The 144,179-nt window shown below is 43.1% G+C and overlaps 2 protein-coding genes across 4 annotated transcripts; both read right to left on the bottom strand.

Annotated features, from left to right (window-relative positions):
* Positions 1-78,389: 78,389 nt before the first annotated feature.
* On the bottom strand, positions 78,390-117,345 carry plod2 (procollagen-lysine, 2-oxoglutarate 5-dioxygenase 2). Of its 3 annotated transcripts, XM_030099432.1 has the most exons (22): positions 117,193-117,345; positions 115,094-115,097; positions 108,851-108,981; positions 98,784-98,875; positions 97,578-97,714; positions 94,610-94,773; positions 91,052-91,164; positions 90,908-90,971; positions 90,494-90,591; positions 89,458-89,559; positions 87,544-87,669; positions 87,329-87,450; positions 86,478-86,582; positions 85,501-85,626; positions 84,928-85,069; positions 84,094-84,156; positions 82,891-83,004; positions 82,501-82,566; positions 82,206-82,310; positions 80,770-80,916; positions 80,457-80,582; positions 78,390-79,583 (listed from the first exon to the last, which is right to left on the bottom strand). In XM_030099432.1, exons 1-22 carry the CDS (start codon positions 117,266-117,268, stop codon positions 79,428-79,430), a joined length of 2,379 nt encoding a protein of 792 aa, XP_029955292.1. In that variant the 5' UTR covers positions 117,269-117,345; the 3' UTR covers positions 78,390-79,427. The 3 variants fall into 3 exon arrangements, with proteins under 3 accessions (XP_029955292.1, XP_029955293.1, XP_029955295.1); XM_030099433.1 differs by lacking the exon at positions 84,094-84,156; XM_030099435.1 differs by lacking the exons at positions 115,094-115,097; positions 117,193-117,345 and having other exon boundaries at positions 108,851-109,354.
* A 3,207-nt stretch (positions 117,346-120,552) lies between these two features.
* Positions 120,553-126,152, bottom strand: LOC115394212 (phospholipid scramblase 1). Its single transcript, XM_030099436.1, has 7 exons — positions 126,100-126,152; positions 125,449-125,527; positions 122,547-122,589; positions 122,236-122,456; positions 121,942-122,103; positions 121,300-121,461; positions 120,553-120,845 (listed from the first exon to the last, which is right to left on the bottom strand). Exons 2-7 carry the CDS (start codon positions 125,515-125,517, stop codon positions 120,816-120,818), a joined length of 687 nt encoding a protein of 228 aa, XP_029955296.1. The 5' UTR covers positions 125,518-125,527; positions 126,100-126,152; the 3' UTR covers positions 120,553-120,815.
* Positions 126,153-144,179: the final 18,027 nt, after the last annotated feature.

The following is a 144,179-nucleotide window of genomic DNA, read 5'->3' as shown; positions in this document are numbered from 1 at the left end:
ATATTTATCTGTCTCATCCCATCAAAGTAGATTTATTCTCTATCTTTATTCTGCGAGCTGCACCGCCGAATGATATACGTTCTCGGGCGTCAAAGAAGGGATAATGAAGTCCTGGCGCCGATATGAATATGTATACAGGTGAGATATCAATGTGTGAACAAATTTAGCATTCTGGGTTAGCCAGCACAAGGCCAGATGCTGTCAGAGCAGACAGTGCATCATAATCTTGTTCCATCTGGCATATGGTGGATCCAATCTCTAAAAATGTTTCACTTGAGGGATGTACTCTCTTAGGGCTTGGCATACCCCCTGCTGTCATCGCCTGAGCTATTGCGCTGACTGACTCTGAGCGTTCCATTTTAGCTGAATGTCTGGAAATGTCACCCCTGACATCTGCACAAAGAGAGCCATCTCCACCAATCAGCGGGCTCCGGCTGAGGAGATAAATGACGCTCTTTGCAAGAGAAAGTGCAATCGAATATCTACAGCATCCGTAAGTTGCACAGCCCTGATAGCCCCGCACAGAGCTCTATTGCCTCTGCCCCTCAGGGAGAGGAGACCATTTTTCTTTTCTGGCCACAGAGTAGAAGCCGCGGAGGAGCGAGCAGGAGCCAGATTGGCAATATTTATCTTGGTCTGAAGAGGGACACAACACAAACATACCGCGTAATTTTAACCTCCGGAAGAAAAAAACCTGCGTGGGCGGGTCGGGCGAGACGCATCCACACCGAAGGAAAATGAGGCATTTCGGTGCCGTTTGTCCGGACGACCGTTCAGATTAAACGCGGATCGAATCCTGCTGAAAATGAAGACATCAGAAAACGACCGGCTGCAATTTGTAATTCGTTTCCCGAGACAGGTTAGACTGCATACGGCTACAATACATCAAAGACGGTCTCAGCGGGCTTGTTTTCTGTTTTTGCCCCGCTAAGCAAAAAACTGCATCCATGAAGACATGCGCCATTTTGGAAGGTGTTGGAGCAAATGCCTGCTGGGAAATGCTTTGTTCACCAGTCCCGCCAGACTTGTAATCAATAGAAAACTCAGAGCCTATTAGCCTCCCTGAACTATTTAACACCAAGTGGCCCCTATTACTCAGGCCAGTCAATGATGTTTGTCACTTTAATGCGATTAGCAGCGTTTTCTATTAAGCCTATCACAGATCTCTACCGGACTCTGGGGGTCAGCGTTAGGGAGCTACCCTGCACTTAACCAACCTTTGAACGGCTGCTCCCAAGTTGCCTCTTCAGGGCAAATACCCAGTTTAACATTAATTGTCTCTAAATTCACCCCATTTTGCCTCCATTATTGGCCATTTTGCTTCACAGTTTATTTTCCCGCAGTTTACCAATTCCCGTTCCTCGTTTTTCTGTTGTTTTTCTTTTGCATTTGTGAGCTATAAATTAAATTCTGGTGACGAACCTGCTTCCTTTGGCTGTCCTGACAGCTGATGAGGATTTGATTAAAAATAAAGATTAAATGTGGGTTTGTAGTGAAAAGAAAAGTTTTCCGAAGAGTGTAGTAAAAAAAAAAAAAAAAAAGAACATTATGCTTTCTACTTGAGTCACGTTTAGAGCATTATGTTTAGTCTTCTGTGGAAAAGAAATTGCTGTGTTCCTGGAAAATAAAGTCGACCACCATCACCAAGCAAAACACACAATGAAATACAAGAAGTTCCCTGATGCAGAGCAGGAATAGCGCCTTGTCAAATCCATCAGAATGCTGCTTGTTTTGGAATTCCACCAGTATTGAGCTCCACCGGGTTCAACATGTGGCTCCACAGCACCATTAGTTTTTCATTTATTCTGCTATAAAAATCTAAACTGTCCGTCCTTGGCTATACCTGAAGTGAAAAGGCATCTTTTTTACCTTCCAGTTTAACAAAAAAAGAGTTTCCCATTTACACAATGGCAGAAACACTGAAAACGCTCTGTTTTCCCACGTTCACGTCACACGGTGAAGATGGCTCCCCTGAGCCCCCCTCCTGCGGGCCCTCGGCAATCAGCGTTGCCGCTTTTTTCTAACTCCGATTACGGAGATAAACTTTAACCATCGTCTGAAAGCAACAATCAAGCAAGAGCAAGAGTCTGAAGGGTCTGAAGGGTCTGCACTTGGTGAGTTTCTAACAGGAAAAGACGTTTTCGCGTGTCTTTGTGTGTAAAGAAGCTAGAGCTAAAGAGCTAAAGCTGGCTAGCATATTTGTTTTGAAGCGCTGATTGGTACGCTGTCAGTCAAAGTCCACAGGGGGAGAGGCGGGATTTTTAGTGAAACTGAGCGTTTTCTCTTCCGGGTTTCGGAATTAGCCCCAGAAAATCTTTTATTTCACACAAAATTACTTTTCCTTAGAGCCAAAAATAAACTATTACCATGTTAATGCCATTTCTAGGGGTTGGACTAGCTAAAAAAGCATGATACAGCCCCTTTAAAACTAATAAAATAACCAACACATTTCTTTTAGTATTTGTGTGGCTTTCTTAAATTGTACTGAAAATTAAAATGTAATCATTAAATGACCTTGAATGGCTCATCTTATTAGTCGGGCGCAGTTGAACTTGATATTTTAGGTAGACTTTTTGGCAAATTTTTGGGTCTGAATTGCTTTTGAAAAGCACGGCAAGCTAGCTGCAACCTCTAATCCCGTTTCACTGTGTTGAGTTACCCCAAAGCTACATTTAAATGCAACCCTACTGGTGTACTTTCGATATAGCAAGCACTTTTTTTTTTTCCTTTCAAAAGTAGAATTAAATTCATTGTCAACAGCTGGACAGCTAAACCAGTCAAACAAAACCATTAAAAAAGCTGCATTGAGTCGTGACGGCCGCTCTGCACGTCCTCACCGAACGAATCGTCACGGAGTTTCATTGAATATGCGTGATAGCTTGATTAGTTTAGCTTTAAATAATGAGCTTTGCGCTGGAATGTCACAGTGTAGGGGCGCCGCGGCGAGAAACGCTTGCTTATCTTGCGACAGGAATAGTTGCTCAGAATAGCTCCGGATCCTGAGTGACACGGGTGAAATCGGTGAAGGCAGGGAGATTGGCTCACACCTGCAGGGATTACAGCGGGCCTACGACTGTACATTTCTATGCCTGGGATTTCATACATCCGAAATAGCTGCACAAATGTCACTGCCATTTGGAGTGATTTAGCCGGTGTTTCTTCAGTCTGGCGCTCGTATCAGAGACGTCCCTGTAATTGTTCCTCCCGAATTGTTATGCTTTTCACTTACCTGTGATTCTCCGGCGCGACTGAGTGTGAACGGGAAGGTATCGATGACTTCCTCGACTCGGGCAGGGGTAGGCGAGTTCAGACGCCGCCTTGGCCGTTCCGTTGTCGGCCGGAGACAGAAGGTCAATGGACTGAGCGGAGACGAAGCGGACAATTCAATCGGCCGGCAAGCGAACCGAAGGAGCCGATCCTCCCTGTCTTGTTTTTTTTTCCCTTTTGTCATAATCGTAGTTGTGTTTTTAATCGCATGAGAGGACCGCCGGGGTGTGTATTGTCACTGAGAAATGTTTTTCCGTGTTAGAGGTGCAGGTTGAAAAAGCAGGTCCTGATGACAGAAAGATGAAAAGAGCGAGATCAGCTGATCCCCTCTGCTGTGAGCGTCTTGCTGGCGTCGCCACTCGCCGCCTTTGTGGATCCGTGATGAGATGTTAAATGCGGGTGAAGCACCGTCAGTAAGCAATGACTTATACACGGGCCGTAATTCAGCGCAGGCAGTTCTATGTGCTCACTAATTGCCACTTCTGTAAGGCTCGAACCATTTGCAGGCTGACATGGGCTGAATTAATATTTGACATTTCGAGTAGTTTTAAATTTCAGCAATGTAATTAACAGAAATGGGCCTTTTCATTTCTGCTAAACGGCTTCAAACGCTTTCATATTTTATTAGGAATTGTTAAGAATTGCTCATCCCATACACATTTTTCTAGTTTAGCCCGTATGTTTTCTAGTTGTTCTTTTTTTTTTTTAATTATTATTCCCCCACTTTGAATCTGGCACCGCACCGTTTTTAGCTATCCGTTTTTTACTTGTTACCACATTATGGATAATACTAATTTTCCTTTCACCTTCCAGCCATTGGAGCCAAAACACCATTAAATACCTTCTCTCTTCACATCCTTCTCTCCTTGCTCGGTCGAGCCTGTAGGCCAAGATGTAAGCTTGTCACATTACTCTGAGAAACACATTAATATTCTGCACACAAAGTCTTCTTTGTACTGTATGCTAATGAACATGGACCATACTTCCTTTACATAGTTGAGGTTTTTTTTTTTAACCACGGAGAAACAGACAACAGTTGCATGCAATGAGATGTGCCTTGTATTCTATGCTATATATTCTCACCGTTAAAGCGCGAGAGGAGACCCTAATGTCAATGTCGTGGCAAATACAGGAGAACAAATATCTGTTCTTTTGGGGAAATGGCTGCAGGGCAGAGGCCAGCGAGCGCTCATGTCTGGAGAAGGAAATAAATAAATAAATAAGTAAAAAAATCCTGGACAGATCAGGTGCGCTGCCATCCCTCCATGCTCCAACTTTTTGCTCTCATCTGTCATGTGTTTCTCCGGTGAGAGATGAGAAATGTTTGCCATTTCTTCGGCTGACACAGACGAAGGCAGGGCTCGGACGCTCACTTCGCCGCCTGCGTCGAAAGCACAGGACGGTTTGACGAGTCTGTTTTCTTTTGGAACAAGACGGGGAAATGAGAAAAATAATTTGACCCTGGCCCATTGTTGCAACGTTTCGCTCATTCTAATTGGCGGAGTAGTTTTGCGCCTGTAATGGCTTGAAATGAGTTTCCTCCTGAGAGTCCGGACATGGCGCATATTGACACAACCAGAGTGGACGAAAACAAAGTTTTGCTGACATAACTTTAATAACTGATGCTGAGTTTTCACCAGTTTCACCAGTTTGCCATTAGTTTCTTTAAAGGCGACCAGATTTCCGTCACACTTGAATGAAACTAAAATTCATGGAGAATTTATGTAATCGTCATTTTCAGAAGAAGAAAGTTTCCTTAAAAAACAAAGTTCATTCCTTAAAGCATGTGAGAACGTTTTTCATTTTTACTCAAAAATTGAACAGAACAGTTTAATGTCCCTGAAAGGTAATGAACACCAGAAAAGTCTGTGCATGTGTGTGTGTGTGTGTGTGTGCATACACAGAATGTTGTCTCTCCAGCTGTCTTCAGAGGCTTTCTCCTTTTTATAGTTTTATGTGTTTAACACCAATTTACACCTGAACACAATGAGACCAGCAGCTCTCGTCTCCCGGAGCAGAAACGGAAGGGAAGTGCTAAAGAAGTGTGCACGTGCAGTCAAAACTCTGGGCGTTCTGGAAGTTGAATCTCAATAATTTTCAATTACACCGTTCTGCCGATGTCTCTTACCACGGAGTGGCCGACATTATGCCTTCAGTGTCTTTAAGATTGATTTTTAGAGTGTGTGTCGACCCTGTGAGATTGGACGGTCCCACTCTCAGGCAGGCGGGACGTAAGAAGCTCCACACTGAAGCAATTAATGAGATTTTGGCTCCGGATCGATCTGTGAGCTGGAAAAGGAAGAATGGAGTTAAGCATCAAGTCCTTAGATATCAAAAACAAGCCTCCATCTGCAGATACCGAAGTGCAGATTAAATTTTTGAGCCGCTGATGTCCTGATTCACTCCCTATGTTCACAGGTATAAAGAGAAATACATCAAATAAATTTGTTCTTAATGTGGATATTCAGAGAGCACAGGAAGAAACAGTCTTATGCGATCGTACCTTACTTTCTGATCAATCATAGATATAGCTTGGGGCTATCATCAAATAATCCATGTCCAATTCCTTTTCGGAGCTCGGTTTGTGAAATTGACAAATAGTTATGAGGATGATTTTATAAGTTGTGCTTTTCTAAAAACCGCAATAAAAAGAAAAGTTGCATTGAAATTATAATCAGCAGGTGAGCATTGAAGAACATAAACTGAGAATCTTTAACATTAAGTGCTCATCAAGAAAAGAAGGATGAACAAAATAGACGTGTAAAACAAACACATCTGACGCCCTTTTAATGCCGTGTGTGGACTTGATTTGTTTCAGAAGGACCTGAGACGGGAGGAAGTGGATTCTGTTGATGCTAATGAAGCGCAGTGGCTCCGAGGAGTTGAGGTTACCAGCTTTTCAAGGAGTAGATGCTGAAGTGTTGGTTTTGTTCCTGTCTTGAATGGCGGTTTCAAAAGAGCATTGAGAATATTTGAACGTCTAGTTTCTTAGAAACTGAATACATCCACAACAATGGACTATGCAAAATGAAGGTAATGCCATCTAATGTATTCCCCTGGCAGAATAATACCAGAACCCTCACAATACAAAGCAAACTTTCTTGTTATCAAAGAGAGTATTGGCAGCTTTTTTCCGCTGTAACATGCTTGGAAAGCATGTAATCTTTCCTCAGTTTGCTCGCGGACGGAGCGGGGGTCTTTATATCACTGTTTCTCTTTAGCCTACAAACCGCTCTGCTGTCAGCAAGCTTCTGCGCTGACAATAAGCCCTGCCACTGGTGAGAATGCTGAACAGACAGAGGAGCATAGGTAATGCATTTTTGATGGCCACAATGGCCGCCGCTGCCTTGCTCTGGGAGCAGTGTGACTGCTCTGCGAGGAACCCTGCGAGTTTCCTGCTCCGGCTTCAGAATAAGTGTTAAGTGTCCCATTAAAATGGATGTCCAAATCAGCAGGGAGAAGCAGATCCTCCTGTATGCTCCTAATCTGTCCTTTCAGTCACACTTATCTAGACTATCTCAGGTGGAAGTTCTCCGGCGGTGGCACAGTTTGAGGTCTTTGTGTCCTGCCCTTGAAGCTTCACACCTTTTTTTTTTTTTTCTTCTTTTTTTTTTTCCCCAGACATGTAATCAAAAAGTTTGTTTTATCTCTTCTGCACAATCCATCTCTCTTCTTCCTTTCTTTCTGCTTTTGTACACGATGGGCTGTGCGCCATGCGGCATGTGTACGATGACTCACTGGAGCTATATTTGCCGTGGCGGCTTCAGAAATTGGCCGTTATAAACACACGCTCGCTCCTCATGATATCAGTCCTACAAAGGCAATCTCTTATATCCGCAATCTTGCTTGTCTGTCATCAATTTTTGAAGGACATTATTACATTATGGACTCATGAATACACTAACCTTCTGTTTTCTGTTGGTGAAAGTTTCACCCCCCCCCGCCAACCACCACCACCACCAGTGAAGTGGCCCATCTTCACACTTACACACATAATCACAGCTGAAGCGGAGCCAGATAGCACAAGTGGTGTAATAATGATAATAATACAGTTTTATTTTTCCGCCTCCTACAGTTGTTTCCGTATGCAGCCGCAGCAGTCATGAAGCGCACACCTTATGGTTTTAATAGCAGCTGCACTCCAGTCCTCGGGGGCGGGTCCTTGTCATTCAGGCATTGAGCGAGCATTATTGAGGAAGGTAATTGGCAGGGAGCCTCATCTCTGGAGGTTTCCTAGGGCCTCAGCAATCTGTCAGAGGACTGCGAGACTCTGCCATTAATCAGTGTGGGGATAAGAGAAAGGAGGGATGTGCCAGTATCGGCGCGGACCCTTACCTTTCCTTCCCCCTGACACAAAAATCCTTACCTAATCAAACTGCCCACTCCAATCTACGCTTAGCATCTTTGTAGAGGTGGCGGCACATAAAAGGAGGATAACCCCGCCTAAATGAGAGCGCGTATGAATACAGGATCGCGGGGTTCATTCGTACTGCTGTCAGTGTTGGTTTTATTTGAGGCAAATGGTGCATTAAGAGTCTAGAAAGTAGTGTGCTGAACAAACAGTTTTGACCAGAACGCAACAATTTTTCATGATCTTTAAGCGCGTTTTTGTCATTTCCAGCCAATGTGGAAATCAAGTAGGGTTAGCCGGCCTCATGGCGCCGCATTTTCATGCTACGTTTTATGGAAATTAAGCTCGGAAAACAAGCCTAAAGCAAACAGCGACATAATTGGGCTTCTTTTAAGTCGAGCTGACAGTCGCATCAAGCTGGAAGTTCCCACATGCATACCACGCAAAGACATTCTGAGCGTATGCACGCATATAGGAAGCGGCGTGTAGCAGTTGGTTCTTTAATGGGATAAAGCACAAAAAAAAAAAAACAAATAAACAAAGATGAAGAACACAGAAAACAGTTTACACACAGGAGATGCAGCAATGTTTCTCAGCTTGTACATCTCTCTTCTATTCGCCTCATGATTTACCATCATACTTATCCGGTTTATATCATAGCTACGTCTCGAAATAAAACATTATTTCTCTGCTGTAGAACCGTGCACCACTTCAGCCGCACTTGCAGTCAGTTAACTGAATATTAAAAGTCGAATAACACTGCACTCACAAACTTGATGAAGGACGAGACCTAAAAAGAAAAGAAATCCGTGCCCTTAACACCTAATCCCATATGTCATGCTGATTCCGACTTGCTCGGCCCCAGATAGATGCTGCATGAACATTGTTTTGCAAGTCAATAAGACCGTAATTGTGTGCGGTAAGTAGGTATCATCCTAGTAGAGGTCAGAGTGGTGAAATCATTCTGTGCCTATTTGACTTTATGTTTTGCTCAGGGGAGACGAACGCTGCGGAATGCAAAGTGGCCTCTTTCTCTTTTTTTTTCCCTCCCTCTGAAACTGACAGAGGGAAGATTGCAGCAGATGCCTGACCGCCCCCCCCTCCCAGTGAGGTTACTTCTAATTTGTTTGCCCCCCTGTTCTGCTGCAGGGCACTTCAAGAAGAAATTCATAAAGAGTCATGCTCCTCTTTTTTTTTTTTTTTTTTTTCCTTTCCCATCTTCTATTGTTTTCATACGACTGGTTTGTTCCTGAAATAGCATTGCAGTTGAATGGTTGCGCTTTAATTAGACTGGCGAGCCCGGTCTTTATCAGACCCGAATGACTGTGAAGTACAAAGATAAGCCCGCAGGCGTCGTATAGAATGACCCGCAAGATCAAAATGACGAGCAGATATTGCTAATTAAGCTCACTTGAGTTGGTGTTTGCGCGTTTTGTCGTCGATGGATGGATGAATAGATTTAGCAGATGAAATGAAAAGATGGGTGGGATGCATAGGAACGGTATGTGGATAGGTGCATGTCTGATAATAAGACTTAGTTTGACTCTGCTTATTTCTCAAAACTCAAGACAAATCGAGTTATGTATTACTTCAACACATTATTCAGAATTAACACACTTTAACTTCTGAAAATGTTTTAAATCGATTCAGTGCTTTTTCCACTTCGATCTTCTCCTCATGTGAAGAGTGTGAATGTTTTCTGCCACCTTTGCTATCTCAGCATTCAGGAACTGTCTCTGACTTTTCTGGAGTGACCCCTTTTGAGCGGCCCATGAGAGATGATAAGCAGGTTCACATTTTGGCCCGCGTCTATTGATGAATACAGATGTGATTTTTCTGACAATGATGATGGATATTCTGACAGCTCCCATTCCTGCTGCCATTAATGATGAAGTGAGGGAGAGGGAAAAAGAAAAAAAAAAAAAAACCTTGAGCGGGAGAGTGCGATCTTTTTTCCTTGGTTTTTGGACCGAGTGCGCTCCGTCTATTCGTATTCATCCTTGTGAATTAATGGGAGACGTAGTCCAAGGTGACACGCAGGTTCGGGGCGAGGAGTGAATGAACGAGAAACAATAGCGGCGGTCCGAGTGAATCGTCTCAATATGAGCCCGGACGCCGCCTTCCTTCTAAGATTATGTTAATTTGTCATTACTGGCACACGCCAGCGAAAACAAGTTCGACAATATGATGCTGTGTCACTCCTCACTTTGTGGACTAGTCAGAAGTGTGGAGCCAGATAAAACACGGCATGCTGCGCTGAGAATGTCTGCTTTCAGTTTGACTCAGTCCCATTAAATCCCTCTACTGTAAGCTCAGGCCTTATCAGTCTAATAACATTTCTTTTATTGCTATAAAAACAATTCCTTTCGCAGCTGAGTCTGTTGATGTCTTGTTTATAAGGAAGCCATTACATTTGACCTTGAGACTTTGTGTGTATCTAATTGCAGTTCCTGCATAACAATCTGAAAAGCTCTGACCGCGGCGAGGAAACGGTCAGACAACAAACGGCTCCAGATACTCGGCGGACAATGAAAATGTCGTCTACAGATCCAATGAAAGCGGGGAGGAACAATACGTATTTAGGAAGAGCTGACAAAGTAAACATTACAGCTTTTGGACGCATAAACAACAATCATGGAGCTTTTTTCAGTTGATCTTTCACCCCGATGAATCCCAACTATCGATCAGTACAAGCACATTTAGAGTTTTCTAAATTATTCATTCTAATCACATTGATAATGTCTCTTTTTTTTCCACTGATCGTCTGATAAAAACTAACTCTTTAACAGGAATGATTGGTGATATTAAAGAAATTATTCATCACAGCATGGAACTGAACATTTCAGTTTTCAGGCGTCTTAAAAGCACAAAATCCTGCAAATCGTCGCTTAATTTGCTCTTTGAAAAGGAGGCAGTCTGCTGCAGCTTTGTTTTCCCTCCTCAGCTGGCGTCCTTACTCCCACTTCCTTGTTTTGTGAGTCCCTAAATGCACCACGAATTCCGTTGTTATTGTGACTGGAAGGTCAGAGGTCAACTCTCACTGGCCTTAATTCACACATCAATAAAGGCATCCGAGAAAGAAGTTAAATCTGAGTAGAGCCATATGAAATCCGTGTTAACGGAATCGCGGACGGAATCGCGGAAATGACCAATAAAAACGGAATTGGAATAAAACGCGGAATATTGCGGAATTCGTCCTAATCTGGTCTGAAATTCAGTTTTCGGGAGAAAATGGAACCTTATAGTGCAAAGCAAACATGCCGGGGGGACCGCCCGAGCTGCTGCAACGTGTACGTCACTTCCACAGTGCTGCTAACATGCTAAAGCTGCGTTCACAACGCCAAATGCTTTCCGCAATTTTGCGTCAAAATACAATTGAAAACAAATGTGAACGCGCGTTCCAGCCACGACGAGACGCGACGCAACAACACGATGTCCAAGCGAGCTGCTCCCTCCCCTCTCACACATTCAAAAAAGTTATGAAACTCCACGCTAAGCGCTAAATACAGAGCAGAACAGTACACGGACTTTTATGCCTCAGGGGAAAAGCTTTTTTGTAAATACTGTTAACGTACTGTGGACTGGACTCGCAAAGACGCATGCGACTAATTGAAAAGTATTTCTTTGTTGCAGGACTTTAAACATTAAATGGACTGTTATATCCTATTAAATTGTGGACATTTACTCATTTCCACTTACCAGACACCTTTTTTTATGGTAAAAATGAGCATAAAAAACAAAATACCAAATTCAGAAATATTAAAACGGAAAAAACGGAATTTGAGAAAAAATAAAACGGAATTGGGGAAAAAATAAAACGGATTTCATATACCTCTATCTGAGGATGGCAACCCTGAGTGGCATCAGTCAGAAAACTATCCGAAAATGGGTTTTACCTGTAAAGCTAATATTCAGCTGCTCTGTCGAGTTGCTTCACGACTCATGATCACTCAAATGAAGCCATCGTCACAGACGTTCACACGTTAACGCTCCGGCGTCTTCAGGATTGACTCGGCGTTCGTCATTGTGTAGAAACATGTCATCCAGTGCATCGGTCCGCCGTGACGCACTGATGTGTTTTTAATGAATGTCGACAGCGATGTCCACGTGTCAGAGCCGCCTCCATGCCAGAGGCCTTCAAGTGTCATGTGCAATTTTTAACATTTGAAATGAAGCTAAATATGGCTTCATTAAATTGTTAATAGAAAAAAATAAATGCTCATCTTCCCTGGAGCAACATCCTCATCATGCTCACAAAAATATATAAACAGAACGTTTTTAAAGAAGACTTGTAATCAGTCACGAGCGATGAAGCCACTTTCCTGTAAAACTTTGATATTCTTCACTTAACTAAAAGCAAACTCTAATTATTCCGAACAGGCCGTCAATAGCTCTGATGCACCGTGGGCCGGGCACTCACACACACTCTCACATTGTTTGAATTTGGAAATGTTTAACGTGACTTATTTATGCCAGGCGGTGGAGAGGTGTCGGCTCGGCCGGCACTTTGGCAGAGTGGCTGCGTGTCGCTCACTGTGCCGCTCCAGAAAGAATTTCTCATCCGACTGAGTGGTAACAAGATGTGCAAATTAAGCATACTAACAGCTTAATCCCCGGAGGAACACCTCCCCTCAGCTCTCCTATTCTCACATCCCTGGAAAAAAAAAAAAAAAAGAAAAAAAAAAACCTAATTTGTGAGAATAAACTTTAAGGAAACATTTTCAACTTAGCGAGGTGAAAAAAGAGACATATGGTGCTGCAGCTTTCAAAAATAGTTACCTGGGCAGTTATATTAAATAATTAAACAGGAAAACTGCATTGTCTTTTGTGTGATCGCACTTAAAGCAACGCCAGTTTTTATTTCCAGACATTTCAGGCAGGTATGCCGGAGAGGCCGCCGCTGAGCTGGTGTGGACCCGTCCCGCCGTTTGTCTCTTTATGTAATCCCACAGTCGTCCCAGGATGTTCGGCTCAATCAAATTCAGCACATCATTCATCATTCAACATCACATTTCCTTGTGCGGATGATGGCTGTGACACATTGGATTAGAGAGCCGGTGATTCGTGAGGCCATTTAGTCAGACCTCGGGTTTATCTGAACTCTTTCATGCTTTTCTGGCTTTATTCTCTACGAGTGCAGGGACACAGAATCTGGCTTTATTCCAATGACTGTGACATGTCATCTCGAATGACTTGAAAGATTCAGAATGTGAGATCTCCATTCAGTTAGAAATTTGTATAAATCCAATTTTTTTTTATCCGCTATTTCTGTTTTCAGCGTTGCTGGTTTCTGACCTTCTTGACATGTTTGCAACAAAATGACAGGATTTCAAAAGGGGCGGTTTTGGATCAGTTGGTTGAAAAGGTCTGAGTCAAAGGGTGGCTGGTCAGTACTTCTGCCGCACAATGAAGCAACTCGATACTGAATCGCCATAAAGTAAATGTTGATTCCAGTGAGAAAACTTTTGAAAGGTGTCAGGGACGTGTCGCCTTGGACAGAGAAGGACGAGGGTTGGAGAGGACTCGGTGAAATTCATGATTAACCTTAACTACACACGTGGTACTGTGTGTCTTAAAACTCTTTCGGCTTGGCTTTTGCTGTGTACGTTTTAATTTCTGGATCATATGAAGCTTCAATGAAAACATTTGATTCAGGTTAATTGTAGCTATAAATTTAATAACAGCGTAATAAGCACTTAATGAATGAACACATGCGCTGATGAATAATGATTTTAGTTCATACATAAAGATCTGTCACGGTAACTATAATATATCGCACAGCTTTAGTCGCTACCCTCTTCTGCCTGCGGTCCGTGAGCTGAAGTGCCCTTTAGCATGATACCAAACCCCAGGTTGTTACTAAACGTGAAGAAGCCCCCGGGAGGGGCCGCCGTCACAGCGCATGTGTGTGAGTACTGCGCGAGCAACATACATCCATCATTTGACTCATGTCAATACGACTGCAGTGATCAGTCAGAATACAGTTTTCTTTTAATAATGTGCCTTTATGTTGAGGAAAGCAGTGGAGAAAATGATTTAAACTCACAAACTGTGTGATCCAGTCAACAGAAACCTGTTGTATTTTATTTATTTGACTTTTATTTTACCAGGAAATCAATTAATTATCAAGTGATTAACCATAATATCCAACAAACCTCTTATTCTGTATGTTTGACACAGGTAGAGGACCAGAGGAGGAATTTATTGAGCTGCAGCAACTCTGTTAAGAGTAAATATGTAAATTGATCCTTGACAACGCGAGACTTCATATGTGTTTGAAAAGGCAGATCACACTCGTCTCCTGATAAAATGACTCTTACTTGTAGAATCACCAAGTGGACCAAACGTTTCCCTTTTTTTTTTTTTCTTCTCAGATTGTTGACAGTTTTTTCAGTGAATTGTTTTTACTACATTTCACTCCCAGGAAAACGGTTTCAAGTGATTTAGTGTTTGGTTTCGTCTTCTGGCATTCCTGGAAACACAACCTTATCAAATACTGCGTTTATTAGTTCCTCCCGTCCCAAGACTCCTGTTTGGGAGCCGCCATAAAAAAATAAATAAATAAATAAAAACAGAGAAAATGCCCCTCTCTTAACAAGCTGAAAAGACAAAAAGCAGTATAAAGCTACTATTTGTCGATCACTCTCATAAAAAGACCCAGTGTGGGCTTCAGCGCTCCTGGAAGTACGGCAATAAACAATGTGAAGTTATTGAGAGGGAGACGCGTCTAATCGCTCTGAAGTGTGGACATCTGTGGGGTCGGAATGGATCGTGGTTTTAGATGGAAGCGGTGCCTCGGTTTGATCTGTATTTTGAAGGAAATGTGAGTGTTGGGAACACACTGAGCCAACAGATGGACAACAGTGAAGTCGATTATGCTGCAGGAGGAGTTTAAGAAGTTTCTTTGTGACATTTAGTCCATTTTTTCCTCTGGTGAAACGCGTCGTGCCTGCTTCTCTCCGGCCTGTGTGACGGTGGTTTTCCACACGCTGCGTGTTTCTGATGTAATTATCCCCCGCTATTCCCTTCTACGGCCGATTATTGACGTGTTCAACAGAACACATCGTACGACTGCGGCGACAAAAGTTTGCACTCTAACTTTGTTTTTTTTTTATTTATGATGAGGAAATGTTTGTGCAAAAAGAAGATACTGTTTGCTTGTCATGTCTTCATTCATGATAATAATTCATTTCTGATGCTTTGTTGATACAAGAACTAAGTTTCAGTGAGGGAAAAGCTGTTTGAACCGTGCAGCAGCTCGTCATGTAACAGTCACTTTCCAGAGCCGGACAGATTCAGAGGGATGCATAATCACAAAGCGGCTTCGCTTTAAGTTACTTTGCTCTGAAAATAGTAATAAATAATGAATAAAAGAAAGGGTCCGCTGGCGATTCATGTCTCTTTTGGTGTTTTGTTTCAATGACTGGGAATAGATCCAGGGAAGATATCAATATTTTGCAGATTTTTCAAAACATGAAAGATTAGCTGTGTCCAAAATCCTGATCCCCAGTGAATTATTCAGTCTCTGTGCTGCTTTTTGAAATGTAAAAACATCAGGGGTTTATTTGTTCCCATAATTAGCCGAAAAAAAAAGGAACTTTAGAAAGGCGTCTCACATTCTCAGAAACAGCTGTCAAGTCATTTATACCCCAAAACAACGCTTATCACTCCTCTTTGTGATTTTTGAAAGCGCTGTTAATAATATTTATATTTTTCATTTATCTTCTTTAACTGATCGAGGTTCTGTAGTTGCAGTGTTCAACAAATGTTATCGAAAGGCAAAAACAGAAATGTAAAAGACAAAAATATACACACATCTAGATCAGTCTCAGCAAATATCCTCACATAATATTTAGCTTTCCTTGATTGATTAAATGTTTTCTCGCGTGTCTGTTAGCTTGTCGTGCTTCGTCTCAGCTTTCCATCCACCGTCTGCACGTATCCACCTGGTAACACACACACACACACACACGCACGCTCACCAGTCAGCTTCAAACACATGTCCCTGGACTGTGGGAGGAAAACTGGAAAACCTGAAAAATACAAAACGTGCACAGCGGCGACGAGGAAAATCCACACGGCGTTGATGCTAATCCAGACTCAGACTGGAGCCTCTCTCACTGGGGGGTGAGAATAAATCACTGCATGATTGTGAGTCCCAGAGTGTAGGTAGAAAACCATGCACCAAAGTGGAATAATATAATATAAAATAAGCATCAAAACTGTGTTTATTAACCTGCTTCGCTAACAGATTGTAAACCTGCTCATTGGCGCTGCCCTGCAGCCGATTATAACTCGGTCCCGACTTAGGTCTGCCCGACTGCCAACACACTCGCTACAGATTTTCCTTGGTATTGTAAATATTTATTCTGGCAGCCATGTAGTCATCATATGGTCACGGAGATAAAGACGCAGAAAAACCAGATGTATTACAGATAAGAGGATTACAGGCGACTCTCCTTCTCGCTCCGCGTTTGAGGTTTCAAAGCTGTCACGGCGCTCCAAGAGCGGCAGCCGGATCTTGATTGCTAATCTTGGGCCCGCCAAAGTAAAAGAGCTGGTTTTCAAAGCCCTGCTAGGTCTCCCTGCCATCATCATTACTGGAGCTACAGATGGTCTCGGTTTTGCATGGCCACGGCGAGGCAGGGGGTACAGAGAGAGCCCGCCACTGAGAGGAAATAGATGGTTTTGGTGAGAGCGGTTTGATGTGGAGAAAGAGACGAAATGTTGGAAATTAAATGTTTCATGCCCGGAGAGCTTTTTTTTTTTTTTTTTTTTTTTGACAATCTTCATGTTTCCCTCATCTTGCATCAAGGCATGTTTTTATTCCATCCTGCTCTGGCCTTGACTGCAGTCCTCCTCCGTCTCTACAATGTTCCTACTGCAGTTTTTTGGGATTTATTTATAAATTACAAGATCGGCAACACTATGTTACGAGAAAAAAAATCTACAGTTTTTGGTGGTTGAATCCATTTCTTCACATTATGATCAGTAAGACGTTTCCCCGCTGATAGAAATAGGCCACAGAGCGCCGGGGTGTACTCTCCTGGTTTGACGTTTAACGAGCTGAAAACATAAGTCCTTCAGGCTGGAGCGCAGCCACTCCACCGTCGGCCTCGCGCTCAGCGGGAGCAGCCAGGTCACCATGGTGAGAATGATTGAGAGCCCATTGGCCAACTGTTTGTATTGGACACACAACAGGTCGCCCAGATCTCCGAGAAAGCACAAGAAAACCCTCCTTTCATTTCTCCTATGGAGGGATCGGCGCAACTTCAAGTAAAAGCACACTTTTTGAAAGATGATGTAATTACTTGTGGATAGAAAACTTAATACATTTTTGCTTCGAGTGTTAGAAAATCAGCCGGCGGAGTTTAGTGAGGAACAAAGCGCACAGGAAATGGCATCTTCAGTGATCTTTGTGGATTCCCGAATAACCTTTGAAAAACTGTAAACAACTGTCGTGTGATCTGTGAAGCACCTCCGGCTAAAACAAAAGGTTGAATGATTGTAAATGTCACCGAGACACAATCACCACGTCTTAAGCCCTCGATTACAACAAACTGTCAGATTTCTGTACGCTGAGCCTGTCTGCTTATTGTCGGCTGCATCGTTTGGCGGCGCACGTCAGAGCGCCGCTAAATGAAATCAAACTGAAATCCCCAAAGAAGTCACGATTTGGCATATTTGACTAAACAGAACTGTGTGAGAGAAAGAGGAATAAATAAATGTTTTTTTTTCTTCTTCTTCGGGATGAACGTCTGTATTGTGTGAGCTGGATATCGGCACAAATCAGCGGCAGCAGAGAGCTTGAGGCGTGACGTTGACAGCTTCTTTTTATTACCAGAACAAAACCAACAGCAGGAGGTCAGATGTAGTTTAAAACGTACAGCATCCATTTGTCTGTCCTGACGACTCAAAGGCCGAAGGTCATGTTGGTTCTGCTTGCAGACCCGGTGAGGTGAGGGCCGGGCCTTTAATGGACTGAGGACTGCAACGTCAGAGAACGTAGAAAACTGAGAGTTAGGTCTAAATATGTTTCAAAGCCGTGAATCACCAGAACAATTTTGCCTTTTCAGAAGGTTTTTAAAATTTTCCAGCCACAGAATATTTTCACAAACTTTGGGAAAGTAGTTTATTGTCTGATTAAAAGTGATTATGGTTTTATCATTTATCCCCAAAACATGATTGATAATCCCTTAAATGTTAATGATGCCTAATTCTTGTATTAGTCCCACAACGGGAGACGATTCAGATGCTGCAGCGGCTCAACAATCCGGGAACAAATGTTTCAGAGAAATTCATCTTGGTCTCATACTTTGATCAAACTGTAGATTTTAACTTCCAGAAGAATGATTGTCAAGTGAGATGTGGCGTTCAGGAGTTTGAGAATGGCTGGTCTCGGTGAATGTTTTTAATAAACACACTTTAATTTAGGATAAATTTGGACTTCTGTCACACTTATACAGATCACTCACTCTCGGATCTAAACTTTCCAATACAATTTTATCAATAAAAACTCAAGTTTCTGTGTCATGACCGCCATGAAAAGGAGCTGTCCATCAGACATGAATATAAAATCATGCATTTGAGGGAATAACACGTTTGACATTAGGTCAAACTTTACCCAAGGACGACAGGAGGGTGGGAGCGGTCTGAGTCGTCGGGTCAGCTGTGTGTGAACACGTGCTGCGGCAGCGCTTGGCTGCTCTCGCTCCTCTCAATAGTACTTGTTTAAAAATTTCCAGACAGCAGAATAACATCGAGTACTTAAAATTAATGAGAGAGTGAGAGAGTGACCTGTGTTGAAAATAGAGGTAAACTACTTCAGAGATGTGAAAACCGAAGGTCGAGGCTGTATTTAATATATATACACACACACGCACACACACACACATGAGCTTCACTGCTGGCGCTGCCGTACCGTTCATTCTAACAACTGTCAATCACAGGTTCCAACAAAGGCCAAAACTGTGATAGATACCAGTCAAAACATGTTTCCACATCCTGCCAATGCAGACTGTTAAAGTATTTGATGCTTCCATGTCACACTCAGATCAAGACTGACTGCTGGATGTTCTACATTGTGCGCCGCTGTCTGATGTGGAGTAACCAGTGGGAGATTTCTCATCCACGAGTCACGACGCATTAATTAAAAAGGGTCTGCAGCAACTCATTGATCATTTAGAATTTTCAATCTCTTCTCGCAGGTCTGCTCCGTTACAAATGGCAGACGTGTAGTTATCAATCCCGTCTTCAATATTAGGAGTGTGTCTTTTCGTTTCTTGATTAATGTAGTGTGTTTGTGTCCATATTTATCGAATCGCTCTGGAGCAAACAGACAGGAACTTTATCAAGTCGACTGAGAAAACTTCCATGTTTGGGAGTGATTAAAAGTTATTAACTGTGTCCTAGTTTACTGGTTTATGGTGTTAAATTCTATTATTCTAAGTGGATTATTTTAATCTGGTGTTGTGGGCATCTCTGCTTTACTTTGTATTTTTGGGGGTCTTTTTTTAATGTAGGCATATTGTCTCTGTGTAGGTAATATTTTTTTAGGGATATGTATTGACCCCCAGCCTTCACCGCCAACAATAACAAAGCTTATCAGCTCTTGCAGAACTTAAGTAGGTTGGACCTACTTAAACACGTCGCCCGGAGCTCAGGAGACAAAGGAAATAGGCTCATCTTAAAATAAAAGAGGCCCCAGGTTATCACAAGTAGGTTTCATATCTCAGTGGATGCATGGCGCGTTTCTTTTTTACCCCCTTCCTTCCTTATTTTATTTTGGGATGTGCAGACTGGGGGCCAATGGGTCATTTTACTCACAGACTCCCTCCCTGCAGGGATCAATGGAGTGAAAGGGATTATTTTTCTGTTGCCTCAGGGATGATTTTCATGCTTCTTCGAGCTGCACAAACCGGTCATTGTATTTTGAGTACCAGATCTTCAAATCATCCCTGATTTTAAACAGATGCGGTCTTCAGATTCATCCAGTCTCCCCTGCAGAGGATCCACTTTTTTATTAAGTTGCTTCCGGCTGCTTTTGTCAACTGGGCTCCCTGGAGGGAAGCGCTTGTCAGGTTTTTTTTTTTTTTTTCTTTTCTATAAAATGCGTCTTTCCTAGAAACTCAACATTTTTCCATAGGCGCACTCATTTGTCTGTCCGTCTGTCTGGTTCATTTGTCCGTCCACACATCCGTCACGTCACAGTTTTAATTCCCCCCCCCCCCTCCCTCCCTCCCTCCCTCCCTCCTTCCCAGATTGTCGCTCAGTGGTTTTCCGAGCCGCTCATGTTTCTCCCCGTTACTGGGTTAACTCTGCAGGGAATTCCGCTAACATGCTCGGTGTACTGCAATATTGCTTTGGTCTCTCAGGATCCCCTCAGCATTACAAATATAAAGCAAATTTTCATATTTGCAAGCATCTGAAGTCATGGCTCTCAATACACAAGGCAGGGAATGTTTTGCATGGGAATATCTAGTGGGAGTATTTGCATACCAAATATCATTTGCATCTATTTATTTAATGGAGCGCCTGTGATGTGATTAGTTACCCTCAGCCTCATGTTGTGTGGACAAATAGTAGTTCAGAGCCAACTTGGTCGCAGGTGCCTCCAGCTTGTGAGACAACGGCGGCGACAAACCGATGGTAATTCCTGCCAGCCCAACCTTTCAACCACCCACATCCCGATCCTTTCTTGCGTGCGCTCTGCCTGCGCCCTCGTGATTAATGTGTCTTACTCTCCACATGCTGCCCTTAAGACAAGAGCGGCTTACTGCTTCCCTCAACCCTGCCACAGGTCTCCCCCCCCGACACCACCTCCACCACCTCCACCACCTCCACCACCTCCCTGAAACGACACAGTCAAATAGGATTAGATTTTGTATTTGGGGCGGAGGATGTTTTTGTGCATGTGTGTGAGGGCACGGCAAAAAAAAAAACAACAAACAAACATCCATGAAGTAGTTTGTTTTTTAACCAATTTATGTCAGAGGAGAAGAAAGGTGCAGCAGCTCGGGTGGGTTGAAGCCTTGGCAGCCACGTCGCTGTGAATAACAGGACTGGAGGGGGTGAGATAGGGATTTGAGGGGGTGATTCATTGCAAGCTGCCACAATGGTATATGTGCCCAAAGCTGAAATATCAGCCTAAGTTCTGCCTTAATAAAGCTTGTTGGCATTAGGCGTCATTACGCTGCAGTCAAACGCCAGAAGACGTCTCCCGCTCCACAGTGAGAAGACAACATTCTGCTGATGAACAAACATGTCTTCCCGAGGTTATCTTTATGATATTATGCCAAAGCATATCAAAATTATTTTAAACATTTCACAAGACATTAGAATTTGTTTTCCATTTCACAGATTCACTAGCACATGTTCTCAAATGTTGCATTTCCAGTTTATTACTCTTCTGAATTCTGCGTTTCAGGATTTAAATACAGAGATAAAATTCTCTGTCTGATTGTAACGGACATTTGAATTAAATTACAATGTCATCTCATGACTGTAAAGTGTACGACTTCCTCAATAGTTCGTATTCTTGTAGTTTTCTTCTCAGTTGTCTTCAGACTGAAGAGAGAAGCAGATTTTCAGACCAAGTCGGTCTTTTACCTTCTTTTCCTTCTTGTCAGTTTTTACTTGTGCGGCCATGATCATTGAAAAGTGAAGTTTCAAACTTTTTTTTTTTTTTTTTAAATGACATGAAAGTGTCCTTGAAAATCTCCACAGAACACACAAACACAACTCCCCCATCCTGCAGCTGCTGCTCTCTGCGGCCGCAGCCAGACGACGTCCTGCACCGGTCACAGTTCGTAACGGGCGTGCATGCAGCTCTGAGCCGAGGTTTTTGTTATACAGATTACGCCACATACAAGTTTGAGACATTTCATTGTCCGTTGAGTGTCTTTGACCAGAGTTTTTGTGTCACACTGTGTCCTTGAAGAGACATTTCAGTCAAAAAAATGAACAGATAAATAAATTCATCGCCAGATCTTGCAGTGTTTGTTTTTGTTTTGTTTTTTTTTTGTTTTTTTTATGCCCCCTCTGGGTCTCTGTGGGATGAAAAAATAAAAAAAGTTTAATTTATTTAGCCTGAGCGGAACAAACAAAAGCTTGAACCGCTCGCTATTCAGAAACAGAAGTCACACCAAAGCAACTGTAATGGTGTCGTTACATCCCTCCGAACTCTGCCTCAGAAAACAAACCCTGTCTCCACTTTGAATAATGAAATAAATCCACATTATTGTTTTGTTTTATTTTGTTTTTTTAAGAGAGGAGGAAGAGAATGAAAGCAACAACCCTTCAGCCTGACTGTCACGTCTCTTTTTTTGCCTCATGTTTGCATATTAACACTTTTGAATGGGCAATTTTTATAAACACGCTGTATAAACAACATTGACAGGAAATAACTGCTATCAAGTGCTTTTTGTTGTCAGCGTTATCTGTAATGCTAGCATATGCAAAAAAAAAAAAAAAAAAAAAAAACTACATCTAGCACTTTGATCAAATAATGCAAGTTTAATCACTTCTTCATTAAGCAGCTGCATTTGGCCTAATGAAACGTCCCGCCATCCGTTGTGACGCTTTCTCAGGATATTCTTCCCTGTTCATGCCATCCTCTGCTCCTTTTTTTTTTTTTTTTTTTTTGCGATCCAACAACCTTGGAGCGCTCGCATCCCGGTGGGAGGGTTGCAGACTGCGCCTCTTTTCGCCTCATCACCCGCCGGATCCCCCAGACAAATGGAACAACTTTCAGACAACGTAAGGCCCACCAACACAGATGTTAAGCAATCTGGGTTTCGATGAAATGCGTCCCTGGTTTCAGCCTCCAAATTAAAGGAAAGCGCAAAGAAATTCTTCGGATGCCAGTGAAATCCTCCGACGTGTCGAGGGCGAATCCTTCTTGCATGACCGGATCAACAATGACGGCGCAGTTGCCTCGTGGTTATTCGCACAGTCGGTGTGAATTCTGACAATATTTTTCAGTGGTTTCATGAACATTAACTAGCTTGGTCAATAATCATCCCGGCTGATTCTGTTATTTGTGGATCCAACCAGAATTTTCACTGAAGTCTGATCAGATGAAATGAAATGTGCTCGTGCTGCGATGATTCAGCCACCTCCAGCCGGAGACTGGAAGGAGCACAAAGAGAGGAGGATGCAGCGAGAGGACACATTTGCCTTGACCACAGCAGCAGGAACGGCTCTGGCAGCTCTAATTTTCCTGACTTACTGGTGAATAACCAATCTTACACATTTGGCTGACTGAAAGCTTGAACTTTCTCTGCTCATTTGCAGTTTAATGTCCTCAGTCTGGACTTATTGTGGCTCATTCTTCTTTCTCAGACTTGCCATTCCAGTCAAGGGAACTTGAATAAGTGATGATACATAATCCGAGACATATGGCCAGGTCCGGCTGACCTGATTCAGTTTTGGAATTGGAGCTGATGCACCAGTTCGCATCGACCCGTCTGTGCTTTGTTCGGTAGCCTGGATAACTAGATTTCTAACTTTTTATTTTGGTTCAGAGCAACACACAGTCCCATTTTATCTCACAGGGGCCGGATCAGTTACGACCTTCAAAGATAAATGTTTGATTAACTCTTATTTTTCTTTTTCTATTAAAAAAAAAAGTAAACCCTGAACAAGTTGAAATTTGCAAAGAAAATCAAGCACAATTTCAACATCATGCCATTTTTAGCAATGCACCATAGTGCATTGATGCTGATAATTTAGCTCACTTTCACTGATCTCTCAGCTCAGATTTCACTTATGTTATATTAAACTAAACCATAAAAATCTCTGGTACATCAGTGAGCAGCAGCAGCAATTACTTTAAATAATAATTTCTTTTTATGCTTTGCAAAGTCCTCCTGCATACAAGGAATCGGACCCTCTGGTGAGCTGCTTTTGCTCCCTGGGCCGCATGTTGGACACACCGTTAACGCAAATGCATCACTTCCGATATGTGTTCCTGTGCAAACGTCCATGTGGTGCTCAGCCAACTGTCACAGCTTCTGCAAGAGAGTCAGACGCCGCCTCCCACTCAGAGGAGGAGAGTCGAGGACCGGGATGCTCTCTTCCACTGGCCTAATGTATTCGCTGAAATAGTTTGCCAATGTTGGGAGTTTAGCCTGCCAGGTTTCCTCTCATCGTATCGGTACACAACCTTTACTTTGCAAAACATGATGTAATAGTTGTCTGGACTTTTTTCATGCATAATTCTGATCCAAATTCAGCCGAATATATCACTGTGTCATTGCTCAAAATGTGAGTTATCACAGGCCTGGACTTCTCTATTGTATCTGAAAACCTGCATAAATAGACCTTCCTCTGAATTACCATTACCATTTTCCCAATTTCTAGTTACTGCAGGTGATTGTTTAGTTACTGTATGATGAAAGTAGAAGATTGGGACTGGGGGGCAAATAAAAGCGCAATCCCACAGAAGTGTCCGACTGCATTGCACCGGATGAGATTGAACCTGTCTCTTTAACCACCTCTCTGTCCGTCAGCCGCTGAACGCCAATTGAGTTGATGCAGCGGCGCGCTGAGCGGCGCTGTCAGTCAGCAATCTAAAGGCTAATTCAGAATGACACGGTCTGTCCATCTGTTCAGCCTCACTATCTGTTTATTTTAGAAAGCACCACAGGGGAATAGTTAGCCTTCTTCTAAACCTATTTAGTCTAAAAATATGTGGCACATGTTATGTTTTCTCTTTTTTCCTTTTCATTTTTTGACCTGGAAAAGATGGTAACAAATGGAATTGACTTCATATTTATATATATAAAATTGAAAATTGTTGAAATTCCGTGTTCAGAATACAATTACATGATTAAAATTGACAGAATGAAGTGCAGGGTAAGATGTGTGTGTGATTTTGCAAAACGTGCTGTGGAGAATTTAGTGTCTGAAACACCTTGTTTCACATAAGAATCAGTAAAACATCATCGCAGCTCCAGAATAACTATCAGACGACAGCTGATGGATTCAGGAAGTCCTGTCACTTTGTGCATCTTTTGAGATACACACCGAGAGTTTGGCTACGGCGCCGGCAGACAGCAGTGTCCCTCACTGGAGTCCCCTGGGGAAGCCAGCCGAGGTGCCATGAAAATGTGTGTATACTGTGTCAGGAAAGAGAAAAAGTTGGAATATAATCACTCCGCTGGTGCAATACAACCACATTCAGCTCTAGCATTTGGATACGAACCTGACACTGTGATCAATTTGCAGAAAACATGTGTAACTGCATTTTCACATATTCTGAATGTTGTCTTTGATTCACGGTTTGTGTGAAATATTGATAATTCTCATTATAAGACTAGCAGTGGTTTTAATAACGCTGATTTCTATCCGCTCGAAAGACCTTGAAGACTCCTCCTTACACAAACCGTTCTATGGAAAAGATGTTTGTGGATTTGATGTTTCCAGTCCGCAGTGTGACGGGAGCATTCAGAGAAACATGAAAAGTCTTTTGTCAGCGGCAGTGATTGCAAACCTTCTGACAATCGCGCTTAATGACTCAATGCATTTTGTACAATGTACGATGAGCCTTCATTTGAAGTGAACTATGAAGGCGAACCTTTTGTTCTGCAGTAGTACAAAGTGCGTGATTTCAAGTCATTTTAATGGCCTCTATTCTTGCAGCAAAAACTAAACTTTATGTACAAAAACAATGTATTTTCAAAGTTCCAATGCCACGCGTGAAATCTAATATTCATCTGAGGAACACAGCTCTCGTTCACAGTGGTAAATATTTGCTGATTTCTCCACTGGCTCGTTCACAATCTTCTCCTCATTATTTTAAAAAGTGTTTGCATGAGATGACTGGCATGTTTTGATGATAGGTTTAAACCACCTTGTTAAAAATTCATGCAAAAAAAGAAAAAAAATACAACCTGTGCATGCTTGATTTTACTTAAATGTGCAGTAATATTGAGCGCTGTGATTGCTGTATGACTTTAATACATTAGAATTTGGACTTCCAACTTCAGGCCACATTTCTAGTGATTTCCATTTCACAGCTTTGGTGAAAACCTCCTTTTCCCTTGTTTTAAACTAACTTTTTCTTGTCTGCATATTTCATATTGAAACAGCTCTTTGAATTCGCGTCACTGAAACTTGAACAGGTCTGGTGGAAAAAGCCGGGATTGAGCCGGTGTGAGCGCTCTCAAAATGTGCTCGGAGCAGCGAGACTTTGCTGAAAACCTCCCACCTGCCACCATCCTGGCACCGTCAGGCGCTTCAGCAGCTGCTCCACAACTCATTCTGAGTGTCGGTGGCAGGCCGGCCTTCTCCTCCGAGCTCCGGGCGACGCTAATGCGGCGGTGAATCAGCGCTGATGAATTACCGAGCGCGATTTAATTTGAGATTTTAGTTGGCTTTTATCCTTTACAGTCAGAAGGTGCTGATGGACCAGCTATGGCTCCGTCGTCGGTAAGCATCAATAACGCCGCTCATTTTGAGTGCGTGCAGTAAAGTAGATTCATGACTCAGTTTGAGAACAGGTGAAACTGTTGACGGGAGAAATTTGCTGAGTCACTTCAGCTCTCGACGGGTTAAACTCAAAGACCGTCTTTTCGTGACTGATAAAAACAGAGCGCGCTATCTGTTTGACATTTGGAGAAAAAAAAAAAAAAAAAATCCAGACAATGTATTGTTGTTACCTTGGCGAGATGTTGTGTTTTTGTTGCCGGCAGCCTCATGTAAGCCCAGACTGACCTTCTGGGCCGAAATGAATTACAGTTACATTTGTTCGGCCGACAGTGGGAAGTTTATAAAATCTCGTCTGCCGTTTCCTCTCATATTGGAGACAGCAAACACTGTGTTATTGTCTAAACACGTCGCGGATGAAGCCTGGCCTTGGTAAAGCTGCCGACTCAGGTCGCCCCCCCCCCCCCCCCCCCCCCCCTTCCGGGGAACGCTGTTTATTGAACGTCTGAGTCATAAATGATCAGGGCTCTGTCCGTACCGCTCCTCCCGTTTGCCATCTAATCACCGACACACTCGCTGCCGACACCCACCGAGCACAGCCCTGAATTCTGACTCTCTCCTTTTCCACCTTTCTGTCCCATCTCCGGAGCATGAAGAGGAGAGAAGGGGAGCGCGATATTTCAGAGATGACAGACCGTTAAGGGGCAGCTGGCAGCCGTTGCTCTCACCTGTGATCTGTGCAGATGGGTCATGAATCAAGTAAGTCAGCCAAACTACCACATGTAGTGGAGGTCAAACTTTATCCTCGTAGGGAAAAAAAAAAAATTAGATTTACACCGGCGGCGATCAGGATTGACACGTCTCCGAAGGTCCGCTGACATTAAAGGGGCGCTGGCCGGCGTCCCACGCGCTGCGGATTGATGGTGACCCGGCTGAGCCGGAGAAAACACGGACGGGCGACTGTGAGATATTTCAAAAAGGAGCGAGAAGCAGGAAAATATTGTCAGCTTGGTAAATCATCACAAAAGAGCCTCAAGTCAGTTTGGAACTAACCATGTGTTAAAATACAGTTTTCAGAGATTTATGGGGAAATTACTTTGGCTGATTGGAGTTTTATTTCTCTGAAATGTTTCGTAAACAGTCAGGGGCCGATGAGAAGATTCTTTTAGGGGGGTCAAGATTTGAAACTTCAAATTCATCTAAAAGGGGCATCTTTAACAACCACTAATGTAATGATGGCCAATTATATTAAACCTGAAAATATTGGCTTTTTTTTAAATGTAATGAACCCATTTGTGAAAACTAGTTTATAGTGATTTTTGCGGGTCTTTCTTTCTTTTATTTTTATGTCAGTAAAGTATTTTTTAAGATAAAGTAATACCTGTGGCCAGTATTGTAAAAAAATACACAAAACACAACTTTTGGTTGATTTTGTGCCATCATTTCTACTTATTATTAATAATATAAACTCTGCAACACTCTCAGTCATAGTGATGAAAAAAATGTCACTATCTTATTAGTTGTGGGAAGTTATTACATCCTTACTTCATTAAAATCAGAATGATCAATATGTCTCTAGTTATTACTATATTGATTCTTACAGACATTTCCATATTTCCACTTTGTATTTCTGAGTTTTATAAACTTTACTTAGTTTGTTTGAAAAAGTTTTCTAAATGTGAAATCAATGAAATATGTTTTTTTATCCCCTCATAACTTTTTTTTTTAATATTTCCAATTGATAACACACTCCAGTACAGACATCACTTCAAACCAATAAAACGTGGACACACACACAGTGACCAATCAGATTGAAGGCTCAGCACCCCCCCCCCTCCTCTTATTGATGTTCTGCTGCAGTGAACTGAACCAACAAACACGGATTACAGCCGACGCCAGCGTCCCTTTTTACATCTGCTTGTTCACACATACGTTGGCACATCCTGCTGTTTGCACGTATGTTTTATCAATTGATGAAGCAAACATGTCCAAGTTAGCACAAGAGATGATTCCCTCCCGCTGCCAAAAAAATGCATGAAGCCACAAATTCAACAAGTGCCCGCTAGAATGTTCATCCATTTTTCTTTTTTTGCTTAATGCAAACAAGAGCGAAACAAAGTTTCCACTCATAACAGCAATAGCAGCTTCTTCAGTCAAATACAAACAACCTGTAGACACAGCGATGCCGTATTTTCTCCACCTCAAGTTAATATTACAGCAAACAGCGTGCTATTTACACATCAGAGCAAACCTGGAACAACATTCATTTTGGAGTTGTTTGCATCCGACTACCTGGTAAATGTTGTTCCAATATTCATTCTCCTCTCGGCGCGAGCGGCTCCACCGGAAAATCAGCTGGCCCATTAGCGGCTAAATCTGTAATTTACCACATAGTCGCTAACTTTTTGTTTGCCTTTTTTTTTTGGTTTTTGGACAAATGTTGCGGCGCCGCTTTATTGTGGCTCTTCTGGTAATAACAGCTGCTTTTCTGCATCGACTGGAAAAAAACACTACAGATAAATACATGGATGGATAAATAGTGAGATGAGTAGATGAGGGAAGAAAAATTGAACTTAAAAATATGTGTCATTTTCACAACAGTAGGCGGCCTTCTTCATCCAGCCACCTTTTATATGGTTTTATCTCTTCTATTCTGTAATCCTTTGAAAAAAAACCCTCAGGATGTACATTTTTATTCTCAGAAGTATTTCAGTCAGTGCCCTTTAAAGTGTTAATATGTTACTAAGCAGAGGTGATTATCAGTGTTCTCAGGCTTTCCCTTATTCCACTGTAAATGTAGTTTAAGTTTGATTTATCACTGCCCCGCCTCCATTTTTAGCTGCAATTCCCACTAATGTCAGAGCGATGTGAAAGAAACAAGACTAAACGTGAAAGATTCTTGTAAGTTTTAAGCTTGCTGTAAAGCGCATGAAGCCCTGAGCCGCTCTGTGTGGGGACACTCGTGCACAATAACACAACCGTGACAGTTTTTGGATCCAACATGTGATGATAGGAAGTCAGAAAGACCGTTGGGGAGGCTTCACCGCTGCAGAAGATGTGGTAGGTCACAATAATAAAAGTTTCACCCGGTCTGAGATTGTAAGTCCACAAATCTGACGTGTTGCAGCACAGTAACTCAGGAAGCCAACAGAGAAATGTGACTTTCTTTGAGAATCTGTGAAGTAAAAGTATCTCTACATCGCCTTTACTAAATCATCATGAGACCGTCCTTGAACCCACCTCTCTGAGACTCTTTTTTTCCAACCATAAGAAGTCACACTATATATAAAGAGAAATCTCTCATATTAAAACATCAAGTGTTTGATTTGTTAAATGTAATCATTTCCTGAAGACCCATTAGGAAAAAAAAAAAACTACTTGTAGTTGCTGTGAAATGTTGGAACACCAGAGAAGTGTTCAGTACCTTGCCACTATTTTCATAGTTTGGCCGTTTACCTATTTTTGGATCGGCGGCGGCGGCTCCTTGATCACTTCATCTGAATTCAGACCAAGTAATCTTAAAGACTGATCTCGCCTCGTGGGAGTGAGATGATCAACAGTCTTGCTCCTTCAAAGCTGTAATTACCTTTAATAACAGTATATTTACTGTATTAGTCAAGCTCATCTGGAAATTATCTCTCTAATTGCTCTATTAGTATGTGTAGCAGCAGCCCCCACACAAGCCAGTTCCATCATTACGTGAAGTTATCTTGGAAATGAAAGAGTGTGCATTGCATGGGAATTTGCCTTTAATTATTTTCCTATTCGGCGTTATGCAAATGCGTCGTTTGTGATTTGATGATGATTACACATCAGTGTTGTCTGCGCGCTGCACCCAAACACCGCTCCCGGTTTAGGGTTAATGCCGTCTGCGGGTTTCCTCCTCCTCCTCTGCTCGGCGACGGGGGAGGATTGTCCTGAGTGGCGGCGAAGTCAAACACCGGCAGACGCTCAGGAACAAGCACCAGAAGCGGCCATGTTTTGCAATTTCCCTCCGTGCGGAGGGATAATTAGGGGAAGAATTTGATTCATTAGCCTATGGAAAGAAGTATACCTTCCTCCCCGAGCGGACGGCCCTTCCACTTCAAAGCCGGCGCGCATTCTTTGATCCACAACCAGGAGAGGGAGCCGGGTAGAACGGTGAGAATATCACCGTGATTACTGTGCACTCCATGGCTTTGCCCCTGCCTCCGGACACTGCCTCCGTGGAAGATGGATGGCGATCGTCAGCCACGTTAGGGAGGATAATGTGATTTGATTCCGAGAGGATTTGGCCCCTAAACTTGCTGGGCCACAGCTGTCGAGATTAACTCTGCGGCGCGTCCCGTGACGTCCACCTCCAGGTCCTGCTACTTGTAGGATCTTTCTATTCTTCATTTCTTTCATCCCCGCGCCACATGTGGTCTATTTTACAGCCCACTGATCGCGCCACTGGTGCACACACACACACACACACACACACACACACACAGCTGGGAGACATATGCTGTGCAGCATTTTTCTGTATCTCCCACAGCAGTGAAGGACGGTGATGTTCCAATTCACTCTGGCTTTGCGTCTCTGTACCAGTGTTGCCTTGATGCTAAAGATGTAGTTTTTTTTTTTTGTTTTTTTTTTTCTTTCATCTATTTATTCCTAATTTGTAGTGTCCTATCTTTGCTCTTAAAAGCTTTTTCTACAATTCCCCCCACAGATAGATGCACTACTTTGGGATGGAGAGAATCCCAATTAATTTAGAGGTCGTTTGTTTAGTCCTCCTCATCAGATCAATTTTAGGCAGGAGGGAAACAGGGAAAATCGTTACGCAGCTTAAAAGAAACCTAAGTGAATTACAGTAATTATTTAATGCTTGGTCTTGATCAAGCTAAGTGTCTGTACAGCCTCTTATTTATTTCCTTAATAGCCGCTTCATCTCCCAAGGTCCCTCTGTGGACTGTGATGAAAGAAACATTCATGAACGGAGGGTGTATCAATGCAAAACTGTGAAGCAGCTAAAATAAGATTTTGTTTTCCCCTCTGCGAAACCGACTGGGAGGGTTGAGAGGCCACGGACCGAACCCTCAGCTTCACTCACGTTGTACAAGATAGTGGGTTCTTTGTGCCCCGAGATGTTTGCCCGTGTTCTGCAGTAATCAAAGAGAGTGGCCAATTTATTTTGTTTGTACGAAATGTACAGTTTCTTGTGGAGAAAGTGGTTTGTTTTGGTGGAGCGGCAAAGAATCCAGTTCTGGTTTATTTAGCGACGCCCGCAGCTGCTGATGGTCGCACCCCGTGTGGTTTTAACAGCAACGGCGGAAAGATATCCACCTCTGTTTACACAGCAGCCGAACAAAAAACACGGTGTTTTCATCAAAAAGTAAACAACAATGGCAGCGGCTGGTGGAGTTTTGGTGCAATTTTCTGCAACGATACAAGTAAGAATTTGACTTTTTTTACACTCTGCTTTCTCAAACAACTCAAGATCTCCTGAATGGTGAAGAGAAATCATGCATTTTTAAACAATTGATCAATCAGCTTTAAATTAGGAGAACAAAGAATTTTCTGTCTGAGCTTTACCAATAATTAATCAATAATTTCCTAACAGTTCAGTGACTCTGTGTCTCAGATTAAGGACCGAGGTCAATCAAGGGCTCTTAATTGTGAAAATACATGTTTCAGCATGAAATCTGAAACCATCATTTTCAAGAACTTTTTTCTTTTTTCAGCATTGAATCATAGTCGTCTAAAAATACAGTCAAGGTTAATATGATTTAAGCTGCTCTAGTTAACCACATGTAGTTTTGTTTTGGCCTCCAGTGAAATTACATCCTGCCAGCTGGAGTTTTAACTTGGAGCGCGGGGGATTTTTTTGTGTGTGTGTGTGTTTGTGTGTGTGTGTGCGCTCAAGTCATAACTGGAGGATTGCTCAGTCGACACCTCTCACATTGCGCTGAGCTTAACACTCTTTAAAGAGTAACAAAGTGTACACACAGAAGGAGGCAAAGGGAAGGTCGGCGAATGATTTTTATCGGCCGTAACCTCAGGAAAAAACTCCTCTCTGAAAGGGCACGGTCCGACCAGCCGCGGCCGCTTTATGTTCGTTACTCGGGTTTTTCGAATGTAAAGAAAACAAAGCGATGGGCCAAACGGCGCAATACAAACAAATGGAGATAAATCTAGCACCACATTTGGTCCTCCAGTTGGAACCGAATGAAACCCACCTGCTAATTCATATGGTTGCGCAAACCGAGGTGGCAGCGGCTCAGAGAGCAGTTTCTCGACGGTGTTGCACGTTTTAATTGCTTCTTGTTGTGAATTGGATGCAGGGAAGAGCTGTTTAATTGTAAAACAGGGCACAAGGGTGCCACTTGTACACACTTTTACTTGGACGGTAAAACTGCAGATTCATTGAGGCAGTATTAATAGAGCTAATAAACACAGCTCGTAGGTATGACATGAAAATTTGCAGTTGAAGAAGAAAATATGAGTGTATAGCGCAGCCAATCGGGATAATACTTGTGAATGAAACTTTTTTTTTTCCCCCTATAATGTAATTTCATTTTTGCTGCGTCCTTTGAGGTCACTGGATCTCTGTCTGACTGTGCCCTGGGAAGGTAAACTTAATTTACTGCTATATCTCTTTCCACTGCTAAGGCGCAGCACATCCAATAGTGAACCTCCTAAACATAATCAATTATCTGAGCTCCAATGGCGGAGAATGCAGAATGCTGATAAGACTTTGTAGGCTCCTTTTTTTCCTAATGAACAGAGAAAAGACGATTTGGTTCGGTACCCTGGGGGAGGCTTTTTTTTTCCCTCTCGTCTCCTGGTAAAAGAGAATTATTCATTGCATCCTCTAAGGGAAAAGTCGATCATTCCCAATAAGTCACCGAGTTGTTGTCCCTTTTTGGTTGTGCTGAGTAGGACCCAAGGCAATGTCGATTTTGTGTCATATGCTTTGCTCTCCTTTTTTCTTAAAGTCAGGCCGACTGCGGAGTGACTTTGACTTGGCAGAATTATGCACACGACTGACACCCGGTGATATTTATGGAGGAGCCGTGAGATTGTCGCGGTAAAGATGCTGGCGTAGCCTGAAGTCAACGGCTCCTCTGTGTGTGGGGCGGATCCCGCCTTTTTCCCTCAAAATCAGCCTTTCTGACTCTGGACGGCGGAGCGTGGGATTTCATGCATACTGGCAGAGTGTGCATGTAAGCGCTTCCGTGCTATGATTACTTTGACTGCGTTCCCCTGTTTGTCATATTTCTGAGATTATATTTCTGTGAAGAAAACATTTATTTCACCCCTGGGTCAAGTTTACGAGAGACCAGTGCCCTAACGAATTCTATTGATCATTCCATCCAGCTGATTTGCATGTGAAGTGCCGGTGTGCAGAGATGTGTATTGCTGCACATAGATAACGAATGACACTTCCCTAAAGATCAACATTATTGATTTTTGCTGCCTTGTTTTTTTTTTTTTTCTTCCTCTTTTTTTGTTGCCAAGTTTTGATGACAACCTTAGGCTTGTCTTGACAAATGCTACACGCGGGGCCCTGCAAACAAATGAAAACAATGGATTAGCCTCTTCTGCCTTTTAATTTTAACAGTGAAATGATTCAAAGTCATGCTGACCTTTTACAGGCAGCATCTGTGGGGAAATAGAATTTATGTTCCGTGGGCCAGGCTGTATGCCAACACACTGGCCGCTGTTTTTCTACCATTAAACAAGAGTTATGTCACACTTCCCATTTAATCACAGGCTTTTTCGGGGGTCTGGGCTGAATCAGTGCGCTCAGCCAATGACTCACGGCGAGGGGCCCCTTTGACAGATTACACCTGCAGTCACACTTAAAGGTAAGGTTAGCAGGCTCTCGGCAGCGGCGGCGGCGGCGGAGGAGGAGGAGGAGAACCCAACAGTTCCATTAAATGTTTTCAATTGACCTTCATGGCAAATGAGCAGCCGGGTTCAGCATAGTCAACAATAGCGCTTAATGCCGGTAGAAAACCGCACTTTCAGTGTTACAGAGCGGCGGCCTGTCAGAGCGATGTTCCTCGTCATCATGTTAACTTCCCCTTTGCCCTTACCGAAGTCAAATTTTATAACCGGCAACTACTTAGGCCGGATTGTTTTCCTCAAGGGTATGCCGGCGTCTTTAAGGGCAGGCTCGGCTGTTTCACGGTCCAGCAGCGCGCCGCCAGCCCCGTACCGCAGCCTGCGAGCGTCTCAGGATCATCCAGACAGCCGAAGAAGTGACAAAGTGTGGCGCAGAAGCCTGTTTAACGCTTCATCATCGCTGTCACAGACATCCAGAAGGAGTGAGTCAATTCGCCACATACAGGCGGAGAGGAAAACTCTCGGCAAGGTTGATCACATCTGTGAAATTAGAAATACTTTAGGCCTAAATGGCCACCGAGTGTGTTTGCTTTTGTAATTATCTGCAGCCACTTGTTCCCAGTCTTTGCCTTTTTTCCAGAAAAGTGCCTCATGCTGTTCCTGTGCCGCATGCACACTGACTGAATTTGTCAAAGTCAAATAGAATTTTTGGGTAAATCTCACAGCGATGAACAGACCAACAAACTCTATTTCATGCATTGTTAGATTCAAAGAGTATTATAAACCATCCGGGGAGATATATCTTAAGGGTATTATAAACGGGTGTGTTACACAAAACATACTGTGGGACGGTATAATAGCGGGAAATGGGCTGAATCAGCCCGTGATAATGCACCGAGTCAATAACAGCAACAGTCTTGGTAAATAAAAGCATATTAGATGAGCTCTCCTAAAGTTGCTCAACAGAAATCTGCATTTTTATGAGTTTTTTAACTTCATTTTCCAAAGAAAAAAAAGATAATGTTTCAAATTCATGTTGCCGCTCTTTCCGACAGATATATTTTGACTCTTGTTATTTTTTTTCTTCAAAGGTGGCTCAGAAACAAGCGAGGTGCCGGATGCTGCTGTTGTTAATAAGCTGTTAAAAAGCTTTAAAATACTTCCCGTTGATTGCTCTGAATTCCAGTGAGGGCGACGCGCTGTATGAAGAGCAGGTGCAGCCGGGGCGTGGGAGCGATGATAGATGGAGCCGAGGCGGCGAGGCAGGAGATCCGTGAGCGCGGCAGACTGATGAGGACCCCAGAGAAGAGCCCGTCGATGTCTCGTGATCAGTATTTAAAAGTGTATATAACAGTTCATAAATACGAGCCTTCTAAATCTGGGGGTTCGTCCTCTAATCATCGTTGCCTTACGTTCAGTTCAATGCGGCATATTTTCAGCGTCGTAAATGTGAAAGATCTTTCTACTTTTCACGTTTGGAATTCACATTGTCTGTTTCAGGCCTTATTGTAGATAATAAGTTCACTGTATGCAGACAGAGCACCTTCCAACTCCAACCAAGGGTATGACCCAGCCGCCAAACTGAATGTTTCATTTCGTAATGGGAATTGAAAAGCATATGCTTTCCACCTGGCAGAGGGCTCACTTTTGTGTGTGTGTGTGTGTGTGTGTGTGTGTGTGTGTGTGTGTGCGCGCGCACACGTGTGGCCATGCAAGCCCGTCGTTTTCTATTTTCCTGGACATAATTAAGAGTGAGCGGGCCAGGTAGCTGGAGGTGGATACCAATTTCGGGGGGGTTAAAAAAGGGAAGATGGGGAGGCGGTGTGGATTTTGACCCACATTTCTTCGGTGCATGCAAGTGCAGAGGGGGGGAAAAGCAGAAATAATGCTTCTGTTGAGGCCACATGGGGTGAGGGATGAAGACTAGCTTTGTGGAAGTTTAACAATAGTGAGTCGGCAAAGCTTCTGCCCTGGAAAGTGAAATTTTAAGGCTTTGCTGTGAAATCTAGTTCAACTTTTTCTGTGAAGTGACTCACTTAGAAGTGTTTTATTAAGCGTCCAATCCTTGAATCCTATGCCCTTTTGTAGAAGTTGCTTCATCACTTTAAGCATCAGTGGAAGGGGATGGTTTTTTTAAAAGAGCTAACCTCAGGGGGCCCCGTGTGTGTGTGTGTGTGTCTGTGTGAGGGAGAGTGTGCGGCCAGAACATAAAACAGGCCCGGAGCCGCTCGACATTATTGAACATTTACCAATTAGGATTCTCAGACAAGTCCTACACAGGCCTCATGGTGCGTTACTTGAGGTTTGCTCAATATAGGAAACGAAAATGAATCACTTTTGTGAGCTTTCATAGTATGTTAGTGCACATGGGAGCTTTTGCTTCATGATTAGGGATCTCGAAAATATTTTGGAAGGCCCGGCTAAATATACAGCCAAGGAGACGTTCTCATACCGTACTTAACCAAGTGTGAAATAGCTTTAGCTAAGTAAGGGGACAGCCATTAATACTGATAAAAATGGGACTAGGTGCTCTCAAGGTGGAATGTGAGCTCTCACTAAGAAAGTGATTTATGTCACCTTCAACCGAGGTTAAGAGAGAGAGAGAGAGAGAGAGAGAGAGAAAAAGAGACGGTACCCTGAATGAAAATGTGTGTCTCACACACACACACACCGTATGCACAAACGCACTCTCAAGAAGGTTGTTACACTCAAACTTTTATCATGCCACGTTATCAATTTTGAATCAAAGTATTCCCGGTGACTTGTAGAACTAAATCACAAAATCTTACACTGATGTGTTTTCAGCGTTATCTGTATGATCCAGATCTGTTCTGAGATGTCTGTACACTCCGCTCTGTCTTTCTGATGCTCACTCTACTCCGGATTAATACTTTATTTACTTCCTTCCATCTCTTCCCTGCTGCTACGCATATTTCCGGAAGCCAGACTGGACCAAATCTGCGTGTTTTATTGCCGAATGTGGAAAGTCGAAGCCATTAAAACTGAAGTCACATGTGAAGCCACAGAGTGAAAATCTTAAAAATAAGAGAGAAATAAATGATGCTTTATTAATGGCTCTTGGGGAAATTCCTTCTCTGCATTTAATCCATCACATTACCGCTCGTGCCAGGAGCAGTGGACTGCCACAGTGCAGCGTGCGAGGAGCCGTTGGGGGGGTTGGGGGTCTTGCTTGGGGACCCACGGGAGTCTCCTGGCAGAGGGAATCAAGGCTGCTTTTCTAACCTCGAGACCACTGCTGAATGCAAAATGTCCCAAAACACAGCTGTTTGACTTAAAAAGGAAATATTTTGCCGTCTACATGTCGGTCATTTTATCGTTTATCATGAAGCTTGTTCTTGTTTGTTGGCATACTGTTATGTTCCGTTCCACTATCACAGGTTCAAACTGCTTTCCATTTTAATCCAGTGAGTTTAAGAAGTATTCACATTTTTCTTTATTTGGGTTGTGTTTAGTCATTGAAGTGTGACGGAGGGTCCCAAAGCCAAACCAGTTGAGGAAGCCTGTCATATCCAATCCCAGATCCGCTGCAGTGTGGCACCCAGCCTGTCACTCCACTGAAAATTAATGATTAATGTTTCAATTTAAGTTTCATCTAAAAACTGGTCGAAATGTTTAAATACTTGTCTTTTTTTTTTTTTTTTTTTTTTTTTTTTTTTTTGTCTTTCAACAGTCGGGAGTTGTTGAATATGGTCTGTACAGACTGAGGTGATTGTACCCTGCCAGGTTTAACATTACAAAAGGACGACGTAGCGATGTACCGCACATACTCCTGTCGCAGGGCAGTCTTTCAAGTCCAGTTTCAGGATTCGTCCCTCGTGTCATTATCATAACATGAGATTCTGAGTGTCTGCATTGAGGATACGTCCAGGGTTTGTCACCTTCCTAATTGGCCAAATCAATGTGCGGTACATGCCTGTGGATATGCTTTATTAGCCTAATCAGGACTCTAGAGGCAAAACCCCCAGCATAAGACACTTCTCAAGTAGTTAATAAGGTCCTTGGCTGAGATCAGGTTGTAACACTACGGCATGCCAACAATATAAATGTAGGGAGAAGGGTGGCGAACACTGTACGTCTTTCAGAGAGGATTAAGGATTTATGTATGAATACCAAGCAAGTAATGTATGCAAGTGCATTCAGCAGCGCTGAAGGTTTTGTAGCAGAGCGCGGTTGTATCTATTCTGAAAACCTATTACATTAGGAATGCGTTCTGAATGCTGCAGCACGACACCGGACAATAGCAGCATGGATACTGTCCTCCAGTGTTCACAACATCAGGTGCAATGCATCACTCACAGGTGTACCGTCAGCGTGGGGCAGCGTATTTAAGAAAGAGCGGGGCACGTATACGTGAACATTTCTGCCGTTTATTGAAATGCGTAGATTCTGCCTACGTGCGGTCCGCGTGCTTGTCAAACGATGAGAGACGATGCTGCTAATTTAGGAGTGCGATATCTCCTTTGAAGCATCTGCACATGTGCGTGTCTTCTTTGAGAAACGGATTCAATAAGAGAAATTCGAAATACAGTTGAACATTGTGCACGCCGCCTGCCAAGACCCCCAGGGAGGTCTTTGATGTCCTAAATCCTCTGGTGCACAGGAAGTGATGCATTTTATGTTTCTGGCAGAGGTGTAAATATAATCACCATAAAGTGAATCACTGTAAGCCATTAACCCAGTGTGATCAGTGCAAAGCTAAAACAAACTGGAGCCTGCAAAACACACTTAATGCTGTTTAAGCTGGGTTCTTCTACTTAATGCACGGGTAAATAAAGTTTTTTTTTTTAGAGCTGCACTTTTCATAGCACAACTGGGGATGTTGGTAAAGTGTAATAGTAGCAGGCGACTTCAGCGCTTGGTGCAAATAGTCTTGTTGCTAATGCTGACCGGTATCCTGTTCGAAAAGCCTTCAAACGAAATAAAGCAGGTGCTTTTACAGCACAGCAGCTCAATTACCTCTAAATGACCTGCAGTTATTTTGACTCTTTGTCCTTCTCAAGCTAAATCAAAGTATATCACACTAAATTGCAAAGCTCACTAAGAGCATGCCTATATTTTAGAAGGCTTTAGATGTTATTGTAGCTAATGTTTGTCAAGGGTGTCTGCACAGCATTGATAGAATTCAGCACCATGGACAGAGCTTTGTGCTCAATCCGTGCAAAAGGCCACGGACAAACGAAGAACATCACTGCAGGAGGGAACACTTAAGTACCTGCTTCTTTGTCTAACCTTCCCAGCCTTCACAGTCTTTAGAATACCAATCTCTGCCCACAAGACAGCATTGTTTTAGTAAAACATTCCGCAGAGCTTGCGTAATCTGTAAGTTAATTTCTGAACTATTGTTGTACTCTTTTGATAAAATGAATAATGCAGCTGTAAAGTTACGTGAGTGCTGCACAGTTGTAACTTTATGTTAATGAGCTTTTTTTTTTTATTTTACTTAACATGTTTTTCTAAAGCAGCTATTAGACGTAATTTGTTTAATCTTTTTCGTGGCTCTTAGAACTGCTCTCTGGCTTACGATTTATTGAAATTTTTTCTCATGAATGATGAGCTTTTAGCACAACAATAACCATCACCTGTTGACCTTTTTCAACCTCACGATAAATTTTCATGAATAGTTTTGAACATTTGAAAGCTGCTGTATAAAACCTTGTGAAAATAAATCCCAATATAATGAAACGTATTTGTGTTATACTGTACACTTTCGCCAGTAATGTTACAGAAGAGGTTTTTAAAATAACCACTTGAAAAAAATAATTGAAATATTACAGAAAGACTAGTGGTATCGTGACAGCTCTGTCAAGTACAGCACTGAAAATCCTGCAGTCTGGTATTTTCAGGAAGAGCTCATTTCATTAGTTTGCTACAGTTGAGTTCATCCAGTGATTGGCCTGAACTGAGGAAGGGAGAGAAAAGTGGGGAAAAAACTTTTTTTTCTTCCCCCTTAAATAAGTGATGCAAACAAAGTGTTTAATTGAATTCAGTTTCATTTACTGCATCACACCAATTATAACGTATTGCCACGAGACATCATTTTTCCATCCGGAGAAATACAAAGAAAAGCTCAACTATATAGCACGTTTGACTGCTTCAGCAATCCCAGACTGCTTTACGTTAGTCACGCCCTCACACTCCGGTGGTGACGGCTGCCATGTAAGGCGTAAACATCCGTTGGGAGCAGTTTGAGGTTCAGTGTTTTGTCAACGTACTCTTCAAAACACAGACTGAGGGGATTTCAAAACACCAGCATTCAGAGGGCAGGATGACCCACAAACTTAGTGACAGTGAAAAGAGAGAGAGATAAACTTCCTTTAAACAGGAAGACTTTCTGCAAAAACCAGACTCGATGGTTGCAACTTTCTTCTTGGAATTGTTTTGGAGTTGGGGGATAGTGGGAGGCACGGATTGGACAGAGACCAACAAGTTCACTTTGACTTTTTTGAACTTATTTACTGTCGAACCTCCCATCCGTCATCATTCGCTCTTCGTCCGCATTGGGTCACAGCAGCACTATATAGAGCAAGTAGCATGTGAACCAAAACACTGAAGACACTGAACACTGCTTGCTTGATGCTTTTTCACATCTGAAATTTTGTCCAAATCATAGTTACAATGGTAATCTTAGTTCCACTTTTAGTGTGGATGTTTTCAAACGGCCAGATCAGATTTCTCGTGATCATCATGTCATTGCCTGTGTTCGAAACCGCATACTGCCTACTACATACTTCCATACCCATACTGTCCATGCTGCATCCTGCATACCCAGTCCATCAGACAGTATGCAAAGCGTTCACACTACAGAATGCTACATAATAACCCACAATGCATTGCACTCCTCCCCAAGCCGAAATCGACCGGCTAAAGCTGATTTCACTTTAGCTCTAAACTCTTCAAATGTATAACTTTATTGAGATTTTTTTTTTTTTTTTAATTAGGCGACAAAGTGGTTGTTCAGAGCCCGAGTGTGTCGTTTACATATATATACCAACCGTTTATGATTTTGTTCGGACGAATTTGGTGAAATTTAAGCCAGCCGCAGTGAGCAACGCACTTCCGGTTCAACGCACTTCCGGTTATTTTCACAAAAATAAACCACCCCTTTCCCTTTCTCATGCAAAAAAAAAAAAACCCTTAGTGGTAAATCTGTGCTTTTATTTTGAAAACAAGAAGCCAACTTTGCAGCAATATATTTTACTTAACATCGCCGTTTGGACCATTGTCCTGTTAACGGACCAGTTATGATGCCAATTATGATGCCTTACCGACGGAGAGTTTTTTTGGCTCTTCAACGAAGATCGGCTCGCCGTCTTCGGTACATCATGGTCGCTTTCAGCATGGACTTGTTGTCAGATGTAAGTGTTTTTGTTTTTTTTTACTATTTTTAATCAATGTAAATCCAATCAGAAATCTCTAACATAACATACCTACCAGTACAAAAATTGGAGGGAAAATTATATCTATAACCATCTGTCACGTCCATTGCGTTGCATCTTGGGTAATTTCAGTATGAGTAGTGAACCCACGATGTCTACTCAACATTTCTGGCGAATGCAGTATGCATCCGGGAACTTCTCGCATACTCAAAATCGCATACTGCCAGTGTAAATGCACTGCATGCTCAATAAGTTAGTATGAGTAGTAGGTAAGTATGCGGTTTCGAACACAGCCATTGTCTGGCACGCCTTGAATTAGCAGCATTGAATTGTCCTCTGCGGTCACAAAGAACAAAACAGACAAACACTCCAGGATGGGAGCGCTGTGTTTCTCTTCGAGGCGGAGCTCCCTCCCTCCCTAACTCCAGAACCACCGCCATAAAGCAGCATTACCTCCCTCACCTTCCAGTGTCACCTCGTCTAACGACGCAGGGCAGTGGTGGGAGAGAATTTCAAAGGGTTCGGGGTTTCATAACAGGTAATACGCCGCGCTTCACAAACTTGAAAAGTCTGCCTTCGCCTGGATGCTGACAAAAATCAATACCAAATGTGAACCATCAAACGGTTATCTGTTTTCATTGCTGTGCTTGTGTTTTGCGTTCCTGGACTGCCTTTTATTTTTTTATAGTATTTTTTTTTCAATATGTAAGAGGATATTAGTTTTGTTAGTGTTTCTATTTTGTTGTTGCGCTTAAAGCTCTCTCACTGGAAGCAGGTGTAGAATTTTAACCAGGTGAAGGGAGATATTCTTGTACGTGTGTTGATCTGGACCACATAGGTGCAGGAAATGTTCTCCCCCTCACCAGCCTTATGTACGTCCAGCTCTGAAATGATATCCCCTCGACAGGCCGTCTGCTCGGAGACGCACTCCGCCCCTGGCTCAGATTGGCCCCATGTCACTCCTGGCCTGCCTGTTTGCCGCCTGCCTGCTGGTTTGTGCTTTCCCTGCCATGTGCAGCTGTCTCACACGCCTCCTAGCAACAGCTAGTCTTGGCCCCAGCTGCTTTATATAAAAAGAAAAAAGAAAAAAAAAGAGGCACACAGACACACTCATGTATGTTTGAATATGTGCGCCTATTGATACAGACTCTTTAATGCGAGCACGGCTGTGCTAATGGCTGATGTAATGTTTCTGTGTATATGTAAATAGAAGGGTTCTCCGGCGCGTTTGATGAATGCTCTCCATACCAGCACAGAGGTTGGTAGTTATCAGCCAGCACGCAGCTTTGCCTTCACATCGGCGGCAGGTCCAAGTGAACAGCAGACCTTGAAACCTGGCGCCGCCCCGCTGCGATGGAAAAACGCCGCCGTCCTGATTAAACCGCGCAGACCGGAGCCTCTATTCACTCGGATCCCACACAGCCGACATCTGGGACCGGAGGGTCGGGATGTGACGCAGTACTTCGTGGTTGGTGTAAGCTCTGGTAACCGAGAGAAAGCCGCAGTGGCAACAAATCCATCTATCAGCCATATCATTAAGACCACCTGTTTCTGGATAATTTGTTGCTCCCCGTAACAATCTAGAGATTGTTACAGATTCTAGAGGGCCTCACTTTTCAGGAGTACAGTGGAAAAACAACAGACTGCTGCTATCCAAAGTCTTTTATATTTTCCCCCGGGTGTTTATACCCCTCCTTAAATAAAAATAAAACATTAAATGACAAAATTAGCTGCTCTGAAATCTGCTTTGTCCTTTCAGGGGAAGCCAAGCAGTCGATTGATTATAGCAGCAAGTGCCACATTTAAACAGAAAAGAAAAAATAGCCAAGCTTTTTTTTTTTTTTTTTTTTTTTTTTTTTTTTTTTTGACATTTTCAAAAAAAAAAAAAGTCCATGGACAATTTCATCAAATAAAATATTTTTTAATCCCCAGGAAGCCAAATAATTACTCCCCAATGGCAGCCTGACAGCCCAACTGCCAACTGTTGTTTTTCTCTTGTTTGCAACCCTCAACCTTCTAAAAATAAATAAATTATATATTTAAAAAAATAATAAATAAGTATGTACAAGAAAGACAGACCAAAGTTGTTTTTGCTTCAATTACTGAAAACCTCATTTGGCTGATTACTGGTGTAGAATGAGTCAATAGTGAAAGCGCTTGGCTTCAATACCTGCCATGCTGTGACTGAGCAAATCTGAAAGACGTGAAACCTGGAAGTGACAGTCCGGACTTAATGAGCATTGAGCTGCAGCGGCCGAGCTGGGGTTCCTCTTACATAAAACAATAATTCAAACAATAATGGAATCGAGCTTTCCGGCTGGATAATGGCCAGATCAAAGTGTCATCAAATTCGTGTGTGATTTCACTTTATTCGTGAAAACAAATCGATCTTTACCAACACTTCATGACTCGGCGCAGATTAAAAGGGAGGAGGGATCTTAAAAAAAAACAACCATCTAACTTTCATTAATGTTGGCAAACTGCTTTTTCAATTAATGTTTTCATTGGTAAAAAAAAATGTAACGATAGCTGAATACCTGTGTGCCTTTTGCATGAATCCCTGTCTTGGTCTGTTTGGGAAGAATTATCCCTTCTAGCAAGTTCAATTTGACATTAGTGTCTAAAACTAAGCCTGCAGAAGCCTTTTGTGCACAGCTGTGAATTTATTAAAAGTCTGTCTTTAATCCCTGTTGCAGGAACCGAAATATACAATGAAACAGAATTGCATTTGCTGATTGCATAAAACTGACTGTGCTTTATTTTATATTCCGTCATTTATATTCCTAATTCAACTTTTATAGCCTTTCTGAAGCACATGGTGGGTGGTGGAGCTGGAGCCTGCCACAGCTGACGCCGGGTGAAGGGCACACAGTCTTTTGATTTCTCTATTAGTCTATCAAGTAAGTCTCTAGATATTTGGAAGGAAGCTGGATAAAAAATCTCAACTCAAGCAAGCTATGCACAGGAAAGTCCTGCAGTTCTGACCCACAACACCACTGTGCTTTCCTTATTGGCCACAAATATTGAAGTCTCAGCTGATGCACAGGCTCGGTATAGAATTATTTCTCCGAGAATGAAGGTTTCCAAACACCCTGAAAACTTAATCAGCTTCAGTCGGAGTGAAGCTGAAGTGAAACGATTCACAGAGGTGTGACCGCTCAAGATCAGTCTCTCTCAGAAGTTGCGAGAGCAGTGAGGAGAAAGTTGCCTTTAAGGGAAGGGCACGTTCGCGACACTAAAGCTAATGTTGCTCGTTCCAGATCAATATTGAACTGAAGTGCAGCGTTGAGGCCCAATATAATTTAAAGAAGCCTTTTTTTTTTTTCAAGTGTGAAATCGAGCTGAGCTGCTCTAGGGGAGTCCCAGAACAAAATAAAAAATCCCAGAATTGAGCATAATAGGTCACCTTTAATATTTTACTCACAGCAAAGCCAGTGTTGTGGCTTCAGTTGCCGCCGAATACAGCGGCTCTAAAGAAAAAGCAATTTTGTGTAGTGAAGCCATTGTGCAGACAGTAATTTGGCCAGCCCTGGAGCTGAATTCAGTACTTATACAGGTTAGCGCCAATAAATTGGCCACACTTAATATATTTTTGACATGTTGTGCAATGCAACGCAATTGGCTTCTAATGTTATTCTATTCAGAGAGCAGAAGAAAAAGAAAGGAGGAAAAAAAAAAAACAATTTGTCTCTTGCCTTACTAAAAAGGATCTAATGATGTAGCAACACCAAGGGACCTTTGTATGAGCACAGAAATTGTTATTTCCAAAGTCGTTTGTGAAGTCGCTGAAAACGCGTTTTCGAAAAACAGCTGGCAGAACTGCTTATTACACCCCTTCAGTCTTGTAATTCACCTTTTCCCAGACCCAGACAGATGCAGGACCCGGTCTTTTCTTTTGCGGCTGCCAATCATTCGACACAGATTGCAGATCTGTCACTTGTTTCTCTCCGCAGACTGACGTGTCCCGAACGCCGGAGTCAATCCACAGCAATCATGATTCTTTCGCCGTGCTGTCGCCACACAAACACCATCTCTGTATCCCGTGGCGTGTGATGCTAGTAATCAACCAACCAGTGGGTCAGATAGACACCAATCAGCCACAGACGCCGTCTCACCCAGCAGGACTGCCCATATCAGAGCTGGCCGGTACCACCCACAGGGTGCCATCTGCTCTACATTTCAGAGTCTTTACCATCTATCTGCTCCCTTAGTGCAAACTCTGTGAACTTTCAGGAGTCGGCTGAAGCGAGATATCGATGTTTGGCTGCAGTGTGGGATTTTATTTTATTTTTTTTTTTTTTTTGTTGACCTTTAGGGGTTTATAGAATTTAAATAAATGTGTGTATACAATTTTCTTCTTTTACATTATTTTCTATTAAGAGTTAGTCTCTCACAGGGACATATGGTGCAGTGCAGCAGTTTGCAGCTGCTCCACACAGCAAGTAAATTCATGGTTCGATTCCAGGCTTGGGGGTCTTTCTGTATGCTTTTGTAAATTTCTAAGGACCAAAAACATAACTTTGATGCTAAATGGTGTTTTTGTGAATAGAAGTGTGTTGTTACATCCTGTCCAGGATGTACTGTCTTCTTGTTCTGTCCCTTCCTCCCACAGCCCAGTATCATGCTGGTTAGGTTAACTGGTGACTCGAAATCGCTTGGAGGTGTGTGTGTGTGTGTCTGTGTGTGTGTGTTGGCTGTCTGATAGACTCACAACCTGTTTGCTGCAGAGCGTTTGCTTATTGCGAGCCCGGACTGGCTCCAGCTGCCTGTGTCTCTCTGGATAAATGAGGGATGGAAGATGGATGGATGATCTTCTGCATTATGGAGCATTTTCACTGTAGGCAGTAAAACTTTCCAGTCAATTAATATGTATGTTAATAAGGTGTGAATAATGGGTAAGGTCAAAGTTTCATTATTACTTAAAAAGGACATATTTAGTTAATTTGCTAGATTGCCTTCATACTCTTAAACTCCACAGAGTTTGTAATTCACCGGTAATAAAAAATGTTTTTATTACACTGGCCACTGTCTGCCTGAAACAATCTATTTTTTTATGCTTTCTTTTTAGTAAGCCTATTTTTTTTAGTTGGTTTGCTTCCAGGAAACCTTTTTTTTTTTTTTTTTTTTGCATCACTGAATCTGCAAACAGGTAACATTAAGTTCTTGTAATTTGACACCTGCCTCATGGCCTGGGTTGCTTCTCCTTTTGCCTTTCAAATCCTCTAAAATGTAAATCACTTGTGCAACAGCAGTCGGACATTTGACCTTTATCCTCAAAGAACATAACTTAACCCCCTTGGTTCAGTCTTTACACTCATTTTCAGTTCATTTCTGGTGTTGAACCTTTAATCAAAGAAGAATCAATGATGCTGCAGTTTTAGATTTTTCTTACTCTTTATAAACACAAGCACATATTTGACCATCTATATACCACCCTTCGTCTTCTGTATTGCTTTATGAGTCTTAAGACATGCACAGTGAGATCAATCACTGACTAATATTGTGATGACCTGGTGACCTGTCCAGGGTGTAACTAACAATCCCCCAGTGTTAGCCGGGATCGACTCCACCTGACTGGAAAGCTCCCACAGACTCAGAAGTTCACGTGTCTTGAACTTGACACGCCGTGTGATGTGGAACATTTTTTCGCTCCGCCACTGAATCGGAGGTGACGCAGACATATGGTGACGCCTGTTTGAAGATGGGAGGCCAGTGATGCTGGAATGTCACGGTCATGCTGGCAGCTGTGTGTTCCATTGTGTAAACAGGCCTTCTGCTGCTGTTTAGATAGTTTCGGACTTGTTGTGTAATTTCTTGTTGCTGAGAAAAATCCTCGAATATGATGAAACCCTTAAGTTCCCTAAATGAGAAAAGTGAAGTTCGCCCGGGCAGAGCCTTCGCTCAGAGCTCGGGGTCGTCCGCTGGTAAAGGTTCAGATGTGCAGCTGTTAATGAAAGACGTTTGAAGTGGAAGGAGATGTGCTGTCTGCCCTGTTCAGAACCGCACTTCCCTGTTTGGTCTTCCTCCCCCTGCCTGATTGATTCTGTCGTGGCCCGGTATTGACATCATTTACCTTTTTTGAAAATTCAAACATCCGCACCCTCTTTTAAATGTCCCATCGCTAAACAGATCTAACTAGAGTCAGTTATCAAGCCTGAGCAAACTTCAAAGGCTGACTCCAATAGCCTCGGAAAAAAGAAAAAAAAACACACACAGAGAAAAAAGTAGACTTTGGATCCTGAATCAAAGTCAATAGTTTTCTTCTGTCCATATTGTGCACAGCAGGGGTCCAGCTCATTAAGGTGTAGCTTGTCGAAAAAGCAAACCAAACTGCTAAAACACCATCATCCCTTCTGCTTTTTCTATTTAAACGATTTTAATAGACCATGTATCATAGTTGCATTTATTCATATCTCCGTCATTCTGTGGATTTCATTGTTTTAACCAGCAGAACAATCGGAGTATTTGCAGCTCCTGCCATAGTTCTTTGCAGCACCTCCGGCTGCAGAGGAACACCTCGGAGTGTGCTGGCGGCCTTGACACAAGCACCCTCAGATCCATCATGCCATATCTTTGTCTTAGGGTGCTTTGTTACATTTTAGGGGCCTGCTCTTGGGTGAAGATAAATGCTGTAAACACTGCTTTATGAATGAATAAATTCCCTCCGCGCCGACACTGCTCCATGGACCACCGTTAATAAACTGATTCATGGCGTAATCCACTCTCTCAAGCGTTCAGAGCCCCTTTTTATACCCCCTATTTATGTTTGCTGTTATTTCGGAGAGTCAGCTGAAAGGAACCACACGAGCAGGAAGATAAATCACATTCCTCCGCTTTAATTTATGGAGGTGAGCCTGGTGTTAGAGGAGCAGATCCAATCCCAGCAAACAGCACTGGCGAGGAGCAGTGGAGGAAAACCTGAGCGGGAAGTCCGAGCCGCACGCCGAAGCGAAAAGCCAGCGAGTTCATTACGAACCCTATTGTCCGGAACCGTGACAGAGGAGAAAAGTTAGTTGAAAAGTGGAGATTATATTGCACTTCAGTCCCGAGAAGACGCTCATCTTTCATCATTGTTATCGCTCTTCCTGAAAGAGCGAAGGCCTTTATTTTATTTTTATTTTTTTCAGAAGTGAGATCATTGCTGCAGAAATGCTGACAGATGCATCATCATCTTTTCGAGTTAGTTCCTGGGGAAATATTTATGGCTTCAGCATGTTTGTCAGAACAAATGATTATTCTGTTAAAGCTTTTACTTGAGAGGGAATGTGTTATATCGGTTTGATTTCTCATTTTGCAGTCGATGGAAGAGTGTAGAATATGACAAAATCAATCTACTGTAAGCAGGAAAATGCAGCTGTCTCTGACCAAAGTTTAAAGTGCGCTAACAAGATGATTTACTCGATGTATACAGATGCTTCTGAAAGCCAGTGTTTGCGTTTCGCACTAAAATGAGGCGTTTTTAGTCACTATAACGCTGCATCCATACATCTAACACACACATCATGCAGGCATTCTGAACGGTTTTGAGTACGAGTGAAACAGGGAAATGCAAGCTGAGCGACTGCTGCTCGCAGACTGATTTCATATGCAAATAATGTTGACCTGTTGTCCAGGTCCGACAGAGTGACCATCTGTTAGCAAGCCACCGAGTGGCTGCTGGACCAGACCTCCAACAGCAATCCCTCTATAAATAGCCCACCTTTCATCTTTCTTTCTCTCTTTTTTTTTCTATTGGTGCAGAAAATTATTAATGAAAATACTTTCTGTTTTCTGTACATTTCTTACCAGATTATAATGCTGCTTTTTATTTGATTTGCATTTATTGATTAGGCAGCGGATTTCTTCAGTGCCGTGACATTTTATGTTCCTGTTATACAGCACATAATGAAAATGTATGCAGCCTTCTGCAGATTCTTTCACTGGATGAGAAAAGTTGAAACCGGGTCACGCTGGCACTGGGTATAATATTTCTCGTTGTTTACATTTTCATTGTGCATCTTTATACAGTAGAAAATGGAATAAAATCACACTTCACAACATCGCTTGGAGACAATATGAACTGCCAACAACAATTAATAATTCATCGTTATCATTACTGGCACTCTAAATTGTGGAGAATGATGTCTTATGAAATTTGAAATGCAGCAGACTGAAGGGAGAAGTTATATAGCTGCACGTATTAAAAAGTAGCAGGATGTTTATTCATGAGACGCCGGTCCCTGTAGTCCAGGCAGAGGCGACCGGCAGCCCACAGGCCACATGTGGCCTCGGCTGTTTGTGGATCCTGAAGCAATTTGCAAAAAAAAAAGAATACATTATTGGTTTTGCAGATTATCAAAAGAGACAATTCATTTTCACCGCATTTTAATTTTAAACTCTCAATAATTACAGCAATAAATCCTAATTAAATGTATTGTTTTAGGGAATTACTGGCCATATTTCCAGTGCTTCGATGGCTGTCCGCCGGTGAATATGATTTTCCGGTGGCCCTGACCGTGATGGATGAATGGATAAGATGGACGGACAGTCGTAACTGTGATCGTAATAGTTTTGTCACAGCAGCTTCAACTGTAACATAAATATTGCAATGACCGGAATTTGTAAATGATATATAAATATCAATATTATATGAAGTAATGGCTCTGTGTGTGATGAAACATTTGAATTTACATCGATGAGGATATAAAAAAAAAACAACTACACAAACAAGATAAATGCAAAATGTACAAGTACAGACATATTTACAACGGCCATATATATAAAAAGTCAGGGCGAACATATGTCCTGAGTGCAGACAGTGCAGACAGTGAAGGCCTGTCACACAGAGGTGAGATGCTGTAAAGTTTTATGGTGTGTGGAGTAAATGAAGTCTGGAGCGGAGCGTGTGAGTGTGCTGCAGAGCGAGCCCCGCCGTCCCTCTCCGGCGTCGTATTCTGGTGGATGTGGCGTGTGAAAGTCGTCCACCCCCCACTGTGTTGTGTCTGCAATCAGCCACGCTGTTGAAAGTCAAACATTTCATAATTCTGTGATCCTTTTCTCAGGAGTGACTGGAAACGTGAGGAGTGGCAGTTTGGATGGAATCATGCGAACCTGATGCACGAGTCACAATAATTACTTGGTAGACTGCAGTCTGGTCGGTTTCATGGATATTGATTACAAATGAGAGGCAGTCCAGCTGAACACAATCAGACAAATTAGCTATTCCATTACGGCCACTGATTGGCCGCGTTGTCGAGACTCAAACAGAGTGGAGAGTTAACCACATCTGACCATGTAGCTGTGCAAACAAAAGAAGAAGAAAAAAAAAAGAGTTGGGTGCTGGGAAGGCTTGGTTAATCTGTTGTAGGATGAACACTGTATGCATTTTTGTATTAACAATAACAGCGCTTTCTGCCAATTCAAAACCTTAATGAACCTTATCCTGCTGGAGTCTGAGTCTGAGCGGAGCTGAGTGGTCATCGCTGCTTCAACCTAGGGTCCATCTGCTCCGTCAACAGTCATCCTCATTCCCATCAGTCCAGAAAACCTTTGACATTTCAACTCAGGCGTCTTGTTCGGTGGCGGTCGGGTTTCAGCCTTTCTTACCTTTTGTCATGTCTCTGAGCTCTGAGCAGCTTGTTCTTCTGGACAGTCCGGCTCGGCAGCGGTTCGGATATATGACAGCTCGGGAGGATAATTAGCTTCACCTTTGATTCCTGTCAAGTCTTTGACAGTTCGTTTGCATCTTTTTCTCCCAGCACTTGTCTTGTGACCCTGTTGACTATTTACACACAAACTGAAGGTTGTTTGGGACTCAAAAAACCTCGGTGTTGTCTTTCTGAAAGACTTTTTTTTACAATTTTTTGGACTTTTTAAAGTGTGCTAAATCTTTTTCTGATAATTATGCCCGCCTGATGTAGAGTGTTGCTCTCTTCTTGGGCCACATATGCATAGAAATTACAATACAAATACTCATTCACACCTGCAGTGTAAAAGGAAATTGGTAAATACAAAATGAATCCATAAATCAATGCAAAAGGTTGTAGTTTGGTAATAAAAAGTTGTATTTCTCTAATTCTATATTTACATTCAGTATATATTTAGGGTGCCTTCATGCACACCTGGGGAAAATACACGGCAATCGTGTCAAACTGGACTTCCCATTAACAGACATGACAAAATAAATTTAGTTGACAGTCAGAGGACAAACTCACTCCACTCATTAAAAAAACAAAACAAAACAAACAAACATATATTTTAGTTTTATTCTAGCTGGAGGGTGTACATATTGAGATGCCTCTCTCAGCTTTAGTGAAGTAGATTTATCATTTGTAAATATAGTATAACAGTAGTTATAGTGATTGTTGAGTATCCTCAATGAAAAGTGTCACCTGTATAGATATGAGCCAAAAGGCTATGTTGTACCGTTTGAACTACATCTCAATAGTTATTTCCCCATTTAAAGGAGCCGTATCATTTTTTTCTGAACCTGCCAAAGTCGGCTACAAACAGTTACAGGCTATTTTACCACATTTGGCACTATGGAGTACTTTTGTATTTTGAAATATAGCAATTCTATATTGAGTGTTTTTAACGCAGAAGTCTAAACAACTCGACTTCATTTACCCACAATTCTCCATACTGGCAACTCTGGAACCAGCCTAGCAGCATGGCCATGGCAAGCATAGACATACATCGACCCACACTGATGGTGAAGGGACATGGCTATCAGTCTGTATTGTATATATCTGTGGTACCTACGCATCGCCATCTTGTGGAGGTTGTTGGAGAAGCGACAGTGCATGGGCTTAAGAGGTTGTCCTAAAGCGGGGCTGTCCAAAGTCGGTCATCATTTGCCTTTGTCCTGCATGTTTTATCCTCCTCCCAACTGCAGCACACCTGATTGCAATGAGGTGCTCGTTAGTGGCCTTTCCTACAAGCTTGAGGATGAATCGACATGGGATTGAGACGTGCTGCAGCAAGAAGGAAGCAGGAAGGCGGCCCTCAAGGACCAGAGCCTGATAGTCCGGTCTTAAAATATGCTAAAAGATGCTGCGCATGCGTAACTGAGGTGTCACGATTGGTGCCACAGACAGATCGGTGGTAAGCCGGGGGATTTAGAGCTTGGACTGAATAATAATATTGATTACTCAAATATGCATGAATGAAGAGAAATAATGGATTAAATTAAAGCAACACTAAGGAACTTTCGGTTTTCGTTGATTTTGGCGGCGCCAGTGGACAAAAGCGGTAGTGTTTTGCCTGAAAGAAAACTACAGTTCCCATGAGGACTAGCGCGCGGTGTCGTAAAATGCTGCTCCCGGTGGCATGCTGTCGGACTGAACTCGCCTTCATTTGTTTCCAGTGGCTGTGTGAAGGACGGACAGCAACGAGGTAATGACTCTAATGGTGGCTAAACAATGTTATATCATGATATGACGCATGCCGTAAAGCAGTCCGCACATTTGTAGTTTTTTAGTGTCCAGGGTTCCTACCACCCTCCTCACAGCTGCTCAGTCCAAGTGAAAGCAATACTGACGCCCTCAGCCTGTGACAGAGGGGTCATTCAACTAGTTTTAAGTTGATGTATCATCACAAAAGATATTAAAATGTTTTATTAAGGTTGAAAAGTTCCTTAGTGTCGCTTTAAGTTTTTATGAGGTAATCAACTCTGTTTTCCATGATAGCTCTCCTTTAATGAAATGTTACGTATTTCTGTGCACACGTAGCACATAGATCAGCTACATTACTGATCTAGTAGTAACATATTGACAGTTTTTCTGAGTCAAGCATGTGTTTATTGACGATCGCTAATTACTAGATACTGTTAGTTACTATTTCATAGCTGGCTTGCTTCTTCACTCATTATCCCTGTCAGTGGCCTCTCATTGGACCATTGGTTATTTTTTTATCAACGTAAGCTGATGATTCTGTGAACTTTCAGCCTGTGTTGTGTTTAGGCTGACATTGAACCTGCTGCCTCATTAGCACACATTAAAAAGCAAACAAATATAAATGTGAATATGCAGAAATAAAAGGACATTTGAATAAACAATACTCAGCCTTATTTCTAAACACAAGCTCAGTTTAAACATAATGTGATCCATAGATAATAACACAAACAAAATGCTGTGCAATAATAAAAACAAGAACAAAGTTAATGCAGCAATTAATAAATAAGATGTTTGGTTAATTAAGTATAATTTCACTGCCGAGTTAGTTTGTTTTGTCCTTTACAGCACAACACATTTTAGAGCACTTTTTAATTATTATTAAAAAAGGATTTGTGATTTTATTTTGAATGAACAATTTGTGTTTTGTGTGTTGTTCTGCGATGTTTCTTGATTTCTGTGAGAGGTCATGACCAGGAGAGACGGAAATGCTTCTGCACAGCCGGTCGGAGCTTTAGGTTCAGTTCATTAGCGTTTACTGTCCCCACCCCCCAGATCACTAATATGGTCACAGAGCAGAAGGTCGCTGTTTCCTGTTTAGAAATTACTCGGCTGGGGCTTGAGGTTACTGGTCACACGGTTTGGAAATCAAAGCTTTCTGGCTTGCAGTGGGAGGCTGTGCAGCACGAGTCAAAGCCGGGTGATCCGTCTCAAGCATACAGTAACTTTATACGTGAGCAGAGCTCCGAGTTGCAGGAGGGGGGGGGAAAAAAGAAATAAAATTAAATATTTTCCATCTATTTTGCTACCAAAGAAAAACCTTATGCCCCCATTTTCCGCTTTGTGAAAGGCAGAAATAATGATTTGCTATTTGGTATTCGTTTTTCTGCCTCTGTCTCGTGGAATGTTGATTCTCCGGGAGCAGAAAGGCAGTGCGGTGCCCGCGCCTTATTAAAAGTCAGCTCTGTGTTCTGTATCTTATCAAATGCGGAGACAAAAATCACGAAAACAACCCACTATGTTAGATTGTCTGGCTGAATGGTAAATATCAGGTGTATAATGAGCTTTCCCTGTCGCCGTTTCCCTCTTTTGTAATGTAAAGTGGTTAGACACCTCTGAGAGAAAGGGTACTGCTTTCCTTCTGTAAACATCATTCCCTCCATTGCTCACGTCCCCGGGACATCCACTATCTCAGAGGCATAAAAAAGTAAACTGCTTCTTCAGTAAACCCAATTATGGGAAAAGTTCAGTCAGCTGATCCGAGCCCGGCTGAATAACCTGAACGCCTCTTCCCCGTGAAGGGAGACGCGCCTGCAGTAAACATAAGACAGACTAGGTTGTATATCTTGCTGTCTGTGGATAATTACAATCTAACTTCATCAGTTACGCTTTAATTAATGCGTGTGCGCCGTGGCAGAATGGAAATGAGTCTGTGATTGTCAAATCGGTACATAAGCAAAAACCAAGCGGAGGATGTAGACATTGGTGCAGGTGATGGATGCAGAAATCTTTCCTCGTGAATCAATAAGACATCATTCATCTGTAATAACTCGCTTCCAATTGACATGGTTGATCACTGTGAAATAGACAAAAATCTATTCGTTATATTTTTACTGCTATACTCGCTCTTATACCATTTCTATTCATACATATAGTGTAAGTGCATTTATTTGATGTGTTTTGTCCGATTTTGCAAGTGAAGTAGATGTAATCACCGTGTGGCGCAAGATCATTTTTAACCCCTCTCCCCAGAGGGGGGTCACAGGTAGACCGGAGCAGGGTAGATCCCATCCATCTCCCTCCAGCAAATCACATCCCGGTCAAAACACTGGGTGCAAAAATATTTGTTTGTTGCTCTGCGTCCTGTTGAACCTTGCATGTTATCTTTTTTCCGCTCGGGTTTCGGCTCATTTTTCATTCCCTCTTTTCTCGCCGCTTCTTCTTGTAATCCCCAGCGCGGCGTTCTACGTCTGATACCGTCGTTCCTATTGTCTGTGGGCTATGAGAAAAGAGCATGTGCAGCTGCTCAATTAAAAAAAGCAGCTGCCGTCACAAAAGTGGTCGATAACATAGCAATGCATGAAAGTGCTCGCAAGTGTAATGAGTGAACAAGCCTTTGGTTACTGCAGATGGACCTTTTAAGCAGCTCATAATGCAGACTGAGCCAGACACGCTGATTCAGGTTCAAGTGTAATGAGTGTGTTGTGTTAATCAGGTGTTAAGAATCTGCTTATTGAATTGACTCCAGTCAGACGAGATGTTGGCTGATGTTTGCTCCAACACAGACTCATCAAAATATAGGAATCTGTAACTTCATCTCTTTGTCATAGAGTTTTGTGGATTTTTATTATCCTCCTTTATTCCCATCATTCAGTAGCTTTGGAGAAACTGCAGATGTCTATATAGTTAGGTTCATGAACAGAAGGCGCGGTATCAGCGGCGTGTCACGACGAGGAGTCCTAAAAGCTCAGCAAGGTTTGTCATTTTAAATAAAAACTCTCTGCTCAGCTCTCCATCATCCACTCACAGTCGATGAACTTTTATTCATATAGCACATTCCAGATCATAAAGCGCGGCGCGGGGCGCTTCTCAAATGATTGCCAAATTGAAAGGAGAGATGTGTGAGAGGGCATACAAATACACAAATATCCAGAAAAATGAAATGTAACTGTTAAAAATGTAAGATATTATCCTAAAAATGTTGATTGTGGAAGTAAATTGAAATAATAGGTTAAGGATCCCATAGCGCAGCCACTGCTGGCAACACACAGAATACCATTTATATTCATACATTGTGGTATTTTGTACGTTTAACTTTGCATTGACACAGTTTTTTGGGGATATGTTTTTTATTTTTCTTCATTACTAACTATACTGTTTAGTTTAAGTTAATTTTATCCGTCCTTATTTATTTTGCCATTCTTTAACAGCCTATTAAATCACATCCCTTACACTTTTTGCCATCGAGACAGCAATAATTATTTGCCATTGCCAGAGGTCTGGCTGACAGCCCTAAAGCTCCGTCCTTATTTAAATCGTACAGTTTCCCCATTTTTGTGTTGATTATGTCTGCGGTGGAAGTGAAAAATCTTCACCAGAGGTGAAATGAATACTATAAACTCCAATTCTTTTAGTCTGACAAGGACAAGACGGTCGCTACAAACTTCGGTTAATATTTAGAAAGGGAAATATTTGCTGCTTTCCAGGCAATAGAAACAGCAATGACTGGGTTACATAAACCATAAAGCCTTTCTCTGTAAAGTTTCATATTTCAGGCAAAGCACTCCGTTTTGTGTCTTAAATTGTACTATTTTTATGCCTCCAGGTGAGTCACTCTTTCGACGGTCATAAAAACGGGAGCGTTTCCCATTTAGTTTCCCAACATATTTTGCTTTTGCTCACATTCTGGAGTCGGTGTTTACAGCCCGCGCTTAACAAACTCAAGGCCCGTTTGATGTCCTGTGAAATTAGTCACTCAGTGTCACAGACATCAGCGGCTTCCTAAAGTTTGAAAGAAAACATACCCAGCTGTCACACAATGACACAGTGCGTCGGCTCGCACTAAGCGTTTTCAGCCCAGGAGTTGTATTTTCTTTGAAATATCAGTGACAGGACTCCTGCCATCTGTTACAGAACTAATGTACATATCTAATACCGTGCTCCACTTTGTTAGATCCTAAAATCCCCCACCAAGTCCTGCTAGACTGTATGACAGGGATCATCTTTGGGTTTTTTTTTTTTTTTTTTCTGGGAGAAAATCACAATCAGCCCGTTACTAAGGCGGCTTGACTGTTGAGTTTTGAAAGAAAATGAGTAGATTTAGGCTGCTGGGAAAGTGGTGATAATCAGCATTTAGTTCTGGTTTGATTACGAGCTGAATATGTATAAGCGAGACGGTGTTTCCGTTCCGCTGTGTCTCGCATATCGCAGTGGTAACTGACAGTAAAACTCATTGGGATACATTTGCAGATTTTGCTGGGTCATTCAAGATGAACACCTGTTCGATTAAACTCACTCTGGTCCGGACGAAGGAGGACGGAGTGTCTTCCTGGGTTTTTGTGGTGCTTTCAGGACCACCCAGCCTCTCATGCTGCAGGACAAACTGACATGCTGTGAGTTCTTTTTTCTATATGTTGTGAATCTCTTACTTTTCTTGTCTCTCTTATTCCTTCACTTCTGTTTGCGGCTAGAATTTTAATTTCCTAGAGGGTTTCATCTCAAAGGGATCAATAAGGCTCCATCTGATTTAATCCAGCATACCTATGCCGGGAGACTAGACACCTTTCAATAAAGATATCTTCTTCTGCTGCTTCACCAAATGGTGATGCACAGTCAAGTGTTTACGTCATAAAAAATGGAGGGAAGTACATATATTCTGACGATGACAGTCGGTGCTTACTCATCCGAAAGCGCTTGCTCGTGGATGCGTTCAAAGCCTATAATTAGTGGCCTTTAAGTTTATGTCATTGTCTGCAGTGGTGTGGCTGTAAAACGAGGACGGCACTCCAGAGCAAAGCCGCTTCTCCTCCGGTCATCACAGCGGTATTCTCTGTATGTGAGGGCCAAGCAGACACTTGAAGTCTTGAAGACACTCATTATTGTAACGCATGTTTTTTTTTTTTTTTTTTTTAAATATACACTGATTCAGGATGCCATTTGGCAAGACAGTCCAAACATGTGCAATCACAACACTCAGCAGTAAAACAGATGTTGAAAATCTCTGTTACAGCGCACCGCTCACATCAATACGTCTCTAACGCACGAGTAGAACACGCCGTTTATGTCCTTGACAGTGAGAGAAATGTAGTAATTTTCACTATGGAGTCGTGTCGTCATGATAGCTTTTGTACTTGTGCGTCTCTCCTCCCTGCCTCCTCTGGCTGAGATTAATTGTGCTCGCATCCAGTCCTGACAACAGCGTTTATGGAGGGAGGGCCGTGGATATTTCGCTTCCTGTATTTCACTTCTTCTCCCTCCATCCTTCTCTTTTTCATTCCTCTCCCACAGTCCCTCTTATTTACCGCTTTTCAGCGATTCAGCAGAGAAGAAACACACAAAGGGGAGGCACATAATGGGAATATGGTGGATGTGAAACCGCAGACAACAGCCTGCAGGGCTGAAGGAAAGGCGATGTCTCAATTTATGATCCACCTCCCACATTTTGGGTGAATTCATCACCCAGAAGCCACCTGCTGCCCTGCTGCCACTACTGATGCCTTTGTCACCCACGCATGTACGCACACTGTAAAGCTCCTGAGGAACGGTGAGACTCGGTAATTGCAGAGTTCGCAGGAAAGAGTTTAGAAAGTGAAGGTAAACGGCTGGCTTCAGCAAACATTTTCAGCCGTTAAAAACAAAATGTTTTCACTTTGCGAGCTGATAAAATTTAAATAGGAGCTCAAAGGTCTTGAAAACATCCGGGACTGTAACGTCTATACCGCTGACCTTTTCTTCTTTTGGGTAGGTGGGATCAGATCTTCTCTATACACACACCAAGTCTGAAGGCTTTGACTGTCAATGTTCTTTTTTCACTTTTCACACAGACTCTGCCCGAGACACTGAGAGGTGTGTTCGGGCCTGAATAGATTGTATTTTCAGCTGAATTAATTCTCCGTGTGCATTGTCCTGCCGTGCGGACCTGGAGAGGCTCCGGGGATGAGCGCTCTCAAAACGCTCTCAGAATTCAATGTGATTCGACGCCGAGGTGCGAGCATAATGTCTTGGCTGTCTGTTGCTATTGAACAGTACATTAACAGACGACTTCATAGACAGGGGCTGAACCCGGTGACCTCCGACTGGATCAGTCACTGAGCTTATTTCTGGCATTTCCCGTCTTAACAGTTTGTCTTTTGTCTGACAGATGATCACGTTGTTAATAACCATGAATGATACAAGTCATTACTTTAAACTATTGCCCTGTCTAATGTTTGTCGCATCTCAAAATGTGCTTTTGTTAAATCAATGAAAGAGTTGTCAAAATTGTTGAAATTGATTTTATGACAACCATTTTTTTTCTCTAGAAAAAGAAAAAATGAGTTCCTTATTGTTGTCGTAAACACTGGAATGTCTTGTTTTGTCAGATACTCCATTAAGATCAGCTAAGAGTTATCAGAGAGAAGAACAGTAGTGAATATTTTAACTGCGACGTGATTTTCTTTTTAAATAGCCTTCACCAAATGTCATTGACACGTGTACAGTGAGCTGACCTAACAATTCAATAACCAGTTTTTTCCAACCCTATAGCTTGTGTTTGTTGTTTTTGTCTCTGTTCTCGGTGCCTCTGCTGGGAGTCTCTCTCTGCAATCTGCAAGCCAGTTCAATAATCTGTGAGCAAAGTGGCTGCGGCGCCGTCGTTTATCAAACACAAAGAGCAGGATGAGCCCTGATTCCTGTTCCTTTGCCACCTGATGTTGTCTCTCAGGACTGCAATTTTTGATAGATAAGTGCCCTTATCCTCAGGCGAGACCGCCGCATGGTGAGAAATCCCTCACACTGCATTATCCCTTCGCCATCCAGTGTCACAGTTACGACAGGCATTCATCACGTCTCCCCGGACACAAGCCGAGAAGATAAACCAAGCTTCCTCCCATGACCATCCGTCTCCTCCTCCACTTGTGAGGTCTCTCCCGATTGTCTACAAAACAGGACACGCTGAATAACAATGTTTTTTTGTTTTTTTTTTTGTTTACAATGATTCCAGAGTTTGTCTTCATCTGAGACAGCTGACACCAATGTGTCGGAAACTTCAAGGGGGGAGACGTCTGTCTCATTTGTGTTCATTAAAATAGATATGGAGTCATTCAGTTGCTTTATGAGAGGAGGGTTTTTTTTTTTGTCGGGAAGGGGCTGCTGATTCCCAAATCGTTGCCGTGCATCATAAAAAAACATTTACTTGGTGCTTTTGCAGATTAATCTCATTTCTGATCACAAACGCAGTGAAGGCAGAGAAATCCGCCTGGCAGCAGCATTAACCCGGGGAAGTGTGCTCTGCTGTTTACCCCTGCCCCCCTCCCCACAGCGACCTGCTTTCAAGCCCCAGTGGCATTCTTCTGTTCAACTGATGAAAGAGATTGCTTGGGTCTTGCACTAATGAATTGGCATTATTATTAAATGATGTTTGTAAATTATGACCCAGTTTGCTCCCGACGAGCGGTGCACAAACCCAAAACCCACATCGTCAATTACAAGACGATTCCAACCACAGTGAGGACTTGGGCTGTGGAGTCAAACTGCCTTTTTTAGGATGCAGCTTGGAGTGGAGGGGAAGGATTTCCGTGGCTCACTGGCGCTGCCTTGTGGCATGTAGACAAACATCTCTGCGTCTCCTCAGCAGTGATCCACTCTCTCTGTGAAGAAAAGCACTTAAATGATTATGTTGGGCTGTTGATTTTTTTTTTTTTTTTTCAGAATCTGTCTCTGTTTTTAAGTGAATAACCAGAAAACAGCACCTTTCTGTATAAAATACACTGATCTCTCTAATCTCATAGAAATCTAATTCCATGTGGGTATTTTTTTTTCTTCCTTACTTGGCCGAAGCATCTGAAGAAGGAGATCAGGACATTTGAAATATGTGTTTTCCAAACTAACAGCAGTTCCTTCATTAGGACGTATTTCCTGTCCCGTCTTTTGCCACCAGGGGGAAGAAGAGTGGAACAGATGCAAAAGCAGAGCTTCTCATCTCAATGATCAAATATTTCCTTTTCATTTGAAATTCTGCTTTGTTGTTAATGATGTTGACAACAACTTCAGTCAGCTTTTGATAAATCTGATGGGTGAGTGTTTGACAAATGCAAATGAGCAAATGTTAATTAGCTTTTTGATCTGAGTGGTTTTCAGAAGCACGTTTTTTTAAACAGAAATGTGCCCACATAATGTCTTTGTGCAATCTTGCAGGAGGACTGGTGCATTATGGGTCACGCTCACAGTGACACCTTGTGGAGGACAATCACTAAATGTTCAGACACATCTTCTAAATTCTAGATATTGATCCGAGATGCATTAACTCGGAGATTATACTGTATGTTTTTTTAAATAGAATAACTTTAGTTTCTAATTTCAACCAAATGCTGCAGGTAACAATGTTTAGGAGACACACGCCACTGCAATCATTCAGCCACTTTCTCGCCCTCTAGCTTGGACAGCTGTGTTGACGCTGAGCTCTTAAATGATGTGAAGGGACCTAAAACAAACTCGGACCATGTTGGGGATTGAGAGGTAAACGAGGAGGGGAAAGGAATGCAAATATCACCTCCCGGAATTTGTTGAAAGCCCACTTAACTGGCGTTGTAACCTAACCTGCATGGAAGGACTGCAGCGTGTCGGAAGCCTTTAGGTGCAACATCCAAGAAGAAGTGCTAAGTGACCGATGATTTCAAATCAACTGCGTCAGAACAAGGTCTTGATTGATCTGCGTTCAAAGCCGCAGCAGTGGTCGTGATCTGAGGTTTTATGAATCACTTTCCTCTGCCTCGTTCAACCGGACACTTTTTGTATGCATCTCCCTGGAGGCAAAAACAAACCGCAGCACCGTTAACTAATTTTATAGATCATAAAGAGGCCTGGGCGTCCACGAAGGAGGCAGTGGCTCTTCCTTTTGGCAGCTTGAGGTAGTCGGTATCGCAAGAAAATAAAAGGTTTTCCAGACACGAGCTGGAATAAAATAGTAATTACCGTCATTATGTGCATCTCGCCCAGGTTCCTGGAGCTCCGAGCCTCCTGGGAGTGGAGGTTTAGTCTTACATAGTGCACGATTGGCTGCATTCCACTCCCATACTTCACTGGCCAGATGTCTGTCCCACGCAGCAGCGGCGTACAGAGCGCCACGGCCGTAATGTATGACTGTTCACAGAGCTCCCCCTCACCCATCACTCCGAACCACCAGAGAATGAGTCCGTCTTTATCAGCACTGAGTCACAAAATCAGTGCAGAGGATGTAACGCTTTAAGGGAGGAAAAAAAAAAAATCTATTCTTCTCAGGAATCCTGTTGGCCTCTGTGAGAATATATATCTCCCTACTGAAAAACCATGTGTTTCACTCTGCGTTCATTCATTCACATGGACCTCCTTAAACGCCACACTGTTTCATCAGATCACGGCCATAAAAAAACACTCAATTTGCTGTTTAGCTTAATATTCCATCCACCACTGGAACACAATGGAGGAAAACTTACTTAATGCATTTTTTTCTTCTTCTCTTTTTCATCTTCCAACCCTGCAATTTGAAGGCTGGATTACGGCGCATCTCTGTAAATAGCAGTCAGGAAAAATACCAAAATCACGCCGTCATTTTAAGGCTCTTATTATTTTCTTTATGCTTCTTTTAGCGCCTCGAGTAGAATTATGCGATTGTAGCGGCTGCTTATCTGTGAATTCCTGTGAGCTGCGAGTTTGACTTTGACTCAAAGGGTTCAGTCAATGAACCCTGACTGTCTCCGCCGCAGATGAATTTCACAGTTTTCTCTTATAAGAGCTTGGGGGAGGGGGGAGGGTGAGGAGGGAGGCGGGGCGGCTGGTGGGTGGTGGGGGGGGTCGCATACCAGACCCACTGAGGCTGAGGGGAAATGATCTCACCCTCCGCCCAGACTACCATGACTCATTAGGTTCAGACGGGGCTTTTAATGTTGCCCTACATTTGACGGCACTGGCATTGACAACTGTCCTGGCATCGCCACAGCCACTGTAACAGGAAAAGAAAAAAAACACACACCTGGGTCATTACATGTTGCTCTGAACACCAAAAAGGGGGATTTAAAAGACTGGCATAAAGAACAGTACCACGTCCAGATAGCCTGAGATTTCAGGTGGATTACTGCTAAAGTGTTAAAGCAGGATGTCTTCCAATCACAAGATTGGTGGTTTGGATTCCTCCTATTGCCTCGTCCATACGTCAGAGTGTCCTTGTGTAAGACAATAAACCCTTAAGTGCCTCAAATGGAGATGGAGCACCTTTCATGCGCCAGCCGTCAGCACTGGTGTGTGAGCGTCTGTTTCAAAGGGTGAATGTGACTTACAGCGTGAAGCTGAAAATACTATTACTATGTTTTAGCACGGCTTTACAGAAGGTGGATATTATCTCTTAAGAGATGGTTCTCAGACCCTAATATCAAGGGACAAAGGAGAGACGGGTTCGAAATGACAGAAAGACAACAGGAAACGCATTACCTATTTATTACAGCCAGTGCGAACAGATCGACGGCTCTCAATGCTCCACACACCAGCTGTAAACAGAAAGCTGCGGCTACTTGAACGGTTTCACCTGGACCGCTGCTCGGTTTGTTGAGTCTCAGGCAATTTGCCATTGTCCATCAGAGATCCCAGAATATTCGAACAATCCGACGTCCATTGCTTCCTTTATGAGTATTGTTAAAATATTAGATGGTGCTTCAAGAAGTCACTCGAATAAGCAAAATAGTCAAACAAAGAAAGCCTTTTGAATCTGTTTTATCTGCAGCGGTGGAGTGTGGGACATTATTAGAGTTTTCTGCGTGTTTGACACAAGAAGCAGTCATGCAGGCCAAATGTTTTTAATCTATCACATCGCACTTGAGTTTAATAATTACTGCTCGTGTATATTAGATTTACTGACCAAATCTCTGGGCATTTTCATTGTGAGCAATGCAATTATGGGATTTATTTTCTATACTAAGCTCAAGCACCCTTGTACAAACACATACCGGGAATAAATAGCCTGGTAAAAATTATAATTAACACTTGGCTCCTTATCGGCCCTTTTCTATGCAGGTCATTTTTACTCTGCTTGGCCGTTAATGAGATCAGATAAAGCAGCAGACCCTGAACCTACTGAGCATACGTTCAGGAGTGAGTGAATGCCTTCAAATGTTCAGACGCAACGGGAGATCTCAGTCGCACGATCAGCAAATTGTGGGAGGGACAGAAAGCAATCAACACGCCCCAAAGTGCTCCACTGGGCATCAACGGGCGGCCGTATGTATACGTTTAGGTGGCTTCCTGTACAAGTGAAAATTATGGGAAATTGTGTGTGAACGCGCACGTAGGCAAAGACACGCCAGCCACTGATTGACCCCGGTTATTTCAGCCTACCGACTGAATCAAATGAGCGCTTTGAGCCTGCGTGTGAGTGGGTGTCGTGCAGCAGCGCAGCGTATTCTTGCAGAATTTCAAGCCTCTGAGCTTCTGCTTGTACATGTGAGCTGAAGCTCTGAGGAGTTTCTGAATGTGAGACTTTTTTTTTCCCCCCCTCTATCTTTGTCTTTTCTAAGAAAAATAGTGTCTTTTCATTTGCACAGAAGTGCAAAGCTCTCTACTATCTCTTTTATATCACAAACTATTACATTCACATCTAGGCGAAAATATAAAAAAAGCGCTTCTTAACCTTTTAGCTTTAGTTGCAACATTCAGCTTGATTCTGTAACACTTTTTTCTCGTTTGAATTAGTAAAATCCTCCGCATGTCATATTTGTTTTTTGTTGATTGGGATTTTTTTTTCTCGATATTCTCGTCACCCTGCTTGAAATGTTGTATTAATTTTCAACTTTTGGCTTCTGAAAAACTTATTTTTCCTCTTGTCTTGTTGTTTTGTTCTAAATATTGGCATTCTGACTCACTCGCTTATCTTGACTCACTCAACATTTTGATTTTATTTCTCAGTTGTCAACTTTAATTCTGACCTTTGTATCATTTTATTCATAGTTCAAGGAATATGGTGCACGATCTCCGATTTATCTTACAAATGCATGCAGAAGTATTCATAACTACTGAGCCAAAGCCTCGTGGAGCCACCTCCAGTTGTCTACTTCTTCACATTGGTCTTTTGTCTCCAGTCAGGTGGGCTCTGCTCGAGCCTTCTGTGACCTTTAGTGTGGAGGACGGATGGTTAGACTCTGGATGACGGCTGTGGGATTCTGTTTCTTAGCTTCTCTTTCTTCTTGTCTTCATGCTCTCTTTTCCCAGTGGGTTTCCTCTAATGCATGATTCCCTCCTGGTTGTTATTTCATGTCTTCTCATGTTGTCCTGTTTTACAGTCTCCCCAGGTCTCGCCATGTTTAATTCAGTCTGCTCAGGTTCAGGTGTGTGTTCAGTGTTTGCTGTTGCATTGTGTGTTGCATTGTGTGTGTATCTGGTGTCACGTCCCGTGTCTGTGTGCGTGTCCATCTGCTCTGCCGCTCTTCTCCAGCCTCCATGTTGATGGCCTTGATCATTCACTTTGATTTTTGTCCACTGAGTCTTGTCAGGCTCCCTACTTTAAAGCTCGTCAGATTGAGAATACACGCTTGTTTACTGGCTAAAGCTGGATGGGGAATTTGTGTGTGCCACATGTGGCCGACTCCACTATTTATGAGAATGATCTACTGACTGAACTGGATTATGTCTTCTTGGAAAAAAATCCATAAATATCACAGTGATGACTTCTTCAGTGTTCACGCAAACAGGAAAATCTGATCGTTTACTCTTCAGGAAGAAGCGGCCATGTTGATGCAGCTCATATATATATATCAGCCTGTCCTTGGTGTTTTGTTTAATTTCTGTTTCTCTGGTTTGGTTTCCTGTTTGGTTTGCGTTCAGACTCAGTATATTCTGTGTGATGTAGCCACTGTCCTTGTTGCACACTGTTTGAATGTGTTTGGCTCGGTATTTGGTTTTCTTGGAGAAATTCTGACTCTTTTCTTCAGTTTGTATCTGCGCTTCGATCCTTTCTCCTTTAGGCAGTTTTCAGTCCCTCACGTTCGACTTCATTGTCAATAAGCAGAGCCCTGATCCAGTTGGAATAAAGGTCTATGCATACTTTGCAAGAACAGAGAAATTTCTCTACTGAAACTCAGAAAAAGAAGAGCGTCATCCTTTTCCCTTGCAGTTTGTACTCATCAAATTTTTCGTGATTTCTGAGAACTGTTGTGGGATTGGTCAGAAATTTGAGCGTGGTTCATGCGGTAGGTGTTTTTTTTTTGTTTTCCATCTCCTCCAAGGAGTTCTGTGCTTCATTTTCTTGGGAATTATGAAATGTGCCGTCCAGAAATAGTTCCTTCCAACTTTGAGGATACAAAAACAAACGACTGTGTGTCTCTGCATAGTATATAGTCACTTTAAATGTAGGTATTCCAACTAAAAGGAGCGCAGCACAGACTCCCGGATGATTTCAGCATGTTTTTTTCATTGTGTATCGAGGTCAAGAAGATGGCCCTTATATAAATTCAATCAGATGATGAATGTATGTAAATCCTCTGCAGGTTCAACTCTGGCTGATCAAACGTGACTCTTTCAGGAGAGCTTAACCAGAAGAGAAGAGATTCTCATATTTAAAGTACACTATTCCAATTGTTTTATGGGTGTCCATGCACATGCCAGCACAGACCGGCGGTAAATCATGAGACGCTCTCGAGTGTCTCCATATGTTTTTGGTGCTGCATTTCATACGTAAGTGGTGGAAGCATTTAGCAGATGTTCTATATGAAGGTTTAGGATTTCAATAATGTATTAAAAAGTCAAATAACTACTTCTGTTGTTATCAAGTTCTACTATATAGGATCGGTTTTGCATAATGGTGCCTTTTTTTTTTGATGATGTTTCAAGCATTTGCTTATGCAGAATTATTTTATGCCTCGTCGACCGCGCGCCTGTTTTCAGTCTGTAAGAGGATCAGAACTCGCTGTTGCCACGTTCCAGGGTACACTGAGATAATTGTTACAAATCCTCTGTAATCAAGCTTTTTTTTCAGAGCTGCAAACACAAGTTTGAATCACCTAAGTCGATTAAATCTAAAACCGAACACATATTTCGTGTGAGAAGAGAGCTTGAGTTATTGTGGAGCTTCGCCAAACTAAACATGCTCACCGGAGACTCCTATTTATGAGCCAGATGGCAGAGAATATCAAATAACACACTATTTCTTATCATTTTTAAGTAGCAGTCTCGATTGCTTTCCTAGCCCCCTCATCTGAATGAGCGTTGAATAAGATACAGAAAGACGGCGAGAACTTTTGACCCTTTCGAGTTTGTCTGAAGCGCCGCATTCCTGGGAGCTGGAGAGAAACGAGTGATTTCTAGCTTCCTCAACTCCCCGCGGTTTCTAACCTCTGTGTTTATACGTGCCGAGGGGAGGCGGCGGCGGAGGAGGGAGGGTGTCGGTGCGGCCGACGGTGAGGGAGGTGGGCGGGGCGTTCTGACCGTCACTTGACTTTGTGCTTCTCCGCACTTGTTTCCTCAATCAGACCCTGACCTTCAGGGACTAAAATTTACTCTGTAATTGTGTCAAACCGATCCCAAAATTACACAGAGCAGCACCTGGCAGATACAGCTGTAAAGCTCTTTATTTCCTACCAGCACTGAGATTATAATCTGACAGGGTTCCTACGCAGTATGGAAAGTATGGAAAAGTATGGAATTTGATTTTAGAATTTTCCAGATCTGGAAAAGTATGGAAAATTGAAACTATTGTATGGAAAAATATTCATGTTTCCAAGACTTCTATCATTGTTATATTTTCTAAAAAACAAAAAACAAAAACAAAAACAAAAAAAAGGAAAGAAAAAGAATATAGAAAAAAGAGAAATGCATCGATCTGTTGGCAGCAGCTAAAAATGTTTGTGTGAGAGCACACAGACGGTTACGGTCTCAGCTGACATTACACTCCGGTCCGGTAGGTGGCAGGCTTGCAGCAATGCACCTGTAAACTGGATGCCAACATAGATATATATACAAACCCTACATGGCTCATGCGCGTTGTAACCCAGTGGGGACTAACGTTGTCACATGGCGGCCATCTTGGGACAGGGCCACTCACTCACTCATCACATTAAAGGGCAACTCCGGTTTTTTGACACCTGGACCTTATTTCTAGGTGTGTGCATGCTCATATATTCACTCAGACAAACATCGTGCAGCTCGGAGTCCTTCAGAAGTTATTTAGATCCGACCGATTTAGCGTGGGCCACGGCAAGGGAGCTTCAGCGCGGGACATAATCTCTGCAAAATCGGTCATTTCGGCTTTATTTTTTCATCCATCGCCAGTGTCATCATAAAGTCAGCTCGTCTACCGTCTTCAGGTGGGTCAGCTGACAGTTTTTGCTTACTTAGCCACAATTAGCTCGGATGGGAACGTTGGAGCTCCTCTCGACAGCAGAAAGGCACTCTGAGTCGCTGCCATGCCGGGTGGGGGGCTGCAGCCTGCCGGCGAGTCAGACGCCCGGGCGCCGTGACAGCCGAGGCAGACTCAAAGTGCCTTTCTGCTGGGGAGAGCAGCTCCGCGACGTTCCCATCCGAGCTAATTGTGGCTAAGTTAGCCCAGCGGAGGTGCACTGCGCGTGGGCTGCGGGGCGTTCCTGGAAGTCTCTCCTCACCGAGAGTCTCTGGAGGTCTCCAGGCCGGGCGAGGAGCGCTGTGCGCGAAGGCTCCAGCATCCGAGCTAATTGTGGCTAAGTTAGCACGGTGTCAGAGAAGAGCGAAGCGCAGCAGATCCTATCAGAGCAGAGCTTTGAGCATCCAACCCCGGATCGAAAGGCAACCCGGGGCCGCCACGGGCCCCCCCATCCTGCACGGCGCCCAGCGCCGCCGCCGTGGTGGACGGTTCGCCCAACCGAGCGGCCCAACCTCCAGGCCCGGTCAGGCTCCGCAGGCAGGCGATCGGACCCACGCGCCAGCCACCCCTGGCTGTCCGACCGTGGCGGTAGCTGAGCTGACTTTATGCAGCCTCCCGGCGAGTCAGACGTCCGTGCACCGTGACAGCAAGGCCGAGTCAGTGCCTTTCTGTTCGGGAGAGGAGCTCCAGCGTTCCCATCCGAGCTAATTGTGGCTAAGTTATCGAAAACTGTCAGCTGACCCACCTGAAGATGGTAGACGAGCTGACTTTATGATAACACTTTATGATTATGGATGAAAAAATATAGCCGAAATGAGCGATTTTGTAGAGATTATGTCCCGCACTGAAGCTCCCTTGCCGTGGCCCCCGCTATATTGGTTGGATCTAAATAACTTCTGAAGGACTCCGAGCTGCACGATGTTTGTCTGAGTGAGTATATGAGCATGCACACACCTAGAAATAAGGTCCAGGTGTCAAAAAACCGGAGTTACCCTTTAATGTCAATTAATGTCAACTTTGAAATAGCTGGTGATTGCTCAATTTTCGTTCGATTTTCAAACGACTTGGTTTGAAAATCCAAACCACGTCAGACAAGTAGATATTTAACTGCATGCAAAAAGAAAAGTTATGATTTTAACATTTAGTCTGAATCATAGCAACATAACGTCAGTAATAAATCAAACCGTCTGTAAATCCGTCAAGAATTCAATGAGTTGAGTATTTTAGTGTAAATCACTCACCTTCCCTTAGATTACACAGAGCGCCCTGGAGTGGCCCACTGTCCAAAGATGACCGCCAGTGAACAATGTTGTTAACTCCGCCTTGAAGGCCTCAGTATGCTTCCCCGTCACCGCGACGTCATTCCTACAACGTCTGCGCCGCGCCCTACGTTGTTCCTACGCTAGGGCTTGACGCGCACCTCCCAAAAATCCTGACTTCGCATCGAGGCGATGAGTGGTGACGTGAACGTCGAGGGCTGTGATTGGTCCGCTTTCGCGTTGTTTATAGAATGAAGTAGAACTCTCCCCGAATGCTTTTCTGATCCAAACAGTGCTTCGGGAGAAGTTTAGATCCAAAATTGAGCGGCGCACATCCCTATACTGTTAGCAGTGTTAGCACTGTTAGCAGACGGGGCTATGTGTATAGCCGCTCCTAAAACAGCTTTAATCGTCCAAAAACTCATTAGTTTCACCAATATTTCATCATGGTCCACTCAGCCTCTCCTCCACCACAGCCCGGTGTCGCCAGATATGTCATATATGCAGATATATGTTCGATAAGTGCACGTGTCTAGATATCTATGTCTATAGATCTGTGTCCAGGTAAAAGCCGGAGCTACGGAAGCCGCATTGTTGTTGTGACTGCCTAGCGGCTTGGCGGTGAAACTGCAGAGGAGGGCGTTCCCTTGATGCAGAAGCAAGATATGTTCAGTAGCGGCGTAGGGTTGCCGGCGTAGGGTTGCCGGCGTAGGGTTGCCGGCGTAGGAACGACGTCGCTGCAATGGGCATCTAGTTCTTATATGATATCTATGGATGCCAACCACCAAGCAAAACCAACAGAAGAAGAAATAGGGCAGGTGAACTAGCTACTGCTCGTGAGCGAGCTAAAATGGGAAGATGTACATTTTCAGAGGAGTAGGGCTGGGTACCGTTTAACAGTACCTCAGTGGTACCGACCAAAAAACTCCGGTATATACCGGTACCGAACAAGAGACGTGCGTACGGGTATCAGTTTCGGTTCTTAAAGTGGCTGCGTGGTCAATAAACATGCGCGGAAATGATGGTTCAGTTATTCTCTTTTACTGAAAAAAACGGCACATCCATCATTGAACATGTTACCACGTCTTACCGGCTCACTCTCTTTCTAACAGCATGCAGAGAGAGCCTCACAGAGAGCCTGCAGCCCTTCTTCCTCTGTGGTGTCTGTTTAAAATAAGGTTGAACATGCAAACAGCATACCTAGTGGCATGAAGTGCAAATGCAGTCATGGTGTCGTCCGTGCGCCGTGAAGGCAGGTACCGAAAAAAGTACCGTTCAGGAACTGGTACCATACGTGAGGTATCGAAAAAGTACTTGTACCCGAAAAATATCTAACGGTACCCAGCCCTACAGAGGAGTGGCTAAAAAATCCCAAATACAAAGGCTGGTTGGCAAAGGATTCCAGGCAGACAAGAAAAGCAAAATGCAGACTTTGCATAAAGTCCTTCAACATCTCCAACATGGGGGAGGCGGCGGTGCTGAGCCACATGATGGGGAAGAAACACAGCTCAGGATGGAAACCAAGGAGTTCCTTGTCACAGCTGTGACAAAGCTGCTGGATAAATGCCCCCTTAAAGGAATACTCCAAAGATTTTGGACCCACGCCCTTTCCCTATCATTGACAAAGTTAGACAAGCTCATAAATACTTTTTTGTGGCTGGTTCCCAGCTGTTAGCATCGTAGTTAGCTTAGCTCAATTGCTGGAAGTCAATAGGAATCAGAGCCGGACTGACGAAAGTGGACAAAATACTCCTTCCAGTGGTCCAGGGGACGGCATATTAGCACGTGAAGTAAATCTGAATGGTTATAAAACATTTTAAAAGACGTGTTTTCTTTTCAATCCATTAAAATAACGTTTTGATACACACAGATCTGCGCATGGCAGTGCTCAGCGGAAGGATATACCGGAGCACAGCAATAGCAGCCATAGACTCACCCGCTGTGCGCCGGTATATCCTTCCGCGGAGCACTATGCTTACGAAAATGTCACAAATTATTTGATGTTTTTGGCGAGAAGTCTGGAAATTTGGGTATGGAAAAAGTATGGAATTTTGAAATGGCAAATATGTAGGAACCCTGATCTGAGGTAGACTATGAGCTCATAGTCATCCACTTTCAGTGGTTTGCCTCTTTTTTTTTGTTTACAAAGCCTAAAAGATAAATTGTCCTTTATGGAATACATGCAATATATCTCAACAACGTTTGACTGTATTGTAATAATGACAATCAGTCTGCTTAAATTCAATATTTCTTGGAATTTAATCATTTTTGAATTATTTAATAAATAGCTTGGATGAGTCACAACAGAACGGTTTGAGATCAATTGTATTGATGCAACACTGATTAAATCATCTCATGACATTTTTATAGAGAGAATAATGAAAAAAAATTAAACAATCCCACATGAACAAGCATGAGTGATGTTTGGGAGGAAAGACTCTTTTGCAGAACTCAGATGTGGGGGCTTTGTGCTCTAACAGTTGGGGGTTTGGAGATAATAAGAGAGAAAGGAATTGGAAAGAGACCAACGGGAGAAACAAATGAGTTGACCTCAGACAGCACTGCAATCAAACGTCTCTGTCTCTGGGAGACACAAAAAAAAACATTCCCCAAACACTTTTGGTATATGTGATTCCCCATTTGCATACCCTCACTGGAAAATTTCACTTGGACAATCTAAAGTGATTCAGTACAACAGTTATGCTGTGTTATTAAACTGAATAAATATGCCAACATATTTTAATTTAAAAGATCCTGCTCAGTGCTTCTGCAAATTACACATTAAAACCTCTCTGACAATCTCAACAGTATAGCGGTTATGAATGCATAATTTATGGCAGAGCTGCTCTGCTGGGTTATGCCGTGCAGCAGATGAAGTAAAGCGTTGTTATCCATATGTCTCTTGGAGGTTCTCGGGCGAAATCTCACCGAATGAAGCAGGCCGCGTTACTCTAACATTGTGCGTTCAAGTTTACAACGACTGGACAGAAAATTGGCATCCGAGCAGCAAGAAGAGAGTTTGGGATGCCGGAGATAGCTGTAACGGATTGGGGGAATCAAAGTTGTTGAAAAAGAAACCAACAAGATTAATCATGACTAAAAGAATAAATTACCAGATCGGCTCTGAAGCAGCAGCAGCTGCTGGCCGAGGGTTATTGACACAATTCCGTCTGTTAATTCAAATTAAAAAAATAATGCATGCCAGAGCATCTTGTGGTTTTTTTTCCTCCTACATCACACATTTTTTTTGTCAGATGTGACTTTTACGCAGATTTGACTTATAGTCTGGAAAATATGGTGGCGGCGTTGAGGTTTCATTGGTGTGGATTGTGAGCGGAACAGAAATATGCTACAATTGTAACTTGTGTCATGCACGGCTCGTTGAACTTGTCCCGGATCATCAGCGATCCCGCTATGTAAACTCGTGAAAGTCAGGAACGAAAATGACGGTCGAGGCGTGGCGCCCGGGGAGCGGCAGGGCCGGAGACCACAAGGTCCAGCGTGGAGGACTTTCTTTATCCATGCGACGGAGGTATCCAAGGAAAAAAATCGTCCTCCGCCTGTGGTTGCTCTTTCAAGTCGGAGCCAGCGAGCCGAATAGAAGGATTAGGGTGGATCACCGCTGGTTTTGTCTTGATGTGCTGTGGTCACCAGATTGCCAGTCTGATGTTATATTGCTTCTGGCTCCGTGGAGGGCAGGAGGTTCACATGGACGGCTCAAAACAAACACGCCCGGGCTGAGAGATTCTTCATCCACAGCAACTGAATGCACTTGAAGACCAAGGGCTAACTGGAAAACACAACATACAGCTCTATCACACCAATAAACACAGTGAGAGGAAGCCTCCTCTGGAATGTGGTGGACGGCTTGGATGGGATCGATGTCATGAATCCTGCTTCTATTATTTTGAATAAATGTTTTTTTTTTCAACAACAAAGTCCATTGATGTGATAAATCTAGTCATTAAGATCAAGAAGTGAGCGTGGTTCCTGGATTAGCGACTTTGGACACTTTTATGTTGTTGAAGTGTTTGATGTTTTTAATCAAAGATTCCAGAGGCTCAGATCATTATTTTTCAGGAAGCACATTGATGTGTTTGTTATCTTCTCATCTATTAACTCGAACACCACTGACCCCAATAGGATCAATATCATGTCAAAAACCTTTATACCTACTTGTTCTTTTGGTTTTTGTTCCATTATGTTTCTGTTATTGCTTAAGAAAAGCCATAATATGAGTTTTCACATATTTGTTTGTCTTCTTGTGAAGTACTGGTTCTCTGCGGCCCTGGGAGAGTAGATGGTCGTGCTGAGCGTGGGTGGTCACGTCCGTTAGCCAGAAATCACAAACTCATTCCGATGAGAGCAACAAGGAAACTGACATTTAAACACATCAGGGACATTTTGTTGACAGTTTAAACAAACAGCAAGTAGCTTCATCTGGTACGTCAACTTTCTACTCTCACTTTAAAAGTAACATTCATATGTTTATCTTAATTTCCACACAGTTTCACACTCCTGTAGATAATATATTTAAACCAATTGTACAAATACTTAAGTTGTTATGTCTCTTCACTCAATGTCACTAAAATTTTGAATTGTGACTGAGAAAATAAAAGAGACCGTGTTATATTGAGTCCAAACAGAGATTATTGAAATCACTCACTGGAAAACCTGATTTCCAGTCGGTGAAACCAGAGCTGAATCGAAATTTCTTTGACATTTAAAAAATTTCAGTCACTAGAACCATCTGCCAAAGTGAAACTTGCCTTAGAAAAAAAAAAAACAAAACTTTTTTTAGGACTAGTTAATGCTGGAAGAGGTTACAAAGTAATCTCAGAAAGTGCACATAATCACTAGTCCACATTTAGACAAATTGTCCACAAATGGGATCCATTTAGGACTGCGGTGACGCCAGACTGAACGCTCAGGGAGGAAACGCAGAAGCCCGCAGTAAAAGATAGATGCTGAAGGAATCATCGAGACAAGTTAATGTCTTTATTGGTGAGTCCACGAAAGGCTGCACATTAATCAAGCGTGGCGTCCATGAACCACACAACGGAGGAAGTCACGGTTTAAAATGTGAATGTGTGTGAATGGGTCAACGTGACTAAACACTTTGAGATTGGAAATGCTGTGAAACGCTGCTGTATCAGTGAAGCTTATTTAGAACATTAGACCACGTCATGCTAGGAGATTTGCCCAGTTGTATATTGCAAAAGTGTTTACATAATTTAAAATTGATTTATTGCAGAATTGCTTATCATAAGAAGCATTTCAGTAGTTTCTCATCAGTATGTTCAAACTAACAGTCTCATCATACTGTGGCTCTTGTTCCACAATCGAGCAGAACTGTGTCCTCTGTGGCAGAGTTTCTGCCCCGAATTCTCCAATCAAAGAGATGGATTTCACATTAATTTGAGGTTAGATTGCTGTAAATCCCTCTTCACTGTGTGCTGCAGCCTCCTCTCTTCACCTCTCGGAGGCAAGAAGCTTGACATCCACATTAGAAATGGCACAGACCGCCTGCACCCACAGGGGGGCTCCGAGGCTCCGAGCGCCAGCCTCCATACCCTTATTGACTTATTGACCCATGACACGTAGCCTCCACGTAGAGCGCGCACACACACACACACACACACACACACCCTGAGACCAGAATAAACCACACTGCCGCTCTTTCATGTGCACTTCAACTCTCAAAGTACCGATTCCAGAAGCAAAACCAGACTAAACACACTGCGAGATCATTCTGAAGACTCCAAAATAGCCCCAGACACATTGTGCCACTTTTTTTTTTTTCCTGCTTACTATAAACAGAGCCTGTGCGGCTTCTGACAACTCCCCGTCCTCCACCCGTCTCCCACTGCACTTTTGTCTCCTCCAGAAATCAATATCTTTCTGGGAGTGTGGGGATGCTGATTGTTTTTGCAGAGCGTTGCTGTGTAATTTGGCTAAATGGCACTTGCTCCCGGTTTACTTTGAGATGGTAAACAGTCTGCCTGGTAAAAAGGGAGTGTGCTGATAGCCTGAAAGCATACAATCAGCTGTAATTGGCATGGTGAACTCCCAACGTTGTTGTTTACTTACCTGCGAGATAAGCATGATGACAGGTTCATAATAATAAGTGCTATTTTGGTTCAAATCTGTGATATAGATCGCTTTCTCCAACCTCGTCTTACGTTGTATGTTTAAGTTCATTTTTGTGCCACATGAAAATATCAATAGAAAAGGTTCCAGACATTAGCTGGAAAGAGTCCTCCTATACAGTATATTCCCATGGTTTTACTCTTTTCTCGAGCCTAATAAAGTTTTTACAGTGTGTTAGAAGTGCTGCCGTTGCCAGGATGTGGGCTTTTAACTTGCTTCTATCAGAATAGTGAATATTTCTTCTCTGAGGCTGCTAGACCACTTATTCTTGAGACATGATAATGAAATAATAACTTTATGAGCCAATCCATTGCTGTAAAAACCTGCAGTATGTCTACTTCTCACAAAAGAAAAGTCACAAATATGTTGTCTTTGTTTGCGCTGCAGTATTACAAATGTAGAAAAGATGAATGAGAAGAAGGAACAAAGGATTCAACCATCAAAAACCAGGACTTAATGGTTTGATGCAGACGGCCTCATGACAAAAACAGCAGCAGGAATCATACGTCAGCATCCAGGTTTTCTGAAACCAAGTTAAAAATGTAGGAATTACTCCCCATAAATGTTACTTATTGAATGTATCTCGTTCACACACAAGTTTCCTTGAAGTCTTTGTCCACTGAAGTCATCTTTGCATGAAGTTTATTAGCTGCGGTGTTTGGAAAACCACAGCTTTCCTTCATCCGCCCGCTGACACCGAGCATATATGGCCTGAAACGTATCTGAGCGCAGCTGCCTTGAAGCTTTCCTCACTGACTGTATCTGCGTTCCGTCCCAGTACTTTTCCGCAAACGTCTTTCTCACAATGGCGCGGTGCCTGAACCCTTCCCGCCTCCCCGCCTCCCCGCCCCCCTTCTGTAAACAGAATTTGACAAACTTATGGAGAGTTAACTATGCGGCACATTATATATATCATTGCATATGTCATGCGCACACACACACAGACACATACACACACACATAGCTGTGTGATGGTTCATGGAAACAGTTGTGCAACATTTTGCATGGAGCATGGATGATTTTTTTTCTCTAGAGGACATGTTGCTTTTTAGGTATATATGTATAGAAACTATGTATTCTCTGTGCACACAGCTAATCAGCTCATCACAAGGCAGCAGCTTAACGTGTTTCGACATGGAGACATGATCGAGATGAGCTGCTGAAGCACCAAGCACAGAATGAGGAAAAAAAATACTGATTTAAGTGACTTTAAGAGTGAAATCCTTCAGAAACTGCCAATCCGGGTTGTTTACACACAACCATCTGAGAGAACGGTCCGAAAGAAAGAGAACATTTCAAGTGAAATAAAAATCAGCAGCGACTAAATGTGGATCAGCACATTAATTCATCGTGAGCAAATGAAAAGTCGGCATGAGATAAGTGGATAAACGGAGCTGCTGTTGTTGTGCCTCAAAGCGCAATCGCCTCGAAAGCCGCGGGCAACTGATCCGACCACACATAGACTGACCGCGGGCCCTCGAATTCTTACATGATTGTAAACACTTGATTTAAATCCTTTGTTTAGTCAGCAGCAGAGTGTGTGCGTGCTGCGGTAATGGCTAAATCACTGTCTGCCAGCGGGCACCCTGCAGTTAGTGGCACACTTGAATTTACTTTGGTATAAGATATCATTTCCCATCTGGAGAGCCTTTTCCTCTAATCACGGGTGTTCACCGGGTTGAACCTGGAGTGTGCAGCTCTTCCATGCGCTGGAAAGCCCGGTCTCATTAATCAGAAAGAGGAGGTGACCTAAAACAACCTGCCTTCGCGTTTCAAATACCAAGTCGGTTTTTTTTTTGTTTTTTTTTCGTCCTCTTTCCGACTTTCAAACTAAACCCGACCTGAGACGTTTTTCTCAGCCTCGGCCTGTTGATAAAGCCGCTCCTGTGAGGATCTGGTCATTTAGCAGGTATGGAGACTTTCCTGCAAGCCTGGCCGGGATCAATGTCACCTTTCAGGGAGCGGTTCGGGGGAAACCGAGGCCACAAAGGGCTCTTTCAGCGAGCCAGCTCTCCCTCCGTCTGACCCAGATCCCCCGCCTCCCTGCCTCGTAGCAGCTACTCAGACATTCAGCCTTCATCCTGGCTTCACGGCGAGCAGGTACGTGCGCCTGATCAGGGAGTCGACCCCGCTGGGCAAAAACAGCCTCTCGGTAGGGGGAGGACGCGTCTCCGGAGACCAAAGGTGCTAAAAACTAATGAGATTTGATAGAAACACGAGATCTCAGATAATGTTTCATTATTGGAATAAAACGAATATCATGTTTAGTCTCCCTTGATAATACACACATTTAGAGGGTTTTAAATGCTTAGAAACAAGTTGTGGTTCCTGTGTTTATCTCGCCTCTGCATTCAGAAGCACTTTTTCATCAGTTTTCAGAATCCAGCTGGCTGATTAAAATGGTAAACAGATACAAATAACCAGGCACTGGCACCACTTTCAAAAGGATGATTTTTTTTTTCTTTCTTTTTTTTTTTTTCCTGTGAGCTGCACCCTCTAGACTTTCCAACCAAGTTCTCTCATTAATCTTGCAGCCTTCCATCTGTCTGACTTTCAAAAGGTTACAAGTACAAGTTTACATTCAGCCCCGAAGGTAAGCTGAACTACATTTGCACTGATATATATCAACACGCCACACCTCAAACACCTCAGTGGAACAGTGATAACTCAATGGAGGCCTGTCTGCAGCGCCGATCACATCCAGACGCCATTTAGTTTCTGCCAGATGAAACTAAATTGCTCCCCTTCATGTTAAATAGTATTTGTGATAACAGTTTAATAAGGAAATGAACCACAGAAAACTGCAGTTTTTCATAGAGAATTTTATTAAACTTTTGAACAATAAGTTAAAAACAGCTGTATTTGGGAGTTGCGAAATCCAGTCACACACATCTTTCAGAAAAAAAAAAGAGTATTTTCCCCAAGGCAAATGAAAGTTGCGAACTTCCAATGACAAATGGGGAAAAACCTTTCAAGTAAAACAGAATATTAGACTTCATTCACACAGAATTCATATTGAACTCTGCTGGATTTTTTTGTTTCTTTCATTCATTTTTTGGTGTGCAAAAACAGATTTTTTTTTATTCGCTGGGCAAAAACAGACATTATTTTCATTTGTAAAAAAGAAAAAAGAAACCAGAGTGGATTCAGGATAGAAAAAGACACGGAGAAAGTTTATTAGCACCAGTAGTTTTGAGGCATTGTGTCAATGCATTCAGTGATAGCTTTAGAAAATGGGATTCTGTTGATGGAGTTGCAGACTGTCTCTTCTCTTCCCACTCTTTTCAAATGTGAAAAACACCTGAGTGTCAATAACATCACGGCCGCCTGCAGTAAAGACCAGTCAAACCGTCTGAATGTGCTCCGTGTGGAAATGTGTCTCAGCCTCATCGGCAACTTTCTCTCCTTCCATTTCTCAGATTTTCTTGCTGTCTTGGCATTTCTAGCCTTTTTAAGTTTTGCTCCTGTCATATGGATTTTCATTAAATACTCATACACTCGTATAAGAGGGGAACTGTCCGACCATTCGGGATCTCTCGCGACCATTTAAGTCCCTACAGCTCCTGTGAGCTTTGTTCTTTCTGTGTATCCGATGTGTTTCTCACTTTCGTCACTTTCCTTTCCGCTATACACTCTGTTTGACAGAGACTCGTGCCACAAATTTATACAATCTTTTAAAGCAAAAGCTTTAAAATAACACAAAACAAACAGTGATGAGCAAATTCCCCAAACACCAGGAGCCAATAAAAGAAAATCTAAAGACAAAACCAAAAAAAAAAAAAAAAAAAAAAAAAAATCAAGGCATCATCAAAAGACTATTTTACATCATGTTCATCGTGGTTAAGGGTCAATGAAAGACACTGCGATGTAGCGGGTGCCGTTGGTGGTGGGGAGGCCTTCGTGGAGGTGAGTCAGTCGTCCAGGGTGCATGAAGCTCCAGCCTTTTCTCGGCGACTCTATGGAGCAGTTATACCGGTGGAAACGGCAGCCTCCGCCCTGTACAAGACAGACAGAAGCGACAAATACTGGTGGGAAACAGGACTGGAAACAAAGGGTCATCTTACAATCTGGTGTATAGTCACCTCCAGATGGTGTGGGTCAAAGGTCGGGCAGTGAACAGTGACTTGTCGATTATTGCAGAGGAAAACTGCGAGCAACAGGTGCTGGATGTTTTTATTATCAAGCTGTTTAAAGGCTTTAAAGTGGAGCATTAAAAAACTGTTTGGATGGTGCTGAGGATGAGGATGGGAGGAGCATGAGAGACACGGTCGCTGCAGAAAAACCATCGAGGAAACCGTCAGGAGCCAGTTCAGATCTGAGAAGATTGGCAATGTCTCCATCCGTATGCTGTAACTAGTATCTAAAAATGGCAACAGCTGCTTTTCTTTAATCATTAAATCAGCAAATTAGCGCTTTTATTGAAAGAATATCTGGCCCGCAGCGCCAATTTTCAAATATGAGTGTCGTAAATCGAAGGGGTTGTCTCATACTTGGACCAATTTGGTCATAAATTCAGAATAAATCGAGATGTTAATAAAGTTAAGTGGAAGAGAACAACGGAAAAGTTCATCAGTGGGAAAGTCAAGATAAAGTCTGATTTGACGTCATCCAGACGAAAGTCTTCTGGTGACATGAGTGCGACTCGTTTTGGCCTCTTTAATGGTGAATGTGTTTACTGCACCGTGAGCTAAACATTCATATATTTTATGGTTCTCTGTGTCGCTGCTTGTGTGTTTTATGGTATTGCTGTATCGAGTGAGTGCAGATGGAAAACAGCTTCCCGCTCGATGTGGTGCTTTCTGTCTCTTGTTTGCAACAACTGGTCCTTGAGAAACGAGCTGAACGAGTGAAGAATCGACCACGATTTACCTGGAAGTCGGTGTCTTTGTTATTGAGGGCGATGTTGATGGTGAAGGTGGAAGAGTCGTGATGCGGCCTCAGGTAGGCCTGCCTGTCCGGCGTGTACTTTACTACAAAGTTCATGACGGCATAGCCCTAAAAAAAGAAGCAGATGATACAGAAATGTATCAAAATACCAGACAGTCGGTGTATCTTTTGGAAGAGTGTGAAATGGAAAATCTATCAGCCAAATCTGAGTGAAAACAGGTTTAATCAAATGAGGGACATTTTTCCACTGGCTGGGCTTTTTAGCTAAACAGAGGAGAGGTTCCATTCCTCTTACCTTTGTGTAGTAGCCAGCGAAGACTTTCAGCGTGACAGGTGATATGAACTCCCGGATGAAGTGCAGCCACTCTTTATCGAACCCGATCTGCTTCATGTGAATGTCGTCCGTCGGCACCGTCTCGTAGCCGCCGGCGATCCGCTTGTCCTGAGCGAGGAGACGGAAAAAGAGAGCCGAGCGGCGTGATTAACAATGGAACAAATGGCCCTCCACTATCCCCGAGGTGTCTGACCGCAGCGTTCAAAGGCTCGGTAATGATGATGATGTGTGTGAGTGTGTGTGTGTCTGAAACCACAGGCCGTACTGTTACCAGTGTGAGGCTTAATGTCCCGTCCAGCGCTGTCTGCTCCCAAAGTCAGTCGGTGTATGTACATATTTAGTCTCTCAGGCAAACTTTCAGACACACAAACTGTCCAATTTCAAACTCGGTTGAAACCGGCCACCATAAAACGAAAACACAGCATCGCGGAGCTTCATTTTTTTGAATTTAAATGAAGGACTAGGTAGTAAAAAAGATGTTTGTGCTCTCTACATGTGGCGAATATGAACATATAATGCTGGAAATTCAAAAAGTGGCTAAATACGGACAGTCAGCTTCCTTCCTTCCTCACGACATCTGGCTCACATTTAATCCCACAAACCGGTGTGACAGCTAACTTCAAAGCAACGGCAGCAGCTGACCCAAACTCCTCAGACAACAAAGACATGGCAGCTTGGACGGCGTTTACAAGGCAGCATGGCGAGCTACTTCCTCACCGCTGCTGCTGTGTGCTGGTGTCTGATTAATTACAACACACAAAGCCATAAAACACCTCGCCGCAGCCAGATATTTCAGGTGTCATCTACACTGTGATAATTCGCTAATAATTCAGGAAGGGAAGAAGTTGTGAAAGAGATGTTTTTTTACATAGATGACAGTGAGTGGCTTCTTTTGATGTTTACAGCACAAGCTCTGGTGCTTCCAAATGTGCTGACTTTGTAAGTACAGCTTTAAATGACTCTCTAGCAATATGTGGTGCAGCATCTGTTCATGCTGGATTAAAAACTTTAGTGCCACAATCTTTCATGTACTTCAGCCGATCCGATCCCCGGGACACGGATCGACCCGGCAGGAATTAACCTGAAACCAGGAAAAGATCTGAAGACTGCAGCTTCACCTTTAACTTATTTCCTGGCTTCTATTCAGAAACTGCGGCAGACTTCAAATTCGATTTTCCGTCTCACCCTGTCCGTGGATCGAAGGGGAACACACTGATCCTCGGGTTGCTCCCGACGGTGTGTGCGCACCTTGCATGGTGTTGGAGTGAATGGAAATGTTTAAAACAGCCACGTATGTAAAGTTTTTCTATTTACTTCACGTCAAAGAAAAAGCCGGTGATAAGAAAGAGTGCCGACCGCCCCGCTGCGTTCAGGGACTCTGGGTTCACGCCACTGACCTCGTGTCTCCCTCCAGACCAGGAGCCGTAGTGCTCCATCTCCTCCACCAGCTCGTCGCAGGCCCTCTCCGTGAAGACCGGGAACCAGAACACATCTGGACACGGCTGCAAAAGCACATAAAGACACCGCTGAGAATAGGTTTTGTGTGAGACTTCTACCCGGAGCGTGTAGTGACTGTAACGCTATACGCCGATATGGAAAAAGCAGGTGCCGGGGTTTCTGTGCGACGTTACGTCACCCTGTTAGTCCGTCTGCATCTGGAAGACATGCTGACGGGCCGTTATCGCTACCTACCTCCTCCATGTGGTTCTCTGTGAAAATTCGAGTGTAGTTCTGGTGGATGTACTTTTCTTTCCAGTCCTGTGAGTAGAAAGAATTTCAGATTAGTGGCCATTTTTTTTTTTTTTGTGGGACTGTGTTCTGACCTGCATACCACACAGAGCTAATCTTCTCCCCCCACGAGGCAGATCCCAGCATGCCAGGACACAGCGGTAAATCACAAAAGCCTTATCACTCTGCAGCCTTATCACGCCACCGCCATTATTCCAAAATCTCCCACATCTGTAATCCTTCTATTGTGGCTAATAACTATTACAGGTGGCTGCTGTTTATCTCCGCTATTCAGACAAATGGGTTTTTTTTTTTTTGCGTTTGAGGAAATAATGAGAGATTCTAATGACTTACCACGGGGTTTTCAAATATCTGCCACAAGTCATTGTTGTAATGAGAAATGTTATAATTGGCTGTGGAAATGAGCCTCCCAAACTCGTGACGGTTAGTAAGGTACATGAAGACCCCCTGCAGGAGAGGAAGAGAGTTCAGTCAGTTTAGAGAAAAAAAAAAAAAACGCAAAAAAATCTCAAATGCAATATTAACAGGATTTATAACAAAATGGTTTCTACTGTAAACAGAACAAGCACATAAGTACTCATCTCTAGTTAATGTTTTTCTAAATACTGTCAAACTGCATCGAGCTACTGGAAAGTTTTATTTGCACAGTAAAGTTGGAATAAAGTTGGAATTTTTAGTGTGTTGAATCACAGTGAAGTCAATTGTGTTTTACTGACCAAAAACACACAGAAGATTGCCAAATAAATAATCTCAGATTATTTATGGTTGAGGGGCTGCAGAGGGTGTCGGTGGGCCGGGGACAGGGCGAGGACAGAGGAGTGGGAGCAAGGAAGAGAGGTGTGCTGGGCAGCATATCAAGGAATGGTATTCCTTCTACAGTGAAGCACGGGATACTAAAAAGAACAGGCTTGGACTCACTATCAGACTAGGCTTTAATACCGTCAAAAATGATCAAAGATTGTTACCAAATAGTGATTGTAAAACACTGAATTGAGACGACGAACAGATGTTTTGCTTGAGTGAAAGAGGAATAATACTGGAGCCTAGTCTGAAATCAGTCGGTGTGTTTGAAGGGAGCAGATGGTTATGTGTGTGTGTGTTTGTGGGTAAAGCATCAGGACAGGGGACTTGCATGTGGGCCGACTCTCCAACCTTCTCATGGAAAGCATTTGAAAAACACAGGTGTGTCTTCGTCTAGCTCAACCAAGTGTAAAAACCTGAGATCATCACAAGCAAATAGTCAACATCAATTTCCAAAGAGCTGCCAGTCGTCCTTTTTTCTCATCCGAGGATACGGGAGGCGATGTGGACAGCATCTCGGCAAATATAAATAATGTAGCTTCGGGATCTTCGGCGATAAGTAATTATTCAGAATAAAGAATTAAGAGAACGCGGAATTTAATGAAAACAGAAATCGGGAGTCAAATCAGTTCCAAGTCTTTCTATAAAAAGGAGCAGAGCTCAGATTAGCGTCTGAGAGCGAACCCATTGGAAATGGATGTTTCAGCAAGCAGAATAATCAAAACAAGAGGAAACCTTTGGGGGCCTGAGCATATGGAATGATTCCGGAGAAGGGGAGTCTTTTTCTCTGTGACTGGTCTAAAATAAAGGAGAAGCATCATGTAAATTGAAATAACATGAGAGACAAGGTGACAGTAAGAATGTGTATATGTCACATGTACAAGAACTGAGGAGGCGAGGAAAATGTGCCTGCATGAAAAAGAAGCAAGATTCCCTCTGAAGCTGATGTTTCTGTGGGTTAACATGGGAGGCGTGCATGCTGGGAGAGAGGCCGAGCATTCAAAGAGCGCAGGGACTTTGAATCAGGCGTAGTAGTGGTTTTTTTTTTGTTTTCTTTTTTAGTGATGAGACTCAGGTGACAGGAAAGTGACACACAGACGAGTGAAGCGTTTGCACATGAAGAAGCGAACCCGCGTAAAAGACGCAGATAGCTTTCATCACCTATCCAGTCATGCATTGCAACCGACTGTGAGCACGACAGTGAGGGCAAGGGAAAGTGAAGGATGATGGGATACGAATGATACGAGTGGAGCGGAGACCCTTAATGCATTGAGGAGCAGCTGTGAACAGAAGAGGGTCATGCCTCAATGACAGACAAAGACATTCCCAAACACTCATACTTGCCCGTCTTCAGTTTCCGATGAGCTGATTCCTTTTTTCAGGAGCTTTCATTGCATTTTTAAACTAGCATTACTGAATATTTGTTTTTTTTTTTGTTTGTTTTTTTTTTTTACTAAAAATACCTCTTTAAATTGCTATTTTGCTGTCATATTAAAAAAAAACAACTGTTCTATAAACTGTTGCAATCCTGAGACAGCAATCCCTAAAAATAGTGTGGTGCCCTCTTACCATTTCTCTGGCATTTCTACACAAAGCCATATCTGGGTCCAGTTTCTCCAGAACAAAGTAGTTCCTTTCTTTCAGCTCAGTCCTCAGAACACTGCCCTTGACAAGGTATACATGTGCCATGTAAGGAATGTTCCACACACCCCTAGAAACAACAAGACACAGAAAAGACGTGCTTATTTCGCAGAAAATATGCATTCCTGGAATGCCAATGGAGACTTTTTTAAATGTTATCATCCTGACCATCTATTGTTGAACTTCTTTTGCTTTCGTCAGTTTGGTTAAAATTGCATAGTAGTCCCTTTTAGTTTTATGTGTGTGTGTTTGTTCCGTTGCACTGACTAGACGGCATTTGAACTTATTTTTATAGACAGTCAGACTGAAATTTTGAACTTCACAGAAACACTTTTCACAGCTCAGGCTTTGATCAGTGTTTGATGGTTAAATGTGAATGAGACCCGTTCCAGAGCCACAGGTATCGGCAAGTTTTGAAGATGAAGCGCTCGCATCCAGGTGTGTGATCTGTAATACCGCAAACCCATAACTTCGGCCGTCCTCATAGCTATTGATACTTACACACGTTTTCTCTGTACAATGTCGACATAATCTTCAGATCGAGCGTAATACCCGTCCAGACTCAAGGCTCCCCAGAAGTTGGACCACAGCTTGCTATGCCGAGTGACAAGGGGACCAATTATTTTTCTGTAAGGAAGCAGGAAAACGGTGGAGAGATGGTAATTCTGTCAGGGCAGATAAAACTCACAGACAAGCAGCCACCAACACACTGGGACTGCTGGGTCTAACAGCAGTGTGCTTCATCAGAAACATCCAGCTGTAGCTGGAAAGATACCATCACTGCCAAGTCAGAGAGATTGAAGAAATGTTTAATGCAAAGCAGAGCTGCACATCGGGCAGCGTTAAAGTAAATATAATGGTTTGCTGCAGCAAGTACGTATTTGAATTTGCATGAAATTCAAACCCTACAAAACCAAAACCACAATGACACCTTTTCATAATAAATAAAGAGTGCAGATAAAGCATCGTCTCGGTTGCTATGGATGTACATGTATGAGCTGTAGTGTGTTTGTGATCAATTTTCTCGGTTGGAACAGAGAGGGCAGCCCGTCCCGCAGCTCCTGTGCCAGTGCAGGATTCTCACGCCGCCTTTAAATACTCTAGAAGGCATTGCATGCGTCCAACAGCTCACAACACAATGCCGCAGCCACATTGACATCTAGTTTATGGGAAGTTTTCTCGTCACTCGTGAGCTGCAGACGAGGAAAAAAGGCTTGGCTTGTTTGTTTTTTGGATAATGCAAATTGGCATTTTCAGGGTTTACTGCAACTGAGTCGTTCCCTGTTTCCATGTGGCCAGTCGAAAAAAAACAAGAAGCCAGAGAAGCTTATTTTTATCTTTAATTCCCTCGACTGTAATGTTCCTGTGGTTTCACCACTTGAGGGATGAATTCAGCGGTTCACTGATGACAACAGCTTCCAAGGAGGTTCGCTGGACGGGCTTCAAAGAGGTTTCTATTCCGGTTGCTGTGCGATTACCTGTTTTGCTCAATGAGAAGCTTCACAGTCTGTCTGTTGGTGAGCATGACGTCTGAATCGATGCTGAAGTAGTAGTCACACGTGGCGTCTTCACGGCAGAGATCCCTAATGAAACAGACAGCGCAGGCATTATCTTTTCATCTGGAAGTGAGCGCAGTCCATCAGATACTTCAAAAGAGAAGCGCCGTCACAAGTGAAAATAGTCAGCTTTTAAAGTATAAGGTGTTATTTTCAAATGCAGAGTCTGACTCTCACTGAGTGTCTTTTAACCTTCAGTGGGGAGCGAGATTCTGGGGAGATTACAGACTGCTAATAAACCGTTCGGTTCCTCATTATAAAGCTATCCTGATCACACACCCTGTGGTCCTGGCCAAGGATTTTAGTAAAGTGCCAGGGTCTCTGTCGCCACACAGATTGAACAGCCCCACTCACAACAGGCTGCAGTTGAAAATAGAGAAACAAAGCAAAGTTTCACACATAAAGAGAAAAATTCCACTTGTGGGACTCGTAATTTATCATATTGACACTTTCCTGAGGTCCATTATGAAAATGCACAAGAGCAAAATATTAAAATATATTTAAATAAATATAAAGAATAAACGGACTCCTGGATATCAGAAAGGGCCAACTCGGTGAAAGATTGCCTTGGGAACAAAGCAATAACATTGTTAAATATTTATATTTCATTCAGCCGCGGACCTGACTGTTTTGTTAAATCAAAGCCATGAAATTACAATTCACGGGTTTAGGAGTAATTTATAGTTAATCAGGGCCAACAGCACTAAAACCAGCTTTCATAAACACTGCTCTCCCAAACCAGAAGATCTGAGAGATGAAACATCCTCACATACATGCCCATGTTTCTGGCCTCTCCTTGGCTCAGGTTTTCCTCCGGACCCACAACCTTGAAACTGCCGAACACGTTCTTGTTGTCCTCCCAGAACCTCTGGATGTGTTTCTCGTGGTAAACCTCCTGAGCAGGGAGCCAATATTAATGGATTAGAGGCCACGCAGAGAGAGCTGCAGCGATCCGGAGGAAAATGTCAGCGCAGCTGCACACGCTCACGTTGTTATGGACGAAGAGTCGGAGTTTATCCTTGGGGTAGTCGAGGGTCAACAGGCGCTGGAAGAACTCGGGGAGGAATGGAGTCGGCTGCTCAATGAAGACTCCGATCAGCACATTCGGGTACTCCTGTTTGGATTACAGGAAAGACAAGTTAGTATTATTTCAAAGAGGCGGTCTCACTGATGCAGCACTGTTTAGCATAGATTATGGATGGTTTTGACTTTTGACCTTTCCTATAAGCAGAAAGTGGCTGTGAAAGCAGTTTCTACGTCACTTATTTGTTCTTAATCAACAGATGTAAATCTGGACGTATACTTTGCAGCATTGCGGGCTCAACATCTTAAACAATGTGTTTTGTGACTGATTTGTTCTGGGGTTACAGTTCACTTGTTTCAACATTTGGCATCAGCCGATGTTAAACATCTAATGAATTCCAGCTTTGCGAACCTGAGAATAACCCAGGCACCAAAAGGAGGAGAGCATAGTTATGAGTAAGATATTCTGAGGAACTGAGCAAACTGTAATCGGAAAAGGAGGGAAAAAGTCTTTCCCATGACACACAGCTCCAACCCACACGGCTCAGTCTGGACTTCTGAACCTCTTGACTGGTTCACAGCAAAGGTTCCTGCCAAGGGATGAAAAACAATCTGTGCAGAAGCATCTAATTTTCAAGTTCTGCATCGACTGCATTTCAGACAAGAAAGGAAGCTCATGCATCAAGGCACTGTGAGCTTAAATTGTTGCTGCAAGGCGAAAGACAGGAAACTAAGGTAAAGCATCTATATTGCTAAGGAGAAGCAGCACCGAGACTTTAATTGGGCACAAGATGACGTGGCCTTGCTGGGAAAACCCTGCTGCTCGGTGGTACGACACTCCCTCCCTGTCTTTGGAGGGCATGAGTTCCCCAAACCAGAATACACAAGTAACCACACAGGACTGCCTGTTAACCTCCCCACAAGAAAAGCCTGGCGTTAGTCTGACCGGTTTCCACATGACCTGATCTTCCAGAGGACTCAGACAAACAGAGGGGTACGGCGGAATGAAACGTCTCCACTAAACTGCCCATTATTGAGAGGCAGTGTTTTCTGCATTCATTATGGAGGGTCACTGAGAGCAGCTTTCACAGTGCCGCCTTTCATTTAGCCGAGTTTGGAACTGAATCGGCTCCAGTTCAGCTATTGAAGCACATTTACTTTGGAGCCTTAGAGGAATTACGAGACGTTTTAAGGGATTTTTGCCTCAATATTCCATTTTGTGACAGTGTGTTGCGTTCATTGAACCCTTGAATGCATAAGGACGAATTTGTTTGCAGGTTGACCTGCTGCGGCGTGAATAAAAACACACTTCAGTGACGTGTCCTTAAAGAAAAGAGTGGCATTCTTGACAGATGCGACCGCACAGTCCAGCGCGTTTCGTAGTGGCTGTCATTCTTACGTCTATACGTCGCCAGCCTTGGCTGAACTCTGACACATTCTCTGCGCAACCACAGTAACTTACTTTTGTGGCTAAAACCCATACTGAGGAGGCCACTGAGAGACCAGCTGGTCGGCAGCGACACCCCTTTAAATGAGCCCTTCCGAAAACCTCAGAAGCCATATCCTGCACCACAGCCGTGCCAGCGTTTCCTCTTTCCCCAGTGGCTCCCTTCGCATGGAGACTCTTTTATGAAGGTCCAAAAGGACAAACGGCCTTCTATTATTGTTGGAAGGAGAATGTCAACAGTTTTGCTTATCTGTTGAAATGAGGGGAGATCCGGTCAATTCCTTCAGTCTAGACGGTACCTGATAGGCGGATGGCTCATGTTGGAAATACCAGTCCTTTCCTGAGTCCACAGGCTAAAACAAACTTTCCACAGCAGCAATTTGAAAATAGACAGCAAATATAGGAACATTTGTTTTCATTGGAGCCTCTTACCTTGAGAAGAGACAAGTCCACAACTTCATGATCACAGTGGCTGCAGCCGTGTTCATAGTTCCAAGCATTGGGAACGTAGTTTCCCAAGTAGTTCAGATACATCTGTAAAGAGAAGCATTCAGGGCCAGTGAGTTACTCTATTTTCTGTTTCAGCGGGGGTCATTCAAAATCTATTTTATTTGGAATGGCCTTCCCTGGAAATACCACGGTTGAAGTTCATATTAACTGCATGAACGTTGAGAGCAAAAGACTCACAGTTATAAATATCTCCCCAACTGGGATTTGGCAACTCAATGCAAACATTCCTCCTCGTCACTCAGTCCTCCATTAGTGTCGACATATTGTTGATGGAGTGAGCATTTAAGTTCCGCATTTTGCAGGAACGTGTAATTTCCTGGGTGCTTTTGTTTACTGCGTTAATGGACGAATGGCCAAATGAAGCAGAAATCTCTGCTTGGACATGGATTTTGTGATGAACCATTTGTAGCTTCCCCGCCAGCTGTTGAGGCCTGTGGGACAAATGACTCAATAGTCTTGTGGGATTGGTTCAAGACCAAGGGAGACCAGACACAGGCGACTGGCGGCGGGAAGGAATTTGTGCAAAATTAGAAGAAGGAAAAGACCCAGAGAAGACTATGGAGTGATAGTAGTATCATGGGGACATCCTGCTTTTCAGCTTACTGAGTCATTGGCACTCATGTACAGGGATAAACTGCAAATGGAGAGCACATGAACAGTATAATTACAGCCTTGCTTTGGCCAGATCTGTCCCTGAATAATGGTCTGGTACTAATGACTAGGGTAACTGGCAAACACCCGCTGACTAGAATATGTGAGAATGAATGCATTTTAATGTATTCCTTTATGAAAAATTAAAAAAAAAAAAGACACGTGCTAACACCTGGCAATACTTAGGAGCAGCTCAATAATTAAATCCCAAGCTAGAGCCCGAGGTGAGGATGATCTCCTTTAAAGTATCCGTGCTGTGCCATAGCAGAAGTAGAGTACATTTATTTTTGCATAATTTATTACTCACTTTGGTGTTTCCGTTGCCATGAACAACCACTGGCAGAGAGTCGTACATGGTGTTTCTGACTCTTACTCGGCCAGTTCCAAACTTGAGAAGCACTTCATCTGTCAGAAAAAAAAAAAAAAAAATAAATTTAAAAAAAAAAAGGGGGGTGGGGGAGGGGGAGGGGGAGACAACACAAGAAATTTCAGGCCAGGTTATAAAAGCTGTGCAGCCACGTGGGTGAGAGCTGTGGTGGTTCAAAACATATAAATGGCCAAGCCTGCAAGTTCCCTGAAAATAAGTCACTGAATGTGGCACAAAAAAACAAACTCAAGCTTCCAAAAGTAAAGTTCAACATTTTTCTCAAAGTCAATGAGTTTGTTTTGATATAAAGAATAACTAGGAATTAAGCTTTAGGAATTTTCTTTGATTTCTTACCAACAGCTCCATTCAGATTTTGGAAAATCTGGCATCTGTGGTCCAACGTCATGTTGAACGATTGCTGTAAAAGTTAAAAATATGGTTATTTGTTCAGTTTTTGAAGAGAAGCTTCGGGGGAAAGCGCTGACACGAGATACCCACTCTCTGTAACGGATCCAGGTATATTTTGGTGTAGAAGAGCTGGTCGTCGTCGTTGTCGTGGAGGTTCCACTGCGACACTATTCTGTTGATGTATGGAGCGTAGCCCATTATACCTGCGAGCGCACAAACAGTGTTAAACACACATCTCCCCACTAAAGTATAGGGTAAAAAATATTTACAGCTTTATTCACGAGTGGCATGCTGTTACGACATTGACATTATATGTGCCGGGTCCTCGGTTTAAAGACTTTATTCCATAACGCCTACGTACAGAAAGTGTGACGTTTGGCCTTAATTCTAAGCGCACGAGAAATGAGCAAGGACTTTCTCTTCCCACAGCGTGTGTATATAAAAAGCAGCGCAATAACGGTTGGAGGAAAAGCTATAATCTAAATGTTGTGACCATCTCACAACACACTGCGAGCAGGCCTTCGGAGAGTATGTTTGCTTGTGTCTCACACACTCTTAAGTGTGCATTCTCATGTCAGTCTTCACTCATGTTTACCCCCTATATCTCGTCTTTCTCCTTAAGAGCGCGGCGACCACAGGACCAGATTGCAGGGTTAGGCCGCGTTGCTGGTGTGCAAGATTTTATATCCCATCATTTGCAGAAAAGCCTCAGACACTGTAAACAAGTCAATGGATAGACATGACATAATCCAACTGCAGTAATGAGAAAACGTCGAAAACAAATCATGATGCTATATGCTATTCCAACATCGTGTTGACACAGTGTCGACATAAACTGGATGAGGTGATTTGCAAATCTCATGGCAGTTCATGCCAGGATTAAAAAATGGAACCAAGGCTTGTCTGAAGTACTGAGGCTAACTTAAAAACTGCTCTCTGGTGTTATAAATCAAAATATTGAATTCTATCTTTAAAGAGCAGAGGAATCATATGGCCTGTCATCGGGCTCACACCTGAAAACATTTTCCCACTTCATGGCGGGAAAATATAAGTGAATGTTTAACATTCGCTCACATCCCCACATTGTCCCTTTCAGCGAGGGCCTTGCAGATTTTGTCAAGGCCACACGCTGCATCCACCACAACAGAATGGCTGCATGGTTAAAGAGTCTGAGAGCTACAATGGCCTGCCTGAAATGCAAACATTTCACCAGAAAAAAAAATAAATAAAAATGAATTCAACCCATCCAAGAACCAAACCCAGAGTAGAAAAGACAGAATACTGGGGAGAAGCTGGGATTCAGTTGGAATAGGACAGTTGATTCACAAATTCCCAAGACATCTGCAGGCATGGAGAAAACTCCATCAGTGTAAACTTGGCCCTTCCGTTGTTCACGTCTCCGTTGTTTAGAGATGTGTTGCTGTCTGGGCCGTAAGAGTGGATCATTTCCAAGAGCTGATATTTTGTCATTTTCCTATTGTTACAGAAATGTTATATGTTCATTCTAAATCATTACACATCATCCCTACGTTTCTAGAGTTCAGGTTTTTTTAAGCCACTGCATCACCTCTCAAACACTGCTGGGAAACGCAGGACATTGTGGAAAATGTCAGTGTTTTTGCTGTCAGCGCCGAGACTGACACAATATTCTCAGCGCTACAATAAACACAGCTTCCAGAAAGAAACAACTGTTCCTGTTTTTTTTTTATGACTTTCGCGTGTGTGTGTGGACACGTCATTATTAGTTTGGTTACCGAGTGACCTTCCTGTTACTCTGCTTATATAAACACGTGCAGCCACACACACACAAACGCCACCCAGCGATCTTGATTTAGTCTTTAAGACAGTGTACTCTCTGTGACTTGGTAGTCTGTGTCCAGATGCGATGAAAAAAAATTCCCACTGGTCACTTGGGCGGTAGCTTTTTGGAATACAAACACAGCCTGCAATTTTATACAAGCTGCAGCACATTCACAGACCCGGGACAAATCCACATGTCATGTAGATGACAATGAAGGCTAAAAACAGTCTCTGATCAGCCGGAGACAGCTTGGCTCCAATATGGGAGGTCAGGCCAGGCTGATGACCACAAAGAGAGAAAGCAGTAATTCAGTGTCTTGTTGAAATGACAGGATGCAGCTGGCTGTGTCATTTAAATCATGTACTGTATGGGAGCAAAAGGATTTCTTAGTACTAAATATATTCATGTACTCTGGGCTTTTTTCGTTTGTTTGACACCTATAAGTTGTTACATTCACATGGATATCTGTCACGGTAAAGTCAATCAAAATCCAAATGGGACTGGGTGCCGTCTACCTCCCGAAGCCCGTGCACAGGAAATACCTCACGGGGCAAGTTTACAGGGAAAATATGCCAGTGATAAAAGTAAAGACCCGGTGGTTTTGGATTTTAAAACCAACACCACGCTAACACTGCACCACACTCTACCTTAATAAGACCGAGGTCGCCTGCAGCTCAGACCGCCGAATTCCAACAAAGCCTGCAAGTCTTCAGCCGTCAGCAGTCGATTGTGGAGTGTTTGACCTCCTGAGTGCTCGTCAGAGTGGGGTGAGCTCGAAGGAATGCACAACTCAAACACTATTCCACCTGAGCATCACATTTCTTGGCACTTAACAGCAGTACAATGGCATGGACAAAAATGCAACAGCAATCTGCTCAGCTCACACGCACACCAACGGTGTTGGCTCTCATGCAAGATTTTGCATCTACGTGGAGACAACTCGAGGTTCAGCATCCAAACACATCTCAACATTTGGATGTAACTTAATGCTACAATGTCAATGTAAAGTTATCACACAGTTTCATGTTATATGTGAGGATTCATCACTTAATTTAATGTTATGTTTTCTGGTACGATCCTCATAATAACATGACGTGATTCTTTGCTGCCATTCATCTTTATTGCAGTATTTTTCATGCTGTAAGTTGCACTGTTTTCATTGTTTGAAACTTGTATTAGAAAGTCATTTATATTCTATATCAGGTTATATTGGCACACTAGATATGTATAATAGGATGCTACTGCAGTACCACAAAAAACTCCATTACTACTGTATTTGACTGACTGCACAAGCCTCATTTCATCAGAGAGAAAAGGAATAGTGTAAACTACAGATTTGAATATCTGCAGCAGAAAATTAAAATAGAGCACAGAAAGAGTTCAGATTGTCTGAGAAAGGGTGAGGAACAAATAAAAGGGTGCAGGTTTGTCTGGGCAGGGTAAAATAAGTGGGCCATATTGCAGTGCAGCTTAAGTATTTTTTCCTCTTCATGATACATTTTAGAACAAATGTGACTTGTACTCCAGGAAAAATGGTCCAGCTTTATGGAACTGGGGCTAAAATGGATAAAAACCAGGTTCACTCTAGACAAAAACATGTATTTGGATGATGAAAGGGGACTGCAGAGGGGGAACATGTAAACTCCACACAGGAGTTACAGACGCGTTTCATATTATTCCCCACATTAAAAAAAATGTCCTGATTCATCCAATAACCGGATGGCTGTGGTTGCTCTTGCCTTTTTTCCAATAGAAAATAATGACATGGTACAATCCTCTGCTTTAAGCATCTAGTTGTGAGGAAATGTGGGACATTTCTAAACACACTGGAAAGTTTTGGGTCTCACCACCGGAGTTGAGGAAGCGCTTGCCGCTGCGCACTGAAGGGTACTTGTCAGCTAGCCTCTTGTCCGGCCATATGAGGCCTTCTGCTGCGAAGAGCACTTTGTGATTGGCTTGTTGAAACTTCCTGAGAATCTCCTCTGGTCCACCAGCGAAGATAAGATCAAAGCTGAAAGGGCAGAACGAGAATAACATGCATCAGATTTGTTTTTTTAATCATGATTTGTCTTCAAGCTGACCTCTGCTTTTACTTGCTGGAGACAGATATACATCTAAACACAAACGCTGGGACATTCCTGGTGATGAGTGATCATTCCCGTGTGCGAGCCTGGTGGGATTGTGTGACAAGGTGTTTTCTGAGGAGCTTTACTTTGACAAACATCAACAGGCAAAGCGCTCAAACTGGGTCAAGCTGGGTTGGTTTCCGTTCAGACAGAAACTGGGACAAACGCTCGGCGGCTTCATGAAGACGTCATGATGACTTGTTCCTTCGGTTAAAGGGTATGTATTTTAGCATGTGGTCATATCAAGCATCACTGGTGGGTTTTTGTGTTATTTTAAAAGACCATGACAAGTTCCGACACCAGGAGTTGACTCATTATGACACAATTTCCTCGAAGTCTTTCAGACAGGAGTGGCCTGATTCCACTGGTCTGTCTGTGCACTGCGGGCACGAGGCCAAAAAAGAAGGAAATCTGTATTGTAAAGTTTTTTTTTTCCTTCTTTTTCAAATCATGCCATATTTGTAAAGAACTTCATTTTTATGTGGTGAATCATAAAAAGAATGAGGCACGCCGTAAATGGAATTAGGGTCTAATGTTAGTGAGGAAGCCTATACGTTCAGTCCACATCTGGCAGGCACTTGTTCACACAAGTAGCCTCAGTGCTTGGTTATCTCATCCATCAAAGTACTTCTCCTATATAAAAAGCCCCACTGGGCCAAAACGTTCATGACAGTGTTTTGAAGGTTTGTTATGTGAAAATAAATGTAAGGCCAGCTTGTAACAGGGACTAATTGCTCTGTTTTACATTTTGTTCATAACTTTACCTCTCTTGTCTCATCAAAGACGTTTCACTGTTCCTGCAATGAGGCTGAAAATAGCTCTGCCTCTTTAATAAACCTTAAAGTGACTATATCATGTATGTCAAAACCACATGCGTATACGGCTTGGTTTGATAGAGATCTACTGCAATTAGTTGGTCATGCCTGCAGAACACAACAAAGAAATCCAAACCTACTTGAGGCAGAGTGTGACAGCTGTGAGGTCTGGACCTCTTGTTTGATGGAGAAACCAATGAAGGCTCCATATATAGAGAATTTTTAAGCTCATAAAAACTGAAAGCCTGGTTGTATCCAGCATGGTAATAAATGTAAAAAGACCAAATGGACTCCCTGTTGGATCAGTGGAAGTGTTAAAAACAAAACACGTCAGACACTTTTATTCACTTCCACTGAACCGACTCGTCTCTGCAGAAACTTTCCATGAGGAATTTGTTCATAAGTAAATGAATAAGGCTCATTTGATTTTTAAATAAAACAGTCTGTTAGGTTTTCTTCTTTCTTCTCTTAACAGCTGTTCTATCTCTTTACATGTGTTGCAGTGTAAATTAAACAGCATCCTCCACAAGCATCAGTGGCTACATATAAGTATGTACAGCATATGATTACACGCTATGTAATGCATAGTGTAATGCAGTATTTTTTTAACTGCGTTTCAGTGCGCTGCAGAGTTTTCACTGCTAACAGCATGGCTTTCACCCAAGTCACACCCACCCGACACGAACAAACTCATCTGAAAGCGATGAGAAGAAAACCTGCCGTTAGTGGAAACCCACCATCTCTTTAATTCCATCCTCGCATTTTGGGAGTGAGGAGACTGTCTGATAAGTCATATTTCCCTTTGTGAAGTTCAAGCGTGGTGAATATATGTGACTAAATTCTGCAGAATCTGCATGTGCACAGGCGCATAGCTAACTCGCCGCTAATGTTCTGGCTGTGGATGGGTCTCAAAAAGCTTTTTGAATTTCAGATTTAAGCAGCAGCACAGTGACTTTTTTTATTTTTTTTTTCCAGTTTAATATCCAATTTAATGTCTAAATTCATGATTAGACCAAATGTATGGCTGTGACTGTATCAGATCCAGTCAAAACACTCGAGGTGGTCCTGCAGGTTTGTGGATGTTAAAATACATTTCAATGACTTGCAATCTTCTGAAGTGCCAAGGCAGTTTATTGCACACAATCATTTCCTCTGAAGGGAGAAAAAATGACATTCCAATTACCTGTTTGAGGGGTGTGTCTGCTTTACATAGTAATTATGGCTACATTATTCATATGACATGCTACAGTACGTATCATCATCTTCAGTTCTATTTAGGGGAATATGGCTCTCAAAGCTCTTATTATTCTCAACCACTCACATTACCCCTTTGAAAGTTTCCATTGGGCTTGAAAACTCATAATTCATCCACCTGCATGTGAGAATTACGCCACTCGTATATTTGGCGACGCTCTGTAATAATGCCTTTGCATGAATGAGCAGCGGGTGTTTTAGCTCGACATAAATATGCACAAACACCTCTCACTCAGGAGATATGGCTTTCGAAGCAATTATTACAGTGCGCCATTGTGAAAATTAGTCAGAATTTCTAATTTAAGGCTTTGTGTCGCAATCAAAGGTGTTTTTGCATCCCTGTCTTGATACGGAAATGAAAGCTGGATCCGATCAAAGTTCAATCAAAGCGATGTTGAGGAGGAAGCGAAAAGTAACAAACAATGCCAGAAAAAACAAGATTTCCACTTATAGCTAAATAAATGAATACATGATCAGTTTTGTTTCTTTATGTAACTTGACGTCTCTTGGGAATTCTCACTGATGGAAGGGATTCATTCATTTGGTATTATGGACTTTTTTTTTTTTTTTTGGAGAAAAATAGTGAGAAAACCAAAAGGTATGATAGAAATACCACGTACCTATCCACAGTGAGAATAACGAGATCCTCCTGGTCAGCCAGCGCCTCCATGGCCTCCTTCAGTAGTCTGACTTTTTGGCCTCCGCCAATGGAGCGTCCCACATCTCCACCTTTCCACGCCTCTCCCATCCCCAACACCTGAGGCAGAACCACATGTCGGAGAAATCGTTGAGCCCACAAGTCACCAGCACCGCTCCAGTATCCATCCTCACAAGTCCTTCATTCATTTCTCATGCAAACCTTTGAGGCTCCTGCCAGAGGAGGAAATATAATCTGTCTTTGAATGAGGCAGAATTTCCTTGAAGAAGGCACAGTGAGATGGTTCAGTCCACTGATGTCGGCAAAATCTGAGCTGAAGTGGTTTGAAAATACCGTTTTGTCATCAAGAGGCTTTTTTTTTTTTTTTTTTAAATAATCTCCTCTGTACAAATACTGTCCATCAAATTTTCACACCATCTCACGATTTGGAAATGCACCTGTGAATGAAAGTAAGTCCCATCTGCAGGGAAAGATGTAAGCAATAATGCGAGCCCCGGAATTGAAGGAAGGCTGAAAGTCATAATCCACATGGGCCGAGTTACCTGCGGCTCTGCGGCAACGCTTCAGCGCCACTCAAACTGCAGATTGCATTTTTTTCTTTGTTTACTCCAATCAAGTTTTAGAGATATCTGAAAACACATTCAGTGTGGAGTAAGAATACACACACACACACACACACACAGAGGAACAGCCGTTTGGCAACAGTAAGTATGCTTGACAGGAGTTAAACACAAGAATCTTCTTGAAGAAGCGACGAAAAAAGAAAGTGGTTTTCCGATGTCTGTGTTGAGAATACAGAACACCAAATCCTGCTGCAAGATTACACAGAAGAGCACCGGAGTGCACACACACACACACACACACACACACACACACCAACACACACGTGGGCTGGGAATAAACTGAGCTTGGAAAAAAGAAAGTACCACTTGGTTGAACCACAGAGGGGATTTCTGGGCCGGCACAGAGGAGTATCCCTCTAAGATGGATGTTTTTGCAGCTTGCTGCACTTCATTGTTTCCTTTAACAGGCCTCATCAATCCTGGGAGGTGTGTGTGTGCGAGTGTGTGTCTGTTTAAAGCATTCCGCTGCCGTGTGTATGTGTGTGCAATCTCATCAGCTGAAATGAACTGCAGGTTTTTAGATTCGCAGCGCGGGAGGATCTTACCTTCACAGTGTAGTTGAAATAGTCGGCAGACTGCATGAAGCGCAGGAAGCCATCTGTTTTCTCGGTCGCCACGGTCAGGACGAGCAGTTTCTCTGGAAAAGCATAAAAAGGGTTTGAATTTTTCCCCAACTTAAGTCATTGTATATTTTTTTGTCCACCTAATTACAGGGATGTGGGGGTATACCCTTACACGTGAAAACTAAGACGTTCTAAGGTGCAAAAAATGTTGGCTTCGTTCGAAGGATATCCACAGAAATGAGAATGTTTTTCTAAGCTTAAATATAAGTTTTCAGATTCTCCTTTTCGACGAACCATGTTGTAAACCTCAAACCTACGCAAACACGCCGGGAACTGTCTGGGTTAGCAGGCCAAAGCCTCGTCTGAAATTAGGATCCTCTGCTGTAGGTTTCGTTCGATGCGAAAGCAGAAGCGAAATCTCAAAGACGGCCTCGATCTTTTCTTACTTTGCGGTACAGACGAGCTGCCGCAAACCTCCAGGACATTTCCAGTGACCATGAGCGCTGAAATGTGAGGTTTGAGGAAGGGTTAACCAAATACGAATTTACACCGGAGCCTCGCATAAAACTAGAAAGAGGAAGTTTAAAATTGCTAAGATAGTTTTCACTTGTTTTGTTGTGTCTCTGTGAAACCCGCTGCTGGTGGCTTTAATTAGAGCCGTTCCGTTTGGAGTGGAGGAAGGAAGCCTGCTGCTTATCCGGTTCTTATCCGTCAGACGCTGCGTGAAGGACGAGCGCCAATTCATCCCTCGTCGCTGTTTTAACCTGTGTTAAGTGTTGCTCTGTGCTGCTTATGCAGAAAAGCTAACAAAAAGTTGACACTTTTAATGTGGTTTTATTGGACTACTTTTAACACCGAGCCTGCTTTTCATGTACTGAGAGCCAATCTGCTCTCCGTTTAATACGCCGCGATGTGTGTTTCACTGAAACCTTGTAAATTATTTATTGCACATTGGCAGGGAGCTGATAGAGCGCACATCGGAGTTGCATAAAGGCTTTGAGAAGACCCTATTCAAAAAAATGCACCCTCGCCTGTAACAAAGCCAAAGGGCCAGCTTTATTTTAGGGCATCGGCTATTTGCAATTAGCTGGACTTTTATTGATCGTCTCAATATCCATATAAAGAGTCACACCAGTTTAAAAGAAGAATACATCACATTTCCATGTGGTATAACCCTCCCCCAGGCCGGTAAGCCAAATAAAACCAATAATGGCTGCCGGGGGAGGAAAACAGCTTGGCTGGAAAAGTAAAGACCACTTGAATCAGAATTCATACGGCATCCCAGAAAGTTTATGACTGGACATAAGCGCAATGGTTTGTCTGGCTTGCGATGTACTTTTCGTCCTATTTCAGGCCGGATCGAGTGAACTGAACAAAGCCCGAGGATATACCGAAGCCGGCGCACGACTCCAAAGCAGCATCAGTCAGCAGTTACAAGCAGCCACCTGGAAACACTCCTCCATCTCTTTCCTGTCAGAGCGACTTACCCATTCTGTCATCTTTGTCTAGCCTGTGGCCCTGTCATCGCTCTAATAGCCTTTCCAGCACACGTCTGACACTAAACTTCTGCTACAGGTTGGAAATAGTTCCCGTCTGGCTTTGAACACTATTAGATGATGGGGGGGAATAAAAACCAGGCGGATTCAGATGAATTAAAGTTTCACATTTAAAAACTTCACAGAGGGGAGGACACTTCTTTCCACAGGTGCCCTCTGGACCGGTTTCTTGGCTCACAGGCAGAATGTTTCCCTCATCTGGCGAACACATTTTCCTCGCTGCTCTATAAAACAGGTGATTTTAACAGTTACAAGAGAGGTTTGCATGTTTGCTGTTGCCCTACATCAGAATTATTACGAAGGTAAAAGTTGAAATCGAGGGCGTGCGAAACCAAAGCTTCAGGAAAAACGATGATGGTTTAATGGCACTGATGTGGGGATAGAGCTGCACACATTTAGCAAGTCCCTCCTGAAAACCCAGTTATGAAGTCTTGCGTGAAGGAAATGAAAAGATAAATGGTGAGAAATAGTTTCCCCACAGGTGGAGGGGTTTTCTGAAGCCGTTTGCTCAGCATGACTACCTTCTGCTGCAGGTGCTGTTCGTCAAGCTTTGAAAACTTCGACGGAGATTTTCAGAACACATGTTTATCTTTTCGTTTTTGCATCGTAGTCCATTCATTTTTCTGTTGGCGGAGCGTGTGAATCTGCTGAGGGAGGCTGCAGTGAGCTCCGAACGTCACGTCGGGAAGAAATACGATGACAACGAACAACATTTAACCTTTGTGCTGACCTTTTGGGAGGAAACACTTTACGCTCGTCATAAACAGCACGCCACATGAGTGAGTCCGAACGAGCTCACTCCCAGCTAAGTACAGCCTGGGGATGCAAACCACATTTGATTTTAAAGAGACACTTAACAGGTTTCTTTCCGACGTCACAAGTAATACGCGAGAGCGATGTTGCTGGGTTTGTTTAGTTTATTTTTTTCCATATACGATTCCTCCAGATTTACAGTTGCTTCAAATGAACTACAACTGGAAACGTTGGTTGGATATCCTGATTATGCCTCCAAATACAACACACTGTACCGAGGGAAGACTTATGATCTGCCATTTCGATGCCAAGCCCAAAGCTATTCATCTCCTCTTTGTGCCATGTTAAAGTACCAGTTTGTGATGCTCATGCAGCTAAATGTGCTTCAGAATATGGAGATGGGTGACTCTGCTCACAGAGGGATACTCTGCACCCACTTATTATTGAAATATATAGCATTTACTATGAATTCCATATGAAGTGAACAACCTGCAATTACTTTTGTCAGGGAGATTTCGAGATGCTACCAGAAAAGACATGCATATTACATATTTTTCCGGTCTTGAGCCGGGCCAAATAATTATAAGGCAGTCATGTGAGTTTTCCTCGATAGACAGTCCCGTCCCGCAAAACCCTTCCAGTTAGATTCAAGCCTGAAGCTGCCTGCAAGGCACAGCGACGTAAAGAACAGCTGACGAGTAGCGACTGGCCGCACGCTAGAAGAAGAGTCATTAGCAGGGATTAGCATCTTGCCTCACAGCTCTACGGTTGCTGGTTCAATCCTACACTGCAATCAGTGGGTTTGCATGTTCTCCCAATGTAAGATTCTCCAGATATTTGCTCCAACAGTCCAAATTCATGTTAGAATGCACCATAAATTGACTGCAACTCAGCATATCTGTATTTCTTGAATAAGTCAGTGACTTATCTAATCTATATGAAACTATTAACTTTATTTCCAATAACTTACAGCTGATTAATCATACATCAACATTTCTTCTGTGTTGCATTCTTACTTTTGTTGTCTTATGTCTGTGCTCGATGGTATATTGGGTGAAAATAAGCTCCCTCGAGCGAGCTAAGGTGTTAATAGAAGACACACTGTTTCAATTATTGTTGGAAGAAGAAGAAAAACTTTTTAACGGCAAGTTTACCTTTGATTAAAAACTTTAAATGGAAGCGTGAGACAGCGCTCTCAAAGGGAGGTTTTATACAGCTGTGATTTTGGAGGATGAGTGTCTGGCGAGGGTAAACACACCAGCTTCCCTTGTCATTGCTGTACGAACAGCCCACAGGCGGAGAGGAATGCAGCCCGTACAGCGCCGCTGAAACTCCTCCAAGACAAGGCATTGACGCCAAGCGGTCTTCCTTTGCACTCTTTCCCTGTACCACATGGGGCTCGGCCGTCTAGGTAAACTTTCACACTCCGGTGAGCAAATGTTCTGACTCATAGGCAGGGGCTAAGCTTAAGTAAGCATTTCTTGCAGAAAGGAAAGAAGTATCATGGGAAAATGCCCCGGCCTTGAGCATAAGGATAACAGAATACTCTCCGAGACAATCCTGGCCGGTGAACAAAAAAACCCCTATTCTATTCTAGTCATCTGAGTAAATAAAGCCTTTTTGCCCTGAAGCCACACCAAAACTGGAGACTGAGAAAAGTGCAGGTAATTTAGTTAATAATCTGCAATACTAAGACTCGACTTGACTTTACTTTTAACAAGGAGTGAAGAACTGAACGATGGAAAGAACTTTTTTTTAATATCCCCATTAATTCCCATATTAACATTCATTTAATGAATATATACTGTAATTCATTTGGCCATTTAAGCTCAACAGTAACCGTGAAAATGCTGCAAACTTCCTCTGATAACTTCAAATTAAAGTCCTTCATTTCAGCCTCAAAACAAACACACCATTCCTATTATTGAGATGATTGACAGATGAAACACCTGAAAAGAGCTGAAAAGCTTTGGGTTCTTTCCTGTCATCAGAAATAAAGAAAGGAAACAACAATTTAGGGGTAAATATGGGTTAGAGACTGAGTTTAATAGACTATAGGCATTCACTTTTCATGGAAGTGATGATAGTGCCAAAACAATAATTTAATAGTTCCTACTCTTCCTTGTTTACTCAAATTCAGGAAAAAAAAAAACCTTTAAATCCTGATGGGAGTTGTCTTTAAACTGTAATAATGCAGAAAGGTTCAGAGCCAAATTACAGCAAGAGAAATTTCAATGAGAAACCCACATTCTTCAGCTGAGCAATGCAGGGGTGGCTGAAACAGGTTTCCTGCCAAGTTTCCGTGGTCTTAACAAGACATGCTGGGTTAAAAAAAAAAGGCGAGTTTGGCACCAAAAAGGTAACAGCACTACTGGAGTCGTGGTAAATGGTAAAAATTCAGGAGAGAGAACTGGGAATGCAAACTGTTCACTAGTCTAATTATCAACTTAGCAAAGAGGGGGGGGAGAGGGGTCGGGAAGACACTCGGGAGCTTATCTCCGTCTCCCACCACCTGCAGGACATTCCTCAGAGTCGGCCAGGTCCAGTTTTCGTAGGGTAAACACAAAAAGGCGTGCAGGTCACTCCTCAGTGCTGTGGAGGTTTATACAACTGCCACTACTCACACTTCACTGCTTCAATACTTGCATTAATTGTTTCCTCTATAAATGGTAATAATTGCATTCAAGCAGCGCCGCAGTGAGGATGTGTGGTAACAAATGGGAAGAGGAAAGTCATTATTTCACCATCAGAAATAACATGTGGTCACTTAATCCGGTCACATTATTAAAATGTAGGGATTATGGTACACATTTTCAGACATTCTCTCATGGAAGGACTTGGCTGAGTTAAAGACATGGAAACAAGAAGAGGTCATAAAAGGAGAACTCAAACCAAGCTTATTTTCTCATTTCTTGACTGCTGGGAAATGAAGTGGGGATTGTTGGGGCTTCTGAGGTCAACGAAATGATTCCAAACAGTCCCTTCACCAAAGATGCTGCTGGGAGAAAGGGCTCTCTGATGCTGGATGGCCAACCAAAAAAATCCATATTCAGACTGTATATATAACTATTATGTATGTAAGAATAAATGCACGCAAAAAATGGATTCATTTCCATTTTTAGATGTGTCTGTTTTCCTGTTTATGCATCTCTGTCGTCTCTTCATCTCTCGGCTTTCAACTAAACGTAGAAACACACCGCCCAACCATCAGTCGCTTTCTAAAGCTTTTCCAGCTTTAGAAAGCGTCTGAATTTTAATGTGACCACACGTCTCCATGAAATCCGAAAGCCCGAAGCCCCGAGACATACAGACGTCCTTTCTTACCTAAAGTACCAAATACCTTTGGAGCTACCTAGGCGACATCTCCATGTGTTAGCGATTAGCCTCACAAAATGAATTTAAAAGGGCGATTACACAAGGGACCAAGAAAAACCCAACTGCTCACAGACTCAGACCTTCGCCGTTGCTAAAATAAGCTTGCGATGTTTCAGGGTCACGTTAATTGATAAAACACACCGTTTCCATAATGCAGCCGTGTACGGCACCCACACAGAACGGCTGTGTTTCCAATTACACGTGTAAAGCCACAGGCGCTCCGGCCTGAGGATGTGGCCTGATGTCACCGGCCGGGAGACGAGTCCTCGTCGCTGTGAATGAAGAATAAAGCTCATTTAGCTCAGCCCACTGAGGACGGCCGGAATATAGAAAGCAATGATGTCCCATTTAGCTTTTAGAATCAGGACGCTCATTTCGCCACAGTCTAAAGTCACTTTGTAGCTTTAAATCTTTCATTGCTGAGAGAAATAGTCTTAAAATGGGAGATTTGGAATGTCTGATAGTTTTCATGCAGGACTGGCCGATACTTTTTCCTAATACTATCTACAACTGGGACATCAGCCTGGCATCTCAATAAACGGCCACATGCTGTTAAGCTTGAAACGACTCGTGTTTTTCTACCTGAAGAGTGAAGCGCTTTGAGCTTCTCCCAGAGGCATCTGCATGTTCCGCTCAGTTAAAAATGCTGTGATCAATATAAACAGAACAAACACTGTATTTGTGGATTCTTGCTTTCTTAACTGCTTTGTTGATCAGCTACATAAACAGTAATGGACATACAAAGTGTCAGTTGTTAAGTTTTGACTGTGATGATCTTCTTTCCTGTCGGTGTTTCTCTTTCCGAGTCCTAATGTCTTCAGTGTGTTTACATATTCTAATTACCGGTTAAGGGCAGATTTATAAGTTTTGACGCTTTCGAAAAGCACAATCTGTTCAGCTGTGTCAACACAACATCCAGCCAAAATAGATCCCGGAACACATCACCAGCTGCTCAAATCCCATGTTCAGGCAGACACCATTTCAGTTCATTAGGTGAAATAATGGAAAACTTGTCCCTGCAAAGAATTCCCGGACAGCATGACTGAAATGTCATCTGCTTTTGGTACTCGTCAAGGAACTCAGTATCCTGCTTCACAACTGGGAAAGAAAAAAACAAAACACCTGAGGAACAGTGATCAGAGAGTGTAAAATAAAAGTTGGAAAGTAAACAACACAACACATACTGGCTGGAAAAGAAGCAAAGAACCAGCGTGGAGTGATACGGTGACAACACTCTGAGGCATGATTGCAGCCTTGGCCTGCCAAGAGGGTTTGTTAGTTTGTTAGACTGAAATTACAGGCAGTGGAGAGCGCTATTATACAGCTTCGTCCTGGGCAACCGTAGGTGGGGTTTCCTTCTCCTCTCCATAAAACTGTTTGTTGACACGTCAGTGATGTCTGGGAAAGGCCTGATCTGGAAACGCCTGTGCGTGGGGCGGCGAATCGGCCCTCCAGATCCACAGCCTTAACTGACAAACTCTTCATGTAGCTGTAAATCAAAGTTATTTCGATGCAAATCTTTTCAGCGCATGTCAGATCGCATGAAATAAAGGAATGCCTGCGCTCTCACAACACCAGAGCTCTGTGAGGAGTTCACACAGCCGGTCAGTGAGTGAGTGAAAGGGCTCCTTTCAGACGGCCGGCCGGACGGACAGTGGGGGTCTGCGCCGCCCAATTTTCGTAACTTTCCAAACTTGACGAGTCAACAGCCGTCCCGTTCACAGGCACCGGCCAGGTGCGCCGTGGTGGGAAACAGGCAGAGCGCTGCATTCCTGCCTCCGGCTGATTCGCGCCGCTCGCATCTCGGCCACAACCGCTGCAATTGTGCTTTCAGAGAAGAGTTGGGGGAGAGGTGTCAGAATATGAAGGGAGTCTGAGGAACTTAACACTCTACTTCTTCTACACGCTAAAGCAGAAAAACGTAGTTCTTTTTTACTGAAAGTTTGACTTTTTTTTTGTCTCTTTTGGACAAAAACACTCGAAGTAAGTTGTATCACATTAACTTTTTTCATATTCTGCTCTTTTTGTTCCACTTGACCTGCAGGATGATGATTTTTCATCTCATTCCAGAGAAACACATCTGGGACGTTGTCCAGTCGGCAAATCCCCCATGATGGTCCTAACAATCGCTTATTTTCTCCAGAAAAAGTCTCCCTCCTACTTTCTCTGGAAGTGATGATGAGTATTGTGTCAGTGAGAGGGTGTTGCAGAGAACCCGCTCATCAGGCTCCCTCCTATCACTGCTATCAACTCGCATTGAGGGTGTAATTGTGACGGTCTGCTATTACAACACCAGACCCGGGATTGACTCCGAGCTGCAGGACAGGAATGTTTCATTCTTAATATTTGTTTACTGAAAGTAAATGGTGCTTATAACTCGATTAGAGTTGGAATAAAAGCAGAAGAGCTTCTGCAGTACATAATAAACTTCGGCCTGTTGTGTGTAATTGCCTCGTGGCATGTGCGTGACACTTTGGGTTTGTCTGGTTGGCCTGTGCTTCAAAAAACTTGTAAAGTGTAATATGGTCGACTCCTCGTGGAGCTGTACTGCAGAGACAATTACCGGTTTCTTATTTACTGCATTGAGGAAGACTTTATAGGTATATTTCACAGACCAAACGAGTCATCAACATTTAAAACTTTTTTCTTAAGCTATAGTGTGGCACCTTGTTAAAATGTACCATCGCACTTTCACTCTATAAAACCTCATTAAATCCTGATGTATAGCTGGGTAAAATAAGGACAGCTCGAATAAACAATACAATCTGTAACATAATCACAAGGCCTGAATTAAATTCTAACGTCATGGGACTTTCTACCCGGGATGCATTTTAAACAATATCAATTCAAATTGTATCGTAGCTTCCTGGTGATGTTTTAATTCCAAGGTGCCAAAAGGTCTTCACAAGCAAACATTATAAACCCTGTTCAACTAGATGTGGCTACTGTGTGGAAGACACCCACTGAGTCTGGACCCAATGGCTAAACAAAGTCTGCAGAGAGTGAAGACAGCTGCCATGGACGCTTGTGTCTTCCCCCAGCACTGCAGACCTACAGAAAACCGTCCAACTGCATTTAAAAAGAAAAGCCTCAGTATTCACGGCACCGGCTGCGGCACTGAGGAGAAAAAAAACAACAACAACACATGTATCTACTTATTCTGCTGTTGGCACATTTTACAAGGTGCTCTAAGCCTGTGGAAAGACTTGCGCGATGATTTTCGGGTAATTTGGAGCAATTTAACGTCAGCAACATGTTAATAGGAGACGCATTCTCAAAGTAGTCCATAAAACTGCAGCGCATAGGGTTTGCTTTAGGGAGCCAAACCTATGCATGTTTAGCGGGTTATATGTTGTCTCAACCGCAAAGCGGGCTGCGCTTGGCTGAAATTTGTGAACCTTTAATTATGACAGCTTTACAAGTGCTCTCAATCACATAATGGCGTGCTTTAGAATCAGATGCGTCACTGATGGATGTCTTGTGCTTCGTGCTCTTTTCAAGGTTTGATTCTCAATGTCATATCTTCAGTCTTTTAAAGGTTGAGATCCTGAGTGTGCAAAGAATTCACAAATGCTTCAGCAGTTCAGTGAATTCTCTCCTGTTAGTCGTGTCCAGCGGCGATGGCGACCGTGAGGGCTTAACCTCTATTGGGGACAACCTTGTTCGAAGACAGTAAAGGGGTGACATGAGGGATCTAACTACCAACCCCTGCTGCTGGTGTTTGATATTGTTTTATATGAACTATTTGATTCCTGCAAAATGTGACTGAATTAATTAGTTCAACACAGATCAATACAAATATTTGAAGCATATTAAATCACACAGAAAGCTACTTTCAAATACTTTGTTAGCCTGATCCATACAGTTCTAGTTTATAGATACTCAACGGAGGGGGGTATACACCCTGATCCCCTGTGCTTGCCGTCTATAGATCCTCACTGACTCTCGTTTAATGACTTCATGGTTGTAAAATAAGTGAGAGTGAGTGAAAGGCGGACTCGCCTCCACATGGAGAGCTCCTGAAACTTTACAGCCTGGCATCCAGTCTGCTGCTACCGCGCAGCCAAACAACATCAAAAACAAAAACAGGATTGTGAGAAACCGCAGACAGTTTTTCCCTCGTGCCAGTCGGCGCTCTGTTATTTCACGCTCCGACGTTCGTCGCGCGCTTGACGCAGGAGCCGCGGGGCGCGCAACCTGCGCCTCACGCGCAGTACATAACGACGCGTAAATTGCGCCTCCGGAACGCGTCGTTTCTCACCGGGATTGACAGCTGGCGGGGATGCGTCTCGACGTCAAACGACATAACAGTGATACTGGAGCGGATGTGAGTTTGTTCAGACTACAGGAGAAAGTTTCTCTTACCTTTGGGGAGGAGCGCAGGAGCCGGAGGGGCTTCAGCAGAGAAGACGGAGTCTGCGAACTTGATCCAGCATGAAAGCAACACCAAAGAAAACTTGAAATACTCCATCGCTGTTAAAACAAAGTGTTCCCAGATGTATGAGCCAGGTGACCGGCGGCGGCGGTCGGATCAGCCCCGGACGCCGGGTCACTGGGCCTGCGGGCTCTCGCGATAATAAAATAATAACGGGGAGAAATAGCGTTACTGTTCAGTGGCCGAGATGTGCCACTGCTTGAACAACAAAAAAAAACTCCTGTTGCCTCAGAGAGGAGCTGTATGTGTCGGGTAATGGGGTGAAAGGAGAGATTGACAGGCGGGGTTCCTTAATTGCAGTCGGGGTTTTGTGCGTTAATCCCGTGGAGAGAGGCAGGAGAGGGAGGATAACGGGATGTTCACCCCCGACACAGGGACGTCCTGAGCGAAAGTGTGAGCAGGCACAGCTGTATTTGAACCCCCCACCCTGTGTGAAGCCCTCCTCTCGTCCCCTCCCCCTGGACACCCTGCCTCCCTCCTGCTACCCGGGGGAAATCAAATAAAACTGCACAAGCACACAAGAAAAAGTACAGTATGGCTCTGTTTTTAAGGGTTTATCTCCTTTTTGTTCTTTATTTTCCTTTTTATCTCCATCCCACACATACACGTCGCTTGTTCCTGTTTAAATTTCACCAAATGGGATTATAAAGTGTAAAAATGCCTCCCTGCCACAGAGCGAAATGCTCTCTAGAAATATCCTGAATTGAATTGATCAACAGGAGTTTGTGCTTACTGAACAGAGAGCAGAATGACCCTTTTCTTACTGAATGTGATTTGTTTATATGTGTGTGCACCTGGCGACTGAATTATTATAGAATTATTTGTGAGAATTACTTGGAAAAAGTCTGGTGTGTGTGTGTGTGTGCGAGAGAGAAAATTCAGAAAGAGAAACCTGCATAAAATTAAGATAAGGCAAACATCTGGCCCGTGGGCCAAAACCAACCCATAATATGGCTTGTGGAATGGCTCTGATAATTGAATGAATTAAAAAAAGGCTTACTTTGTCTGCTGGAAATCAAACTGTACTTTAAAAGTATGAATGCAACACTGAGACGGAGAACTGAAAACCAAATTACAACATTGTTCAGTAATGCAGCAGTAAAAGCGCACTGCTTAAACCCCAGTGCTAATGAAACAGTCGTCATATAACCAGGAAAACATTCGTGAAAACATGCATGTTAAAGGCATGCAGGTGTTTTTGTCTAAGAAATATTTAAAGAATTCATAACAGATTTAATAGAAACTTCATTAAACGTGTGTTTGGAGGTTATGTTGTTGTCACAGGGTTGGTCTAATAGGGATGTAGTTAGGCTGACACTCCTGTCATTGACTCATTACTTGCGCTCCAAAAATGTTTCAGTAATTTATTAATATTATTTAAAAAGGGGGCGAAACCACAGAAGAACACTGATGAATCATTTTGCTCAGTGTTCATCTATGCATTTTTAATTGAAGGTTGACTGTCAGGACACATTGTGATAGAAACGTGCAAAAGGATGCAGCTTTGAAAAGATTGTCAAGCAAAGCAGACCCAGAAGCTTGGATGCGGCCAGGAGAGGACTGATGCTGGAGCCAGTATTCAGGAGACACCACACAAAGATCCAGCAGGCAAAGAGCAACAAGAGTTTCACTAATTCAGTCAACCTGAGTCAACATTAAAAGCAGTTTCAGCACGTTGCAGAAAGTTGATTTGTTCCACTGCTTGAAGGTTCAAAGTTTTTCCCACATGAAACAAAAGTTAGTATTTTATTTGGAAATCAAAGTCCAATAGTATGGATGAAGACCGAAGTTGCGTGAGGTAATGTTTGGAGTATTTATAGGCCGTCATAATTGGTGGCGCTGTGTCCTCTGCTAAATCCAAAGTCAACACAGCATTCATCAGGAATTATTGAAGTTTTTTTCTCTCATATCTGCTGAAAATCTTTACGTAGAGGTTGATTTGCTTCTCCAGTAGGTCTTGGCATATGTAGCAGCAAAATTACAAAATGGACTTGACTGCAAAAATTCTGTTTGATTGCTTGTGAAAACCTTTTACGATATCACATCTCATGAAGGGAATAATTACTGATAAAATGTTATGGACGTTTTGGTGGCTCAGCCACAACCAGGAGATTTACCTGCCATCTCAGGAAGAATCTGAAAATGGCTCTGCAGCAGTCATCTCCCTCTCATCTGACTGACAGTTCTGCCAGCAACATGGGAGATGCCTCCAAACGATCGACACGCCGAGCTTGTTGGATCAATTCCAGACAGACCTGATGCTGCCGTTGCTGCCAAAATAGTTTCACTCAATTAATAAATGAAGAGTCTGAATATTTCTGTACAGTCTTACATTTTTAATGACTCTCAAAGCAATCCAACAACTTGTGTTTGCTTTGTCATGTCGAGGTCTTCTGCCTTGAAGATTTATGAGGGGAAAACATGACCTGAATCAGTTCTCAGAGCGGGATGAAACATGGAATACGGATCATTCGAAATGGCCAGAAAACTTTCCTGAACACACAGGCAGGTTTCTGGAGCTACAGATGTTGGAGCCGCATGCTGCTTCTTTTGTGCAGCGCGCGCTGAAGAGAAAAGCAGAGGCTCGCAACATGAAATCCAGCCTCTATTTACCATCACTTTGTATCAGCGTCTTGCTGCTGCCCTTGAAACCCGTGCTTTGTCTCATTTGCGTCTCGTATTCTTTATTAAGAGTAGCAGTAGCAGACTATCCCCCCCCGGCTGTAAACCCTTCCTGGCAAACGCTCTCCACGGCAGTTATGACGACTGCCAGCAGATTGTTTTGCTAAATGACGTCGTTGGGTTTAGTCTATTCAAGATGGCTTTTGGAAAGGTCCAACTTTTTTTGTTCGTTAAATGATTTCCTCCAACAGGGCCCTGATAAACCGCGGGAGGAATGTGGAGCCTGCCAAAAATCTTAATGCAGGATTCTTAAGTTGGACCTCAGCCTTTCTTTTTCGCTGTAATATATCATTCAACCGAGAGTGAAATGAGCATTGGGCAGGCGAGCGTATGGAAATCAGTGAGTCATGAGAAAATTACCACTCTGTTGTCTGTCTCTCATATAGAGAGACTTTGAGCCAGAAAAGGTAATCCTCTGAAACTCCGATCAAGTTGAAAAGCTGACTGACCTTTGGCTGCAGTATTTACCTCAGAAGTTCCTATTTCATCTGCATTCAAAAGAAGCTTTAAATAATGAAAGATTTTACAGCTCTGTGACAAATATCTAACAGGGATCCGAGCTCTGTGGGTTTGTGAAGGGAGCTGCTCCAGCTGGAATCCAGCGAGTGTTTGTGGAACAGAACCCGGCGTTGTATCTTGGCAGCGTTGCACAGATAATGCACACGGCCTTGTTCAGTTCAGTGGCTCAAATCAGAACACCCACAAAATATCTGGAAAAAGTCAATGAAGTATTCCCTGGATTGGATTTCACCCCAACAGATCAGAGCTCTGTGTGAGAATCTACTGACTTTGTAAGTCGGTGCTATAGCTGGAATAGTACTTCTAAAGAGTGTCGGAAGATGCACTGATGACTAGTTTAAACCTGTGACGCATGGGTTGGAAAATTGCATCTATTAACACACAAATTGGCGGATACGGTGTGCAGAAGGTGGGCGACGGCGGCAGCGAGTCGGGTGAGGACAGCGGAGAAAGCCGGGAGCTCATCGGGACAACACGGCACACCTGCGCACAATTATCCCCCGCGCTTTATCTGCCTGGGTATCGGTGTAGGCCGGCGCTGGATGCCAGCACGCTTAGATATACAGCTGTTTATCAACCTTAAAAGGGAGTGGGGACTGCTGAAAGCCTCCCTAATGCACAGGTGGCGTGTTCCGATGTCTGCTTTTTAATTTTAGCCCCATTCGCTGCCAAACATAGCGCGCAAAAACCTCAAACCTCCGCTGTCCTCACAGGAGCAGGAGACTAAACAGTGTTGCAGCTTCCTGACGTCTGCGGAGCGTCCTCTATTTCTGGGAGTGTTTTGGAGACGGTGAGTTTACAGGCACTGTTTAAATTTAATCAAGCTGCAAAGAAGAACCAGACGATTCATTAGGGAGGAAGACTCTGAAGAGATGCTCAGTATTGAAGACAACAGGCCTCAGAGGAGAAAGAAGTCAATGAGGAAAGTCTCACATGGGAAAGTAAAGCCGAAATGTCTCCCGCATCCATTTACTGAATTTTTCCTTTTTTCATGCGTGTCGTCCGTAATTGCCAGTTAAAAAAAAAAAAAAAGTGTTTCCTGATTCTTTTCTATTAACATTGCACTACTTTAAGCAACACTCTGTTCTATTTTGGAGGGACAGTCTTTCAGTGGGAAGATTGGAGGCTTTTGGAATAGCACTGGTGAATCACATACCCCGAAAAAAAAAATCCCTCAAACCTTTCTTGAAAAAACCCACAACTGCACCACGATTGTAAAAGAAGGGTTTTTATTTTTATCCGAAAAGCTTTCATCACTGCCTGAAAGTGTAATTATGCTAGTCCAGATCAATGGGAAGAGGATCATCCATCTTCTTGAGTCAGCGCGCCATCCGGATCGCCCCGCCGTTACGTCAGCCCCGGTTCGGCTGTGGGCGCATTTCCAAGGCGTTGGGGCGTCCGTCGGTTTGGGGCGTGGTCCAGGGGTCGCCTGGCGAGGGCACACAACGAGGCTTCATTAGCGCCGTCTTTAATCTGGCAGCAAAGAGCTTTAACAAGCACAGCATGTATATTTTTAATGTCGGCCACACAAGAGGAGAGAGGTTAGATATGGCTTGATTCGCTTTGATCATGGGCGGTCCTTTTTTTTTTTTTTTTCCTGTTGTCTTAAAAAAAACTGTGAAGACTTAAGAGCAAATTAATTTTAGTGCAGAGTGGAAAATGTCAGGAATTTTCAAATCGGACTGACTTCCAGTAAATTTGCGTTTTCTACGAGATAGAAAATGGGTCTTTTCAGCAACATTCTTCTGAAAATTACACATAATGAGCCCTTTTGTCGACCTTTCGTTTCAGTGTCATCATTAGGTGGCCATGAAAAACCACAGGGCCTCGCAAAACCTTCCAGAAGTCAGCAGTAGGCTGAGGAAAAGACGATGGGTTAACCTGTTCTCCATACTGCCACCTCACAGCTTTAGAATACACCGCTAATTTACCTTTCCAAATGCAGCTTTAAGAAACCCTAATTGCTGCCTATAGGCTCATTTCACAAACAACAATTACTGCAGTTTATCTGACATGTGACATCTTTATGTGTCCCTGCGGTCGTGACGTTAAGTGTGTGGCAAGACGCAAAAATCTCGCGACTTCGACAGTGTGAACTATGATTTGAGTCTCGTTCGCCACATGTGTTGTCAAGACCATGAACTGAAAGAGTTGAAAACAAAAAAAACTTTGGGTTTTGTCACATTCCCAATAATTAAAGCATAACCCCAATTCTAGAAAGGGATTAACCACTTAATGTTCTACTCATGCTTAAAATAGAATACAGACAAGTTAGAAAGTGTATTTTTTATGTAAGATTTTAGTTTCAATGTTAATGTTACTAATATGACAAACTTTTGAAATTCTTTACCAGTCAGCCAGGCTCCCTCATAACAGTTAGCCCCATGTTTCCCTGGCAGAACACTTCGCTCCCAGACTCCTGCTCACTCAAGGTTCCTCGGTTTTCTAAAAGTAGAACGGGAGGCAGAGCCTTCAGCTATCAGGCTCCTGTCGTGTGGAACCAGCTCCCCGTTTCAGTTAGGGAGGCCGACACAGTCTCGGCTTTTAATGTCCTTTTTAATGGCTGAAGACTTTTCTGTTTAGTAAGGCTTACAGTCAGAGCTGCTTCAGGCCATCCTGCGCTGTTTTATGAAGCTGCCGCAGGTTAAGATTGCTTGAAGGTTTGCACAAAGCTTCTTTCCTCTCTCACTCGCCATGTTTCACCATCACATGTTAGAAACATTTCTCCTGTAGTCTCTTCTTCTCTCTCTGCCTGCAGGATCTCCTGCGTGGCTGCATCCGTCTGCAGCCAGTGGACGTCTGTCTGCTGTACTGAATGGAAAATCCTTATCCACCTGAACCAGGGTTAGAATCTCTACCTCGATCCAAACCAGGGTTTCAATCCCTCGCCTCAGTCTATCTGTCCTCTCCTTTTTTCTCCTTCCATCCCCTCACCATGACCAGGAGAGCAGGCAGCCGCCAGCTCTGAGCCTGGTTCTGCAGTGGTTTCTTCCTTTTAAAAGGGAGATTTTTTTTCTTTCTTTCTTTCCACTGTCGCTTTCGCTGATTCATGTGGAATTGTTAGCTTTCCCTTTGTAAAGGTGCCTTGAAACGACTGTGCTGTATTCGACGCTATACAAATACATTTGAATTGGAGGCATTTCACGCGGCAGCTGAAACCTTTCCAGCTTGGGTTAGAATTATTTCAAGTATCCTCTGTTCATTCGACCATTTTGTCACTTTTATTTTATTTGGGTGTTCATCAGAATACATTTTGTCTGTGGCCATGTGGGTTTTCCTTGGGAAATCTGGTTTCCTCCCAAAGTCAGAAAGTGCAGTGCAGGGTGGTGAAGGCTTCACAGTGCTAATTTCGACAGGTGCAACATGTGCAAAACCAAAATTGGTATTTTTGTTGACCGGTCAACTCCGATTGCACCCGGATGGGTGGGGCCGCAGACCAGGGGGAGATGTCGACAGATTCAGCTTCGCACATAGTGATAATTTCATGCCAAAACAGCCAGCTGGAACCTCGTCTGTTCTCTGCAGGCGGAGCGGACCGGTCTGGTGAGAATCTGTCTGACAGGCGCAGTGAGCGCACTTCACCAAAACCTCACATGCAGGTTTCCACAGTGTCAGTCACATTGAAGATACACAAAATCACTCATGGAACAAATACAGCGGGCACGAAGCGGGGCGAGGGCGGGGGGGGACAGGTTGTGTAGGGACCAAAGACCAAAGGGACCAAACTGTAAAACATAAAAACTGTGTACAACCTGTGACCCAATTTCAGAAATTAAACAGCTGGGAAGCATTTTAAGGTTAAGTGACAAACAGGGCAGGAGCATGGAAAAGTGGTAAGAAAGAGTCTTTCAGAGGTAAAGGGTTACAATCTTTAAAAAAAAAACTATGCAGAAGTTTTAAAAATTATGCAGAAGCCCTGGAAATCTTTCAGAAAAGTCATTATTTAAAAATTAAAAGAAATTGAGCCTTGGATAAATGTGTTCAACTTTTAATTGTGATTAAAAAAAAAACACCTCTTCCCAGGGACGCCTTAATATACCCATTAAACATCAATCACATCATCTGAGTGGCAAAAAACTTGCACTGAAGTGAAAATAAGCCAAATACTTGAAATGAAAATACACAAAATGAGCCTACTGACAGTGGGATTGATTTGAAAATACATAGAATGCATGACGTTGTTGTACCAACAAAATATGAAATAATTACTAAAACAGGAATCTATATAACTAAGAAAAATCTGAGACTTTGCTGGGTGAATACAACTGTAAAAGTAAATCTGCCACCCTGATTTACTACAGAAGCGCGCCTTCCACACACACACACTCACACGTGCGCGTGTGTGAGTAAATAGTGTTTTTCCAAGACAGCGTTTGGACAGATGTTGCTTCAGCCAGTTGTTTATCACAGTGAGCCCCAAACACAAATAGCCGGAATTCCAGTTACTGTACGCCGCTGGGATCCAACTGTTATCACCCCGGAAGATTAAGCTGCACTCTGAGTCCCAGCGGACTCTGAGCTCCAAATGCAGATTGAAAAGTCTATATTTCCTCCCGCACTTCAGTCAAAACCCATTTAGAGAGAGAGACTCTGCTCTTGGCAGCAGAATATGTTGTTCATGTGGAAATCAGTCCAGATCAGACAGAATACATTTTGAAATCTTTTAACGTCGTCCAACGTGTGTGCGATCCTTGAGTCAAAGCAGTTCATTTAGCATAAGGACAGCATCAGTTCGCAGCTCGTCAATCTGTCTGCAGAGTATTGTAATATCATACAGATTCAGAAACTGGGCAAAAGTAAGTTGTTTGTATTGTTTTCTGCGTGCCCCCTCCTCTCCAGACTTAAATCAGACTTTTGTTTTGCCAGTGAGAGTAATCACAATAACCGGCGTTGACGTGCGCCTGCGTGATTGGCCTGCTTCAGCCTGGCTCTGCGGCTACCGCTGCAGCTACAAACGCACACATCAGAGGCGGATCCCACACTTTATTGGATGCAAAAAGTCTGATGTGCGTTTAATTAGAAGGGAAGTCTATTTAATGATGCGTCGCACAGAGACGGCTATCCCACGTACTGTAAGAGCTGGAAAAGTCATCAGTGTTTTCTCCCGGTCTGGGGCACGTCGGCCAGCAAATCACCGCCGCGGCCATGTCTGTGACATCACCTCGGTGTGGTCGGTGTGTTTAATTCCTACCAAATGTGGAGCGTCTCTCGCTAGCGTATCGTATTACAGCGCAGTTCCAGCTCCGTCTTACAGCGCATCCCAGGAGAGGGTTGTTTCTCGAGAAGCACTGGGAGGATTTGGGAGAAACAATGTGTTTCTTCCCACAGCTGCTTCTGCCCTGGGTTTCAGTTTGGGGGGGGGGGGGGTGGAAACTAATTGAAATGTGGGGTCAAGCAGAGTTCAAAGGTGAGAGTTTAACATTTGGTTGTGACGGAGGTAACCGAGCACCAAAATAGCAGCAGCAGCACTTTGTGGAGGCACAAAGGCCATTCATTTTATTGCGGTAACAAAAAAAAACCCAAAAACAGTAGCGGAATGGAAGCTCTGCTGTGTTTGTAGGTGGCGGAATATTAAAATGTGCACAATGCAGCCAATTTGCCATCGGCCTCTTTCATTCCGGATCAAAGTGGTGGACTGAGCAGCCATCAGCCTGATTACCACAAACATCAGCACTGCCGTCCCCAGAGCCGTGCCATTAGCATGGTATATGAAGCACAAAAAAAGAAAAAAGAAAAGAGAAATCCTCTCTTGATCACAAGAAAATGACCTAAAATATCATCCTCCCTCATTCCCTCCAGCCTCCACAGTTTTCCAGCAACAGCCTTAATTAACTATTGCACTGAAAGACCTTCCGCAACATATATTCCACGAATCCTTCCCAAGTAATATGGTAAGATCATCACTGCCACACGAAGTGGATCATGACTCATACTTTGCAGTGACTCACAGAAGAAGTCAGGGACAGTGCCGTCTATAACCAGCCCTGAGAAAAACAGTGATCAGGGTGCCGATCACTCCTTTTTGGGTCAGAGTCCCTGACCCCAGATCAGTCAAAAAATAATATTGATAGGAATGAATGCTTGATAAGGTCAGTGAACACACACTCCCTGTTTTTTGTATGAGAGTGAATATTCATAATGAAAAGATGCCTTGGTTCCCAAACAAAGACATTTTCTAGATTTTAGACCTGTTCCAAGCTACCGAAGGCAGCAGGAATCCAGGTATAACCTTCCAATCCCAGACTCTCTGTTTTAGCTTATATGTGTGTTTTGAAAAGAAAAGCATAAAAGGGATGTTTTAAATGAGAAGTATTTTTAAGGCAGAACTGAAGGTTAACATTTTCTGGTTAATTGCATATTTGAAGAGATAGAAAATGAAATGCTTCCCTCCTCCCTTTCCTCCTTGTGATATCCTTCACATCTATATTTGAATGGTTCATATAATCTGTACTATTGATTGGCCTAGAAGCTCGTTTCTGCACGCTAAACAAACATTTTTTTTTTTTTTTTTTCAGATTTTCTAAAGACATTAAAAATGTGAGAGGGAGAGGTGAAGGTATTCGCCACGGTGCTTTGCTGAACTCCGCTAATTACCAAGCACAGCTCAGTGGTCTAACATAACCACGTACAAGGTCCGATCATTGTAAATCTTTTAGTTATGGGACGCTTTGTGGAGATTGAAGCCAAAAAGGTCCCTGATAGCATGTAATGCTTTCTGAAATGAAGCATTTCTGTGCTGCTCCGTCGAGTTTGTATCAAGAAATCAAGTTTATGAGCAAGAACTACACACATCAAAGAAACATCTTTTCATTTTTATTGAAGTGTTTTCATGGTCTATTTGCACAAGTTAATCTTTGTTCGGTTTAATTCATTGCATGACTAAACAGTTTGGTAGTTCACAGTATTAGTGCAGAAGTAGAAGATTAAGGACGTTAGTTGTTTATCGTTGTGTGACTAAAGCAAAAAAATTCCCTTTGTTTCACATTCTGAATACAATTTTTGGCATTTGAACACAATCGAAGAGCCTTCACAGGATGTAACAGCACCAGCATCTTATACTATCACTGTATTTATTTAATCAGGCTAATCCTGGGGGGAAAAAAAGGATGAAAGTATTGATCAACATATTGTTCCCCAATAAGTTGTATGTCATTGCTATTAAAACTGAAACAATGGGAAATATCTGAAATGATAAGCATCATGCGTCTTGAGAAATCTGAGTCGACTCTGGCTGTCAGTGTTCATTATAAATTACAAAAACAAAAAGCCTTTACCCTTTAAAGACTGCATGCAATAAAAAAAAAGGGCTTTTGGCATTTCTTGTTCAAGCTTGCAAGGTTGTATTTGAAAAACAAAACCCTTTCTTGCCTTGATGTCGAGACACATTTGCCATAATATTGTATAACTCACCAGCTGATGCCCACGTCTGTAAAATATGCACACGTGATGTGTATCTGCATATAATCAGCCATAAGATGGAAGCTGCTATTATTACTGTGGAAATTATAATTGCAGGTTTGATTTTAGGTTTTCAGACTAAAATATCATCTTTGCAAAGTTTAAAATGGCATAAATTCAAGGTGACTGCAACAGATGTCTGCAAAATAGACACAGAGGAAATTAATGTACAAAAGAATCTTTATGTTTGTAGTATGAGGTGCAGGTGTGTCGTTGTGAGAGGCAGCCGTCACTAACGCTATAGTACAGTAGCATGCATTTCAACCTGAGTTTCTCCAAAAAATATACAATGTCATCAGACACTTATGTTTCAGTACATTTCTATAGCACGAGCAGGACTGGAGACCGTCCTCTTGGACTATGTGCTGGGTTGAGCTTTAGTGGATGTCTGGCGCCCTCTTGTGGATCGGACCTCAACATTACATCAACCCATCATTTAACCCCAAAGAACAACCTCCTTCGTGTTAACGATGCATAATTATTGTAGCTCTGAAAATAGAAATACTTTGTATTCTACTGTATAATCATTTACATTGCAGTTAAAACACACACGCACACACACACACACACACACACACACACACACACACACACATCGCAAACACACCCGCAAACACTCATGCACACACAGAGCATTGCACACACATGTTGTTCTCAGTTGACAAAGTGTTAAACAGAACAAAAAAATAAATAAATAAATTTAAAAAACCTCCATAAATATTTGAACAACAGTTGCTCGAGTCTTTGAGTTCTCACACAGTAACAGCTGCAAGCAGAGTAAATGAGGTCGATTAACATCTCCACTAATAGTCTGACCACATTACAAATTACAAAGGCTAACCTACTTTTCAGGCAAACCCGAATAGCGTCGGTCGTTTTTGTTCGCTGTTTATAGTTTTCTGTAGAGACTGATCCCAGATGTGATCAGTGACCATACTGTAAACACAAATACACACAAAATGAATGTTAAAAAAACAAAACAAAACAAATACATCCATCCTTACAAATATTGTCTAAAAACACGGCATCGTGCACTCACAACCCAGCGACACGACTCCACAGCCAACCTGAGCAGCTACGACTAAAACACACCCTCTATTTTATTGTTCATGCAAAATTATAAGATGTACTTTCTTGAAACTATCTTTGTAAAGGCTGTTCTATGTGAGGGCGTCGGGGACTGATCACCATGGCCTTGTTCTTCCGGGAATGTTTCGCGTAAATCCGGTCTGGATCCTAGTTTGTCGTCTCAAAGAACATGAAGTCCTGCATGAGGAGAGACAAGAAAGAGACGTTAGACAGGCTGAAAGGTCAAATGAGCAGCGATGTTCGACCTGATTCTGAGGAAAACGTAGCAGCTCGTTCATATTCGAACCATCGCTGCGAATGCTGCTCGATCTAGAAAGGCCCCCTGACGAGCCGTTTGGCATGATGGGGTGGTTTAAGGTCACATTTCCCACTAAGTGGTACATTAAGTAGTGGGTACATGAAATTTCCGACGAGCTGTGACAGGAAACGCGCAGCTCCTCCTGAAAGCTGGGTCACACGAGGCTACAGCGTCTGCTGCGGCGACGTGACGCCTGGCAGTTGCTTATAAATTACAATGTGAGAAACCCTCAACTACATCCTACTGAGCTCAAAGTGTATCATATTACACTTGTTTTTGGCATCTTGATTACCGTCCGTCATGGACGAAATGGACGGTTAACGTTACACTCACGATGAGGAAGCATGCGCCGATCATCACCGCCTTCATCCTCACGTCCAGATCCATGGGGAACTGGATGCCGAAGTTGTCTGAGTCCGTGAAAGCTTCCCGGAGGAGTCCCGTCCACTGCTTGCTGATTTTGCCGATCTTACTGACTTCGTCCATCGTGACAATCTGCGGATGAAGTTACAGAGACGACAAATTGCCGACACGTGCTGCACGAGGATAGCGATCAGTCACCAGACATGTCTGGATTTGCTGAAGGGAGTTCATGGAACGGTTCAGCTTCCCCCCCCCCTCCATCGTGACAGTAATCTGAGTTTTGTTCAAAGCAGCAGAGGGAGGCACCGGGATGGCAATCTCATGCTTCGCTTCCCCCTCCCACGGGTCTGGTTAAAGGTCTGCGCCGCTGACCCGAATCCCCTTCACAGCTCAATCTAATAAAAGCAGCCGAGCCATGGAACAATGGCCGCACTGTACGGCTCTGGAGCGCGGCCTGTGCGGCCGCTCCAGCCGACTGCGGCCCGCTCTGATTGGAAACATATTCCTCACGTCAGAGTGCGATCCCCTCCTCGTGTCCGGAGGGCGAGAATCTGACCGTGTTGCGTTATGTTTTCACAATTTTAGTGGATTCCCGCGTTTAAATAAACTCACCTCGAAGTCAACATCTGGAAGGCAGCTCCAGCCGCAGAACGGCCCGTGGATCTTCAGCACAGGCTCTCTGTGCTCATTTTCGACAATAAATTTGGGGGAGAACGGGTGCCACTGCTGCATCAGGTATCCCACCGTGTTTCCAGGGGGGGCCTGCACCTCCAGCTGGGCAGAGCACGGCAGAAGGACACAGTGTGATTTGTAGACACGCCTCGGGTTTTAAACACGTAAACGGCTGGAGGAACTGGACAGAGGAGCCCGGACACTGTGATCTGACGTGCAAGCGCCTCCGCTCACCTCTTGTAAACAACAGGGGAAGAAGCACGACATGCACTTCAGCGGTCTGGTGACGGTGATGACCTCCTGTCCGAAGTTGTCGAGGACGTGGATGGTGAAGGGGCGCAGCGGGCCACAGCACTGCCGGCTCAGGCAGTCGTTCTCCTCCACGGCGTAGAACACGTTCTGGCCCACGCTGTTACGGACTTCGTACTTGTTGTTACTTTCGAATCCAACAAGAGCTGCATCGATACAAAATAAAAAAATAAAACACATAGGTTGAGGTGCTTCTGTTCTGCTGAAAAAAATCACCACTAAGCTTGTTTACATACCTTCAACCAGCTCCACTTTCTGTTTGATGAGCAGCTGATCCACCTAGAAAACCACACATCTGTCAGACTTATGACGTGTCAGCAGACAGTGGCGATTCCATGCACACAGTTTACATTCGGCTTGTAAAACCACACTTCAGTGTGGGTCACTGCGATCGTAAAACAGGAGACGCGGCACAATGTATCACTTCTTCGACATACTGTTTTCATTTGCACATACTTTTTAAGCCATGTCAGTGTTTAAGGTGTGCTGAAAGGCGAGCGGCGTTCGTGATCCAGCAGCAGCTCCTCGGCTGTTCCTGTTGGGTCTCATTCACAGGAGCCGTTTTGACTTCTCACAGCAGCAAATGCACGTTTCGTGGTAAAGTGTAACTCCGTGATGAAGCGCACTGAAGCTGATAGCGGCTAAAATGTACCCTGTTGGGGGGGGGTGACACCAGGAATGTATTAATCTGAATACAGATGCGATTTTGCTCTGAGTCTCTCTCTTTCATCAGCCAAAACACAGAAAAACTAGAATTTGACAATTGCAGAGCACAAATAGTAACTAATGAAAAGCATGTAGCCTACTGCCGCTTTAATCAGGGCTGTATTGATATTGGCTGGAACTGAATAAAAAACTTTATCTTGGCCCGTCACGGCGCTCCTTGTATTTCATGTGGCCCTCTCAGAAGAATTAATTACCCGCCCCGTTCCTAGGCCTTTTATGATCCCAAGAAAATTCAGCGACTGCTAGAAATTAGAGCTTCGCCCATAAATAATCCAGGACTTCCTCAGTATGAGCAGTAAAACAAGATGCCACGATTTGTAACATGCACAGTAAATGTCTAATAATGAGGCAATGGCAGATATTAAAAATTATCTTGAAAGCATAAGAGATGAGAAGCAGTGACTCATTCCACAGCCATAAAGTTAAAAAAAAAAAGAACAGAATTATCTAAGAGGATTGTTTTTGCATATGGCAATAATAATATTTTATTGGTAATTATTGAAATGTTGTCACACCCAACTTGTTTGTGAACTACAGTACATGTCCCATGAGATGTTAAATACATTGTGGCACAATTTTAATTAAGGCAAGGTTGTATTTATGCCACGGTTGATTTTCTTCTGGGAATTAAGGGGCCATATTGGTATAATTGGTTCAGTGTATTTTCATAATGACTGGGTGGGGCTAACGTTCCTTACACTTTGTTCTCTCATCACTTCTTCATTGGCAACACAAGACAAAAGTTTTGGAAATGTAGCTGTTTTATGATTCATTCGTCCATCTTCTACACTGCTTTATACAACCTGGAGTCAAGAAGGCAAAGCGCTCAGTAAATCATGACAGTGAGTCCTGGAAAGGTTTGAAAGATCATCTTCCAGTTCTACTGTATTACATAACGAGGGCAGTTTTGCTGAATGGTGTCATGTGTTGGACCTGACCATTTTGATTTACACGTCAGCAGTAAAGGTTTACACACACAATACACACAAAGAGGGCATATTTCAGAGTAGAGTAAGCCTATTTCAGTAGCTATGTGATACATGCAGAGTAAACAGTAAATTCACCTTTGATCGCCAATGCTTAAGCAGCAAAGCAGCTTTCACACACAGAGATTCAGCAGCAGCACTGTAAGGAGATTCCCCTCTCTGGCTGGCTTTTTACACACACACACACACACACACACACACACACACACACACACACACACACACACACACACACACACACACACACACAAAGCCAGCCTACAGCCGCTCGGTGTGTCATTTTACACAGCGAGCGAACTTTTGGTATCAGAAGCAAGCAAGCTGTGAATGTGTGTCGTCCCGTCTCGCTGTGCCGCTCACCCCTTCACACTGGAACCTTCTCACCTCTATTTCATCTCCATTGCCACAAACAGACACAAAGCAGGAGGAAAGAAACTGCTCATTCGGCCTCTATTGGCCCGGTTCTGATTTCACAGACATCACAAACTTCCCATTATGTGTATAATATCAATGGCATGTACAAGTTTTGTTCATATTTCAATAACTGAATACAAGTGATAGTTCAAACACTTCCAGTGAGCCCACACTGAATGAAACAGATCAATGGATGACTCAAACTACTGAACAACAGATGAAAAGTTTTCTTTCCTGTGATGCAAATTGCACACAGTCACACCAAGTTCTATGCCGTGTGTCAAAACCATTAGCTTTGGGTTGAATGAGTTGGATGTTCCAACATCATCTGATTGCTCTGACCCATTAATCAATATTCTATACTGCCTGATCGATCTTAAAGCCAAAGTGGACTGGAGCTAATCCTAACCTCAATAATTTGAAAATAAATAGTATGATTTTTCTAATGAATAAACAAGAGTCAGCAATTAAATTTCATGAAAAATGTGAATTATTATGGAGAGCCGAGGTGTAAGTTTTATTCGTTTATGCTTAAAATGAATACATCTCATTTTGGATATAGAAGCACATGTAAACATAGCAGAACTTTGGTTTAGTATTGTGACGATATGATTTTAAATGCAAACAAACACGCAAGTAGTTGATTTTATTCTCTTTTACACACAATCTTATACATCAGATAAATACACAACAGATGTTGTTTTCAGTTATTGTTTAAATTAGTGCATCACAAAATCGTTGGAAGTCTGCATTTCAGAATTTGCAATAATCCACATTGTATTTAAATATAATTTAACAGAGTTCAGTCTTTCTTGACATGTACTTTTTGCATGTTCACATTGTTGAATATATGACAAATTTGCAATATACAGTGAAGCCCTGGAGTAGATTAATGTGTAATCACGTTTGATTTCTTCAGTTTTGATTTAATTATTGTGCTCATCTCATCTTATTTACATTTCAGACTTTATGCATTTTGTTGTCACCTGTGCTAAAGGTAAAGAGGGTTTACCTGAGTGAGGTACTCTAACCCCGGCGGGCAGCCTGGTATTCCCGGGCTGGGCACAGCGTACATGTTCATGTCTGAATGGAGGGAGACCTGTTGATGACAGACGGGAGTTAAACTGGGAAAGTGCGCCACCTGCTGGCATTTTCAAGGCACTGTCACAAACAGACGGCGGAAAGCTCGCTGCATTTATTTATTTAGTCTCGTGTTCAGATGATCGATGAGCCTCGAGCAGCTTTGGGCCTTCATCAGACTGGATCTGCTCCCGTAAGGTGTAGCGGTCATGATAGGGACGCGATACAGACTCTCCCGGTGGTCTCTGGAAGTGACGACTCCTCTGACGAGGGGAGTAATCCCCTCACTGCCCCTCTTAGCTCATGGGCAACAAGGCCCGGAGGCGCACGCGGGAGACACGCGGAAAGTAGGTCAGATGAGAACAGATCTGGGTCTGATCACGCTCAGTGTGTTTGCTGCCTGTGGATGTTTTCCTCGGCGCGCCGAGCTCTCAGCTGCCTACTTTCCCAATCTGGGGAGAAAGAGGCGGGGTGGAGGCGAGCAAAGCCACGAGCGACGCGGAAGTCTTTCCCTCTTCATATCGTCTACGGCTGGCACGAACCGCACGGCGCACGCACGTTAACAGCAGAATCAGAAATACTCACCGATTTTCAACCTGCCACTTAAAATAATAACAGGCCAGCCCGGAACCAAACCCAGGGAATAAACGTCTGCGCTGATTGGTGGACGTCAGCGTACGTCGCGTCTACGTGAGCCAATCAGAGCGCGGCAGGACTGAGCTCGACAGAAGTGAACAGACTAGAGTTGCCAACCGTTCCTTGAAAAACGGAATCGTTCCGTATTTGGAAGTAAAAAGGTGCGTTCCGTATTGAGCTGAAAAGGAACGCACTTTGTTCCGTATTTTTGTGAGAGTCAAAACGTGAGCAATGGAACATGCGCTTTTTTTTGAAAACTTACGGTAAATTGGTCACCGGCTCTCTGACGTTCTGTGACCAATGAGCTGACAGAGATGGCTCGACAACACAGAATCACTCTTATCTCATTGGTCAAAAAAAGACCGTTCCTCGGAGGCTACGGCAGTTCATTGGCCAGTAGTCAGTTTGGCCACAGAGCGCATGGGAAGAAGGAAATCAAAACATTACAGCAGCGCGCAGCATGGCTTCCAGAGACATGTAAGTTTGTGCCGTTTCCATATCGGATATATCATGTTTAGTTCATTGATTTGTGTCTGCTGCTGCAGACTGTGGTGTGTTTTCAGTTTAGAAACGGAACCGGTTGGTTTTTTTGTTTAGAAGGTTTTTCAGTTTTGATTTTGCACTTTTTTAGTTGAAAATAAAAAATAAAAATAAAAAAAAGAACATGTTAAAATCCAGAAGAGACAGCAGCTGTTTGTTATTTTGCACATTTAGCAACAAATATAGAATAGAATAGGAATAGAAGACTTTATTAATCTCACAGTGGAGAAATTTACAGGTGTATTGGCTCATAGAACCCACAGCGGGGTGCAAAAGTAATGCACGGTGCAATAATTAACAAGTTATAGTGCAAATCATACTAGGATGGACAATAGAAGCTAAAGACAATGAAGATTTAACTGTATGTACAACCTGAATCTTAAAAATGTAACAGGATATATATATATATATATATATATATATATATATATATATATATATATATATATATATATATATATATATATACACACACACACAATATAGCCCTATACAATACAATATGCAATATATGATGCAGTATGATATAATACGTACAATATGTTTTAGCAGAGTGAATGGATGATAAAGTGTCGCTGAATTTCTGAAAGGGGGGGGTGCAGGATATTATAATGTCCAGGATTATTGCTCATATTCTACACAGTAGAACTGTACAGTCTGACAGCGGTGGGGATGAGAGAGCTGTGGTAGCTCCTTCCTGCTCTGAGGGTCTCAGTCTCCTCTGAAGGAGCTGCTGAGCTGCTCTACCGTCCAGTGCAGTGGCTGAGAGCTGCTGTCCATGATGATGATGACACTTGAATGATAACTGTCTCACTGGAGGCCTCATATACAAACAGATCAAGCTGATCATGAGTTATTGCAGTCTTGCCACTGTAGGTGTAATGCAGTAGCCTAATGTGTTTTTATAGTCTGTAATAGGTATAACTGTGGCAACATGCTGTTATATGTGCGTTTTTCACCCCCAAAAAACCTTGTTTTTTTCAGCTGCCCGCGAGAGGCGTTCCTTATTTCAATCTCTGGGAGTTGGCAACCCTAGAACAGACTATAGATCCAAACGTAATCAATAATAGATATAGCTATAATAGGTCATATTCGAGTAGGAAAATTATTATGTTATAGGTTGTTGCAGAGGGCTAAAATTCAAATCAGCAATTTATCTAGGTCAATTTGCCAAAAAAAAAAAAAAAAACAGTCATATTAATGCCTCACCATGATCAATTGATTAATTTATCAGCTTCATTGATCTTCGCTGTGGTGTCACCATTATGGAAAAGGTAAGCTGAAAAATTAACTTTTCGTGCAGTTTATCCATCCACCAAACAAAGGTTGAAGGCAGAATACTCTTAATTCTTTAGTGAGGCAGAGAGACAAACAACAACCACATACACGTTCGCAATCATAATTATTATTATTAAATTACCAAATTCACTCCAAACCCTTGAATTTGGACTGTGGGAGAAAAGTCATGCATACATAAAGAGAAACAAACTTGGTCTGTGTCAAGGAAACTTGACATAGCCCATTTATATTTTCACAAAACCCCTTTTATAGCACCTATATGATATTGTGTTATATACATGGGTATGTCACGACTATCTAATAAACTGTTTAAAACTGATATTTGCAGGCCACATGATGAATACATGTATTTATCTATTATTTTCTTTTAAATATTAACATTGCCTTGTACATATTAATATTCGCTTATCTAACATTTTATTCCTACTTGTTTGACATATTTTCTTCTTCTTCTCTCTCCTCACATTGAGAATATTATGGGTTCAAATACTGTCTGGATCTTTACCGTGTTGAATTTGCATGTTCAGGTTCAGGTTCAGGTTGAAGTTCAGGTTACTTTATTAATACCAGAAGGTAGATTTGTTCTGCAGTGGGATGACATTTACACACATTTATGTACAATTATAAGTGTCAACTGAACACAAAAAGTACCCCAAGGCTCAGATCAGTCAGGACACGAGAAGGGAGAGAAACATCAACATAATACATACGTCTAATTAATAATAAATAACCCAAATAAAATCCTCTAGATAAAAACCAAGGTAAAACAAGTTTAAAACCAAGATAAAAATAAATAAACAAATAATACCTCTGCAGTCTAATTGTGCAAAATTATGAGAAAAATCTCCACAGCTTGTTCACTTCAACAATAGCAGCAGGAACAAAGCTGTTTCTGTGACGTTTCGTTCTGCCTTTAAACACGAGAAACCTCCGTCCAGAGGGAAGAAGCTGGAACTCGCTGTGTAAAGGGTGTGAGTCATCATTTAAAATAGAGAGAGCTATCCGCTGTTACACACAGCTTCCAGGTTGGCTTCAAAGTTCAGCTTTCCATCAATAACGGTCCATAAATATCTGTAAGATTGCACAAACTCAATGCTGACCTTTGATTAAAGTGGCCTTGTGATTTTTTTCTTCTAAAATTAATGACCATATCTTTGGTTTTTATAGTATTAGGTTGAAGATAAGACTCTTCACACCAATGAACAAAGTCATCAATCACAGGGCTGCTTTCATTTTCCTGAAGTAGACTGACAATAACAGAATCATCTGCATATTTTATATGAATGGTGGTTTATAATGAATCTGTTGTCATATCTGCTCCGGCACATGTCTGTGTAAAAAATAGATAATAAAGGTGGCAGCACACAGCCTTGAGGTCAACCAGGGAATGTGCACTTAAGATCTGAGAGGCTACCATTTTACTCAGACTCTCTGTGTCCTGCTGGTTAAAAAGTCGAGAATCCAACCCACTAGATTTTTACTTGCATCAAACCGTTCAAGGAGCCTCCTGGTTAAAATGTGCGGTTGGATTGTATTAAAAGCAGATATGAAAAGTCCACAAATAAAAGTCTGACATGTGTCCCATTAGAATCCAAGTGTTTGAGAAACATGTTTACCAGAGTGTGTGTCGCATCCTCCACTTCTCTGTGAGGCCTTTATGCAAATTGCATGTTGTTCCATTGCATGCGTGGGTTTCTGAGGTTTCCGCCCCCAGTCTAAAAACATGCATGTGTGGTCAATTGGTGATCCTAAATTGCCCCTTAGTATGAATGTAAGTGTGTGTGGATGTCTGTCTCCTTCTGTTTAACCTATCATGGACTGGAGGCCTGTGGGACGGTGCATCAAAGACTGTCTCTCATCAGAGTAAACCTACAGCACCTCAACCAGGAAATGTTCCAGAGTGACCTGAGTCAGCCCAAACTGCGAGCCTTGTCATATAGGACCGATCTTAAAAGTAACTGCTGTATTCATCTTCTGAACTGAACCGAGGCATTCCACCAGAGAGGAGCCTGGTATCTGGAAGTTCCTGCATCTAGAAATCTCCAATAGGCAGCACTCTAAAGCCTCATATCCACCATGCAGTATGAGCCAGTACGATACGGTGCCAGACGGTACTGAAATGGCTTCTGAAGCCCTTCTCTGACAGCAGAACAACAGATGTACAACAAGAGTACTTCCAGAGCTCGGCTGGTGGTTGGAGATGCCTTGGATAGGCTGAAGGGGAGGTGGCGGTGCCTAATGAAAAGGAATGGCAGTGATATCAGCCGAGTTACGTCCATGATGGTGGCGTGTTTTGCTCGGCACAATCTCCAGCAGTGAATGGGACGGATGTGTCCAAGCAACTGCAGACACAGAACGACACAGGCAGGGACGGAAAAGAAGGTCTGATGCATTACTTAAATGCATAAGAAACACTCTTGTAAAGTTCACCACTCTCTCTATGCGCTGTTATTCATATTAAAAATTTGTAATGTGTTGTTCTGAACGTGGAAAAGAATCTGGAAACATCAGAAGCATGCAACTGGTAACCTGAGGGCCAGTGCAAACCACAGCCTCGTTCTTTTTGGTTCCATAGTGGTCAGTCCTGGAAGGTGATTCAAACACATCTGTCTCAACTATTAACCATAGTTTTCTCAGTAACCTCATTCCAACTAATTCAATGTATTTGATAAACTGAATATATACATTCAGTTTGTTTCTTTGATTAATTATAGTTTTAATACTGACACATGTCCTTGTCTTAATAGTGTTCAGTCACAATTTATCCATCGATGTGATCAATGTCGCCCATGCCTGCTTTTCATTGTGTAAGTTAATGTTTAAAAAAGAAGTGGTTCTTTCTATTGTAGCATTTTCTTTGTTATGGAGCTGTAAGAAGTTAATTTGTGCCTTCATAGATTTTAATGTTGTGGCATTGTCTAAAGCAAAGTGATCAAGTTTGAGACTCAGTGTACTTTCCATTGACTTGATCTTACAGCAGAGCAGACAGTCTGGGACCTGGAAACATACAGCCTGGAAAACATTCAGCAAGCAAGGTTAGTTTCCTTAAAGTCATTTACTTTGACAGACTGCAAATTTGGTATCCTGTCATCAATAACAGATTATTTTATCACTGCCCAGCTGGTTGGTTCTCCGAGCCGCCATCCATCGTCTGCCTGCTTCGTCTGGACGAGGGTCACGGTGGGCTGGAGCTCATTCTGGCTGATTGTTGATAAGAGGTAAGACTAACCTGGACACTTCACCAGTCAATCAGAAGGATGACAAACAGACCGACAATCACCCTCACACAGATTCACTAATATGAAAATGTTTAAGTTGCCCTTTGACCACATGCATATTTTTGAGAGTAAATCCGCACAGGCATGTGAAGAATGTTCAAAATCCACAAAGCCAGTTAAGTCTGCGGACTTTTACCTGAAACTGTTTTATAATTAGAGAGCAGAGCTGACTGCTGTATCTGTGCGCCATCCTGAATAGCTCTTCCTTAAAAAAAGAGAAGTTTCAATAACAGCTGTAGGCTTAATCAGACTTTGATTAAAGAAACACACCACCCTCATAAAACTGCATGTGTGCATTAATTGTGAAACTTCCTGCTGCACTTTTTTTTTTAACGATATGTGTCATTAAAAAAAAGTTTGCACAACTACAATGACACAAAGAGAAAAACAAAACAGTCAACTGACGTGCTCTTGAACTTTATGCCTGTACTATTATGGTCTGCATCCACTGGAGAGCAGTGTTGAGCTAATGATGCCCGGCCTCATTGCCATTACTGTGACTAATGCAGAAATTGCCTCTTCACTGTAAAACAAAATATAGAAACACACGAGCGCACGCACACACACATACCTGCACTCGCATCCTTATTACAAACGACGTGACGTTGTTGGGTCGAGCATCCCTATTTGCGAATACAAATTACCTGATTTCCTCAAGCGCTACTGATTTTTCTTGGAGAAATCAGTAGCGCTAATGAGAACAAATGATGACTCGCGCGCAGATCTGCTGACACTTCAAGCGCAAACACCTAAAAACAGGTTTTAATTGATTCATGTTACAACAGTTGCTTGTAGTGACCTGATGCAGCCTGGAAATCGCATGAGGCGCAGCCACTGATGGGCTTTCTGTTTAGAACTGTTTGAAATAAAGTATAAATCTGAGATAACACACAACACGTGTATCAAAGTTGAGATCCATTATCAACATTTTTGACATCTTTTCAGTCAAAATTGTACATTTCATATAGATTCATGCAAGAATATCAGGACGATCAGCAGTCAACAGAGCACTTGATTTTTTTTTTTTTTTTCATCAAGAACAATGCAATAACTTTGAGTTGTTTCCCATTTCCACTCTCATCTTGACTGAAAACTAGAAAGTCAAGAATCTTTGAAAGCAGCGAGGCAGATTGTCTTTCTGACTCCCCGAGCCCGGTTCCTCCCACCGGGGGACGCGCCGGTGTGTGTTTGTGTACTCTGCTCGCTCTTGACATCCCTACCTGTTTTTCAGCTCCTCTATGTGTTTGTGTTTGCCGTGCAAAGGTGGTGCTCTTTATCCGCACGGGTAATCTTTTGTGCACTCCTAACGAGGCTGTCACATTCGCCGCATAATGAGGAGCCTAAAGATAAATGTAAAAATGCCTCCATTATACCGCTTTCATCCCCTTGTTCATTAGGTTAGCATAAGGTTACAATACATTACTCCGGTCCCAGTGTTCCGCACACAAAATTGCACGTGTCACTGAAGTGGCTGGGTTTTAGTTCGCGGCGATAATGCTCATTCAGGCGCACACAAACACTTTGTTACCTGCCGAAACTAAAACTCTTAGCAGAACCTCGGTGCAGCACCGATTCTCCGTCTCCACGTCTGACTTTCCCCTAATGATATTCAGAGAGTAACTCTTATAAATGTTCACTCCACAATGGCTTTCTGCAGCACACACACACACACACACACACACACAGAAATGCAGATTTGCTGTGTGTGTTTTCATGTCCAGGAACACAGCTTTTGTTATTCCGTCTCTGTCTCTTCACCTCTGCCCATCCCTCACCTCCCTCCCTCCCTTTATTTCTCCCATTTCTGCACCCCTGTCAAGTGCTTTGTTTGCTGTGACTTTCCATGTGGTTATCTGAGCGGAGACAGTATGCCTCACCCTGGCACAGGACCTCAGTTTCCACGGCAACTTTATAATTGTTTTGGATGTGTTCCAAGCGCCACTGGATACCGAGGCATTATTGATGTCAAAAGAAACATGTATGAAATGAGGAGATGTGGAGGCGTCCATATGGTTCCGTACACAGCCTCATGCAAAGCCATTTAACCATTTTTCAATGGGAGTTTTGTGATACCGCTGAATAGATCCCACATGCGTCGCATGATATTTCATAATTTTGATCTTTTTTTGTATCACAAAGGGATAATAGCACGCAATACAGGCCGCTGAACTGTGCAATATTTTTTCCCTATTCATGTCATTAAGTCATTGTCACAGTATGTACTGCTGGGTTGAGTACGGCGACCTTGCTGAATACAATATGTCCATCAAGATGTCCTTTAACAAAAAAAAAAAAATTTGAATAGCAAAAAATGAGAATTAAGACCATCTGAACACATGATGGGAAAATAAATCTCTGTTCCAGCAAACCCTTCTCCAGTAACCACAGAGTGTGTTGACGCTGGCCTCATTCACTCCGAACAGTCTTTGTTTTGACAGGAGAGGTGGCGTGAGTTATCCCAGTGCTTGTCACTATAACCATATTGTGAACCCCCCCCCCCCCCCATCCCCCAGCTATCAGTCTTGTACACACACACTCACGGAGCCACACTGCACCTCTGAGCCACGAGCTGTGGCCACATTAACCACTGCGCTGCAACACTCATTAAAATAACATATAGTGTCAACAGCAGTGAGGCCCCAAGTGGATGAACCCAAAATGCTCCGTCTTCACTCACGAATCCACAGAGTTGTCTTTGCGTTGGAGAATTGCCGTCCAAAGCCTCAAGTATCTCCTTTCCCCCCCCCCATTCTTTAGCATATGAAACTTTGACTCTCCTCATGCTGTTAAATCATAAAATACACGGTAAAAATGAACCAAAATCAGGCCTTGACTGATCTTTTTTCTCTGATCTCAAGCCTTCCCTCCCTCTGCTTAATTTATGACCTGTGAGGAGGAACCCAGGGAGTGAGAAGTGAGTGAGACTGGTGTGAAAGCCCTGAATAGAGCAGGGGCAACAGGCCCTCCAAATAACACAAAAGAGGCACCACAGCTGTTTGGAGGCAACACAAGCCTCCGTGAGGCACTGTCTTCTGCACCGCGCTCCCAGACTGGCACTCACGCTGACTCCGTCAGCCGAGCTGTTACATGAATACTGTAACGCCGTCGTCACGTCAGATGCGATTGCGATTGCGAGTAGAAACCCATCCGCGAGTAGGAGAATGATGTGAAACTCGAAGTTTAAAAGAAGACGAGTAGCCCTGCCTGCTGATACGACGACGTGAGGAAAAAAGAAGAGGGAAGGTGTCAATGAGGTGGAAGCGGGACGGCGTCGGTTCTGTTCTACGGGGAGGGCCGAGACGGGGGGAAAGAAAAACAGCACAACAGCCGATCACCTTTACAGAGGGCTGGACCGGCCGAGGGCCCCGCTGAGCCAGAGGAAAGTGTCACCAGCCTCGGCGAGCTCGCTGTCAAGTGCCGGTTACTGACTGTCAACTGCGGCTAAAAATGATTTCAAAAATCCAGGGTTAGAAGTTCAGCGTGCTGTTTTCCTCCCCTTGACTGAGGAGGAAAACGCTGTCACCAATGCTTAGTCGGTAATAATTTATTCTCCCCCCCGTACAAACCTCTGCTGGCTCCCCGTTCTTCTACTCACAGCCATTAGTTAGCCGCATGCAGGACGCGTGCGAAGTTTGAAAACGATGCAGATTTTGGTATAACTTAATTGCGGACGGTATTCATCATCGTAACTGCATCAGGAGGGGCGAATGGTGCAAATGAATCTAATAACTCCATGCATGTTGTAAGAACTGAGCACAAAACTGTTTGATATGCAACTTTCTGTGCAACATACATTATTCTCCCAGATGCAAAGGCGTGGAATTATTAACCTCTAAACTGAATTACCCACCAAGGAAGTATTCAGAGAAGATTTTTACGTGTAACTTTGGACTCTCTTAAAAACCTGAGGGTCAGAAATGATAGAGAAAAGTCCAGTCTGGTCTCGCTCTCCCTCCCATCCGAGCTCGCAGAGTATCCGGAGCCATCTGCAGACCACAATCCATCCCCAAACACTGGGGATCACAAAGGTGTTATTTTTCAAAGCTGGCCCTGTCCGCCTCCCGCGGTGGGTGTGCGGCTGCGGTTCAAGGGAAGGTGGGAAACTTCTGAGGCCCCGTTCCCCTCGCCCCCCCCCCCCCCCCGCTCTCCCCCCCTCCCTGTCGCCTGCCTCCTCGGGGGCAGCCCTTTGAGGGTGTCATAACTGCGGCCTGTATAACATGGGTTACTGCTGACGGCGGTTGGTCACAGTTGATGAAGCCTTTAAAGCGGCGTCCCTTCTCATGGTTTCTGTTAAAATCGTGGCGAGCCGGGCCGCTGCCCGGCTCCCAGACAATTACAGGCGCAGGAGAGGGAGAAGGACTCTGGGGCCGAGGGGGCCTGCATTTTGACTTGTGATGGGTAGAGGGTGCTCCAAGTCCATGTTTCAGGCGGGATGTCGTTTCGGCGCACTTGCAACCCTACACTGCCGTCTTCCAGTCCTCCTCCAAAGAAAAAGAAATCGCCCTCTCCATTTTAGTTTTGCGCCTCTGTGCCTCCCAGTTGAAAATGAGTCCTCGGCGTTTTTGTGCTACACGGCGGTCTCCATTTCACAAAAGCCACGGAGAGAGAAGCGTCCGTGAGGAGTGAGCGACATGCTGTAAAATGGACAGAGCCGCAGAACATGCAGCTGCTGTGGTGCCATCCCGTTGTCTCGCGGGTTGGGGGAGGGTAAAATGGGGCAGAAAGCCCTGATGGTGTGCACGGTGGTAATAGCAGGAGAGGGTTCGCAGCACCTGGTATTCACCTCTTCCTCCACCGAGTCCCCGCGGACGCCGCGTCCTGCTGGCACACCGTAAAACTTGATTGTGGAAAACGCCATCATGCTGAGACTGATATAAAGAGAAATAAGAGATGTTTTTTTTTATTTTCAGATATTGTTCATAAAAGCAGTGGAGGAAAGAAATTGTTTTATTTTAGTTTTTTTGGTGTGGGGGGAAACAAGTTTTATTTAATACTTACGTCATCTTTAAATGTAAATTTTTCCTTTGTCATAAACTTTTTTTAATTGCATTTCAATAGAAGTAAACTTTAAAAAAGGTAATTACGTGTTTATAATTTAATATAATTTTGTACTTAATTTAATAAAAACAATTCCATGCACTTCTTTTTTTTTTTTTTTTTGCTCTTTAATTATAAATTAGCATTATTTGGCTCACTCACCATGTCTTATTTGGGGGGAAGGATGGGGAGCTAAATGAGAAGCGGCTCCACTACAGTGTGGCCGCTGTCTCTGCTCGGCTCAGGGAGCGTGCTGAACCCGGCCGGGTCGGACGGGTACGGCGAGGTGGCCGCGCTGCCCTGTGTGAGTCGGTGTGAGTGCAAAGTGCAAAAGGTCCAGGACTCCTCCTCGGGCCGTGCGCTACGTGCTCGGCGCTCAGCGCTGCACAATGCCCCTCTGTTCTTTGTGCTGTACTTTCTATCTCACTCCCTCTGTCCAGCAAAACACACGCTCCTCGTCCCCTCGCGCGCGCACACACACACACACACACACACGCACGCACACACTTGAGTGTTGCGCGCTCAAGAGTTGCCTCCACACAGTTGGAAAGACAGGGGTCACTGACTGGATGCTCCCAGCTGAGTACTTCACTGCAGCCTTTCTCTGAAACACACACACACACACACACACACACACACACACACACACACACACATGCCCACACGCTCACACACACACACACATTCACACATGCACTGTGTTAATGTCTTTTTCCATGCTGGCATGCCGTGCAAAGCTTCAGCGGTGTTGTTGCCTATACTTCTCTCCAAAACGCGCATCATTAACGGGATGTTTTTCTCATTATATAATCAGGAGAAAGAGTTTCCCAAAAGTATTTCCACAGCTGAGGAAATTCCAAATCTCTCCTTTTTGAACAGACAAATGTCTATAATCTTAAAGAAATCCTGCTATATTATTGGGGAATTTTTGTCTTAAATGTAATCAGATGCTTCTGCCGGAGCTGTAATTCAGATCACAGTTTGGTTATAGAACAGGTGCTGAAGGATGTCCGGCGTTTCAAGAGGAAAACTACAGAGATCCGATTCCAACTGATTTTAAGCGCTGAGCAAAGCAGCCTTCAGCACGGAATCTTCTCCTGAATTCCCTGTAAAATGAGTCATTTCTTTCTGACGTGCCTTCTTTATTTTTATTTTACAATGATGCAGTCATTAAGGGGAGAAAATTGAAACCAGACATTGATACTTGAAAACAAGCTTTGTGTGGCGAATGGGTATTTCATTAGTTTTATAAGAGATGTCCTGCAGTGATGAGTTGGAAAGCCCATAAAGGTGCTCAAGTTTGCTTTATTACAAGGCAGGCCTTCCACTTGATAATAAATTGTAATAACTTGTAATAAAAATCTGCGCCTAACAGAAAACAAACAAACAACAAAAAAAAAAAAAGGTATGAAGGGGAGCAGTTAAATTATACATGAGTGATAGTTCTCACAGAACTTTTACTTTTTCCACTCCGATGGACCCCAGTCAGCGCCTGATTCAATCGACAACCTCTCAATGCGCCTCCAAATTAATTATGGGCAAAATGCTGCAGTATTGATCAGAAACACAGAAGTCCCGCGGCCGTTAATCATTTGTGTCAAAATGAGAGAAACGTAGCCCGGCCAGGCGGTGTGCTGTTGGCGGCGGTGGTCGGCGTTCTGGGAGGAAGCGGAATGCATGAGGAAGAGGGAGGTTGATCCCTCTGCCGCTTTGACGTCAGACATCCATCTACCGGTGTTATTCCTTAATCTGATTCACTTGGCTGCTCGGCGGACCCAGTGTTGTCTGTTGGAAAGGTTTCATGTGTGTGATGGATGCTATTGTCAGAAATGCCAAGGTCAATATGTGACACAGCAGCGGGGAAAAAAAAAAAGAGAGAGAGAGAGAGAGAGAGAGAAGACTTTCTTATTTCAAAAGTGCTTCCCATGTATCATCATCTCTGCAATCTGACCTTGCTTCCCTCTGTAATAACATTCACAGGGAGGACAACTGCTGGGTGCATGCTCACGGGTTGGCGTTGATCTTTAAAACGGGTCACGGCGCCGCAGTGAAGAGGCCCGTGTCACTCATGACAGTATGCAGGCGTATTACTTACACCAAGACAGATTTGGAAATGGAGTTGTACTGTCTGGCATGAGTGCTGGGTGACAATTACATCTTGATTTGAAGCGTCTTAACAGAGGGGCCACTGCCTGACTGCACGCACTCTGCTCGGGAGCAATTAGCTGATACCGAGGCGCATCAGCAAATCCTCCCGTAAACAGATTTAGAGTAATGAAATTGCAATTTTGGCAAATGACAAACAGTAGAGGTGAACTTGTACGCACAAACAGACGAGAAACGCAGTTTAGCAGTTCATCACTTTGATTGGCAGTGTCAGCTTTGCCTATTTTTGTTGCACATTAGACGATCCTCTCAGCAACTTTGTCGATTGCGCAGGGCGGGGGGGCTTTTTGTGCTACAGACGTGGGATTTTCTCGCCGATGTTAACCCGAGGCAGGAACCGAGTCGTCTGACAGACTTGTATCTTAATTAAAATTAAATTAAAATCCCCGTCAGACATGTTATGAATGCTTCACAACACACTACTTAGTTTAGTGATTTGCGTGTGAAGATTTGCCCGAAACGTTCAGAAACATCTCATTCTTTTCCTTTTGTTTTTCAGATGTTGCTTACTTCTAAAAAGTTTATCTTGGATGTGTGTGAGAAGCAGTTTCTTTGTAACATGTGCACACTATATCTTACATTTTTACTCTTCTTAACTGGTGCATGATAATGTAGTGCTAATACAGTTTCCTTGATTTTATTTTCTGACTGATTTTTCTTTAGCCTTTTATTCAGCAAGTGACGATATTAGGTGTCTGGTTCTACATGTCTTCCTCTTTTCTCCAAACTGAGAGTCTTGGAGTGTTAATTAAAGTCAGACATAAATAATAAAAGTGTTGCTAAAAGTCACACAAGTAAGGAAGTAAGTAAGACCCTCAAACTGTAGTTAATACAATAAACAGATATTTCAATGACCTTTTTCCAAAGGTAGAAAAGACAAAGATCCACTAGAAGGAAGCAGAAGTAAACACGCTCTGATCCCTTGTGGCATTTTGCACAGTCATGTGGACATTTTTACCCACCGAACGCTTTAATAGCTTAATTACCAAAGTGATCTGATGAGGAACAAAACATCCCATGTTGAGAATGTCATCGCCCAACAAGGTGGACATCCCATCATTAAATCACTTTTTTTTTTCTTAAATCCATGTAACCCAAGTGGCGTGTCCCCCAGCGAGCCCTCATCTCCGACTGTCCACTGATTGACCGCTCTCTGCCGAGGACGACCTCCCTACACACTGCTAAATACGCTCACAGGAAGAAGCCAACGTGGGGAGAATCATGTTGTTAAGACTCCAGACCTGCGGCCTACACAATGTCCAGTCTGTCTTTTTTTTTTCTAAGAATTACCCCAAGTCTTAGAAAATGACTTCAATTAACCATAATGTTAATCACTATTGCTCAGAACAAAAGTCAAGCTGAGAAATCCCTTGATGGAAATTGTTATAATTGCCCTAACAACGGGGATGAATATTTCTCCCTGCTTAATTACATGTGACTTAATATTTAAATATACCATTTGCAGGTTTTAAAGTATCTTAATCACAGCCATTAATTTTAAATATCTAGCATTTGGAGTGGCGGGGGAGCAGACAAACACCTTTTACAGTGTGACTGGTTACATGTGGCAGGTAACGTTAGCAGAATGTCAGGTATGTATTATGCACGAGGTGCTGCTGACAGGGCCTGTATACCTCGACAAGAACAGGTAATTGTGCTTTCCTCTTGCAGTGGGAGGTACGGACTGATCTGTGTAATAGACCGGCTTGTCGCTCGGACCCATCCATCGTAAACAGCGGCGCCCTTCACACAAAACTCAGGCGGAATTCTCCAAAAACGCGGCGGAGAAAAGATTGTGTTTGTATAGGATGTGACAAGATAAAAGGTATTTTAATTTTGTCAGTTTGCAGGAATAAGTGCTCAAATATATTGATTCTTTAAGTTTTTGATTGACTTTTCTTGCAAAATTTGAAAATTGGCACAATTTTGAACTGACATTGTCTTTTTTTTGTGGTAAATTCATAAGTAAATAATGATTTTTGGCTGTAAATATTAGCTGAGCGCTGGTCATCGTGTGCTCCTCTAGGATCTGGTGGCATGGCTTCCCGAGGATCCGGGGTGGCCGCCCCGGTGTCCTGGCCGGCAGCCAGCAGTGACTCTCCCCAATCTGGCCACCTAAATCACCGACTCATCTAATTGGCCAAAATCACCCGCTGTTCTCAAACCCCCGTCGCCGCGTGGCAAAGGCCTACTGAGGAATCAAACAATGTTTGCAAACTGCTAATGTTGTGTTTGGCCAGAGCGCAGAGACACCTCCAGCAGTGTGGAACCTGCAGGTCACGAGGTCTGCACACACACAATAAAAGTTTACTTCAGCGTTGAGCTTGAAAACTATATTTCTTCCACTTCACGCTTGAAATTCAACTGTGACAATAAGTTTCCATTGTCAGAGCAATTACTGCAATATACACAAATCAGCCCGACACTGGGATGCAGCACTTCCACCATGCTGTCACTTATCAAGAGTTGACAATAAGCTGAAATGCTGCGGGGATAACAAACGCACAGAAATACAAAGAGCAGCGCACACATCCACAGACAACTGTGTGTGTATACACACACACACACACATACACACAACGCACGAGTTAAGCAGGCCTTTGGGTCACGCAGTGTGAGTGAAAAACAGAGAGTGGGAGTGAGCGAGCAGCTGCAGGAGCCATGGGGTGGGTTGGGCCTTACGGCGAGCAGCGAGGGGCTGGGGGAGGCTTCGGGGATGGAGGAGGCAGAGGAGGCTGGGGAGGGCTGCGGGGAGACCCAGAGCTAGGGGCCGCCTGTTTAATTGGAGCTCATTTACACAGCAGTGGAGCAGGAGACACCTGAAGGGCCTTCCCTGCCTTATCAGCTAAATGGCTCCCACTCTCCCTATTCCACAAGTCAGATTTCTCGTCTTGTTTATTCACACGGCTTTCTCTCAGAATACTATTGCTCCTCGTGAATTTCTCCACTAGTCGAATGGTAGTTGAACTGTCTGCGTCCTCAGTTATTAGCCTCTGCTGGGAAAAAAAACAAAAAACTATTAAAAACATCAAAAAAAGGAGTCATGTGTGAAGAACTTCTGATAGCGCTGCATACACAAGTTGTTTACAAGGTGGGAATCTAAATTTTAAATGACCCGGGCCTGTAATATATTATGCGACTGTAGAATAATTAAATCAGCTCGTGTTGACAATGATTCCTCCCATACTATCTTCCTGTATTTTTGAATCGACGGCGGAGGATGGCGAGGTGGAAAACAGGAGATGGCGGCGGAGGGGGAGTGTGATGAGGAGGAAGAGGAGAAGAGGAGCCAAAATAAGGAACGACTTACTGTAATCATAGTCATGTTCAATCAGACACCTGCTATTAAGTTGATAAATACACTTTTCCCAGTGTGAGTCCGGATACACTGAGTACCCCTATGGCACTGTTCTGCTCTTTAACTACCTACTCTGCCTGGCTTCCTCACTCAGCCGCCGACTCGCCTCCCATTAACTCGCATTTCACCCAGTCTCACAAGATGTCCTGAAATCCACTCCTCGTAGGGCATTGTGTGATTGACTGAACGTGGTCCTTGCTTGTGGGACCGAGAACAGATTTGGCGAGTGTTTTTTTTTTTTTTTTTTTTTTTTTCCCCTGGCTTTTGGGGAGTGGAAAAGCAATGGAGTTGAGCTCATTTTTGGTCCATTAGCGAGTACTACTTTGTCCCTCTTTTTTTTTTTCCCCCTTCGTGCTTACGGTAATAAGAAAAAATGGGAGCAGTATGTGCGTACGTGTGTGCGTGTGTGCGTGTGTGTTGCGGACGCGGGGGGTGCGAAGGGGTAGTTGTGTTTGAGCCAAGGAGGGTGCGCAGACAAAGCTTCTTGCCTCCTTAATCTCTCGTCTCGCCTTTTCAGCTCCCGTCGGTGCCCACATGCTGGCGGCGGGGCCAAGAGGATGCCTCCTGTTGAGAATCTTACTCAGCACGGTGTCATGGCCGCCACGACACCTGATAAACACTAAGTACAGGCTGTGATACCTAAGTGTTATTATTGTTGTTTATTCATTTTATGTCTCCTTAGTGCTCTCGCCTCTTCTGCCTGTCTGCAGCTGTTGTTTAGCAAGACAAGAAGATCATACACAGACCTTCACGCTGCTCAGATGGCTTTCCTGTGGACTGGAATAGCATAAATGTAGATATTTTCACTATTTTTAGTTGATTTTTTGAATACAATTGGCTTGTTTGCCTTGAATTTGATGTCCGAATTTGAAGCTTTATGCAGGTCCTAAAATAATATATAAGATTATCTTTAGCCCTTTAGGAGTACCTTCGCCCATCATCAGCTGGGATTGGCTTCAGCGCCCCATGAGCCAAGCACTAAATATGAGATTTTTCCTATTCATGTCGATAAATTGGTGCTTGAATGTCCACATCTTGTGTGAAACTTGAAATCTTACATCAATCTTTCTTTTTTTGTTAAATTCACTATTAGCTAACAGTTAAAGAGGAATACAAACACTAGCTTTGCTTAGATGAAAACCAAACAGCCACCTTCAAAATAAAAGCACTTGTTTACATTTGATTCATAGATGTTCACTGATTTGATTTGCCATGGCCGCTGGGTCGTAATGTGCCAAAAGGCTTAACTGTGGCAAAATACAAGTTTATAAGCAATGCTGGCAGCATGAAATAAGTATTTAACTATATAGCGACTCTGAAATAAATAAAATAATCCTCTGCTTTCTCAGAAATATTGACCAATCTTTGGACCTTTATATTATTTATTTTCTCCAGTCCACTTTGCCTGAATAAAAACAGCCTTCCCGCCGTATTGTTCCTCCTGGCAGTCTGCGCGCCCCCCCGACTCGCTGCCTCTGGCATGATCACAGGGATGTGGTCAGGATGCGAAATGCAGCAAAAGCGATCTGATCAATAATAAGAGAGCAGAATTTGAAGGCCTCTCATATTTAGTTTGATTTTTTTTTCCACCTCAAACATCATCTTCAACTGTATTTTCTTTATTCTTTTCTTTTTTTCTACAGTGAATGAGCTAAAAACCACCCCGTGATCAGAAGCAGCAGAAAATCGTATTTGGGTTTTCTAAACTCCTTACATCAATATTATGAATGTTCGAAAGAATGAACAGAACAAACTTTTGGAAACAGCGTGGTTAAAAGACAAACTACCCGGCCATCATTGAAATCCAAACTTGCTTTGAAACCTGAATATCCTGTGTACTTGCTCCCCAAAATGTTTTCCTTAAGTTCCTTTGGGCCTCAAAAGAAAATTCATAACTTTGCGGTCAAAGTTCAAAACCATCCCCGGCTTGAAACCCTGAAAGAAAAAGGGGGTGAAAAAAAAGGTGCATAACATACAATTCTCCTCCTAAAATCGCACATGTCACTGATTGAGTTGCAAACTGGCTGGGGCGAGATGCGTCTGGCGGCGTCGGAGGGGGGTCTCCCTCTCCATCTTCCCCGTACTCCTCCATCTCTTTCCCTTCCTCTATTTATCTATCTATCGTCTGAGTGGAATTCATCATCTGTTGTGAGGGCGCGGCACATGATAAGCAGACGAGCGGGCGAGCTGGGCCGCTATATCACCGGGAATGAATGAACGACCTCGCTCTGACCCGACCAGGGGAGGAAAACACATGTTCTGCTGGTCTTGGCTGGCTGGCTACCTGCGGAGAGGGTTGGGAATTCCTCCAGCAGGAGGGATGGGGAGATGGAGGGATGGAAGAGGTGG

Source organism: Salarias fasciatus, chromosome 9 (assembly GCF_902148845.1).
Source record: "Salarias fasciatus chromosome 9, fSalaFa1.1, whole genome shotgun sequence".
Classification (NCBI taxonomy): domain Eukaryota; kingdom Metazoa; phylum Chordata; class Actinopteri; order Blenniiformes; family Blenniidae; genus Salarias; species Salarias fasciatus.
The sequence above is the reverse complement of the archived record's forward strand: the minus strand, read 5'-3'. Positions and strand labels throughout refer to the sequence as shown.

Excerpts from the sequence above, each read along its gene's own strand:
- plod2 (XM_030099432.1), bottom strand. The coding sequence starts at position 117,268 with ATGGCCGCGGCGGTGATTTGCTGGCCGACGTGCCCCAGACCGGGAGAA. Across the intron at positions 94,774-97,577 it reads GTTATTCTCACTGTGGATAG|CTTTGATCTTATCTTCGCTG; the intron begins GTACGTGGTATT and ends CTGCCCTTTCAG. Across the intron at positions 84,157-84,927 it reads GTAGAAATGCCAGAGAAATG|ACCAGTCACAGAGAAAAAGA; the intron begins GTAAGAGGGCAC and ends CCTTTATTTTAG.
- LOC115394212 (XM_030099436.1), bottom strand. The coding sequence starts at position 125,517 with ATGAACATGTACGCTGTGCCCAGCCCGGGAATACCAGGCTGCCCGCCG. Across the intron at positions 122,457-122,546 it reads GAAAGTGGAGCTGGTTGAAG|CTCTTGTTGGATTCGAAAGT; the intron begins GTATGTAAACAA and ends GTATCGATGCAG. Across the intron at positions 121,462-121,941 it reads TTCCAGATGTTGACTTCGAG|ATTGTCACGATGGACGAAGT; the intron begins GTGAGTTTATTT and ends CTTCATCCGCAG.